This window comes from Acomys minous, assembly GCF_964271855.1.
Source record: "Acomys minous genome assembly, chromosome: 19".
Classification (NCBI taxonomy): Eukaryota; Metazoa; Chordata; class Mammalia; order Rodentia; family Muridae; genus Acomys; species Acomys minous.
Window position 1 is genome coordinate 12,152,583 of NC_140499.1, and position 129,636 is coordinate 12,282,218.

General features: G+C 44.2%; 3 protein-coding genes and 1 long non-coding RNA gene across 12 annotated transcripts; 2 read left to right on the forward strand and 2 right to left on the reverse strand.

Moving 5' to 3' along the window:
• The first annotated feature begins 1,072 nt into the window (after nt 1-1,072).
• PIK3CA (phosphatidylinositol-4,5-bisphosphate 3-kinase catalytic subunit alpha) lies at nt 1,073-72,767 on the forward strand. 3 transcript variants are annotated; one of them, XR_014776654.1, is made up of 22 exons: nt 1,073-1,514; nt 37,085-37,512; nt 38,460-38,669; nt 39,914-40,164; nt 41,833-42,078; nt 42,881-42,966; nt 47,483-47,588; nt 48,366-48,518; nt 48,600-48,734; nt 53,422-53,546; nt 54,252-54,333; nt 54,611-54,775; nt 54,965-55,068; nt 56,618-56,789; nt 59,056-59,162; nt 59,556-59,677; nt 60,836-60,914; nt 66,450-66,620; nt 68,333-68,450; nt 68,551-68,702; nt 69,330-70,446; nt 71,683-72,767. XR_014776654.1 is itself a non-coding variant. In XM_084768484.1 (21 exons), exons 2-21 carry the CDS (start codon nt 37,161-37,163, stop codon nt 69,598-69,600), a joined length of 3,207 nt encoding a protein of 1,068 aa, XP_084624610.1. In that variant the 5' UTR covers nt 1,073-1,514; nt 37,085-37,160; the 3' UTR covers nt 69,601-72,767. The 3 variants fall into 3 exon arrangements, 2 of the variants coding, with proteins under 2 accessions (XP_084624610.1, XP_084624611.1); XM_084768484.1 differs by having other exon boundaries at nt 69,330-72,767; XM_084768485.1 differs by lacking the exon at nt 1,073-1,514 and adding an exon at nt 23,659-24,872 and having other exon boundaries at nt 69,330-72,767.
• LOC311589830 lies at nt 8,478-23,493 on the reverse strand. The gene is made up of 2 exons (XR_014776655.1): nt 18,556-23,493; nt 8,478-8,990 (listed from the first exon to the last, which is right to left on the reverse strand). It is a non-coding gene; the product is annotated as an uncharacterized lncRNA (long non-coding RNA).
• KCNMB3 (potassium calcium-activated channel subfamily M regulatory beta subunit 3) lies at nt 71,351-101,285 on the reverse strand (the record flags this gene model as incomplete). Its single annotated transcript, XM_084769099.1, has 6 exons — nt 71,351-79,760; nt 80,429-80,627; nt 83,224-83,397; nt 87,819-87,896; nt 92,791-92,899; nt 101,261-101,285. 6 exons carry the CDS (start codon nt 101,283-101,285, stop codon nt 79,389-79,391), a joined length of 957 nt encoding a protein of 318 aa, XP_084625225.1. The 3' UTR covers nt 71,351-79,388.
• On the forward strand, nt 100,103-113,814 carry ZNF639 (zinc finger protein 639). 7 transcript variants are annotated; one of them, XM_084768855.1, is made up of 8 exons: nt 100,103-100,210; nt 100,934-101,100; nt 103,948-104,145; nt 106,561-106,631; nt 107,395-107,463; nt 109,785-109,895; nt 111,842-111,976; nt 112,406-113,814. In XM_084768855.1, exons 5-8 carry the CDS (start codon nt 107,406-107,408, stop codon nt 113,557-113,559), a joined length of 1,458 nt encoding a protein of 485 aa, XP_084624981.1. In that variant the 5' UTR covers nt 100,103-100,210; nt 100,934-101,100; nt 103,948-104,145; nt 106,561-106,631; nt 107,395-107,405; the 3' UTR covers nt 113,560-113,814. The 7 variants fall into 7 exon arrangements, with proteins under 7 accessions (XP_084624981.1, XP_084624980.1, XP_084624977.1 ...); XM_084768854.1 differs by lacking the exons at nt 100,103-100,210; nt 100,934-101,100 and adding an exon at nt 101,771-101,788 and having other exon boundaries at nt 103,925-104,145; XM_084768851.1 differs by lacking the exons at nt 100,103-100,210; nt 100,934-101,100 and adding an exon at nt 101,795-101,933 and having other exon boundaries at nt 103,925-104,145.
• Nucleotides 113,815-129,636: the final 15,822 nt, after the last annotated feature.

Here is a 129,636-nt window from a genome sequence, read left to right on the forward strand (position 1 = left end):
AAGGAGGCCTTAGGGTAGAAAAGAAAGTAAACAGGGAATATAGAAACACAGTCCAGTGAAACACAAAGGAATGAATCAGTAAGACTGTGTTGGGGACGAGTGGCGGTTTTGAGAATGTTATTTTCAGTCTTCTACTCCTTAAAAATTCCAGGGGGCACTAGGCTGCCAGGCTTGCCTTTGGCGTTAGGTCCTGGACTTCAGGCTTTTTCAATATGATAAAATACCAGTAGGGGGAGGGAAACACAATACCGTTATCAGTACTAATTTCCTCTCTCTCTCTCTCCCTCTCCCTCTCCCTCTCCCTCTCCCTCTCTCTCTCCCCCTCCTTCCGTCCTCCCCTCCCTCCCCTACCCCTCTCCTCCTTCTCCAGACAAGGTGTCTCTGTCCCGGCTGTCCTAGCACTCGTTTTGTACACCAGGCTGGCCTCGATCGGCCTCAGATACGCCTGTCTCTACCTCCCGAGTGCTGGGATCATAGTCGTGCCCCATATGAAAGTCAACAGATCTCTCTCATTCCTCTCAAGCAAAAGAGATTAATACGTTACGCAGTACCAAATCACCACCTTGAGTCTAACTTGAAGCCAACATAACTTTTTTGAAGCCTCCAAAATGAAAAACAGTGACACAGCTTCTACAGCTAGGATACAAGGAAAAAAGATGGGGCATAGCCAAAGGACTCTGTGAACTGAGTCGAAGGACTGCAGAGGGTTATCAGAGTGGATTACGAATTAAACCAGTGTTCGCAAAGGACGTCTTCCTAAAATCGGCACCTGATTTGGGACAGCCGCCCTTCATGTTGCCCTCATTTCGTTTTCTCTTTGGGCGTCCCTTGCTCCCAACTTTCCTGTCTGCTTCTCCCAAGACAGACTGTCGCTGGAAAAAACAGGCGTGACACGTCTGCCGTCCCAGGATGACACCACAGCCTTAGCTACCGCAGCGCTGAGTCGCACTGCCACTCGGGGCGGAAGAGCAGCGCGCAGGCGCAGTGAGTCACTGTTACCGACTTTGCACACTGCCCGGCCTCCTCTCCTCCGCCTCACTTCCGGTCCCTCGCAGATCTGCTTCCGGGGCGTTGCAAGTTTGGCCCCTCCTCAGCTCTCACCCTCCTCTGCCCCAGGAGGGGGGAGCCGAGGGGGTGGGGAAGAGTTCGTTGTTTGTTTACACGATGTGAGCGGAAAGAGAGACCAATAAAGTTTATTCTGGAAACAAAAGGAAAAAGAGCCCGGGCGCCGGCGAGCGGAGCCGGGGGTGGGGGCGTGCGGCGGGGCCGGCGCCGAGCGGAGCGAGCAGTCGAGCGAGCGGCAGTTCCGGTGCCGCGGCGGCCGAGGCTGGGGCTGGGGCGGCCGGCGAGGCAGCGCTCGGGCCCGGCCGGGCCGCTCCGCAGCGGCGGGGGAGAGGGCCCGGGAGGCGGGCGCCGCGCCGCCCGCTGTCCTCTCCCTCGGCGCCGCCGCCGCCGCCGCCCGCGGGGCCGGGACCCGATGCGGCTGGAGCCGCGCAGCCTGGAGGAGCCGGAGCGTGAGTAGATGGCGGGGAGGGAGGGAGGGCGGGCTCCGGGCGGGCAGGCGGGCGGGAGGGCTCCGGGCCGCCGCCCGGTCCTCCTCCATCGCGCGGTCGCGGGGCGGCCGGGAAGGGCACGCAGGGCCGCACGCCGCGGGGTCGGGTGTCGGCTAGCCCCGCCGCTCGCACTCTTGCCGGGCCTTTCCTCCCGGAGCTGGGTGTCGGCTCGCGGGCGCGCGTCTTCTCGTAGCCTCCTCCCCAGCGCTCCAGGGACCGCGCGGCCTCGGCCGCCGCTCCCGGACCGTGTCAGTCTCCGCTGTACGTGGGTAGATGGAGGACGAGCGGAGGGCTGGCTTGTGCAGCCTGCGTCTGTGGGGAACCGGGTAGACTGCAGCCCGAAGCTCGTGCCTTCACTGCGCCTTTGTGCACACGCGGGGCGTGGGCTCGCGGGACCCTGGGGAAACCGGCTTGGGAAGAGCCCAGGTAGCTTCGGTGGCCGTTGCCACTGCAACTTTTGAAGCACTTTGGACCATATTGGAGGCTAGCCTCTCTCGGTATTTGTTGACATCGTGTGATGTAGAATCTGTGTGTTTGATGGTGCATTGAAAGAAAAGTCCTGGGCCCAAAATTAAGAGATATTGTGTTGCTAAATTAATTTGGACAAATCAAAACAGGGTGTCTTGATTAGTGGGCTCCCATTGCAACTGCAGTCCAAGAATTTGTTGACATGTCTGTGTACTCAAGTTGTAAGGTATTTTTGTTTTAAACTAAAGCGTTGGGTTCTGGTTGACAGCGTAGATCACGGTCTAAATAAACATCACGTGTTCTGGAAATTTTTAATTATCAGACAAACTGTTCTGCAGTGTCATCAGTCAAAATTATCTGAAGGGTACGTTTGATGTTGATGGTGTGGCTTTGTTTTTTGGGGTTGGGTTTTGTTGATGATTTCTAGGTTGTTTTTGTTTTTCGTTTTTCACCTCAGAGTTTTTAAGGGAGACAATGGGAAATATGTAATCATCTATACATTATTTTAAAAATTGTGCACTTTTTCAAAGTAGTGATTTCCCTTTTTTAAAAAAAAAATCACAGAACGAGTGACTGAAACAAATGGTACCACATCAGAATAGTAATGTCATGAGGAGGGAAATGAGGTAACAAATGTTGCCGTTTTATTGGTGACAGATCGCAAAGCTTGAGCGTATTGCCTGTCCGAGTGGAAGGAATTAAAAATGGACACACAAATGGAAAACGCCGAGTTTATATAAGGTTAAATTTCAAGCAGGTTGCATGCAGTACTGAAGAAGTGTCACTAAGTTCATTAGCTAAGTGAGACAGTGAGCGTGAGAGAGTGTATTTTCCTGGGAGCTCCGTTTGTGGACCGCTGCTAACAGCACCTGCGGGTCTTCGGGACCTGGCTTCCTTCCTGTCATAAGGGCTTCTGTCCCCAATCACTACTCCCTTCAAAACGCATCTAAATTTAGAAAGAGAATACTCACATAGAGTGGGCGATGATAACTTCTAAAAGGCAGCTTACTGTCTTATTTCCCTTTACTGAATGGAGAGTCTAAACAGTTGGCAGTCATGTCCAGAGCATTTGCTCTGTTGGTCTGTTTATTTGAAGAGAGCGAAGTTAATCCTGTTTGATCTCTTTAGCAGCTTGAGTGGCATTAAAAGGATCAGTTCTCTCTATTTTACTGTTCTATATCTCAAATTCCAGAGTGGAAGAATCTTTAAATGAAGTGTTTATGAAGCATCATGAAAGATTTCCCTTCCACAGAAGTACTTAGGATCTTTAAAAGTATCAGGCTTCAGAAATCTCCTATCATACTTCGTCTTGTAAGGTAGAGAGAGTCAAGTAGGGGTTTTAGGAAGTCTCATTCCTCTTTCAAGTTTTGGGGTTTGTTTGTTTTTTTGTTTTGTTTTGTTTTTTGAGACAGGGTTTCTTTGTGTAGCCCTGGCTGTCCTGGACCCACTTTGTAGGCCAGGCTGGCCTTGAACTCACAGCGATCCACCTGCCTCTGCCTCCCGAGTGCTGGGGATTATAGGCGTGAGGTTTTTTGGGGTTTTTTTTTTAACCTGTCCTGTGTAGACAGAACAGCATCATTTTCCCTAGGAAATTATATTTTAATCTGAGGCCAGACAGGTGGCAAGAGACAAACTCATTGACAAAACCAGCACTTTCTGACTTCTTTCTCTTCTACCACTCATCTTGTCCTGGTCATTGCTTATTTAATAGAGTTGGGAAACAGGGTCTGAAGAAGTGTAATTAAGATCACCTTTTATTTTTTTTTAAACTTGCAGTAGTGAAATATGTGTTCTTTCAGGTCTTGCTTGCTTGGTTTTGGTTTATTTGCTTGGGCGAAGGCTGTGTGGTTGCTACTGCTGTTACTGTGCTGGGGTCTTGCTGTGCAGTTTATGGCCTGGAACTGAGGTACTCTTGCCCTCACTTAGCTAGGATCCCCAGCAGCCACCACCTTGCCTGGCCTCTTAAAGCTTCAGCAGTGTTCTTCCGTCCCAGCTACACAAAATTACGATAAATTCTGATGTCCTTTGTTTGACATGGAGCCAGACCTGTTCTGTTTACTTGGTTTTAAAGTTCATGAAATTCTGATGGACTGGATTGTGAAGCCCTGTCGCTCAAGGGCCTGCTTGACTTGGTCCTTGTTTCTCCCTGTCCGCCGTGTGGTAGCTCCCTGGCCTTCCCTTGCTCTCCTGTGCAAGGGCTTCTTACACTTCCTGCAACACTAGTGCACTCAGTTTGCCTCTCCAACTCCCCTCGCTTTCACATTGTTTCCGGGTTAGATGTCCCTGCTTCCTGTTCCCATGGCATGTTGTCCCACACTGTAACCAAATTTCCTCACTGCATTGTCATCTGTTTGTCCGTGTCTTCCACCAGGATGTGAATTCCAGGAGGATGGGGACTGGGCTGTCATATAAACAGTTGTGCGTTTTAGCAGCTCTAGTAATACGTGGTATGCAACTGACTGAGCAAGCACTTAGGTGATACTTCTTTACAATGTGTAACAATTCATAAGTAGCAATTATGTTTTTAGTTTTTATTTTCTGCCAAATACATGTAACTTTTCCTCTAAGAGTATGTATCATTGAAGCTGCTGCTGTTCACATTGATTTCACTTAGAGACATTTGAGATGTTATAAATTAAGCCAAGTGACACTCAGTTCCAGGCACACACATGCATACAGGAGCGTTATGGACTGTTACCAGATCCGCTGGACTGGAAACCTGGAGACTCACCTGCATTCAGATCATCCTTTCCCTCCTTTTAGTTGTATTTCTAGGGATGTCTTGTTCCATGTGCTCAGTGATTTAGCCTTAAAATTCAGAGCAGCAAAGCCAGATGTAGTGGGCACGCCTTTAATGCCAGCAAAGGCAGGCAGATTGCAGTGAGTTCGAGGCCAGCCTGGTCTACAAAGTGAGTGTCCAGGACAGCCAAGACTACACAGAGAAACTGTCTCGAAAAAACAACAACAACAACTTCAGAGTAGCAAAGGCAGCCTTGAAAGCTCATGTGTTCAGAACCTTGCTCTAGTCAGTGCCCACTGCAGAACTCTTTGGACAGATATCTAAACCTGTGTGATGGGCTGTTACTGCTCAGCAGAGAGGGCTGAATTCAGTTCAGATCCAGGAGCAGTCTCAACTGATCTAGCCAAAGTGTTCATTTCCATTAGAGAAGCTGTCTTCTCTAATCCAGCGAAAGCATCTGTATAGTAAGTTCAGCTGCTGTACGGGAAGTGTGACTATCATCCCAAACCATTGTGGCTTTTGCTTTTGTTTTCTTAGAACCCCATTCAGTGTCTAGACACCAGGTTTAGGTCAGCTTGAGTGGAAAGTACTATGCCTAGATAACAAGTGCCCAGCTACCAGCGCATAGGTGAACTGAAGAGCTTACAGGTCTCCCACATTAAGCAAAATTAGATTTGATCTTCCCAGAAAGGGAGCTGGGCACAGTGGCACACGCCTGTAATCCCAGCATTTGGGAGAAGAGGCAATCAGATCTCTGAGTTTGCTCTACAGGACAGCCAAGGCTACACAGAGAAACCCTGTCTTGGAAAAAAACCAAAGTAAATAAGTAAATAAATAAAATTAACAGTGACTTACAAAAAAGTCTCAAAAACTTCGGTGAAATCTCTTTACAAGCTCTTGAAGTTCAGGGACCATTATTGAGTAATTTCAAAGTAATATAGGAAATATAGAAAAACTGGATCCCAGGGCTAATCCCAGAAGCTAGGTCCTAAGCATGTTTCCAGTGTTCAGACAGGAAGAAGTGGAAAGAACCTGCTGAAATTAAAAATTGAGAGTGATGGTTAGGAGAAACATGTATTTGCGTGTAACAAACACAAGGCAACGTGACAGTGAAATTTGAGTAACCTGCACAAAGCCTAGGATTACTGTCGTTTTGAACACTCCCATGTCGGAGAGACTGTAATGTGGCTCAAGGTTCAACATTGAATGGCTGATGCTAGTGGGCCCTGGTTAAGGAACTTTGAGGTGTTAGTCCCCCTCTCTTTGCACCTGCTCAGTTTAGGGAGTTGAAACTTAGAATGCTGCAATGAAGAATATTAAGTTAATGAATGATGAAAGACGTGGCTTACCAGAAAAGTTATCTTCCTCAAAGTCAGTGTGTCCAAATCAAGCAGTTTCTGATGGGTATTCTGTGCCCTGATCGCAGGGGTTGGAGAGATTAGTTCTCGACAACCCCCTGTAACTCCAGCTTAGGCCTCATCTTCTGTGGGCATCAGCCCTAGTGGTCACGTAGTCTATGGTGACAAACAGCAGCACCTTTCGTCTCTCCTTTAGTACAGTAAGAACTGTAGTGTGTTGCTTGTTCAGTATTAATGTATTAGGGAGAAAATTTAAGTGGTTTCTCACGCTCTGGCATAAACCATTTAGGAAATAATACATACGTGATAATTATTTCGAATTTATATCTAATACAGAATAATGTGTTTTCTATTTGGCCTGGATATTAAATACTTGGTTTTGGTAGTTAGCATGACAATTTCTTTAAGTTATACTCATTGATAAGCTGTTAACTGTTACTAACTTTTAGCATATAATTGGATTCATAACAGAGGAATCTTTCCAAGGTCCATGTTGTCATCTGAAATAAAGAAATCCTAAGGGACCGCACATAGGAGGCACACTTCAGGTTTTTATAATTTATTTAATACATGCTAGAGAAGGTAGTGTTCCCTGTGAAAGTCTGCCATGGTAGAATCACTTTGTTGTCAAGCTGTCTCTGTTTGCTGGTGCTAGTAAGAGTGACAGAGAACTGTTTCATCAAATACCTTGGAAATATCAGGTAGCAATGTCAGACAGCACGATGAAGAGAGAAAACTGTCCATTCCTTCTGTACGTTCTGGAGACAGAAGCAGGTAGGTCTCTGAGTTCAAGGCCAGCCAAAGCTACATAGTGAGACTGACTCAAAAAACAAATGAAAGCAGTGATTTTAAAATTTATAATTATTTGGAAATCAAAATACTTTTTACCTGTCTATCAATTAGTAGCTATACACATGAAAAAGTAGATTAAGAAGAAACTGTGCCTAGGTCCTCTATTCAGTACATATGTGAAGTATATAAGAAACACGTGGTTAATCCCAACACTTGGGAGGCAGGGCCAGGTGGAACACTGCAAGTTCTAGGGCAGCCTGGCCTACAAAGCAAGTCCAGGATAGCCAAGGCTACACAGAGAAACCCTGTCTCAAAAGAAACAAACACTGGGGTTGGAGAAATGGCAATAGTTAAGAATCCTTACTGCTGCCTCATGGAGGACCTTTGATTACTGGAATCCATGCACAGGGCTCATAATTCCTATAATTGCCAGGGGACCCAGTGCCTCCAGGCTCTGTGGGCATTTACTCATATGCACATACTCACACACAGACATGTACATGCGTTTAGAAAAAGAGAAACACTTGTATAAGTTGTTGAGTTGCATATTTTTATTACTGATTGGAGGAATTTGTTTGGTTTTTGTTTTGTTTTTCTGTAACAGAGCCCTGGCTATCTTGAACTTGCTTTGTAGACCAGCCTGGCCTTGAACTCACAGATATCCACTTGCCTCAACCTCAAGATTGCTGGGATTAAAGGAGTCTCCCACCATACCTGGCCTGGAGGAATTTTTGTTATTGTTGTTTTTACAAAAACAGATAACAAAAACAGATGCGTAGATTAAGAGGTTGTGCTTGGGGGAAGAGAACATTGTGTCAGATTCCTGAGTGCTAGAATTGTGCTTTTAACTTGGGTGTGTGGCCTTAGATCTAGGTCTTTCAGAGTGTTTGTTCTTTACTGAAAAATGTCTGATATTCTTCACAACTCATTAACTATTAGACTCTTAGTACCCAGGCTTGTTTCTGATTTCAGAGTGAGTAAACCACTCCCTAGAGGAAGTTTAGTCCTTAGTTCCTCAATTTTCAAAAGCTAAATTTTTCTTGTACGTTTGTTAAGTTTGCATATATTTGGAAACTTGTATGTGAAATTGTGTGGCTGTCACTTGGGAGAAACCTCCCTTCCAACATCAGTGACTTTGGAAAATCAAGCTTATGGCAGGTGTGGTCATTTCACTCACTGGCACAGGGTGCAGTCAGATGGTTGACAGGCATTGAGAGTAGGTCAGCAGTGATGCCAGTGGTCAACACAGGAAGCCAGGACACTAGTCACAGTACTCTTAATAGCACGGACCATCATCTTACTGTTAAAGACTTCTAGGAAAATATGTTCCCTACTTCTCTTGGTAAACCAGCTGCACCAGACAGTTTTCCTAGGTCTGTCCTCAGTTGTGTTGACAAATACATGGATAGATGGCCGCGGCCGCTGCCCTCCATCAGGCATGCTGCTCCTGCTCTTAATGCCAAGATCACTTCTCCTTGTTGTTAGTCAGGGAACCTCTCAGCTAGTGGGATATTCAGGCTTGTTTTGAGTATGTACTTGTTTTTCAGCATGCTAAGCTGATTTCTGTGGTTTATTTCTCTTCGAGGGCTCTTGCTTTCCCGGGTTCTTTACGTGATGGGCTTGCTGCCCACCTAGGCCTGAAGTACTCACTGCATTTCACTGTTCACGCACTGCCTTTAACCTGACATTGAATGAAGTGTTCTTTTTTCCTTAGGAGCTGTTGGCAGCTCCAAACATTTTGGAGGGTTTTTTTTGTTTTGTTTTTGCCAAAATAGCTACTGTTCTATGAATCCAGGTTTATGAAATACAGACAGAATCAAGTATAAAGCATATTAATAGTGAAAACATTGAAGTCAGTCACTACTTAAATTTGCCTGAAATGAAACCGTGTGTTTGTTTGGGCTGCAGGGGAGGGAAGGGTCGAATCCACAGCCTGTCCTCGTGAAGGTTTCCTCAAAGTTTAACAGCTCTTGTTATTTGTAGCTGATGCCCTCAGAGATGATGTGTCAAAGCATTTTTGAAGGAGGTATTTTGTATTGGTTTTTTAATTATATACTAAGTGTAAAAGTTGAATGTAACCTTTCCAAAGTAGTTTCTAGCTTGCCTGGTAGTGGGAATGGTAGGAAGACGCAAAGCCATTGTCTTTCCTGGAGTGACAGCTTTGTTTCCTTAGTAGTATTGTGAGACTTCCAAGCCCCCAAATCTTTTTTAATTAAAAAATTGAAAATTTATTACAGTATGTGTGTGGATATACATGCTAGCTTACACATGTGGGGTCAGAGGACAACTTGATGGAGTTGGTTCTCGAGATTAAAATCTGTATGGCAGATGCCTTTATCCTTTGAGCCATCTTTTCACCAGCCCCAGGCATTTAAGTAAAGCTCATACAGTGCTTCTAGAGCACTGTTGCCTATGTTCTCTGGTGGTCTCTATTGAGGATAGCAAACCAACTGCAGAGCTTAGTGCACTCCTGCAGCAAAGAATAGAGCGAGTGTAATCTGGCAATGCTGAGGACCATGACGCCAGCACAGCCTTAGAAAGCGAGAGGATAGCCAGTGTGCTGGGCTGCTGGTTAAGAGCATGGACCCTAAAACCAGAGTCGTGAGCGATACAGAGGAAATAATTTAGTCTGTCTCTGAGTGATGGCATGCTTTCTCACTTGAAAAAGAAAGGTGGCCACGACTGCTGGGACCATAATATAACAGGAAGGCATTTAGGAGTACCCAGCACACACTGGGCTGTTCAATAACAGCCCCTGGGCACTTTGAGAGTAAGGGCCACATCTTAGTCATTCATTTATTTTGGAGTTGTGACGTTGTGCGGTGAATTGAATTCTATTCTGAGAATGTTGTGCTGGGTCCTGGCTCTTGGTAGCTAATGAATACTCCCTTCTAACAGGCTTAGAACATTAGTCAGTTCTTTACTGCTTACTTTCTGTTCCATTAAAATATTAAAATTTTAACATTTGATAGTGGAGAATGAGTGGACAGCAAGTATTAAAGAAAATGGGTTTAGATTTCTTGCATCTTAGCTTCAGCTTCATGAGGCCAGAGCTTCTCTGTGTACACCTGGCATCACAAGAAATCCCAGCTGAAATGCTGTGAGAGAAAATTAATAACCTCAGCTAATACCCTGAGTAGCACTCTGCATTGAAGCAGCACTTGTTCGGTGCGTTTGGGTGTTCCTGTCCCATCTTCATGTACTAAAGGGCATAGTCACGTCCTGTGGGACGTGGATAGGGCTTATGTGCAGTTCTCACTGGCTTAGAGTCTTTATTAAATACTGATCTTGCATATGTAGGCTTTTCCCCCCCACTTACTTCATATACACAGACTAGATATCTTGTAAACTTTATAACTCCGTTATGTAAAAATAAGGAAGGCAGCCGTGTGGTTTATTTCCGTGTGTTTAATCTGTTTTCCTTTAATCTCTGAAACAGCTGTGGCACACATTTCTGTCAGGTCATCTCCCTGGCTGTAGTAAGTGTTGTGGGTGCTCAGACTTGAGTTCTACAAAGCAAATCTTTCTGTTGTCTTATCTCCCTTTTAGCAGGTTGGGCCATTCTGCTCTTGATGAGATACACAATCAGTCACTTTACAGGGTTTTGAGCCCTTGGTGGCGCATCTCTCATAAACCAGGAAAATCTATTATGCTTTAAGATTGTCTGTTACATACTATAGCATGTCATTCAAATGGAGGTCGAGGACCACTGGCAAGAGTCACTTCTCTTCTTCACCATGTAGGTACAGGGATTACACTCACGTTGTTTGGCTTGGTGGCAGAGCTTTTATCCACTGAGCCATCTGCCAACCCAAATCTACATGAGTTTAAAAATTAAATATGTGGTTACTAATTCACATCAGTAATTTATCATAATTACTGAATATTTTCATTGTCATGTGATTTAAAGAGTGATTTTTATTGATACTTCAAAGTATTTTTACTATATATAAAACTGTAGAATTCAGAGATTGCTGTGCGCATGCTGTGAGAGTTGGGACTCAGCTTGGTTCCTTCTGTGGGTTGTGACTAACGTAGGGATGGAAGTTGCTAACTTGGACTGGCACGGTGATACTCTTTTGTAGTATCTGGGAGGCTGAGGCAGGAAGATCAAAAGTTCAAATCTATCCAAAGTGTGTGTGTGTGTGTGTAGTAGGGCTGATTTTTGTTGTTGTTGTTGTTGTTTGTTTTTTTAATTTAAATGTCATCACAAGGAATCTCAGCTGAAATGCTGTGGAGAAAATTAATTTCCTTGGTATTGTAAGTGTGTTCTACAGAGAGAAAGAGAAGCAGAAAGATCGTGTCTGTTCATGTGTGGGTATGCATGTTTACCTACCTCCATAAAGGTTTGTGGAGGCCAGGAGTCAGTGTCCTGTGGTCGCCTTGGTCATTCTCTACCTCTAGTATAGTCTTGATTAGCTGTATGACTCAGAAGAGAAACTGCCGGTTAGGTTGGCTGAATAATTTTGTTGGTGCAGATTTGGCTATAGCAATCTGTGCATGTGTATTCTTTGTGTCACACACATTGTCACTCAGACATTCATGCTCATCCTTTAAATACATTTAAGTACAAGACATCTATAAAGTTATAGACAAAAGCCTTTAGCACTGTACATTTTGTAGCTGATTTAAGAGAGTGTTCAAAGATAAAAAGCTAATAAACCAGTTTTTGCGTTGCGTTTGAGATAAATATGAGTGCCATGTCTTGGGAACACAGCTTTAGGTTGTCTAGAATGATGTATTCTGCCATGGAGGTGGCAGCATAAACTTTTATCATCACAGAACAAAACACAGCCTTAAATGAGAATATTTGCCAAATAAGTAGTAGGGAGAAAAATGTTGTCCATCCACACTGCCTAAGCTGGCTTCTGCTAACACCCCTGAAAATGCCTCTCTCAGTCAGTGATCATTTGTTGTGGAGAGATACAACACATTTGCTCACCCCACATGGGACCAAAATATGGATATCATCCTAATCAAACTTGGTGGACCACTGAGTTTTTATTGGGGTTACTTACAGAAGCAGAAATGACTCCGAAGACATTACCAAGGCCCACTCAGCACAGGTAACAGCTCAGAAAAGCACAGACACTGGACATGCAGGCAGTTCAGCTTGGATAGACCTTTCCAAATGACTCTGATTTAAACCTCTTCCAGGCAGCTGGTCTGACTTCAGTCTTCTTTGCAGCTTGGCTTCTCTAGAATCTTCTATGTAACTCAGCTTTTGTTGTTTACTGTGGGAGGGAGGGGGGGGCCTAGTGAATCTGATCAGTTTCAAGGACTTCCTGAAGTTATTTTGAGTTGTTTGCCCTTTTGTTTAAGGAGATTCCCTGCAGGATGGAATGTTTCAATCTCAGAGGAAACTGTTACACAGCACCATTCAATAAGGTGTTCTTAGGCTTGTCTGATGCCACAAAGTTAACAAGTTAATAATTAACAAGTAGCATAGTAAAGGTGGGTTTAGGCTTGTGTGGTGTCACACAGTTAGCAAGTAGCATAGTATTCTTGTTATAGTCTAGAAATGTAACACGTCTAGTTTTACTGCATCAAAAGCCTACATGCACAAGCCCCAGTAAGCCCCACAAGGGCCCTTGGCCAGCTACAAAACTGGCACATGGAAACAAAGGTATACTTTTCTCTTTACAAGACCATTCAGGGGCTGCTGCTTCTTTCCCATCTGGCATGAGGCATTAACTGGGCTTACATGAAGGGCATGAGTATCAGATGAGGAAAGGACAGTGAAGTATAGACTTGTCAGAATGCTTACTTTGTCTTTCTTCTCCTTTCTATTTCTCTAGACAAAGAGGTTGGCAGATTTCCCCTTTGTGTTTTAGAAAGTACGTTTTGCCCCATATGGTTAAAACCATTTCAATTAGCAAATCCACAGTCTTACAGAGAGCAGACAGGGGAGAAGGAGACTAATAGTTTAGTGGTCACAAGACATGATGTTGAAAGGTAACTAATTCGTGATAGTCAGGTGATCACTGTTCTTGAAAAGCCTCATGACTCACAAGGTATAGTGTGTATGTAGCATCAGCATATGGTAAGTGATCACTACATGTTCCATAAGGATATGTACAGTTGTAGTGGCAACCTAAAGTGTTAAAATTGTATGTGTAATATGAGCTACATGGAGCATTTAAAAGTGTGGGTTGTGTGTGACTATGTTCACCTGTCAGAATACTCAAGCACAGATAAGAGTTTGTTGTAGCCATCTAAGGCCCTTTCTTTTGTTCTTAGGGTAATTCTTACTTGCTAATCATAAAATGCATGTAACAGTAGACTCCTGGATTGCCTTTTGTTCTTACTTTATAATTGTCATTGTATTTGGCTTCTAAATTATAGTCAGTTGTTTGGGTATAGTAAAACATGACGTAGAAAAGAGATGAATACTGAGAAAGAAACTGGATAATTCCCATTTGAGGTGTAATATAATTGTATTTTTAGGAATACCAAGGAATCAACTGAGAAACTATTAGATTAAAAGTAAAGAGTAACTCTATATAAAACAATGTAAAAGTCACTAATAATCCTTTATGATCATAATAATTGTTTAGAAAATATAATGAAAGGAAAAATCATTTATAAAAGTAAGAGAACAGATTATTTTAATGAAAAATATGTGAGTTGTGGTTAAGCAAACACTGTTGAATTGTATGGTAGTGGCACAGGATGTTCCTGGGTGAGAAGTTTAGCTATTACAAGAGTCAGTTCTTACAGCTAGGTGATAGTGGTGCATGCCTTTAATCCCAGCACTGAGGGAGGCAGAGGGAGGAGGACCTGAGTTTGAGGTCAGCCAGGTCTACAAAGAAAGTAAAAAACAGCCCAAGCTACACAGCCAAAACAACAACAAAAAATTAGAAAGAATCAGTTCTTCCTATTGATTTAAAGGTATAGCATAATTTTCATCTTAAAAAACACATTTGGGAAATTAGGATAGTTCTTAATTTTGTCTGAGAGACTGTAAGTAGGTAAAAGAAAGACGACTTTAGGTAAAAGCCAAGATCAGCAACTTTTCCAGTTCTCTTGAGGTATCAAAATGCACTCTAGAATTAAAGTGAGCAAGTTGGACACCAGCATGAGTTTATCAAGGTGATTAAAAGAAATAGAGAACCCAGACGTGGTTATTTCATAATGGACTCAACAGAAATCCAGAGGGGAAGTCCTATATTTTAGAAAATAATGTCCCCCTTAGTTTTCAATAACGGTGTCACTGGAATACCTCACCCAGCCTCTGCTTCTGTTCTGTTTGCGTTTCCATACTGCTACTAGAGTTGTCAGTGTGGTAACTGGCAGCATTCATGAACATTCTATCAGAAGTGGGTTTTACAGAAGAAAGTCAGGGGAGAGACATTACTCCCATGGCTGTAGTGAGCACCCTCAACTCTCAGATGTGCCTGCCTGGCTTGCTAAGCCCAGGGGACCTGCACTGCTCCTCAGGTGGACTTCACAAGAATAACTCAGTCAACTTAGAACATTTTACTTTTAAAGTCTTGTTACTTGCTTTTTTTGTTAAAATGTAAATTCCCAGATCCTCAAAATTCTGACCCAACAGATCTGTAGTGGTGGGAACATGGGTTTTAGTGAGTGTCCCTTACATAGGACTCCAGGCTGGCACGTGAAGGAAGCCAGCTTTGGGATAAGGTGCGGTGTCACAGACGAGCCTCCAGCCACTCTGAGCTACTTCAGACACACCAGGCCTTTGATTCCCTCCTGTGTCAACTGCACCTTCCTGATAGCTTGCGGACCTGGCACACTGGTCTTGTTTATGGTGATCTGCGTAAGATATTCCTGGATGCACTCACAAGCAGGCAAACTCTCCCACAGTATTTTAGGAAGGAAAGCGAAGTCTGGAGAAATTATCTGCTTGTTGTTCCCCAGATTTGTAAGTACAGGGACATTTCTGATTTCAGTCTTTACAGGACTTTATGATAGCAAAATTATTCTTTCTCTCTTTTTGAGTACTTTTTTTTTAATTGTGCCTGACAGTGTATCTTCTATTTTGTTTCAGTGGGAGGGATTTAATAATTAACTTTTTGTTTGTTTTGTTTTTCAAGACATGGTTCTCTCTGTGTAGGTTGGCTGTCCTGGACTCACTTTGTAGACCAGGCTGGCCTGAAACTCACAGTGATCTGCCTGCCTCTGCCTCCTGAGTGCTGAGATTAAAGGCGTGTTCCACCACACCCAGCTAAACATTTTTTTTATTATAGTCATACTTTATAAAATAATGCACATAGCTCTAGGGAAGGAGCTAAGTATTCTTGGATATTAAGCTGTTTGTCTGCTACCTTCACACCTGGCCATCTCTATTCCGCCTATAGTGTATTTGTTTCTTTGGAAGAGCAGGCTATATGCTCAGTAGTGAGATGTTCCCAACCTGCCTCCCCCCCCCCCCAAAAAAAAACCCAAAAAACAAAACACAGCAAAAAACCCTTAGTACTATGAGCTAAAATATTTATGTAGGAAACTTCTTATTCTATAGCACTTCAGGCAAAGGCTTGTATGTCTGTAAGTTTTCAAGTGGGCATCAAAACTTAGTTTCTGAAGCTTAGATGTGTAGCCTGGCTAAAAACTTCATTCCTATTCTGTTGATGGAAATCCTAGGAGCCTACAGGACATGTAGCTGTGGTTTAAACCAAATGCTAGCAGTGCAACATTTAGTAGCATCTGTTCTTTTAAAAGAAACATTTTGGATAATTGGAATCATCTTATAAAATCCTTATACCCAACTGCCAACTTTTTCTGGCAATATTTCTGGAACCAAAACCAAGAAAATGTAAGTTTGCGCCCCCCTCCCCCTTATTTTTTTAGTTTTTCGAGACAGGGTTTCTATGTAGACCTGGCTGTCCTGGACTCGCTATGTAGACCAGGCTGGCCTCAAACTCACAGAGATCCTCCTGCCTCTGCCTCCTGAGTGCTGGGACTACAGGCTTGTGCTGCCACTCCAGGCTTATGGTCCCATATTTTGAAATAAACCAAACACTGGGAAATCATTCTATCTTTAAAGGATTTCTAAATGAGTTCCTCAGTACCTAGAAAGATTGTAGGTTAAAAAGTAGGTATCCATTACCTCTCCCTAATTTTAAGCTGAAACACATACTTTAGAAAATAATGGGCATGGGCTGGGAAGCAGACGCAGTCCACAAAGCACTTCAGTGTAAGCATGAAGACAGGAGTGGGGTCCCCAGAACCCATGTAAGGAGCCACGCACGTGTGAGCCAGCAATCCTAGAGCTGGGACGGTAAGTATAGGAGCATTCTGGAGACTCATCTGGCCTGCCAGGATAGCCACTTGGTGTATTCCAGATTAAGACAGAGGGCTGTCTCAAAAACTAAGGTGAAGAGAGATTGAGAAAGACACATTCATCAATTCTGGCCTCCACATGTGCATGCTCACACATATCTGCAAGCATACACACACCCCTGTGAACACATGTAAATCATACTGACATGCACACAAAAGTAAAGCAATGAAAATGTTTGAGAAACAGGATAGCCTCTGGACTTAAGGGATATTAAAGTAAATATGAACATTGTAACTCTGGTTTTGAAATTTTCTATATTTCCTTTGGGTTGGTCTCGCACACACCCCCACCCCCCAAGACAGGTGTCACTGTGTAGTCTTGACTGGCCTAGAACTTAGGTAGACAAGTCTAGTTTGGCCTTGAGCTTGTAGCATTGATAGATATACCTCTGCCTTCTGAGTGTTGAGCTTAAGATGTACACCATTGCACCCAGCCCCTACTCTTTCTTAATCTTTGGAAATGGGGGGGGGGGGGAGAGAGAGAGAGAGAGAGAGAGAGAAAGAGAGAGAGAGAGAGTGAGAGAGAGAGAGAGAGAGAGAGAGAGTGTGTGTGTGTGTGTGTGTGTGTGTACACCATGGTGCATGTGTAGAACAGTCAGAAGACAACATTATAGAGTCAATCCTCCAGGATTCTGGAATCCTGGATTGAAGTCTCAATAGCCCTGTTCTCTTAATTTTGTTAACCTGCCTAATCAACATCTCACTACTTTCCCACGCCACCCCTCTGTCCCTCTGGTGTCTTTGTTCTTTACTCATGTATGCATGCATATGTTGGCTGCTGTGAGGAACCATGCCCAGTCTGCTCCTGTTTCCTTCATTGATGTAGGGTCTCTGTCAGATCCAGGTCTTGACAGTATGGCTAGCCAGCTTGTTCTGGAGATTCCACCTCTGCCCTCCTGGGGCACCTCACCCACCTGGCATTTACATGGGTTCTGGGAACCTAAAATCTGGTCTTCATGCTCATTTACAGGGCAAACAGTTTAACACTGAGCCATTTCCCAGCCCCTCTTTCTATGTTTACGAAACTGAGCTCTCCCTTTCCCAGAATACCAACTCAGTAATATTCCTGATTGCTTCCTGTGTTATAGCCTCTTCTTCCCAGTCCTCTTGCGGTTACTTTTTGTATTGTTTTGGTTTTGAGACGGTTTCTCCGTGTAGCTTTAACTGTCCTGGACTCGCTTTGTAGACCAACCAGGCTGCCTCTGCCTTCCTGAGTGCCGGGATTACAGGTGTGTACCACCGCACCCAGCCTTTTACAGTTACATTTTACACTGATGAGAAATGGTGACATTTCGTTTTATACCCATTCTGAACTCTTTGTTTTGATTATAGATAGATTCTAATAGCTGGAACAAATAGTACTTACATTATGTGTGTAAATGGTTCCCTTTACAGCCAAATGGAATACTTCTCTGAACCACGTTTAACATCATAGTAGTAGTCTTAGCAGTCAGCTCTCAGGGTTTATCTTTTCATACACACCACATAGAGCTCAGAACTGCTGTTTTCTTCATTTGAAGCAATGCTCTCATTGAATTTTTGGGCTCTTTCCTCCTAAAATGTTCTATTTGTGCCCCCCACCCTTTGTTTTTCAAGATGGGGTCAAACTCCCAGAGACCTACCTGTTTCTGCTTCCTGAGTGCTGGGATTAAAGGCATGCGCTCCCACCCCTCTTTACTGTTACGGCAGTTGCATAGATTCTTCAGCCTGACCTTACTGCTGCCTTAACCAGGACCTCTGTTCTTTCCTGAATGTTTTCTACTTTGGTCATACAGATTCTGTCTTCCCTATCTTTCAGCTTGGACATACTATCTTTTGTAATTAATCATTTTCTGATTAAACCGGGGGATTGGTTCAGAGGAAGTAAAGCTTTGAGGACCTGACTGTCCAGAAATACCCTATTGGTTTTTCCATTCATTCTGATAGTTTGCTAGCATAACATTCCTGGTCTAGCTATCTTCCAGCAGGTTTTAATCACAGCAATCTTCTGCTCTGTTGTCGCCAGGCAAGTGGTTCTTTGCTCATTGTGTCCCCCTAGCAGCTGTGTCATTGGTTACTAGGTTAGTTTCCTTTAGCTGTACAGTGCCTTTACTCTTCAGTGCCTTCCACTAGTCTTATCTTTTGGTGATCCAGGGAATAGCAGTTGCTTGTCCAGAGCTTTTTTTCATTTCTTTCCATGAGGCTGGTGGCATGTATGTCCTCAAAGGTTTTTAAATTTGGCAAATCTGATAGGTGAAATGTTGTGTCATTTAATTTGCATTTGTAAATGAGTAAAGTTTTTTGTTTTTGTTTGTTTGTTTTTTGGTGGGGGTGGTTTCGAGACAGGGTTTCTCTGTGTAACCTTGGCTGTCCTGGACTCGATTTGTAGACCAGGCTGGTCCTCCCGAGTGCTGGGATTATAGGTATGGGCCAGAGATTTTTTTTTTTAATTAGCCATTGGCATTCCTTTCCTATGAGTTCTCAATCCGTACTCTTATGTGTCTCTCATTTTTATTTATAGTTTCTGCTTTTGTCAGTTAACGAGTAATAAGTAGCTTTTACTTGTCTGTATTTTGTTTTTCCTTTGGCATGTTCCTCCTCATATAGCAGTTTTTATTTCTATATGTTGTTACATTGCTGCTTTTTATTTTAGTTTTATTTAGGAAGATCTTTTTCATGCATACTGAAAAGCACTATCTTAAACATCATTTTATTTTTACACAGTTTATTCAGAGTAGAGTTTAGTTTAATGTAAAATTTAAAAACATGTACTTTTTTTCATATTTTGAAACAGTCTCACACTATAGAGCTGGGTGGCCCACCAAACTGTTGGGATTATAAGCACAAACCACCTGTGCACGTTTGTCATCCCCCTCCAGTGTCTTGCTAGTTCTAGGTGGTCTTTTTCTTTTGATCTGAAATGATACATTGTATCTTTTTATTTCTTTTAAAGCGTTTTAATGTTTATTTTATCTTCAGTTATATGTGTCTGTGTATATACCAGTGCAGATGATCATGGAAGTATTTAATCCTTCTGGCGCTATGAGCCACCTGGTGTAGGTGCTGAGAACTGGACTCTGGTCCTCTGCATGAGCAGTACTGACTTAACCACTGAGCCAGCTCTTCAGCCTCCATCATTCAGTGTCTTTTGATTTTGTTGTTGTTGAGACAGGATCCTGCTGTGTTGCCCAGGCTGGCATAAGTCATCTTCCAGCCTAGCTTAGTTAGAACTATGTCTTGCCGCTGTCTGGGCCGTGCTTTTATTACATTTCTGTTTGTTTGTTTTGTTTTTGCCTGAACTCACAGACACTCACCTGCCTCTGCCTCTCTGAGTGCTGGGACTACAAGCATGCACCATAGTGCCTGGCTTTGTTACATTCTTCAGCCTCTGGCTAGATTCTTCTCCATGCTTTTTTCTAAGTTTTCTTGCTTGCAATTCTTTTTTAAACACTGGAGATAGTGCTTAATTCTACACATTTTATTGGCTATTGTATATTATATCAATGTATAAGTCCTCTCAGGGAGAGTTGATGGTTTTGTAAATTTTATCTTCCAGTTCAGAAATGTGTGACTCGTTGTTGTTGTTCGTTTTGGGGTTTTTTGTTTTGTTTTTGTTTTTGTTTTTGTTTTTTTGAGACAGAGTCTCTCTGTGTAGCCTTCACTGTCCTGGACTTGATTTGTAGACCAGGCTGGCCTCAAACTCACAGAGATCTGCCTGCCTCTGCCTCCTGAGTGCTGGGATTAAAAACATGTGCCACCACGCCCAGCCAGAAATGTGTTTTTGTATTGTCTTCTGTGTTATTTTATAGCACTGTATTTATTCCTGTCAAGTGTGCAGTTAAAGAACAACCAGCAGCAGTGTTTGTGTTGGTGCACAATGCTGTTGCTTACAGGTGCTCCTTCTCATGTGCGTCTCTGTCTCTTTTGACTGTTGTTTTGTTTTTTGTTTTGTTTTGTTTTTCGAGACAAGGTCTCTCTGTGTTAACCTTGGCTGTCCTGGACTCACTTTGTAGACTAGACTGGCCTCGAACTCACAGCGATCCACCTGCCTCTGTTGACTGTTCTTTTGTGTCCTCCACAGTGCACCACAGATGTGCCTGGTGCCCACAGAAGCCAAAAGAGGGCATCCAGTCTCCTGGAACTGCAGTTACAGACAGTTGTGAGCTGTCAGTCTGTTGCTAGAAATCTGGTCCCCTAGAGGAACAGCCAGTGGTCTTAGTTGCTCAGCCAGCTTTCAACTTCAGGAACATTACTTTTAAATTCAGCATCAAAGTCTTGGGGCGTGGACAAAGAGTACAAATTATTTGCTAGCATGCCAGTAGTCAGTGGCCAGTAATCCAAGTTTTCAATGGAGTTCTTGTTCCCGTCTGTCTTAGGGTTTCTATTGCTGTGATAAAACACATGACCTAAAGCAACTTGCCGGGAGGAAAGGGTTTATTTTGGGTTACATTTCCACATCACGGTATATCACTGAAGGAAGTCAGGGCAGAAGTTGTAGGCAGGAACTCAAGCAGATGCTGTGCAGGGGTGCTGCTCACTGGTTCGCTCCTTGTGGCTTGCTCAGCCTGCTTTCTTACAGCACCCAGGACCACCAGCTCAAGGTTGACACCACTCAAGTAAGCTGGGCCTTCTCATATCAGTGATCAATCGAGAAAATACACCTCAGGCTTGCCCCCAAGCCAGTCTGGTTGGGACATTTTCCCAGATGACTAACTTGTGTCAAGTAGACATAAAACTAGCCGGTCGCTGTGCACCCTTTTCTGCTCACGTCTGGGCATCTAAGCTTCGATCAGAACCATCTGTGAGACTCCGCTTAGCAGGACTCTTGGGCTCTTCCAGCCAGCGTCCAGAGTTAGCCAGCCAGTTTTTGCTTTTGTTTTGGTTTGGTTTTTTGAGACAGGGTTTCTCTGTGTCGCCTTGGCTGTCCTGGACTTGCTTTGTAGACCAGGCTGGCCTTGAACTCACAGCAATCCACCTGCCTCTGCCTCCCAAGTGCTGGGATTAAAGACGTGCGCCACTATGCCTGGCTCTAGCCAGCCAGTTGTAACGACACCACAGAACATTAACTGGGGAAGGGAGAGACTGCGTACTGCTGCCGGAGATTTTTGCCTTGGTTTATCCTGTTTGCCTAATATGAGGAGCCCTGCCCATTCTCTGCCTGTTAGAAATCCGTTTCCTTCTTTAAAAACATGCTTGAGTGTTGACATGCATACATGCCTGTTGAGAGGAGCTTAAGGAAGGGTTATTTGGGCTCTCAGTTTGAGGGAGTATGCCCATCATTGGGGCGAGAGCACAGCGGCGAGAGCTTGAGGCAGCAGTCACATTGTGTCTGCAGTCAGGACACAGGCATGTTGTGTTAGGCTCGGCTTGGCTCACTTTCCCCTTTCTTACTCAGGCTGGGGACCCCGGACCACTGAAGGCACTTTTAGCATGGTTTTCCCTGCCAGTTAGTCACGGTAGACAATTCCTCACCAGAACTAGGTTTCTGTACTGCTTCTAAAGCCCACCAAGTTGACAGTGTTAAAAGTCAAGTACACTTCATTCTGTAGTTACCATATTTTACTTTGTGGATTTTGATATATTAAAAGCAGAAACTTCTCTCTCTCCCCCCCCCCCCCGCCACACACACACACACACACACACACACACACACACACACACACTTACTTTCCTGGCAGTCTTTTTATTCTTTGAGATACGTAGCCTGGGCTGGCCTGGTACTCCCTCTGTAGACTATGCTGACTAAAAGAGATCCACCTGCCTCCACCTCTCAAAAGCTGGGATTACAAGCATGTGCCACCATACCAGGAACCCGGCAGTGTCTTTTAGAATTGTTCAAGGAATGCCTGTTGAATTAGGGACATGTCACTTCTCCAATAAGAATCTTTCTGGACTAGTAGTGATAAAGAACATTGACTATAGCTCAGCAGCAGAGCACTCATTCACGCAGCCTATGGGAAGCCTTGCTCTCAACCTTTAGCACCACAGAAACAAACAGAAAAGGTGACGGAAATGCTGAGAGCTCTGGAGACTGAGCACGTGCTGTCATCAGGCGCTCTGAGAATCAGGGAGACAAAGGACAGCAGAAAAACAGCAGTACTTTGATTAAGGAGGTGGCACTTGAGCAGCTTTACTTTTTGTTTATGCCACAGTACCTTTAAAACCCTTTTACTTTATGAAGGTGTCTTGAAAAGGAAGTGTAGGTTTTTGTTTTTGTTTTTTGCTGTTGTTTACTTACCTTGCTGCTGGGAACTGAACCCAGGACTTGCCCCCATGCCGAATGTGCTGTGCCAGAAACTTAGCCAGCAGCTACCTACCTTGCTGAGCTGGTCCCTACATAGGGGGCCATCTAACATCATGGAGATGAGTGTTTAACTTCAGAGTGTTTTGCACGTCGGTGGGGGGACTTTGTAGTATGTGCTCAGATGGGAGAAGAGCCAGAATTTTGACCTGGAAAGATGGCAGGACAAAAGAGCAGCGATGAAAATAGTGAGGCTAAGGTCATCTTCTTGCCACCGCACACCCGTACAGAGGGCAGCGACAGCAACAACAGGCAGAGGACGGCTCTGATGGTTTTGGAGTGTGTGACGGAGAACAGAAACATTCTGTTCCTTTTACTCAGGAGAGGAATTTCTGGGCTAAATTCAATAATAAGATTTATATTCTAACCAAAGAAAAAGAAAGTTTTTCTTTTTTTTCCTACTCTTGAGGCTAATGACTCATGCTCTTCTCAGAATTGTGCTTTTGTGGAAACTAAAGCATAGTCGTAAATACAGCCCTGTCATTTGGACTTTTGTGATAGCATTATTGTGGCTAGACTAGTCATGGGGTGGTGTTGATCCAGTTGTAATAAAGGAACCAAGACTGTTTGTGTAGTCTCACTCTAAGAGACATAAGCAAAAACAAGTAAAGTAATTATTGTAATTTGAAGAATCATGTGATGAAAATAGGAACTATAATTTCATTAAATTTTTTTCATCATTTTAGAGATCTGTAACAAAAAGTATTTCTTTTTAAATTTTTGTTTTGTTTGTGATACGAGAGAGTGAATCCAGGGTCTTGAGCCTACTATATAAGTGCCCTATCATTGAGACATATTCTGGAAATTAACATTGGAAATACTTTTAAGTATGTGTGTGTGTCCTCTTTTATATGCTTTAAGTTTGGCATGTGATTATCAAACGACAGTCACACCATATGATCTATCAGATCATAGAGATGATTAGTGTTAGCTAGGTGACGTTACTTCATGTCAGCTTTTATCCTGAAATTAAAGAATGGGGATTTGAATGTGCTCTTGCTGCAGGCTCCATGGTTATACTCTCTGGATTTTAACCCCATCAAGGTACTCCATTGCAAAACACTTACCCTGTGACTACTGAATTAGGTGAGTGTAGGTAAGGCTCTGCCACTGTACCTTCAGCTTGTCTGTTTAAGCTGGGGGCTTTGATTTCTTCACTTTAATCTTCGCATCACTTTTTTAAAGTAACTCCTTAGCTGCTTCTTAGAGAAGGTGTGGCGTTATAGCTTGAAGTTCCTAATTCTTTCTTGCCTAGTTTCAGCAAGTTTGCTGATGAGTGATAGTAGGTGACGCTTTTGGGAAAATAGCATAGTGATATGTCACATAGCCTGCGAAAGGATCTGCTCGTACGACAGGTTTTATGAGCAAGCACTTTTAACTCCTGCCTTCACGAATGCTGGTCAGCTGCACACACGAAGTATCAGCCAATAAAAATGAAAAGATCTCTGACCTTCACCACAATAGTGATGCTTGACAGTGGCTCCACCAGTTCATCATTTTCATTGCTTTTTTTAAGGTACAGGAACTCATTTTGAAATATTTGATGCGTTATATATTAACAAGTCCAAATAAACAGTAAACATTTGAAAGGGAAATAAAAAAGATTGAGCCTCCACATTGATGCTGTTATTATTCACAGAACTGCCCACAGCCTGGCTGTGTGATGCGTAGACTAAAAGTGAGCCCCCATCCTCTGATTGCACTTTTGGGAGCTTCTGTTCCTTTGCTAAGCAGTTCCCCATCCTTCACCTCACATTTGTTGTAATAAAACCCCTGAGCATAGAGGATCAGTCACTAGTTGGTCAATAGTTGTTTGTAGTTGAGTTTTTAGTCATTACTAATGTGATAATCTTCTGTCACTGCCAGGAAATGAGGCAGATGGCAGGCAGTAAAATCAGAGTATGTTTCAGAGAACTTTTGCAGTTTTGTTTTGTTCTAGCCCAATTTCACCTTAATCTGATGATCCTCCTCTCTAGGCTCCACACTGTTGGGATTGTAGACATTCACAGCACACCTTGACCAAAAGAGAGAACAGTTTTAAGACATACATAATATTGCTATTCTTGGGAATTTTCATGCGTGCATACAGTGTTGCTATGATCATATTCATCCCTTCTCCTTTCAGCCCCCACACCCAGTACCCCTTGCAGCTTCAAGCCCTCTTTGTTTTAGATGACTTACCGAGTCCACTTGGTGCTGCCCATGCACTCATGAGTATGGGCCAACCACCGAACATGACCTGCTTATCAGAGGGCTACACCGTCATCCCCAGAAACCATCCACGTCAGTAGCTTCTCAGCTGGGGGAAAGGGGATGAGCCCCTCACCCCTCTGCTAGAATGTTTATGGCCGGGTCTTGTGGAGGCAGCTGCAGCTGTGGTGAGTTCATGAGTTCATTTGGCCTGTCATGGTTAGATGACACTGTTTCACTTTGGTCCTGTTTGACCTCTGGTTCTTAAAGTCTTTCTGACCCCTCGTCATACAGATGTCTCATTTGTGACTGTACACACTTGTTCTGTACACATTGATCAGTTGTGAATTTTTACATTAACCACTGCCCACTGCATAAATAAACTTCACCAAAGAGGTGAGTTCGAAGCCAGGCAGTGGTGGTGCACGCCTTTAATCCCAGCACTCAGGAGGTAGAGGCAGGTGGATCTCTGTGAGTTGGAGGCAAGCCTAGTCTACAAAGCAAGTCCAGGACAGCCAAGGCTTCACAGAGAAACCTTGCCTGGAAAAAAACAGCCTCCACTCTCCCACTCCTAGAAAAAAAGGTCTATGAATCACACTAACCTATGGGTATAAGAGATACCATTTTAGAGAACAGTTTGATAGTAGGTACATTTAACAATAGTAGTAGTAGCTTTTCTCCTGGTGCATATGAGCTCCCCAACCAAGGGTTCTTCTTAGCTGAATTTATTTTTAGGACCAGACATGCGTTTCCTCTTCTGGAATGAGCCTTAAGTCCAGTCAGGAAGCACTCCGGTTTTGCCTATAACATTTGTGTTACTATTGCACCTATGGGCATATTTTACTACACTGGTCATTATTGCAGTTCACAAGATTCGCAGCTAAGTAAGATTTTGGAAGACCTTTCTCTCAGAAGCCTATAAAGCACCTTCCCATACTTTAAGGAGGAAGCTTTCTTGTCAGTACTAACTTGATTTCTCCATACTGTCTCAAAGTATGTGGTGTCTTCAGCAACAGAGGCTTACCATCATGATCTGGTGAGCCACCAAGAATACTAGTATTATTTTAGTGGGTCTCCAGGACACCTTTAACAAATAACTCAAAGGGAGGTATCCATACTTTCCATTTGGAAACCTATGGCTTCTGGGAGAGAGCATTGTCCCCTACGTAAGGCAACTCCAGTTAAACTTTTAAAAAACATGTGTGTATATGAATAAATATGTGTATGTATACAGTGGAAGTTTATAATATAGTAGGTTCCCAATGGCTGAAAATCAGTTTTTTAAAAATTTAAAGACTTATTTTATATGTATAAGGGTTTTGCCTGTGTGTATGTATGTGTACCTGTTTGGGCAGGAGTCAGCACTGAAGTTACAGATGGCCGAGAATCACCTGGGTGCTGGGGGCTGAGCCTGCTTCTGGAAGAACTGCCAGGTTGTCTTAACATTGCTCTAGCTTCGGGGGGGGGGGGGGGAGCCCCTTTAAAACTCTAGTTTTTATTACATTTTATGTCTTTTGTTCAATGTTGTTACTATGGAGAATAATTTTAAACATAAAAATTTGTTTATCAGAAAGTAGTCTGAAAAAAGTGGAATGTTATGTAAGTAGACCTTTATACAATTAAAGTGTTAGGGTCACTATGACATAGGAGATGGACGAGGTTAAGACTAAACATTAAGTGGTCAGCTTTAGTAAAATAAAATTGTAGTGTATTGTGTATTTGTCATGCCTTCTTGTAAGAATGTTAATAATATGTCAATGGATATGGCATAAGAGCAGAGAGCACTTAAAAAATTACAGCTACAGCAGCCTCTGAGGAAATGGGTTAAGCACAAAGGCTGAGGTAGTGCTTGGGACAAAAGACAACAGCAAGGATAGATAAGAACCAGACAGAGTGTCCAGGAGCCGAGCCCTGCTGTGGAGACAGGAATACTCTGTGCTGTGGGCTGAGTCCCCTTCTAATCTGCATGTAGAGTGATACTGTTGCTTTTTCACAAATGCCAACACCTAAGGGCTGTCCACCTGGGATGAATGAAATGAAAAACAAGGATTTCTTCCTGTGTGGATTTGGGTTTGGGTTTATTTTGTGTATAAGTACGTTAAATGGTTTTTGTTTGGGCAGAAAACTAGCCTCTTTTCCTGTATCCAATTGATAGATACATTAGAGAAGCATTCCATAGTCTAAGTAAATCTGTTTTCTTTTTTTGTTTTTGTTTTTAAGATTTTATTTTTATAGTAGGTAAGGTGGCTCAGCAGGTAAATGCACTTGCTGCCAAGCCTGGCAATCTGAGTTCGATCCCTGGGACCCACAGAGTACAAGGTCATCCTCAGACTACTCCACACATTCTCTGAGATACACACACCCAGATATACACACAAAACACACATGTACATAATAAATAAATGAGTGTAATAAAGTATTTTTATTTTTTATGACATGTATATTTGTATGTTTGTATACATGAGTGCAGTGCTCACGAAGGCCAGAAGAGGGCACTGTATTTCAAGTAATTGTGAGCTGCCTGCCTTGAGTGCTGGGAACCAGGCTCAGCTCCTCTGCAAGTGCTGTGTGCATTTTTAACCATCTCAGCGTAGCAAATCCCTTATTTGAATCTCTTCCAGGAAGTAATCAAATTGGGATAATTCATTTATACCTTTTCCTTGACCTGGCAATATTGGCAGATAACACTGTGACCACAACAGTACAAGAGAAGATATTGTCACTCAGTTTTGAGAAACACTTAGGGCAATGATACGTGAATGTCTATGTCTGTCTGAGAATCTGGCATTGTAGGTACTGAAACCACTGTACTGCTATTTATCTCACCTCAGGAAATAGGAAACTGTTGGAAAGAGTGAGCCATGATGGAGCTTTCTAACAGTCCTTGATTTTCTCCCCAAATTGTTTTGGCCACCTGGAGTATAATATGGATAAGTCTGTTACTGTTTGCAGTGTTAATAAAGTAACAAGAAGCCCTTTTAATGGAGCATCTGTAGATACAAATACAAATGTATCTATACCTTGTCTGCTAGAGGTTTTTTTCTGTTTTTTTGTTTGTTTGTTTGTTTTTTGTTTTGTTTGAGACAGGGTTTCTCTGTGTAGTATCTCTGGCTGTCCTGGAGCTCTCTTTGTAGACCAGGCTGGCCTCAAACTCCCCAGTGCTGGGATTAAAGGCGTGTGCCACCACGGCTAGCTCATCTGCTGGAATCCTTGACGAAAATTGCTAGCATTGTCTTTATTGAACCACACTAGGCTGAAGGTATAGTGGATGCAGAGCACACATAAAAAGCAGACAACCAAAGATAGGATCAGCTGAGCAGCCTATAGTTTACCTAAACTTCTCTTAGGCACTTCTTTCTTGGCATACTGCAGGCTTTGGTGGCACATGCACAGGCAGATCTGTGAGTTCAAGGCTTGCCTAGTCTACAAAGAGAGTTTCAGGACAGCCAGGGCTGTTACACAGAGAAACCCTGTCTTGAAAAACAAAACTAACTAATTAAATAAGTAAATAATAAGCTTGGTATACACTTAGAGATGCAGATGTGCTTTTTAACATATATCGATAGATGCCAGAGTGCATGGAACAGTGTTTAAATGTATATAGATGTAAGAGCTCCTACCCAGAGGAGCAGCATTGAATGTGAGCTCCAATGATGTCTAAATCATGTCCTCATCTCATAGCATAAAAAAATAGGGTATCATCGCTAATGAAGATAGGAAAATGGTGGGAAGCAGAGGGAAAGAGAAGTCTTCAGGACGGCAGGCCTCTGCCTAGCCTCAGTGTTGCTGAGGACAGGGCCAGGTAATACGCATTGTTCTCTCCGCTAAGTAACCATGCCATTTGAAAAGCTAGAGGTTTCCAAAGCACTTTTAGGTTCCTCAGACATTCACCCTGGGTATTAAGGACTTCAGAGCTGTAGCCACTCTGAACTTTGTAGACTGGTTAGCTTTTGCCTTCACCTCTGATCCTTCCCAGCTGCTGGCCAGTGCATGCTGTTGTTCACAGACTGAGCTGTTAGTAAAAAGTAGTCAGAGAATTGGAACAATAACCAAGATCAAAATAGTAATGTCATTTACCACTGAAAGTATTAGTTATTCTTTTGGACTTACAGTTTACCAAATCTTGGTCTGAAACTGAGTAGGCTTGTGGAGTTGCCTGGCTTCCCAGTCATTTCTGACTGGCTGTTCTTTGTTCTAGTGAAATCAGGGTGTTTTCTTTTCCTCTTGCTTTGTCAAGTTCCCTAACAACAGCAGATTAAGTGAAAAGGGTTTAATTTTTGGCTTAAAGTCCCATCACGGTGGGGGAGACATAGCCGTATGGAGAGAAGGCCTGGTGATCTGAGCCAGTGGCTTATGGGTCACAAAGCATCAGCACTCAGGAAGCAGGGAATAAACAGGAAGTTGGGCCTGGCAACCTCAAGGCTGCCCACTTCTTTCAGCAAGCTGGGGGCCAAGTGTTCAAATGCATGAGCCTACGGGAGCCATTTCGTGCTCAGACCACAACACTGTCCTAGGAAGACGAAAGAAGGTACTTGCTAGAAAACTCTTAAGTCACATCACCATGGAGCATTTGTGCAACTATTCAGTTATGTGATAGTATCAAGCCCTCTTGCCGTTTCTGTATTCTCCTCATCACTGCATTTCTCAAACCTTCACCTGGACTGTTCTTCCTTCCGTTAGGACTTTTGGTATTGATGCTGAGTCTAGGCCCTCATAGCTACTGGGAAGCACTGCACCTCAGTTGTGTCCCCAGATGGACTAGGGTTAGTCTTACCTTAGTGTACACTAAAATTTGATTTTACTCTTGTTACCGTAGCCCTTGCATTTTCTTTTTGTTGGGAATCAAACCAGAATTTTAAGTATGCTGGCCAAGCGCTCTTGTCATTGAGCCACATGTTTGACCTGTAAAATTTAAATTTTCTACCCCACATTTTAAGATGTTGTTTGTATAGTTGTGTTTTTAAGTTCGTTATTTACCTAGCAACTTAAAACGGGTATTAGGATTTTGTATTTCATTAGTGGCTCTGAGATACAATTGCTTTGCTGTCACACTAGAATCTTTTAACCTGCCTGTTCAGGTTATGGTCCTAAAGTCTACAATGTAGTTGGATACATTAATTGGTAGGTGCCATGTCATCAAAGCCCTTGGGATTGGCAGGAGGATCCACAATTGAAGGTCATTTTTGCTACATAGTAAGTTGAAAGCCAGCCTGGGCAACAGGAGACCCTGTAAAGTCTTTGTTTTATGAACACTACTTACTCACCTAGATCTTAATTGTCATTGTTTTTTAAAAAATGTTATCAATACAGACAACTCCCTAAGCCACCCATTGACTTCATGTCAGGAAACTTTTGTCTTATTGTCTAGTAATTTCTGAATACATTTTCATATTGCCTCTTATAGTTCTGTGAATGTGAATTTAATATGAAGACGAATTGTAACCCTTGCTAAAGGTTTAGGATTTCCTAATACTGTCATGAGAACTTGATTTCTACAGATCTTTCTGTCTCATTGAAAGCCTATTTTCTCATGGTCAGCTTGTAAAGGTCAGTGAAGGACAGCCTTCTGGAGGAAGTGGACAGAGCATCCTTCCCGAGCCCGTGTGTATCACAGCTGTCTCTCTGGACTTGTTCCAGCTCCGTCTCAGTGGCTCTTAAAGAAAGGAAATCTTTTAGAGGCCAGCAGTGGGGCTCAGAACATGGTGCTGAAGGACACTTGCTTCCCAAGAACCGCCGCTCAGCGAGAAGTGTTTATAATTACACTTCTCATCCCCATGCAGCTGGCCTCTCCGAGCATCCTGTCCCTCAGGTGGCTCTGCCGCCCTCTTCCTCACCATCCCAACTGCTCGATCTTCTTCAGGCCCTTGATGTTTTCTCTGGAATAATTTGTACGATTTAGTTTTCTACCTTTCTTTCTTTCTTTCTTTCTTTCTTTCTTTCTTTCTTTTTTCTTCCTTCTTTTTTCTGAGACAGAGTTTCTCAGTGTAGCCTTGGCTGTCCTGGACTTATTTTGTAGACTAGGCTGGCCTCAAACTCACAGTGATCTACCTGCCTCTGCCTCCCGAGTGCCCGGCAATTTTCTACTTTTCTATTCTCTGTTTTGTTTTTGTTTTCTATTTTCTGTGTCCCTGGCCCCAAAATCCTGGAAGAATTTATAATTCAGTAAGAAGTTCGGCATGGTTATAAATTATTTTAATGAGTGTGTAAAGCTACAGTATAAATACCTGCAAGAGACGGGGCTAACATTAAGAAAAGGATTAATTAACTCAAAACATTTATAATAATAATTTTCAAATAGGGTAATTAGACCATTGAATTACAAAGCCTTACTTGAATCACACTGTTTGTATAGCAAGTCTAGAAGGAAGTCTTTAATTCTTGTAAGTCAGACCAAGTGCATACCTTTAATCCCAGAACTCTGGAGACAGAGACAGGAGGGTCTCTGTGAGTTCAAGGCCAACCTGGTCTACAAAGAGGGGTCAGGACAGCCAAGGCCACATAGAGAAACCCTGTCTTGAACCCTTCCCCCTCATAAAAAAAAATGAGAAATACATACTGGTTATTCAAAAAACTATGACTTTCTGCGTGGGTCGAACACTGAGGTCCAGAAAATACAAGGTGCTTGCTTCAATAGTTGTACCTATTGGATGCTTAGGCTGCCGATTCAGTCAACATAGATGCACCTCTACTTACAGATAGATGTTTCCACATCTTTTTCTTATTGCTCATAGCTTTCTGATGCAGATAGAATATAAATTTAAAACAAACTAACAAAAACATGTTTTAAACATTTGTTTCCAAAGACAGAGAGTCTCTGCTTTGTTCATCTGTTATATAGAATCCCAATTTGCAGTTGAGTAATGGTTTAGCTTCATAGTCTGTTGTAAAATGGTACCCAGCTAGACGTGAGTGGTAGAAGGGTGTGCTGTAGTGATCAGGTAGTTGGCCTTAGCCAGGAAATGACCATCATGTGCTAGAAAACATGGGGTCTCCCTCCAGGTCTCACGAACATCAGGAGCTTTGCCTGTTGTGTGCTAATGGGCAGCACAGTGATTGAACGTGATAGTGAGGAGTGTTGCTCATCAACAGAGGGGCTGGCTTTGTTTTTGAGGTGGACATAATAGCACAAATCTAATGTAAGTATGAGACATAGGAGGAGGAGGAGTTCAAGGCCAGCCTAGACTAACAAGATGTTGCCTTAAAACAACAACAACAAACACTTTGTAGCCTAAGAATGAATATATAGTCCCAACATTCTGAACCAGTGGAATTTTCAGTGACTTAGTCCCTTTAGTAGCACATACCCATAATCAAATACTTAGGAGACTGAGACAAGAGGACTGTGAATTTGAAGTCAGCTTAGTCTGCATAGCTAGTTAGTTAATGGCCAGCCTGAGGCCATATAATGGAATCTTTGTGTCAGAAAGCAAGAGGTAGAATGCTTGTGTGGGGGGTGGGGCATGGTTTTCATCTCTACCCGCCTCCTTAAATGAATCCATTTGTTAATGGTCACATCTCGGATCTTTGGTTTACTTATATGTAGAGTGGTAGTGGCTACCCCCTAAAGAATGGTTGCTGACATAGCTGTAAAATGTTAATTGTTAAGTCCCTTTGCTGCTTCTACACTTCCATGTGTGAGCCCAGGGATAGCATTTTATGCCGTATGGGATTGCCACGAGAAGACAGAGATCTCTGTCCTGGCTGCTGTGTAGTTAGTTCTGTGATGCTGGTTAATTCCTTCTTTCCAGAATCTTGAAGGGGTTTATGGCTTAGCCATGCAAAGAGAGTTAAATTGTGATGTTTGCTACATACAACCATGCCATTGTGCAGTAAGCCATAAAAATCAAAACCTGTTAGCCGAGCCAGTGGTGGCGCACACCTTTAATCCCAGCACTTGGGAGGCAGAGGCAGGCAGACTTCTGTGAGTTCAAGGCCAGCCTGGTCTACAAGGCGACTCCAGGACAGCGAAGATAACATAGAAAAACCCTGTCTTGAAAAACAAACAGACAAAACCAAAATACATAACAACAACAAGAAACTGTTTGCATTCTCTTTTGTCATAGAGAACAGTTGAGATTCTGGGTTTTGAATAAAATAGGTGTTGAAGTGGTTATGTGCTGTTGATGTCTTAGCACCATTCAGCAAAGAACACAGTAAACAGCTGCTATTTTGTTGTGGCTTATGGTTTGGTTTTCTTTGTATTTGAACCTTTTAAAGCTAGTACTTATTTGGCATTTCTTTTGGGAGAAGAGTTAAATGTATATTTAAAACCTTCACTTGAGCCACATTAGTGCTTTGATTCAAACGTGAGTTTGATTCATTTGGTCTTTTTACTAGGCAGTGAATTTTCTTTTAAATACAGGAAACATATGGACTAGATAGTTGGGTTGTGCTTGCCCCACAGGCATGAGGACCTGTGCGGTATACCCACAGTAAACTACACGCGCTGGTGTCTCTGAAGAAGAGACAATGACAGGCAGATCCCTGGGTTTGCTGGCCAGCCAGCCTTGTGCACGTGGTGAGCGCTAGGCCATTGTGAGACCCTTATAAAATAAAGTGGAGAACAGGGAAGACAGCAACACCAACCACTGTTCCCCACATACAGGTGCATGTGCACCTGTACACATGTAAATATAAGCAGGAGAGATACAGTGATTACATTTTTCTAGTTGTTCAGTGGGTCTCTTCTGTAAATCTGAAGAATATTTTCAGTTACTAAAAAACATTTAGTCATGATCTTCCAGTTGTCTGTTTCTCAGGGCTTACAGAAAGCAAATGATTGTAGGATTCCTCTGCCTTACCTCCTTGATGAGCTGTCACTGTGGAGCATCTCATGATCACTTGTTCATTTTTGAGAAGTGCTATGGTGGAGCTATCTGTTAGGTTGGGATCTTGGTAAGTCATACTGACTTGTGATGATGCTTTGTACTAGTGTGTGCCCACAGTACTGAGGGTGGGGATGAAGGTGGTTAGAAAGACAAAGTCCCGTAGCCTGTGACGGACGGCTTAGATATGGGTGGATATGAGACTGAGGAGTTGGGTGGTGACAGGTTTCTCGGCTATGCCACGCCCCTTGCTTCCTTCCCTGTTAATGCTCTGTTTCTGTGCTGTGGTCTGCAGGCTGTCTTCCTCCCCACTTTCACTGAGTCAGCTGGGAGCACTGTGTCTTAGCTTTTCTTCTGCTCTGGAGTTCTGAGTGTAATTATCACCACACGTACCACACGGTCTTCACATTCTGGACTTTACCCTATAAGGGCCAGAAGAGGACATCCATCTCATTCTTCCTTACCTACTATAAAGGGGGACCTTCTTTGGGTCGCCAGCTCCCAAATAATAATAATAATACAGACTTTTTTTATTATAGAAGCTTGGCCTTTGCTTAGGCTTATATCGCTATTGGCCCCTTTATACTAATCTATGGTCTGGCTCAGTACCTCTCCACAGTGCTTGCACCTGACTTTTTTCCCTCTGTGTCTCACTAGCTACTGTCTTTGCCCATGAGTCCCACCTTCCTCTCTTGGCTTTGCTGTAGGCTGTTCAGCTCTTTATTAGCCCAACGAGAAGGTGTTGGAGGGAGTGCTTACAAATATGGTGCTGCCATATAAATAAAAATACCAAAGACTGTCTTGTAATCAGATCAGAAATCAGCATGTGACTAATACAAAGACAATCTTTATAGAGTGCACAAAAAGATCACCCCCACGCCTGTTGTGGTGGTTTGTATGAAAATAGCCCCAGTGGCTCAGAGAGTGGCACTGTTAGGAAGCTGGCCTTGTTGGGGATGTTCTTTGAGCTTTCAAATGCTCACACCAGGCCCAGTGTCACTCTGTCCTGTTGCCTGCTGATTCAGATGTAGAACTCTGAGCAGCCTGTCCAGCAGCTTGTCTACTGACATGCTTCTGCCATGATGATAATTAATTAAACAGCTGAAGTGTAAGCCAGCCTTAATAAATGTTTTCCTTAATAAGAACTGCTGTGATCTGCACTCAGGGAGGTAGAGGCAGATGGATTGCTGTGAGTTTGAGGCCAGCCTGGTCTACAAATCCAGGACAGCCAAGGCTACACAGACAAACCCTCTCTGACCCCCCCCCAAAAAAAACCCAAACCCTGATGTGGTCATAGTGTCTTTTCAAAGCAATAAAACTCATAAGACACCTACTCAGCACCAAACATGGTCCTGAGACAGGACCACATCCTTGATGAAGAAGCAGTATCTATAGCCACTGTGTGCTGCTGCCATATGCCACATGATAGGGTGACCGCATCAGCAGGATGCCTGGGCCTCCTGTGTGTGTCTGTGCACCATGTACATAGCTGGTGCCATGGATATGAGCCTCCGTGGGCTAGAAACTGAATCTGGGTAGGGGCCTCTGCAGGAACAGCATGTGTTCTTAATAGCTGAGCCATCTCCAGCCCCTCTGCTCTCTTTCTCACTTTGCATCATTTGCTTCACTTTTGTGGTGCTTGACTTTCCAGTTTCACTTACTGAATGAAGGAAAACTATGTGAACAGCAGGGCATTAACTGCTCTTTTCTCTTTAAGAGAAGTCTTGGAAGGGTTGTGAGTGTTGGGGTGAGCTCTGGTACATGGCACAAATGTACTCAGAGGACAGCTCTGAGGAGTTGGGATCCAGGGATTGAACTCAGGCCGTCAGGTGTTCATGGCAAGTGCTTTTACCTACTGAGCTATTTATTTTGACAGCTCTAAGTTTGTGTGTTTTAAAGGTTTCAAACGTCATCTTCTAGATATCCCTCTGAGACTGTTATCTCAAACTGAAATCCTTTCAAATTACTTAGCTATAATTAAGGGGAGCATGGTACTGACACAGAGAGTCATAGGTTCCTCAGCATCTAAAATAATTCATCTCAGGAATATTAAGACTTGGTACAGATGAATCATGCTGCAAGGAAAATCACCAATGGCATTTTGTTACGGGACAATATAGTTAAATCATGCTTTTAAGCTGGGTGCAGTAGCACACACCTGTAATCCCAGCACTTGGGAGGCAGAGGCAGGTAGATTGTTATGAGTTGGAGGCCAGCCTGTCTACAAAGTGAGTCCAGTGCAGACAAGGCTACACAGACAAACCCTGACTACAGAAACCAAAACCAAACCAACTAAACAAACACAACTATGCTTTAAAAACGTTGGGGAATTGGAATGGCATGGGCCTTTAATCCCAGCACTCAGGAAGCAGAGGCAGGCAGATCCCTGAGTGCAAGGCCAATCTGGTATACAGAGTGAGTTCCAGGACAGCCAGGGCTGTTATACAGAGACCCTGTTTAGAAAAACCAAGATCAAACCAAACCAAACAAACAAAAAACAAATGAAGAGCCAGAAAGGTGGCTTTTCAGTTAAGAATACTTGCTCCTACAGAGACCCTCCTAGCACCTCTGTCCTTCTACAGGCACCTATACTCCCACACATGACACAGACATAATTTAAAATAATAAAAAATATTTAAGGAAATTACAGAGGTTACCAAGAAGAGACTTGATACCCTATGAGCATATACAAGGGGAGGTAATCGCCCTCAGGAACAGTCATAGGGGAGGGGAATAAGGGGAAAATGGGAGGGAGGGAAGAATGGGAGGATACAAGGGATGGGATAACCATTGAGATGTAACAAGAATAAATTAATAAAAAAGAAAAAATAATAAAATAAATAAATACACTTCAAATACATTGAAAAAAAAAAGGAATTACAGTGGTTAAGATGGAAAGACTAGCTGGGCATGGTAGTGCACACCTATAACCCCAGCACTCAGGAGACAGAGGCAGTCAGATCTCTGTGAGTTCCAGACCAGCCTGGTCTACAAAGTGAGTCCAGGACAGCCAAGGCTACACGGAGAAACTCTATCTCGAAAAAATTGGGGGGGAAAAAATGGAATGACTAAGCCGTTTAATTTCATATTACTGCATATGCTGGGCGATGAGTAAAGAAGGAAAAATACTTGGATTATTCTGGGCTTAAATAAGCAATGACCCATTGCTTGAGACAGTCTTGTAAAAATTTCCAGGCAAGCCTTGAACCTGCAACCTCCTGCCTTAGCCTAAGGAGCTAAGATTGCAGGCCTGCACCACCAAGCCTGGTGAGATGGGAATTTTTGGTTTAGTTATAGCTTGTTTTTTATTCTTTCCATTACCTCTGTTTTTATGAGACCCGGCTTAGAAAAATCTATTCAATATTTTAAATTTTTCATTAACTCTAATTAAATGTACATTGTTTTTCTAGTATCTCCTATAATAAATTCTTTATAGCCTAGCTTAGGACAACAGTCTAAATTAAAACACTTGAGTTACTACTGCTCTGATTGTTGAGACAACAGGAAGTGAGCATTTACGTGTCTGTGGTCAGGAATTGTTTCTCTCTGACAAGTGACTCTGCTCTTCTCTTCAGGGCATTGTTTGGGGACAGCCGTATTTCTGATTCCATAAAGCGGTTTTCTATGTAAAGTTTGCAGAGGGTAAGAACAATGCCTCCACGACCATCTTCGGGTGAACTGTGGGGCATCCACTTGATGCCCCCACGAATCCTAGTGGAATGTTTACTCCCAAATGGAATGATAGTGACTTTAGAATGCCTCCGTGAGGCTACACTAATCACCATCAAACATGAACTGTTTAAAGAAGCCAGAAAATACCCTCTCCATCAGCTTCTGCAAGATGAATCTTCTTACATTTTCGTAAGTGTTACCCAAGAAGCAGAAAGGGAAGAATTTTTTGACGAAACAAGACGGCTTTGTGACCTTCGGCTTTTTCAACCCTTTTTAAAAGTAATTGAACCCGTAGGCAACCGTGAAGAAAAGATCCTCAATCGAGAAATTGGTATGATATAATTTTTAGCTAATTGACATTATCATTGCTAAACTGCAAATAACTATGACATCTACTCTGTTCTATTTACTAACAGACTTTGTTTGAATTAATACCTTAGCAATCTTTAGGTGTAGATTTCTTTGAAAAAAATCTAAAGTAGTTTTTTTTTTTTAATTATTTATTTACTATTTATAGTGTTCTGCCTACATGTATGCCTGCACAACAGAAGAGGGCATCAGATCACATTATAGGTGGTTGTGAGCCACCATGTGGTTGCTGGGAATTGAACCCATGACCTCTGGAAGAGCAGCCAGTGCTCCAAACCTCTGAGCCATCTCTCCAGCCTTCTTTTTTGTTTTGTGTTTTGTTTTGTTTTTAACTACTGAGCTATAGAACTTTCTAACACTTTGATAAAACTGTAGGATTCTCCTTAAGGAATGCAATTAGTAGGAGGACATAGATCTGTTATAGCCAAGTTTTGTTACTCTAAAAAAGTTGATACCGGGCGCGGGTGACGTACCCCTTTAATCCCAGCACTTGAGAGGCAGAGGCAGGCAGATCTCTGTGTGTTCAAGGCCAGCCAGGTTTACAAAGTGAGTCAAGGACTATCAAGGCTACCCAGAGAAACCCTGTCTCAAACAAACGAACAAATAAAGTTGATAATGGATTGTGGATGATGCATATATTATATTTAAAATGCTTGAGGCCTCATCAGCTCTGTCGGGGATTTTGTTTGTTTGTTTTTTGTTTCATTTTGGGTGGGGTTTTTGGTTTGTTTTGTTTTTTCAATACAGAGTTTCTCTATGTAGCTTTAGCTGAACTCATAAAAGTAGATTTATCAAAGTTTTTTTTTTAATTTGTAGAAACCTTTTGACTCTTCTGCTTTTCCAAATGTGTGTAGTTCTCTGTAAGAACCACACCTGCCCTGCATTCTTTATAAACATCTTGTTTTTTAGGTTTTGTTATTGGCATGCCAGTGTGTGAATTTGATATGGTTAAAGATCCAGAAGTCCAGGACTTCCGAAGGAACATTCTGAATGTTTGCAAAGAAGCTGTGGACCTGCGGGATCTGAACTCGCCCCACAGCAGAGCAATGTATGTCTACCCTCCCAACGTAGAGTCCTCCCCAGAACTGCCAAAGCACATCTACAACAAGCTGGATAAAGGTAAGGAGCTGGCCGCTGCACTGACAGCTCTTCACTGTGCTCATGGCTTCTGCTCGCTTGCTTCCTGCTTGTCCGGATGATGAGCTTGAAGGCAAAGACTGATGTACCATGAGAATTGAGTGCTCAGTGATAGTCTGTGCACAGAAAGCACACACTTACTGACTCATCTTTTGGTGAACGCTCATCTCTCTACATCTGAGGAACCGAGTTTAGAGTTCACTGTGGCGTAGGATGCTAATAGAATTAGAGCTGATTATCCTTTTTTTTTTTTTTTTTTTTTAACAAATAAAAACAAATGGAGCTGTGGTCTAAAACACTTGCTTTACATGTACAAGGCTTGGCTTTGATCTCCAACACTACCAAAAAAGAAAGGAGCTCATAAAAGTAAGCACAAATGGGGCTGGAGACATGGCTCAGCGGTTAAGAGTACTGACTGCTCTTCTAGAGGACCAGGGTTCAATTCCCAGCACCCACATGGCAATTCACAACTATCTGTAATTTGAAGATATGACACTCACACAGACATACATGCAGGCAAAACATTAAAGCACATAAAATAAAAAGCAATCAAAATAAATATAAGCACAAATACAAACATTTTAAATGACAGGAAAACACTGTTAAGTGCATCAATCTGTCTGTGTGTACTTTTCTAAAAATGAGTTTCAAGAAGTTTTTACTCTCTGCTCCTCTAACCATAACCAGAAAGGATATCTAGTTAACTGACTAAATAGAGTTGAGGATCTGGTGGAAACAGGCAATATTCACACCTGCAGATTCTCAGACACTGTCCACTGCTTAATTGATTTTAATAGGAGAAAAATGGAAACTTCATTTTTCCTTTTTCCTGCTTACCCACTTATTCTTCCTGCCATCGTTGCTTCATTCTAAAGAAGGTGCTGTCTTTCCTTTAAGTTGTTTCCCACTTCCGAACTGCTAGCTCTGTGAAGCCCTCTCGAGTCATTCTTGTGAATTGTGTCTTTCAGTTTAAAGTGCAGGTCTGCTCCGCCTTGGGGCCTCTTGATCCACTAGCCCAGTGAAAAGGGAGCCCTTGGATGTTGTGTGAAAGCCTGCCAGAGGGCACAGCGCCTGTTCCCACCAGATCCTCCTTTCTATCTAGTCAGTTAACTAGACATTGTTCCTGGGTATGGTTAGAGGAGCAGGGAGTGAGAACTTCTTGACACTTGTCTTGAGAGAAGTGAAGTAGGCACAGTGATGCGTCTAACAGCGTTTTCTTTTCCCAGGACAAATCATAGTGGTGATCTGGGTGATAGTCTCTCCAAACAATGACAAGCAGAAGTACACTCTGAAGATCAACCATGACTGTGTACCCGAGCAAGTCATTGCTGAAGCCATCAGGAAGAAGACGCGGAGCATGCTGCTCTCTTCCGAGCAGCTGAAACTCTGTGTTCTAGAGTACCAGGGCAAGTATATCCTGAAAGTGTGTGGCTGCGATGAGTACTTCCTAGAAAAGTACCCTCTGAGTCAGTACAAGGTGAGTGGTGTGCACCACCCCAGGCCTCTATATGCTCTTAGCACAGTGTTTCCAGGATTAATAGTTAATGTTAGAAAACAGCCTTTGTAAACCTATTTTACTAGCATATTTGAATTATAAAAAAATACTTATCTGCCACTGAGCTATATCCTCTAGCGGCCATTTATGACATACGTATATATTATGTGTTTTGATCATAGTCACTCCCGTTGAGATGAATGAATTTTCCCACTCCCACTGATCCCCTGATGCCCTTGCTCTGAACCAGTTCCCCTCCTTCTTCCTTTTCCTCTTCCCTTTCCCTTTCCCCTTCTCCTTCTCCTCCTCCTCCTCCTCCTTCTTCAATAATTAATTTATTCTATGTGCATTGGTCTGAAGGTGTCAGAATCCCTGGAACTGGAGTTACAGACACTTGTGAGCTGCCATGTGGGTGCTGGGAATTGAACCCGGGTCCTTTGGAAAGCAGACAGTGCTCTTAGTTTCTTAAGAGTACTACTAACTCTCCTCCTTTTTCTCTGTTCACTGAACACATTCCTATGAGAAGCAATGGTAGCATGCACATACCAGTTACTGTTTAGTATTATAGACACTGGCCTTCAGGAGCTGAGAAGTGGGAAAATAGGGAGTTATGGTGTGTATAGACTTGCTCAGACTAAAAGTCTGTATTTTGGGGGCCAATAAGATGGCTCAGTGGATAAAGGCACTTGATACCAAGCCTAATGACCAGGGTCCAATCCCTGTGATTGAACTTTATGCATGCTCTGTGACACATGTACATAATTACACATAAGTACATATATACACAATATATAAACCAAATTTTTAAAAAATCAATCTCTCTCTCTCTCTCTCTCTCTCTCTCTCTCTCTCTCTCTCCCTCTCCCTCTCTCCCTCTCTCCCTCTCCTTCTCCCTCTCTCTCCTTCTCTCTCCATCTCTCCCTCTCTCTCCCTCTTCCCCCCCCCTCTGATGGACCAGTTTGCTAAAGTGCTTTGGTGTACAAGTGTGAGGTGTACTTGTGTTTGGACCTCTAGCACCTACACGTAAAAGCCAGGTTTGGCAACCTGTGCCTCTTCCCAGCACTAGGAATACAGACAGGAAGGTACCTGAAGTTTTCTGACCAGCCAGCCTGGTGAGCTCCATGTTCAGGAAATGATCCATTGCAATAAAGTGGGCAGTGACTGAGGAAGAGGCCTGACCTTAAACTCTGTGCATACACATTTAGTATTTTGCTGTGAAGGGTAAAATGATAATGTCAAAATCTGCCCCTAGTTTGTTATTTTATATAAATACATTCAGAGGTTCTAACCACATTATAAACAAATGGCTGCTAACAAGTATGGTCTATGTTTAATTTTTAAAATCACCTTTATAATCAATATGTAAATGCTCATAGTATACCTACATGTTTGGGGCTGGAGAGATGGCTCAGCGGTTAAGAGGGCACTTCCAGAGGATCCTAGTTCAATTCCCAGCACCTACATGGCAGCTCACAACTGCCTGTTAACTCTTGTTCCAGTAGATCTGACACCCTCACACAGACATGCGCTCAGTCAGAACACCAGTGCACATAAAATAAAAATAATTTTAAAATATTCTTACATATCATCTTTGGAATGAAAGAATCTTATGGGAAGTGGCTTCTTTCATCACTCTGTGCTCTCTTACAGTACATAAGAAGCTGTATAATGCTGGGGAGGATGCCCAACTTGATGCTGATGGCCAAGGAAAGCCTGTACTCTCAGCTGCCGATAGATAGCTTCACAATGCCGTCATACTCCAGGCGCATCTCCACGGCTGCACCCTATATGAATGGAGAGACATCCACGAAATCCCTCTGGGTTATAAACAGCGCGCTCAGAATAAAAATTCTTTGTGCAACCTATGTAAATGTAAATATTCGAGACATTGATAAGGTAAGGTCAAATGCTGATGTTTACTCTATTTAAGTCATTTTTTAAAAAATTATTTTTAGATTTATTTATTATGTATACAGTGCTCTGCCTGCATGTAATCGTGCAGGCCAGAAAAGGGCTTCATATCATATTAGATGGTTGTGAGCCACCATGTGGTTGCTCGGAATTGAACTCAGGACCTCGGCAAGAGCAGTTAAGTGCTCTTAACCGCTGAGCCATCTTTCCAGCTCCTGTAAGTCATTTGTTACTATCCTCTTCTGAGCATAGTATAATCTCAGAAAATAAAACAAGTAATGAATTTTGTTTGAGTTATACTTGATTCGGCTTTCACACAACCATGCTTCTGTCTATAATCCTAATACCCATAAAGTCAAATGTTTTATACAGTATATTTAGTTAAAAACAATGATTGGACCTAAAGTGGATTTCTTTAAAGACTTTTATTTAATCCCATTATGTGAAAATATTGACATCTTAATGTCTTTGTGAACTGTTCCTCTAGCTTCAGGAGTTTGATGTAATACTTGACACCAGCTTATCTTAGAAAACTGAAGGCCTCTGTATTTCATGCATAGTGCCACAGGCTTGTGGCTATGTTACTTCCATAGTGGTCAGAGGCCCCAACAGTTCATTGTAAATCTATACATATAAACCACCTGAACAAAACATCTCATGATGGTCTCGCGTAGAGCAGTTAAGTTACTTTGTAGTGTTTCGTTCTATTGAGTGCTCATAAGCCTACATTTAAGTATATATGTATATACATGTATAAAGAGTGTGCATTTTTCTTTCTTTCTTTTAGATCTATGTTCGAACAGGTATCTACCATGGAGGAGAACCCTTATGTGACAATGTGAACACTCAAAGAGTACCTTGCTCCAATCCTAGGTAAGATGGTGTTTGGACATGTTTTCTGTCGTTAGTGTTATCCAAGTTTGCATTTCCATTATTTACACATAGAACATAAGGACTTTCTGTGACTGGAGTGAACGGAGCAAGGTCAAGTCTTGATGAGTGGTTTACGGCCTGAACCCTTAAGGCAGTCCCCGTCAAGCGACTCCAAGAGCAGACACATAGGGATTTAGTTGCAGGGTCTGTGGGAAAGCAGCTGCTGGACACCCTCAGATTCCTTCTTGCTTAGATACGCTGAGGGAATGGAAGGTGTTAAGAGCTTGCAGGCCCCTGTTTCTTTGTCTTTCTTGTGAGAGATGCTTGATTGAAGGTAGACTTTATAGAATGCGGTGAGACCTGAGGAGGGCTCTCGCAAGGAAAGCAGACTGAGTTCTGATAGTCAAAAATTAATTAATTAATTAACTAAAATGCTGGTCTTTATTACAATTCTAGGGTTAGTGACTCTCCTAGGGCCTAGGACCAGTTCACAGTGGCAGTCACTTGTCTGTCAGGGTGAGCGGAGGCAGTTGTCACCTTACCTAAGCCACTAAGGCCAGTGAATCATTGGGGTTAGATGGTACATGTGACAGCAAGTACTTGTTAAAACAATAGTTTTATTTCCCACTCGCACTCCTTGTTTGCTCGAGTAGTGGATGGGCTGATTGTAGAGGATTTAAAACAGACAAACCAGAAAACAGTATCTTTGAGGAAATGGTAGACAATCTTTTTATAAATTGGTAAAAATCTGTAAACCCACCAATCTGACGAATTCCAGGGGACCCAAAATAATGTTTTGGTTTTTTAAGAACCAACAGTAAGACGTTTTAAAAGTGGGAAGAGAGGTTGGAGAGATAGTTCAGAGGTTAAGAGCACCTTCCAAAGGTCCTGAGTTCAATTCCCAGCAACCCATGGTGGCTCACAACCATCTGTAATAGGATCTAATGACCTCTTCTGGCATGTAGGAGTACATGCAGGCAGAGTACTGTATACATAATAATAAATAAATCCTTTTTTTAAAAAGTAAGATTTCATAGTAGTTGGGTACAATGTTGACATTTTAGAAAATTAAAATAACTGTTAAGCCAGCTGTGTTTAAGCCCACATGCAGTGTTTTCCCACTTTTCTGTGCAAGGGGAAGGAGGTCAGGAGTTCATCTTCATCTCCAGTTACATCGTAGCTCAGAACCAGCCTGCGCTGCAGGAACATCTCCCCTGACCCGACAAGTCATAAAATTCTTACGTTTAGTCTTTACCTTGCGAAATTTCTGGTTAGGACTGGAGAGACGGCTCAGTAGTGCTGCTCTTCCTGAGGCCAGATGGAGTCTCCAGCACCCACAGCCACTGAGACTCCAGTTTCAGGGACCCATCACCCTCTTCTTGTCTCTGCAGGCAACTGTACTCGCATGCATCTGTATACTATGTGTGTATACAAATAAAAATGCTGAAATATTTTACTATTTAATTACTTTATTAGTAAATAATTTTATATAAAATAATAAAAATATATCTTTTTTTTTTTTTTTTTGAGACAGGGTTTCTCTGGGTAGCTTTGGCTGTCTTAGACTCACTCTGTAGACCAGGCTGGCCGCGAACTCGCATCGATCCTTCTGCTCTGTCTCTCCAGTGCTGGGATTAAAGGCGTGTGCCACCATGCCTGGTTGAATTTTTTTTTTTTTTTAAAGTAGAGGCTAAATCCCTATGGTGGTAGTATAAAAAATGTTAGCAAATCCTTAAATTTTCTATATTATAAAAATAAAAAATCATAAGTATTTCTTCACTAGTATGTTTCTTTTGCCTTTATAATCCTTACCAATTTCTCCTATTTTAAATGTAGGGCTTCTTTAGTTGAGATTTCTATAGTCTTTGTTCATACTATATTGACCAAATATAATTCTGCATGTACAATTCAGTAAATGGAGGGGTTTTATCTTAAAACTTTGAGTGCTTTTTATCTCGTAATTTTTGTAGTAATTTTTAATACTTTCATTTTGAAACAGTGTACTTCCTCTTGTGACTAATTGCTTTAAAATTGAAACCCTGAATCAGGTGTGGTGATTGTCCTGAAATCCCTACATTCAGAGGCTGAGACAGGAAGGTTGCCATTAGTTGCAGGCCAGCCTGGGCTAGAATAAGACTGTTCCCAAAGACAAAATTTTAAAAACTGTATCTTGGGACGGGTGGAGGTGGGAGGGGTGCATCCACACTGGCTCATGGAGGCCAAAGATTTCCTGGAGACGCTCACTGTCCTTTAACATATCAAGTAGATTGGGTGGTCTGAGCAGTAAGGCCCAGGGATCCACCTGTCTTTTCCTCCCTGGTGCTGAGATTGTAAATGCACACAACTACACCCAGCTTTTGTCACATAAGTTCTAGGAGTTGAGCTCAAGTCCCTGTGCTTGCAGGACAGGCATTATACTGATGAGATCATCTCCCAACCCTGTGTATAGCCTTCATTTTACTTTTATTCTGGCTTATTTAGATTAGGGAGTTATTCTGAATGATACTGAGTATATATAACTATATATATAACTATAATCATTACCTAATTCTCATTAGCTAGTTTCTCTTTCCTGTTTGTATGGATTTTTATCTTTCAAGACAAGGTTTCTCTGGGTAGCCTTGGCTGTTCTGGACTCACTTCCTCCTGGAACTCACAGAGATCCTTCTGCCTCTGCCTCTGCCCCTCTGCCCCTCTGCCCCTCTGCCCCTGCCTCGAGATTACAGGCATGGACCACAGCACCCAGCTAGATTTTTTAACAGATGAAAATTAATTTTGTTTGCTTAGTGAAATCGTACACATAAATGGATAAAAGGGTACAGATCACGGGATAGAGAGATGCTTGCTCTTTAAGTGTGGTGACTGAATTCAGATCAAAGTACCTGCGTTAAAGCCTGGAGAGACAGGGCATGACTGTAATCCCAGCACTGGGAGGCAGAGAGACAAGTAGATCTTGGGGCTCATTGGCCCAGCTAGGCAAGCCAAAACAGGGAGCATCAGGGTCTGTGAGAGACCGTCTCAAAAATGATGGCAGGAGTGAAGAAGACAGCCGCAGTCAACCTTTGGCTTCCCCGTGCACGTGACTCGAGATGGGCATAGTGAATGTGCATGTGCACACTTACATGCACTGAACACAAAGCATAGCCCATGGATTTGATCACAAAGCTAGAGCATGCACACAAAACACTTCTCCTGGGCTGGGAAAGCCTGATGGCCTGACTAAATTTTTTTTGTTTTGTTTTTAAAGAGCATTTAGGAGAAACTTTTTAAATTTTAATTTTATTTACATTTGTGTTCTGCACATATATATATATCTGTGTAAGGATGTCAAATCTCCTGAAACTGGAATTGTAGACAGTTAATAAACTGCCATCTGGGTGCTGGGGATTTGAACCTATGTCCTTTGGAAGAGCAGCCAGGGCTCTTAAACACTAAGCCATCTATCTCTCCAGCTCCCAGCCTGACTGATTTTGGTTCTTGGAACTCACTTAAAAAGGTGGATTCAGGGGTCTGAATATCTTCGTTTACCTCACATGCATGAAGCCCTAAGGTTCCATCCCTAGCGCTGGTAAACTCAGGTGTGACACAAGCCTGTAATCCCAGCACTCAGAAATGGAAGGTGGGAGGACCAAATGTGTAAAGTTACCATTGAACACAGCCAGTTCCAGGCCAACCTGGAATATGTGAGACCCGGCCCAAAAACAAAATGAAGCTGCATATAATGGCTCATCTACAGTCCCAGCACTTCTGTAGGGACAAGGGAGGTAGAAACAGAAGATTGTGGGCCTGTAACCTGTGGGACACAGCACAGTGGCGTACAGTAGCCTGTGGTGCACAGCACGGTGGCATACAGTAGACGGCAAGAACTGATTCATTCTCCCCCCATCACACAAACACAAGCACACAGGCAGTAATCATTTAAAAAAAAAATGCCCCTCATGCTCATTCCTAGTCTTTTAGCTTTTCCTCTCCTAAAGAGAACAAGATCCTGGCTTCTTCAGGTTTATTTCAGTGTTGGATTTGGGTTGTTTGCCTTAGGGGACGGTATTTTGAATAGTTCAATTAGAAGTCCATAGATAACACATTACTGTGTTTTGTTTTTAGAGTATGCATCTATTCATTTTCTAGGGCTTTCAACTTGGTTGTAACACATGATGTACTTAGTCCTAGTGCATTCCTTGCCACTGCCTTTGTCTTTTAGAGTTTCATTCATGAGGTCATACTCTGTATGACCAGTAATACTGACTTAGGCACCGCTCCCACACCCACCCCAGCTTTTGAAACAGTCTCACTATGTAGCTCTAGCTAATCTGGACCAAGCTGGCTTCAGACTCACAGCCTGCCTTTGACTCCTCAGTGCTGGGATAAAGACGTGAGCCACCACAACCACCTTTTGGCCATTTTAATACAGTTGTGTAATGTGTCTTTGTTTTTGTCGTTTGCCTTGTCTTTAGTGTTGATGCGTGTGGAGCCATGTGCACTCTGAGCATAAAGCTCTGTCTGTTTATTCCTGCAGGTGGAACGAATGGCTCAACTATGATATATACATTCCTGATCTTCCTCGAGCTGCTCGCCTTTGCCTTTCCATTTGCTCTGTTAAAGGCCGCAAGGGTGCTAAGGAGGTAAAGTGTCGCACGTTAACTGACTGCTGGTGCCTCTGACTCAGACTTTCCTACAAAATGGGCAGGTCTACTGCCATGTATAGACTACTCCTGCCATGGGTGTAACCCCAGGTTCCCTTGAACACAGAATTGTCTTTCTCGGCCTCTCAAGTGCACGTGCCACCATGCTGGCTATTTTTTATTCAAGTAAAATATGAATTGATTAAAGCCTCGATATATATTAGTGATTTTATCATTTAAAAATACATTGGGAGTTGCCAGGTAATAATGGCGCATGCCCTTAATCCCAGCACTCATAAGGCAGAGGCAGGTGGATCTCTGAGTTCCAGGTCAGCCTGGTCTACAAAGCGAGTCCAGGACATCCAAGGTTACATAGAGAAACCCTGTCTCAAAAAAACAAAAGAAAAACAAAGGAAGAGGACATGTGAAGCAGTGCAGGAGTTGGGTGTGTGGTCACTCCTGCAATTACTGCACTGACACGAACTCAGGGTGTACATAATTCAACAGATTAATTTCTCAAGCTCTCCCAACGTATTTTGGGGTTTTTTGTTTGTTTTGTTTTGTTGGTTTGTCTTTCTTAAAACTGAGAAAATACATGAGATTTCAAGTGAGCAAGGGACAGAGAGCCCTTTAAATTTGAAAAACCAGTGTGGCTGTGGTAGACTTTGTGTTCCTCAGACTATAGATATAACTGGAATTCTCTTCCCAGGGAAGAAATGTATTTGGAAATGTGTGACTTATTCAAAGAATCATGAATATTTTCTCTGTTTCATTAAGGAGCACTGTCCGTTGGCCTGGGGAAACATAAACTTGTTTGATTACACAGACACCCTAGTATCTGGCAAAATGGCTTTGAATCTCTGGCCTGTACCACATGGGTTAGAAGATCTGCTGAACCCTATTGGTGTCACTGGGTCAAACCCAAATAAAGTAAGCTTTTTATTATCACAAATTAGTTTGTTTATGACGGCTAAGCATAATACATGTACAGTAATCTTTGTTCTCTTGTAGGAAACTCCATGCTTGGAGTTGGAGTTTGATTGGTTCAGCAGTGTGGTGAAGTTTCCAGACATGTCCGTGATTGAAGAACATGCCAATTGGTCTGTGTCCCGAGAAGCTGGATTCAGTTACTCTCACACAGGACTGGTGAGGCACACCCTGAGCTGCTTCTGTGTGGACAGGCGCTGCGTGGCTTGCTAGTCCTGGTGTGGACACTGTTGAGCTCTGTAGCAGGACTCCAGTCACAACATTTTCTGTATCCCCTTTTCCACCTCCTCTTGCTTTATGTGAAGGCCTGTTGGGTGCTGGTATAGATGCTGTCATGAAGTTGTGGTCTAAAGAGATGTCCAAGATCATACAGCATAGGTCCCAGGGGTGGGAAGAACAGTAGTGTGATGAGATACCTCAGGTGCGTAGACTAGTGTATCTACTACACTACTCCTGAATAGTAGTGCTCTACCCAGGAAAGACCTCTCTGAGGTGGTAACTGGGAGTTGAGAGGAAAGTGTGTGTAAATGTGAGTTGAACTTGGAGGCAGCAGCAGGAGCAGCAACTCATCACACCACAGTAGTCCAGAAACAGTGGAGTTGCTCACCTCATTGTCTGATCTTGTCACCAGAGTAACTCAGATCATGGGCCATTTACTCTTCCTTGTAGCTTAATGATAGACATGGGCGTGCTAAGAGCTGTTCCTGCTCTAGGGTGTCTTCTCCATTCCAAATGACTGCTTTTCATGTGGGTTGCTGTAGGCTGCAGAAAAACGTGCTGATTAATATTGGGCTTAGACTGTGGAATATGTCTGGCCAAGTGTAGTAACAGCAGTGCATAAGAGCTCCTTTCAAAGGCCATCCTGCCAGACAGTTTAAACTAATTGTCTTCCTATGTATACAATGCAAGAATAAAACAAAGTAAGCAAACGGCACTTCTTTTTGGAGTAGTGCTAACACTTAATAAGGACTAAGGTTTTATGACTTGCAGTGTGTTTTATTTATTTTTATAGAATATATAGAACTCTTTGGTTTGCCATTTAGATATGTAGGAAATGTTTCTAAATGTAAAGTAATTATGAAACCTTAGTCTTCCTTGATGTTCAGGCATTTTTCTGTTCCATCTCTTCCAGTCAGGCTCAAGGAAGACTAAACAAATAGAGAGATGTTGAGGAGGGCATAATACCTGGAGAGAATAGGAGTGACATACAGTCAGTAGTAACAGCTCTGGGAAGAGAATAAAGTTTTAATTAGTCTGCAAATACCAACCTTACGTTTTTTTTTTTCCTTGTGTTTTTAGACATTAATTAGACAGAATTTCTCACTTTTCCCCCTTGGGAGTATCATAGGAATGTGGGTAGCGCTGTGTCTCTCAGCCTTAGCCCACACTGAAGGCCAAGTGTGTCCCATTTGTAGATTATGCTGTGTCTGGCAGGATGCTGAGCCATACCTGTGGCCTCTGAACCACTAGCACCAAACTGATGATCAAAGATGTCTCCAGGGGCTGGAGATACGGCTCAGAGATTAAGAGCACTGATTGCTCTTCCAGAGGTCCTGAGTTCAATTCCCAACAACTACATGGTGGCTCACAGCCATCTATAATGTGATCTGACACCCTCTTCTGGCCTGAAGCTGTATATACAGGCAGAGCACTGTATACATAATAATAAATAAATTTTTTTAAAAAACGTCTCCAGAAGCCAGGTGTGGTGGCGCATGCCTTTAATCCCAGCACTCATGAGGCAGAGGCTGGTGGATCTCTGGAATTTCGAGGCCAGCCTGGTCTACAAAGTGAGTCCAGGACAGCCAGGGATACACAGAGAAACCCTGTCTCGAAAACAACAACAACAAAAAAAACAACAACAACACCAACAACAACCAAAAGACCATGAGAGACAGGGAAAGTCACCATAGCTTCAGAGGTGTATCTTGTAAGTGCAGTGTCAAACAGTGAATCCTCAGTAGAGATAAAATGAGGGGAAAGTATTTCCAGTGACAGACAGTAAGTCTGCATTCATATCTAGGCAGTAATTCAACGGGATGATTCATTCTCTGTGTTTTGTGTCAAAAACTCTGCCACACATGTGGTATTTCTCTCAATGTGTATGTAAGACTTTTATTACTATAGCATACACTGGGAAAAACAAGGCTAAAGAGATGGCTTGGCAGAGTAGAGCACTTGGTCTTGCAGAGGACATACATTCTTATATATAGCCATATCATGGCTCACAACCGTCCAGTTCTAGGGGATCCATTGCTTTCATCTGACCACTGCAGGCACCAGGCATGTACACACTCCACAGATACACATGTGGGCAAAACATTCATACACACAAAGTAGTTTTGTTTTTTTTTTTTTTATCTAAAATGGAAAATCAAAGAAGGGAAAACATTGTTGGCTCATGTTTAGGGGTCTTTGTTCCTTATGGTGGGGAGGGTACATGAGCAGAGCAACTTAATGGGGGTGCTCCAGGTGGTAGCTGCAGGGAAGAGGAAGGGAGGTCTGAACACAGGCTTCCGTCTGCCTCTTTATTCTGTCCAGGCCTCCCAACCTCAGGGTGGACCGTCCCCCGCTCCCTGCCCCTCTAGAGCTTCTCACGGTCACAGTGAGGCTCTGCTCAGTCCATGCTGACCGTCCAGACCAACCGTCAGAGTGCTGGGAACCAGCATTTACTCGGTACATCTCTAAATGTAGAAATGCAGGAGGTAGATACACCGTACAGAGGCCTGGGAAAGAAGGACGTGACTCAGCCAGGCAGTGGTGGCTACCCAGCACTCGGGAGGCAGACGCAGGTGGATCTCTCCGAGTTGGAGGCCAGCCTGGTCTACAATGTGAGTCCAGGACAGCCAAGGCTACACAGAGAAACCCTGTCTTGAAAAAACAAAAAAAAGAAAGAAAGAAAGAAAAGAAAAATGGTGGTTCAAAATTCACTTGTTAATCACATGATTCATAAATATAAATGTAAAATAAAAATGTCTTATAATTGTTGAGCAAGAAAAGTGGCCATCTTGATGTCATCAGCAAAAGTATGAACTACCATGACAAACATTGTGCTTTGAGAGTGTTATTTACAGTTTGACAAAGATATTTTAAAATATAAGGTACAGGTTTTTTTCTCGTTTTCTACAAATTATTTCATATTAACATACACACTTAAAAATACAAAAGCAAATTAAAAAAACCCTCATTTATCCAACTGAAATGTACCTTTTCAAAGTGAGACCAATAAAGATTTACATAAGCAAATGAGTCCATGGGATGCTGATGATGATCAGTAATGATTTACGACAACAGGCTTCTAGTCCAGACCAATGTGATAACCCCCTAACTGATTTCCCTTCTTCTTTGGAACAGCTGCAAAAATCATTAAGAAACATAGATCAAGCCATGGCTTTCATCCCCTAGGTAGCTCTCTAAAAACATTTCTCAGTCTAAGCTGCCAGTCTCACATGCTAAGCCCCTCCTCCACTGTCTGCTTCCTCTTACCCACTGGGCATTGCTTTCACTGGTTTTCGTCCGGTTTCTACATTAGACCAAAAAAAAATTTTGGAGGGGGGCAGGGGCAGTGCGGAGAACTTCTAGACAGGGTTTCTCTGTTTAACAGCTCTGGCTGTCCTGGAACCCGCTCTGTAGACCAGGTTGTCCTCAAACTCCCAAGTGCTGGAATTAAAGGCACACACCACCACTGCGTGGCTCCAAACTTATTTTGACTTGGCTACTAGACTGGGTGTTCTCTGAGTAGGATCTACTTTCTAACTGTAACAGCAAGAATAAAGCAGCGCACAGCACAGCACATGTGTACCAAATGCTTATGTCCACGTGGTACTTCCTCTTCCTGTTATGTAAGTTCAGGATACATCAGTATATAAGACCAGCTAGCACAGAGGACGGGGATCAAGCCCAGGTGGTCAGGCTTGGTAGCAAGCATCTTTATCTAATCAGTGTGCCATCTTACGGACCCTCTTGTGTTGTTTTGTTTTGTATTTTACATGATGATACTTTGGGATTATTTGAGGTGTTTGTTATTCAAAGACTTGAAGGCAGATAGTCTGTAAATACAGATAAATTTTGTTTATCTGTGTAGCCTTGACTGTCCTGGACTCGCTTTGTAGACAGGCTGGTCTTGAACTCAGAGATCTGCGTACCTCTACCTCCCCAAGTGCTGGGATTACAGTGTGTGCCACCAAGCCTGGCTTTTTGATTGTTTGGTTTTTGGCTTTTTTGTGTGTGTCTGTGTTGATTTGTTTCTCAAGACAAGGTTTCTCTGCGTAGCCTTGGCTGCCCTAGACTCACTCTGTAGACCAGGCTGGCCTTCACCTCAGAGATCTGCCTGCTTCTGCCTCCGGAGTGCTGGGATTACAGGTGTGTGCTACCACCACCGCCCAGCTGAGAATAAATTTATGCCATGGGGTTATATAGTAAGTTTGTTGCTTTCCACTTAGTACCTTAATGTTGAGAGCTTGAACAGTTGTAAGAATGGATAGTTTAGCAAGGAACGTGACAGGGTTTGCATTTTTATTTTGTCGTGTACTGCTTTTTACTCTTCTCTGCCAAAAGCGTTATCAGGCTGTAGTTTGTAGGCGTTAGGAAGGGCCTCATCAGAGAGAGAAAGAGGCTGGCATCCTTCCCCTTCGCCCCAGTCTAGGCTCCGCCATTAGTGTGGTACTGCTTGTGGTGATAATGCCCACATCACGTCTGCTCCACAGATATTGCTTTAAATGAGTTCAGTGTGAAGATTAGATTGTTTTATAATAGTTGTGAAGTTTATTAAAAATCAGTTGCTTTTCTAACTGTATTATTCATGTGTGGCGGGGAAATCAATATAAAATTATACTTTATTCCACAGAGTAACAGACTAGCCAGAGACAATGAGTTAAGAGAAAATGACAAAGAGCAGCTCCGAGCACTTTGTACCCGGGACCCACTGTCTGAAATCACTGAACAGGAGAAAGACTTCCTATGGAGCCACAGGCAAGTGTAGGGGGGTGAGGCTCTCAAGGCAGAAAACTGAGGGCCTTGATTCCTGTCAGGGAACCGGGTGTGTGAGCCAGCACACCATCGGGGTGCTGCTTTGGAGGTAGGGTCTCAGTATAGTCCATGCTAGGCTTGAGCCCAGTACATAGCGCGCTGCCTCTGTTCCTAGAAACCCCTTCACGTCAGCCTCCTGACTCAGTGCTGGCATTACAGCTGTGTGACCCCAAACTCCTAGTAAACAAAACATAATTGAAATGTTATTTTCTGTATTAATGTTGACTTTTTCAAAAGTATGGATACAGATGGTTCTTTCTTGAAACCCATGCTATGTCGATGCTTGTGGGGAAGCACCTTTGCCACTGGGCGTCTCGGCAGCTCCCTACACTGTTGTAGCTAACTGAAGGAGGTGCCCTTCATACCTGTGGAGACTCTGTGACGCGCGCATCTTGTCCAGTAAGCTCATTAAGTTCAAAGAGGTGAACAATTTGAGTGCCTAAAGAGGAGAGTAATCGTTAACTGTCAACTAATATTTCCCCTTCATTTGAATCTTCATAGATAATGTAAACATATGTACAACACAAGTTTGGCTTTTCAGATAGGCTAGTAATAATAATAAGCGTAGAAGTTCTTACAGGTGCATGATGGGGAAATCAGATGTTAGACCTGGCATAACAGCATATTCTTTATTGTCTTTGCCAACAGACACTACTGTGTGACTATTCCTGAAATCCTACCCAAACTGCTTCTGTCTGTCAAGTGGAATTCCAGAGATGAAGTAGCCCAGGTGAGATTACTTAGGGGCTTTGCGCAGAACCTGTGTGTTGCCGAAATCATCACCTCTCAGAAGATCTGCACCAACTGAAAGGATCATGATGACACAATTAGGAAAACACCAGTCTTAATCATTTCCATATATAAAACTAATTACATTCAAAATGTAAAGCAGACTTTGACGATAATTCATATAAACTGTTTAAAATCAGATCTTAAAACAGTGTTTAGGAAAAAAAAACCAGTGTTTTGGATTTTATATGTGATTTACTGTAATTCTCTGTACACAGATGTACTGCTTAGTAAAAGATTGGCCTCCAATCAAACCAGAGCAGGCCATGGAGCTCCTGGACTGTAATTATCCAGATCCTATGGTTCGGAGTTTTGCTGTTCGGTGCTTGGAAAAATACTTAACAGATGACAAACTTTCTCAGTACCTCATTCAGCTCGTACAGGTGAGGCCTGGAAAACTGGGGTGCTTTATCCACATCATACAGCTGTCCAGCAGCAGCATTAGCTTATGCTTTTTAAAAAATCCATATATTACTACTAATAAATATCAACTTTGTTTATAGAATTCTTTGTTTAAGGCAGAAATAGGCCTGATTCATCTGAATTTTTGTATTTTTCTTCTGATTCCTCAGGTCTTAAAATATGAACAATATTTGGATAACCTGCTTGTGAGATTTTTACTCAAGAAAGCATTGACAAATCAAAGGATTGGCCATTTTTTCTTTTGGCACTTAAAGTAAGTCAGATTATTTCCTACTTAGACATGTATAACTTGCCTCCCTAGTAAATGTGTAGATCTTGCTGCTATGTCCGTCTGGAAAGCTGTTGCATTCTAGAAGCCTGCTGCTGCATAGTTCTTTTCTTTGGAATTAAATGAGCAACATAAGTCAGAACTGAAGGCTGTCCTGTTAGTGCACATAGTTTTTATAAAGGTTTTGCTTCCATGTTGAGCCAAGTAAAACTGGCCAGATGCAAATTAATGTTGTGATAGGTTTCACTGTATACATAGATGTCATCCCAAAATAGAAATCTTACCTTGGAATCCAGAATATTAATGGCAAAGCCCCACATTCCCACATTCCTTGTGAGAAAATAAGCTAAGAAGGAAAAAGTGGCTTTTGCAAGTGATCCCAGGACTTTGGGAGGCTGAGGCAGGAGGATCACAATTACCAGGCTAGCCTCTACTTCATAGGGTGATGCTGCCCTGTGCGGGGGAGGGCTGTGTGTGACAGAGGAAACTACTTTACGAACTGTGTTACAGTACTCAGAGTTGTCACAAGTCACCTAGATCACAGGAAATTTAGAAACAGGTTTGTGTGTAGTGTGGCTTTGTTTTTTGTTTTTAATTTTTAAAAATAATTTATTTATTTTTATTTTATGTGCATTATATATCTGTGGGTGTCAGATTTTGAAGTTACAGACAGTTGTGAGCTGCCATGTGGGTGCTAGGAATTGAACCCAGGTCCTCCAGAAGAAGAGTCAGTGCTCCCAACTGCTGAGCCATCTCTTCAGCCCTTTCATTTGTTTTTTAATTAAAGTTGTTGGTATCTAGAGACACTGTGTTTGAAGTAAGCACAAACAAAAATGTGACCATGCTTGCAGGAAACGTAGGACTCTGAGAGCTTCTTACCTGCCTCAGGTCACTCTATTATTTTACTTTCCTATTTTCTTCTTTTGTATCTTACATTGAGATTAATGAATAAAAAGTAGCTAAGATAACCCCAGATCCATAACATGCCTAGCTGTTTATTAAGTTTACACAGCCAAGAACTACCTGAAACACCTGTTTATTTTCTTCTAAATTGGTAGGTTTTAAAATCATTGATTAAAATATTTATTGACTAGAAAAAGGGTTTTTCCTATCTTCTGAGACCATGTATATGCTCATTTAAGACTAGATATAGGTCAGTGCCTGAGTTAGAATAAAAACCAAGCTCACTTCCTGACTCCATATATTTGATATTCTGCACACCCTCTTGGTCTAGATTACGGATATCCCCTATCCAGACACTTAGAGGAGTACATGTAGGGCTGGAGAGATGGCTCAGGGGTTAGAGCACTGGCACCCTTCCACAGGACCTGAGTTGAACTCCCACTACCCACATGACAGCTCACAGCAATCTCTACTACAGTTCCAGGAGATCCTGCGCCCTCTCTGGCCTCCACGTGTGCTGCATGCACACGGTACATAGACATACATGCAGGCAAACTCCCATATACATAAAGTAAGCAAAAAAATAAAAGGACTAAATATATACATAGATAAATTTTGCTTACTCTTTTAGATCTGAGATGCATAATAAGACTGTCAGTCAGAGGTTTGGCCTGCTGTTGGAGTCCTACTGCCGTGCCTGCGGGATGTATCTGAAACATCTGAACAGACAAGTAGAGGCCATGGAGAAGCTCATCAACCTGACTGACATCCTCAAACAGGAGAAGAAGGATGAGACACAAAAGGTGTGTGAAGAGCTCTTCCATTGGCTTTGAACGCTTTGCTTAAAGTGGAGCCCAGTGTACATATATAGTACTTGTGATTTGGATTTGAATTCCACTGGCTGCCAGTTGTGTGATAGATACATTATGTAGGCTTCTAGGACTCATTTTCCTCAACCGCAAAATAGAAATAGTACTTTGCACATAGTGTACTTGTGAGAAGGACTCTATCCCATGACAGCAAAGCACCTGTCACCTTCCTTGGAATGTCAGGGTACCCACTATGTACACTTCTTATATAGCCGTAAGTAATTAAAATGAGTCCTTTCTTATCTCACTTATCTTGGTAATGACCCCAAAAATAAGTAGAAGGACCGAGTTTAAGTGGACTCAATAACCACCTGTCATCCTCAAGGTTCTCAGGACCTTTGCCCTCCCCCCCCTTCACTCACTACTGCCACCTGAAAGGCAAGCGGTGCCTCCCATGTGGTGAAACAGGAGGAACCAGTTACCAGTGAGTCCCAGAAGGCAAACACAAGTGAGCAGCGCAGAGTCGATGTTTACCCCCAACATCTATAGTAGTGATGTTAGGGGGGAAACACAACGTTTTAAAAGTTGCTGCAATTAATATAAAAGAAAGTTACTGTATTAATTTAGATGCCTTAAAATATGTGATTGAATCAACTCTTTTAAAGTACAGTATATAGATTCAAATATAGATTATTAGAAAATATATGGAACAAGCTAGGGTGTAGCTGTTGATGGTATATGCGGAGTTCACACAAGCTCAGTCCCCAGCACCACATAAATGACGTTTGGTGTAGCATGTGGTGCATGGAAATGAGTAAGTAAATATATGTGAAAAGAAATAAAAATGTAAAAGAATTGTACTATTTCTGATGTGATCCTGGGCAGCAGTGCCCTGTTTCTTTCTTTCTTTCTTTCTTTCTTTCTTTCTTTCTTTCTTTCTTACTTACTTACTTACATACATACATACATACATACATACATACATACATACATACATACATACATTGCAGGTGGTTCTTTGTTTGGTTTTGTTTTTTGAGACAGGGTTTTTCTTTCCAGCCCTGGCTGTTCTGGAACTCACTTTGCAGACCAGGCTCACCTCAAACTCACAGAACTCACCTGCCTCTGTGTCCTGAGTGTTGGGATTACAGGCATGTGCCACTGCCCTGGCTATATTGCAAGAGTTTTGAAAAGCTTTGTAGCAGATAGTTTGCTAAACCTTCATTCTGTGCTGGAGTCTTCATATCACACAGTGACTCTTACACAGTGGCTTCATTAGGAAGTTGGAGTTCACCACTCAACTCAATGTTGGCTTAAATGGGATTATAGTGAGGAGCCAAAATTAAACTCTGGAAACACAGATGGTTCCACTGGATGGTTTTATGTTTATACTAGAGTATAGAGGGCCCTGTGCTAATAGAGTAGACAGATCACTATCTTTTGTACCTTTACTCAAAAAAGCTACCTAGCTGTAGATGATGAGATTTTCTAGCTCTTCACTAATATAGAGAAATTGGGGAAACTTCGTTATTCAGATTCCAGTGCGAAAACTCAATTCCTACCCCCTAGCCTCTTGTTCATTCACGTTTTTTTTTATTTCCAGTAAATGAATGTTTTCTTTAAAATACATCAGAAGCCAGGTAGAGGCAGGCGGATCTCTATGAGTTTTAAGTCAGCCTGATCTACAAAGGGAGTCCAGGACAGCCAGGGCTACACAGAGAAACCCTGTCTTGAAGGGGGGGAAAAACCACATCAGATATTGCTTGATAGTTCTGAGTAGATGGGTGGATCTGCATATAGTGTCAGATTCTATATATCAAGAGGTTTTCTAGATTTTTCTTTTCATCCTCACTAGATCTTTTTTACCTGATCATGTGAATGAAGTTGTCTTAAGAATCCTAAAAGTAAGAATATTAAGCTCGTATAGTAGCCTAGCCTTTTTGTTTTCCTTCTCAAATAAGGATCTGCATACTTTCTCACTGACAGGCCAGGCAGTAAACACCTGATGTCTCAGATCACATGGTCCAGCCTTACCTGCTGCACTCAGCTGTGAAGGCAGCCAGTACACAAATGGCAGGGCAGTGCTTTAATGACCTTGACTTACAACCCACAGTCATCCAGAACCATGCTCCCAACTGATTTACTGCTCCAGTCATGACTTCCTAATCAGCAAGAGTTTGCCTGGCCCAGGGACTGGAAGCAGCAGCCACTGCTGTCCCTCACAGACTCCACTCCTCACTTGGCTGTTCTTTGTTACCAGGTACAGATGAAGTTCTTGGTTGAACAGATGAGACAGCCAGATTTCATGGATGCTTTACAGGGTTTTCTGTCCCCTCTGAATCCTGCTCATCAACTAGGAAACCTCAGGTAAGGTTAATGCCTGTTACTGATAGGGTTAAGTATTTTTCCAGATAAGTCTTAAAAGTCCAATCCTCCAAATCTTGTAAACTAGCAATAGTAAAATAGTCTTAAACTAGAGCTGCATTTATTTAGAATCACTTTCTGCTCCTTTGATAATAGTTTGGATCTTCCTCTAGTTCGAAGTTCTGATATAAACAAGAAGTTGGCAGTGATCTGTATAAAGCCAATAATTACGTGTTCTTAGATTGGTTGAAAATTTTATATATTTTAAAGATTTTGAAAAAGTTTTAATTCTTACAACACTTCAAAAAAAGTTATTGTGTATGCATTTTAAGTATGCCCAAGGACTAAAACTATAAAAAGCTTCGGTGCCTGATAAAGTCTTCAACTATTTTACAGGCTTGAAGAGTGTCGGATTATGTCCTCTGCAAAAAGGCCGCTATGGCTGAATTGGGAGAACCCAGACATCATGTCAGAGCTGCTGTTTCAGAACAATGAGATCATCTTTAAAAATGGCGACGGTGAGGAGAGCGCCAGTGAGCTCATGCTGCGTGCATGCTGCTCTCTTTATACACAGGATATTTATGAGCTGCAGGGACCTTTGAAAGCCATTTAAGGGCCGCTGTTTTATCATCTACAATATTAAAGTGTCTTATATTTAAGTGTGCATGTGAAGGCGTTTGGGGACTGGGATATTGTGCTTTAGTGGCTCAGAACCCGGAGTCCAGAGAGAGTAGGTATGTGCAGACACTTCTGCTCCCCTTACCTGCCCTGAAGGTGGACCCTCCCAGCAAAAAGCACTCACTTGTTATGCATCTCAGCAACCAGGGGCAATAACGGAGGGTTGACTCCTATAATCCTAAGTCTAGTACTCATCCCCATACCCCTAGTGAGTATTCTTGAGTAAAGAACAAAACTGGCATGTCTGTCTGTATTCATCCTGGGTCAGACTACAAATTGGCCAGATTAGATTAGCAGGAGAAAAATCACCCAGAATATGAGACTCGGAAGAAAGGCCAAGTGGTCGTCTATCCTCTTGATCTGTATGGAGACTGAGCTGGACGAAGGCTGACATGCAGGATGGTGAACGGGCAGAACTTAGATGAGTAAAGGTGGTCTTGATGGTACGAAGAAACAGTCTCCCCATCAAAGTTGTTAGAGCTGCACTTGGCAGCACACAACTGGAATTGGGAGATGAAGGCAGGAAGATGATATGTTCAGGGTCTTCTACACCTACATAGCCAATTGAGGGCCAACCTGGGCTACGTGACAGTCAGGACCTGATCTCAACCTCCAGGTGACTATCAGCCTTCCCCAATTGAGGTGAAATTTGATCTCCTTCAGAATCGGGCCTTGGAATCATTGTCTACCTTGGCTTACTTTCTGTGTGCAAGGGTGGTTTGCGTAGCACTTACTCCTTAAGTATTCTGTGTGCTGCACCTTGGGACTATGACAGAGTCTGCCCTCTTGTAGCTTACAGTCTGGCTAGGAAAAGAATGTTCAACATGTATCTCAAAAGTGAAAGAACTCTGAGACAGAGTTTTAAATAGACTTGGAACCTTTTGAACTATCTTACTACTGCTCAGATGATTGTGCAAATATTTTAGAAGTTAATTAAACCACTGTCCTGAAAATAGTGGTATCATGGTGTTAAGTGGTGACATGTATTTGAATTTCAGATTTACGGCAAGATATGCTAACCCTTCAGATCATTCGCATCATGGAGAACATCTGGCAGAACCAAGGGCTTGACCTTCGGTGGGTAATCAAAGCATTGGTTGAAAATTATCTTTAAGAGAATGAACTAAAGTCTTAATAGTAGAAGCCTCTAGAGGCCTATATTAAAAATGCTTGCAGCCGGGCAGTGGTGCCTCACGCCTTTAATCCCGGCACTTGGGAAGCAGAGGCAGGTGGATCGCTGTGAGTTCAAGGCCAGCCTGGTCTACAAAGTGACTGCAGGACAGCCAAGGCTATACAGAGAGACTCTGTCTCGAAAAACCAAATAAAAAGGAACCTTCTCCTGAGTGCCTTAAGACTGCTCACCCTGGAGGGCCACTGTTAGGGTTAGAGCTGACAGGGAAGCTGCATAGATGGCACCATGGTTGGAAGAACTTGCTGCTCGGCTCGCAATTGCCTATGGCTCCCAACTGTAGGGGATCCAGCACCCTCTTCTGACCCCCCAGGCACCACACCTGTATGTACATGCATATAAATACACATGCAAATTTTAAAATATTTAAATTCAGAAGTAAGTTTCATCACAGAAATTTAGTAGTCCTAAAGCCACCTTTTAAACAATTTTGTAGTAAAGTGTAGGAAAGCAACTGAAGTTATCAGTTTCTTTTTCTACCCAGTGTTCTGTGATCATCTGTGCTTTCTTCCCTTAACTTTGCACAAGTGTTTTATGTGCTCATCGTTGTTGCCTCTAATAGGTGTTCTTGGACTTGACTCTTGCAAATCCATAGAAATCACATGCTCAGAAGCTGCCTGCTTTGCTTTAGCACTTTGGTCTGGTGGACATTGTTGCGGTTACTGTTCTGTCTCCATGAAAAGACACCACAACCACGGCAGCTCTTAGGAAAGGAGGTGTTTAACTGGAGGGTTGCTTACAGCTTTAGAGGGTTGGTACGTGGTCATCACAGTGGAGAGCAGACAGGCACAGTGCTGGAGCAGTCGCTGAGAACTTTTCATTCTAACCCACCTCCCAGCAGGCAGAGAGAGACCCTGGCCTGCCATGCGCTTTTGAAACCTCCACGCAACACACATCCTCCAATAAGGCCACATTTCCTAATCCCTCTCGAATAGTTCATCAGGACTAAGCATACAAATATATGAGCCTGGGGGAGGGGTGTCATTCTCCTTCAGAACACCACGTTCCACTCGCTGGCCCCATAGGCTTGTACTTATATCAGAATACAAAACACGTTCAGTCCACTTTGAAGGTCTTCATAGTCACCGCATAGTGGCGCGCGCCTTTAATCCCAGCACTGGGGAGACAGAGGCAGCAGAACGCTGTGAGAAGAAAGTCTCCATAGTCTTCCACTGTAGTGGATGTAAGTATGTTTTTGTTTTGATCCCAAGTGTGGGATATGAAACAGACTTGTGTGAGGGTGTACAGTGTTTTTCCATTGGAAACAGACTTGTGAGAGAATAGGTGATGCTTGTTCACCAGAAGAGGAACCGCTTCTTTGAGGGGCATAGTCTTTGCAAACTGATAAGCAGCCTAGTACAGACTCTGAGAGGATATATATACGTACACGTATATATGCCCAAAACAAGAGGCTGGGCTTTTTGTTCTTGGCATCCTTTCCTAATGTTTGGCTGTTTATTGCTTCAAGACACCCCTAGACAGAACAGTTTCTAGGTTCCAGCTGCTACTCCAGGTTCCAGTGGCTGCAGTTGCAGTCACCTTTGCTAAATTGCTAGTTTACTATTTAAAAGGTCTGTTGGAATCCTGCCAGGAACCAAGTCTAAAAAGGTCTACTTCTCCTGTTCCCATTGACCTTTTTTTCTCTCCCATCTAGGGTAGGTGGGTTAAAAGAGAGACATAAGTATTAAACAACCCCAAATAAAGTAGATTTTTAAAAGTTCAAAGCTTACATTCCACCATCTCAACTATTTAAAATTCAGAAGTTCCTGAGACCCAAGGTAATCTCATAACTGTAGTCCCCTGTAAAATCAAAAAGCCAACACATACTTCCCAACATTCAATGGCACAGAGTGCATGGTCATTGTAAGCGTCAGAAAGGGAGCACAGTGAGGAAGCACTGGACCAAAGCAAGGCTGAAAACCAGCTACGCAGCTCCAAACTCTGCACCTCCATGTCTGATGTCAGAGCTCGCCTCAGATCCCAACTCCTTCCAGCTGTGTTGACTGCAGAAGCTCTCCAGAGCTGTGTACCTGGCAGGGTGGCCTTCACCTTGACTGCAGGTACTGCTCGTCTCTTTAATACTAGTAGAACAAGATAGAATACCTAAAACCACTTGGTCTACATCCCCAAATGTGAGTAGATCACCGAAGAGTGTTTATGGATGTAAGTTGTAAAACTAGCTGCTTTTAGCTTCAGCAGCCCCAGGTCACCATGCAGACATGGCCAAGTCCAAAAACCACACCACACACAACCTGCAGAAGGCACAGAAATGGCATCAAGAAATCCCAGTCACAAAGATACGAATCTCTTAAGGGAGCTGACCGCAAGTTCCTGAGGAACATGGGCTTTGCCAAGAAACACAACCAGAAAGTTCTAAAGAAGATGCTGGCAAACACCACAAAGGTGCCAAAGGCCCCAGCCGCAAGCTCAGCTGGCTTACTTTCATCGCTCCTCCCAAGCTTGGGAAGTGGATTAGAAGCTACATGGCCAAGGGTGGTAGACTCTGTCAACCAAATGCCAAGGTTCGAACCAAGGTCCAGGCTTCTGCCCCAGTTCAGGCTCCCAAAGGTGCCCAGGGCCCTGTGAAGGCCACATAGAAAAGGCTTCGGCCAATATTGAAGACAAATGGACTCGCGTGACACACCTACCTGCACACTATTTACAGATGACCAGTGTCCTATGCTGTTTTTACAAAAAAAAAAAAAAAAGAGAGAGGCAAGATCTGTTTAAAATAACAAAAACCCTAGCTGCTACTTCATGGACTACCATTTTTTTTAAAGATGTATTAATTTAGTATTATGTATACAGTGCTCTACCTGCATGTACGCCTACAGGTCAGAAGGCATCAGATCATTATAGATGGCTCTGAACTAACATGTGGTTGCAGGGAATTGAACTCAGGACTTCTGGAAGAGCAGTCAGTGCTCTTAACCTCTGAGCCATCTCTCCAGCCCCCCATTTTTATTTTTAAAACAAACTGGTAAAACCAAGTAGATACATTATGCCTGTGAACCCTGCAGTCAGAATACAAAGCCAGGAGAATCCAGAGTTCAGACCACCCTTCACTACCTAACAAGTCCAGGGCCATCCCGGCCTATATGGCAAATTACTGTTCCAAAAATACCAAAACGAAAACATGACCAACAAACGATAAGTCAGATAGGCTGTTTGGCAGGTGTGGTCTTTGAAGATGAACGCTCTTCCTGCATCTCTTGAAGGAAAACAAGTAAGGCAGTTTCGTTACCAGCGATGAAATTTGAATTTTAGAGAAAGTGTTAGAATTGTGAAAAGCCTGTTTATCAGTATTCCCCAGCCTAGACTTTGTGAATAAGATCAGTAGTAGCATAAACAATTGTGGCTGGGTATGGTGTACACACCTGTAAATCCTGTACTTGAGTCTGAGTTAGGAAAATTGGCAGGAGTTGACGGTGGACACCAGGCTAGTCAGGACTGCATATCAAAACCAAACCAAAAAATAATCTTTTATTTTTTATTATGTTACCATTTTTTAAAGGCATCAGCATTTAGAAAATTCATAAAACTCCCAAGCCAGGTAGGTATCTTGTTAATGACCAGAACATGAACACATAAGGTCCTTAATGTTAAAACACAGAGACACAAGTTAGTCTAGAAGTAACAATGAGGTTTATTGATATGGTTTTATAGTCCACATTGCAACTCAAATATGTTATTAAACTATAAACTAGTATCAAGGAAAACCATCATATTATCCTTTTTCCTGGCTACCTGTATATGGATGCTTCTTCGTGTACTTAATTAAAGTGTGACATATAAACTAAGAATAATGGTACATACTTGTAACCATGCAATCAGGACTCGAAGACAGTAGGATCTGAGTTTGAGGCCAGCCTAAACCATGAGGCAAAACCTTGTTCCAAAAAGAAAGGAAAAAACACACATCAGCATAAGAGAATCCGCTCATGTGTGTTTCTTATTGAGCTGTCTGTACAGAGAGCAGGCATTGGGGCTGGAGAGATGGGTCAGTGTTACATGGCAGCTGCTGCTCTTGGGTAGGACCCACATCTGGTATCCAGCACCCAGATGGCAAACGGGGTGTAACTCCAGTTGCAGGGCATCTGAAGCCCTTTTCTAATACTTGCCGGCTCCTACATATGTGAGGTGCATGTAAACACATACATAAATCAATCAATGAAATCTTTTTTTAAAAATACAGTTGGCCATCAAACCCAGATATAAAAACATATTTTTCACATTAAAAAAATGTGAAAGTCTCCCCCCCCCCTTTTTGTTTTTTTACATTATTTTGTGTGTGTGAGTGTTTGCCTGCACGTATGTGTGTACCACATGCGTGCCCGCTGCCTGTGGGGCCAGAAGCATCCCCAGGACCTGGCATTACCAATGGCTGTGAGCTGCCGTGTGCGTGCTGGGAACCAAGCCTGGCTTCTCTGGAAGAGCGCCAGTCCTCTTAACCACTGAGCCATCTCTCTCTCCAGCCCCCCTTCACTGCTTTAATACAGGTTATTTTGTTCCATACAAAATGGCACATTAATACACAACAATTTGGTTTTAGGTGAATGCATACAAAAAAAACAAAGAGTAAATTAAGATAAAGATCATTTGTGATAAATTTACTAAATAAATGGTAGAGATTTTCAGCCTATTAAAATATTTTCAAAGCTTGGCTTAGTGGCACATGCCTTTAATCCCAGCACTTGGAGGTAGAAACAGACAGATCTCTTTGAGTTTTTATAGCCAGTCTGGTCTACAAGAGAGTTTGAGGACAGCTGGGATCGTTACACAGAGAAACCTGTCTCAGAGCGGGAAAAATTGGGTTTTACAAGACCTGAACAAAGATGACACCAGTAGACCTGCTAATGGGATAAGATGTAAATCTCTTGAGGCCTCAGCCCAGAGAAAGACTACAGGCAACTACGGAATACTGAAAGTGGGAGACATAGTCTTCCCAGATAGAAGAGAATCCCAAGTGGCCTTCCTTGAGAGCTTACATACAAGTGACATTATATGGACTGAGCAGGTTGTGCTTAACAGATTCAGGGAGGTAGGTGTTTGTGTGTTATGTGTTTATAAGTTTCAAGAAAAAAAGAAGCCATGAATTTGAGATAGAACAAAATATTGTACATGAGAAGGATTAAAGGGAGGAAGTGGGGAAATGATGTAATTAGAGTGTTTTACTTTAATTAAAAATATTTGCTGTTTAGGGCTGGAGAGATGGCTCAATGGTTAAGAACACTGTTCTTTCAGAGGTTCTCAGTTCAATTCCCAGCAACCACATGGTGGCTCACAATCATCTATAATGAGATCTGGTGCCCTTTTCTGGTGAGCAGGTGTACATGCAAGCAGAACACTGTATATGTAATAAATAAATCTTTTAAAATGTACATATTTGCTGTTTTAAAATTCTGCCTTTGTCCCTTTTCTAGCATGCTGCCTTATGGCTGTCTATCCATTGGGGACTGTGTTGGGCTCATTGAGGTGGTGAGAAACTCTCACACCATCATGCAAATCCAGTGCAAAGGAGGCCTGAAGGGGGCGCTGCAGTTCAACAGCCACACACTGCATCAGTGGCTCAAGGACAAGAACAAGGGCGAGATGTGAGTTTGCTCTTGTGTTTCTGTTATATGCTAGTGGCTCAGTGGGCTTCGTGGTTAGGGGAAAGCCACTACACAGGAAAAAACTGCTGCATTTCTAACCCTTACAGACAAAGTGAACATTTGGCGCTGGAGACGTGTGTAGCGTAAGACTGCATATTCCTTTTCTGGAGGACCCAGTTCCCAGTACCCACTTGGGGTGCTTTACAACCAGCTGTCACTGCAGCTCCAGGGAATCTGATACCCTTTTCTGGCCTCCATGCCACCTGTACTCAGTGCACATGTCCATACATAGAAAACTTAAAAAGTAAAATCTTTTTCAAAAATAACATTATACATTGATATTTTTATTTCTAATTTGTTTTTTAAAGGTATTTTAGAACTTAATTTTCAGAGCTATCAATGGTGGCACATGTGCCTTTAATCCCAGTAATTAGGAGGCACAAACAGGTGGATCTTTGAGTTCCAGACCACAGAAAGGCAGAAGTGGGAAGGTCTTTTCTGAGTTTGAGGCCTGCTTAGTGAGTTCCAGGCTAGCCAGGGCTATAGAGTGGGACTTTTTCTCCCCCCCTCCCTTGGGATTGTGGCTTATCCTAGCACTCAAGAGGCTAACCCAGGAAGATTGTTGTAAGTTCAAGACCAACCTGGGGTACAATGTAAGATCTTGTCTTAGAATAAAGAAAAATTGGGGCCTGTAGAGATGATTGAGCTGACACAGTACTGTTGCACAAGCTAGAAGCCCTGAGTCCAGTCTCTGGCATGCTTACAAAACCTTGTGGTATGGGGCGGTAGCTCAGTGCTCCAGGCAAGAAGCAGGAACAGCTCCACCTTAGGGACTGACTGGCCAATAAGCCCAGCCAGCTGGCGAGGCCCAGATTCAGGGAGAGCCCTTGTCTCAAAAAATGAGGTGGGAGAGATACTGAAGAGATGGTTCAGTGGTTAAGAGCACTTGCTGCTCTTTCAGAGGACTAAGGCTTGCTACCTGCCACCCATGTCTGACAGCTTCAACTGCCTGTCTCTAGCTCCATGTAATCCTACACTCTGTTTTGACCTCCACGGGTGTGTATACATTCACACAAAAATCACATACGGGGCTGGAGAGGTGGCTCTGCGGTTAAGAGCACTGACTGCTCTTCCAGAGGACCTGGGTTTAATTCCCAGCACCCACATGGCAGCTCACAACTGTCTCTAACTCCAAGATCTGACACACTCACACTGACTTACATGCAGGCAAAACACCAATGCACGTAACATAAAAATAAATTTAAAAAATTTTAAAAATCACATAAACAAACATAAATCCTTAAATTAATAAGGTAATGAGTATAGAAGCCATTGCGGTAACCTCTGGCCTTCACACACCATATTCGGAGAGAGAGAAAATTATGATGGATATTTCTTTCATTCTGGTAAGAATTATACTTAGGTCAAGGAACATCTAAAAAATATCCTTGAAAGAATTTCAAAACTTCCCAGGTCTTCAGATATTAAAACACACACACACACTCTCCCTCTCCCTCTCTCTCTCTCTCTCTCTCTCTCTCTCTCTCTCTCTCTCTCTCACTACACACACACACACACACACACACACACACACACACACACACACACACACACGCCAATATTAAAGAGAAACTTCAGCCACATTTTCCCCACCATGGGTCCACTCACTCCATTTCCACACCACCCATGAGGTGTATATTTCTTCTCTGTAGATACGATGCAGCCATTGACCTATTTACTCGGTCATGCGCTGGGTACTGCGTGGCAACCTTCATCTTGGGAATTGGAGACCGGCACAATAGCAACATCATGGTGAAAGATGATGGACAGGTAGTAGCCTTTAAAGTGCTTTCAGATTTTTCAAATATATTAAGTCAAGATCTTTTATGCCTCCGTGTTAAACTAAAATGTAACGTCTTATTTTTGAAAGCTGTTTCATATAGATTTTGGGCACTTTTTGGATCACAAGAAGAAAAAATTTGGCTATAAACGGGAACGTGTGCCATTTGTTTTGACACAAGATTTCTTAATAGTGATTAGTAAAGGAGCCCAAGAGTACACAAAGACGAGAGAGTTTGAGAGGTGAGCCCAAAGACTGCCTGGTGTGGGTGGGGCGCCTGCTGTGCACAGCACGAGCCACTTCCTGGGCTGTAGAGCTGTGGGAGCTGGAGAGGAGGCACCGTGCAGTGTCCATGAGTTTGCTCATTTGTCTGACGGGGGAGGGGGGCTTGGGAGAGTGATGATGGAAGCTGACTTCATTCATTGGGCTAAGTGAGACCTACAAAGGAAGTAACCCTTAAACCTTATAACACACTAAAATTATTGGCTGTTGTTAAAATGATCAGACCCCATCTTATTTTGTTAAATAATGTGTAGTGCTTGGGATGTGTTTTTTGGTAGTAAAGCCAGCAAAGTGTTACACATACTTGTTCTTTTTCCAGCCACCAGGGTACATTGTTAGTCTTAGATTTCAAAGGTCTTTTATAAAATTCTGCTAGGTACCTAAAACCTTGAGGCCTTACTGTAGTATAAACCGGTTCAGACATGTAATAAATACTGAACCCCAGTGTTCTAAGCAGGAGTTCAGGTGCTTGGTAGACAGTAAAACACTCGTTTGCAGAGGAACACAGTGTAGAACAGTGTGAGCCGAGGGAGAGGCCTTTGCCTAAGCCGTCCACACATTCTGACCAGACGTTCTTCCTCCTGCAGGTTTCAGGAGATGTGCTACAAGGCTTACCTGGCAATTCGGCAGCACGCCAATCTCTTCATCAACCTTTTCTCCATGATGCTTGGCTCTGGGATGCCAGAGCTGCAGTCCTTTGATGACATTGCATATATTCGGAAGACTCTAGCCTTGGACAAAACTGAGCAAGAGGCTTTGGAATATTTCACAAAACAAATGAATGATGCACATCATGGTGGCTGGACGACAAAAATGGACTGGATCTTCCACACCATCAAGCAGCATGCATTGAACTGAGACGGGAGCACCGTGCTTCTCCTCCACGGCAGCAGTGGCACAGGGATGGCACAGTCAGGAACAGCAGTAGGACTTGAGCAAGAACAGGAACACCATGCTCTATAATTGAAACACTGTACACGCAAACAGGGTTTGATAGCACTAAACTAGTTCATTTCAAAATCCAGCTTTAGAATAATGAGCAATTTCATGTTATGCCTTAAATCCAAAACAAAGGTAAACTTTGAAGATTGTTTGTATCTTTTTTTAAAAAAACAAAACAAAACAAAAATCCCCCAAATACATACAAATGATGGAGACAAAAAGAGGATTCAGATCTGTTTGTCTTGCAGTGTTCTGTTTGGAATGTGGACACAGCCCAGGCTGCACCGCTTTAGGTCAGATAAGCTGAAGCTTTTATTAAGTTACATGAAAGTGGAGAAGAATGAAAATTCTCATTTTCCCATTGCTGTTCAGACTTACATTTGAAGTGGGTATTTTGACTCACAGCTTAATGAGGAACAACAGTTGGGGTAAAGGGACTTGCTTTTTGCTTTGAACAAACAGACCTTTGATGGACTTGGGGTCTCACCTGCGGTTTTGAAAGCGGTGGCAAATGATACCTGCAGACAGCTGCGTTTTTGTTGGGGTTTGGTTTTTGTTGGTTTTTCTGGACAGTATTTACAAGGATCTGGCTTACTTCCTAGGGCAATTCTGGGCTCACATCAAGTACAGCAGTGATCACAGAGGAGGGACAGCAGGGAGCTCCTGTTCCTGACTTGTACAGTATTCACTTTAAGCTGATCGTTTCTCCTTTTGCAATTGAACTGAATACTTTTTTTCATGCATGTTTTCCAGAAAATAGAAGTGAGTATTAATGTTATTAAAAAGATTATTTTTTTTTATTAAAGGCTATTTATATTATAGAAACTATCATTAATATATATTCTTTATTTACATAATCTGTCCCATAGTCATGCATTGTTTTGCACCCCAAATTTTTTATCGTTGGTAACAGCATGGTTAGCTTTTCTCTTGGTCTATAGATGAGGCTCAGGCACTATTTCATTTATCCAAATACCCCTGTATGACTCCTTAAGGAACAGATTGACTGCACACGCTTTCCTTTCACTGCTGTCTGACTTTACACAATGCTCTCACAATCCATCCGTCTAAAGCTGAGAATGGCACAGTCATATGAAACCAGTTCCTACAGTGAACACAAAGTAGACTATCATCCTGACTCTTACATCCCTCTACCGAGGTCTGCTCATGAATGACTTTATATTATGAGAGACTAGAAACCAGGAGTTTTTTACCTTCATAAGCTATTTATCCATATCTCAATCATAAAAGTAGGACATTAACCCATTTTACTATCATGTCCCATTTGCAAGTCCGGTCTCACCCCAACTTCATTAAATCCCATTCAAGCACAGAATGCATTATTGAGCATTCTGAAAAGCAATCCATCCATGATGTAGGGCTAATGTTAGTGGTCATTCTAGATTTCTACTCAGTGTTGAATGATTCATGTCCTAGAAAATAGCTTTAGCAGATATTCAGATACCACACCAAAAAGGGGAAGAAAAAAAAAGAATTAATGAAAAGAAAAAAAAAAAAAGAAAAAATGTGCAATAATTCACTGGCAGTTCCTAGCTTAGACGTGTTACTGGAGAGCGTCTTTATGAAGAGCTCACACTGCGCTCTGAAAACAAAATCCCTTTAAGGCGCTCATCCATGAGGTCAGACACCCATATAGAAGTTCTGAATAGTGAACAGGGGACTCTAATAAAAATACTCTTAATATCTGACTATTTTAGAACCCTTAAATGGCATAATTATTGAAGATTTAGGTACTTCACTAAAGCATGTATATATTATTGCCAACAAGAAAAATAAACCTGAAGATTAGGGGAACTTAGTTCTGTAAACTGTCTTGGAATAGTTAAGCAGAATTTAAACTCTTTTAAGCAGAAAACCAGATAGATTATTTTACAGCTATAGAAAACTTCCTAACTTATTTAAACTTGGCATTTAACACTTTGTGTTACTTAGATATGCAGTTGCTAGGTACTAACATCCCATTCTTTTCTATATCAGGGATTATTACAGTCAAATTCAGTGACATGGTACAAATCTACAGCTTTGATGGTGGAAATTGAAGAATTACAGAGAACTGTGTTTTCCCGAGTGCCAAAAAAAAAAAAAAAAAAAAAAAAAAGCCGCGAGCCTCCTTGCACAAAATTGATGTGTTTTTTTTTAATTTTTGTTTGTTTGGTGTTTTTTGTTGTTGTTGTTGTTTTTAGCATTAGTTCAATTAATTGCCCCGCATCTCCTCCCAGGGTCTCTGCACAATTAAAACACAGCCACATAGCTTATCTTGTCATTTACAACCACATTAATTTCATTTGCGAGAAAATGTATATTCTTTAAAGGGTATAAGTAAAGAAAGAAAGGAGAGTGGTTGTATTAAAAAAGACTAAGACCAAACTTGAATTGAGGCTGATTTAATCAAATCTGTTGCCAGAGATCAGTCATGTGTCGCTCCCAGGTGCTTCAGGATTAGAAAGCCCTGTGGGCTGGTCACCTCTGAGCATGGCCATCCTTGACAGTGAATATTGTGTACATGACTTCGGCTACATTAATCTCACTAAGTCACTTGAGGATGTTTCATCAGTAATTATTTCTGGAAGGAAAGAAAGCAAATCTAGAGAAAGAAACTATATGCACTGTAGCAAGAAGTAACTCTTAAATCATGCTTTACTTTTTTACCATATTCTCAGCTATACAAAAACCTTTAGTTGAAGATTTTTTAGACTGCTGTTAATTTGAAATCTGTTCATTTTACTGTGGAGTTTGATTTGTTCGCTTGTTTGCTTTCTGTTTGTTTTTAAAGATGTTTCTAATTAGACTTTTTAAAAAGAAGAATGGGATCTGGTTGTTACTTTATGGTTAGAACCTGGGAGGTTTTGTGGTTCTTCGTGTCCTCTGTAAAGCGTGCTGTCAGAGTCATCGGCTGTAAGGCTCTCCTGCTGTTCTGCCTTACATTACTGCCCATCGCGGGATGGGCACCTGGGGAAGATACGATGAACTGTAAGATATTTTAATGTGTAACTTTTTCAACTGTGAAACTGACTATTGGTTTTTTGTTTTCTTTTTTGATGAAAACAGCTGCTGATAAAGTATTTTGTGTAAAGTGTAGTTCTTATTAATCAAGAATGGTTACTTGATTAGATGTGCATGCCCTCTTGAGCTGTATCTGGAACAGATTGGTAATCACGTAGAACACAGTACCGCTATTCTCTGCCCATCAGGAGTTGAGCTGGCATCACACAAGAAGAGGAGCTTGGTTTAAGGTGTCAGTGGAAACCTCACAGCGCAGAAACCTTGGTTTGTTTCTTAATATTTTCTGAATATTACAGTTTCCTCTTTTCTGTGTCTCTGCAAACTGCAGACATAGACTGGACCCACACCCTCCAGAGTCCACCTTAAGGAATTCATTTGATGTCCACGACATTGCTGAAATGTCGCTTCAGAGGCATTTTGTGGCATCTTAGATTGTGGTACTTGTGCTTCAGAAGATTGGGGGGATGGGGTGTGGAGGAGGGGCCTAAGCAGGGAGAAGGGCAGAGGGGCATGTCCACACGACGGCTGGAAGTTACCGGGGCGCTTGCATACACTAGAACGAATTACCTCCAGTTTGGAATTTTGAAGGCTGAAACTCAGTCTTGACAGCCTCTTTAATTAGTACCTCTCGGTGACAGAGCAGTACAAGCTGAGCTGTTTAAAACAGACAAACGAGCATTTCTGTTATTAAAACTGTAAACAGATCCATGTCATGGCCTGGGAAGCCTTTTTTTCTTTTTTCCCTCTTATAAAAATGTTGGTTTTAGGCAGGCACCGTGCCTATAATCCAGAGGCACAGACAGGCTGATCACTGTCATTTCAAGGCTAGCCTGGTCTACAAAGTTAGTCCAGGACAGCCACAGCGACACAGAGAACCCCTGTTGCCGAGGGGGGCTGGGGGTTGGTTTGCCTTTCTGGAAAGATGTTGGGCTTGAGCTCAAAAGAATTGTACTCATCCCCAGAGGTTTGTAAGGGAAATAGCCAAATTGCCACTCCCTCCTCAGCCCTCACAGTACAGCAGCACCTGAGTTTTGGGTTTACTCTGCTGTTTGTGGTAGAGGAGATGGTGGGAGGTCAGGGAATGGGGCTGAAATTGTATGGCTGCAGCCACTTGGAAAAGCTGTATAGTCAGAGCAACTTGTGATGGCAGTCCTCCTCCTCCTCCTCCTCCTCCTCCTCCTCCTCCTCCTCTTTTTTAAGATTTATGTATTTATGTACTTATTTAATGCATGAGTTTACATTTATATGTACACCTACAGGTCAGAAGAGGGCATTATATATGGGTGTAAGCCACTACGTGTTTGCTGGGAATTGAATTCTTGGCCTCTGGAGGAGCAGGCAGTGCTCTTAACCCTCAGCCATCTCTCCAGCCCCATGGTGCCAGTTCTTGAGTCTGGCTCCCTAGCTCCTTTGCTTTCCTTTATTGTTAACATTGGAGAAGGGTCCTTAATGAAAGGTGTAAACAGACACTGAGGTTCTAAGGTTCAGAAGGTATTTGAGTTTATTCAGAGTCACCCAGATTGCACTGGAATGTTGAGTTTGTGAGGAATCTCTCTGGTGGCAGTTGTGCACCTCTGTTCGGTATGCAGTGCCTTTTCCTTTGCTTGGCTTTTGGGTATGATAGGGTCTCCGCCGTGTGCTGGTTAGAACAAAGGCTGTGAGAACTGGAAGGGGATTATTATCTCACTTCTCAGGTGTCGGAAGGAACGCTGGCGGGCGGGATAGTGTACACTTAGGGAGGGTGTTCACTTACTAGCCACAGTGCACGCCATTCTTCAAGGTAGTGACTACAAAAGGGAACAACAGACTTTCTGGAACCTCGTCTCATGTGTCACAACAATAATTTTATGGTAGAACTGTATGTACTTTTAGGTATTGTTTCTGTTGATCTTCAAGGTTAGCAGGGAGGCAGAAAACCTTCAGTTCAGGAAAGTATGGGAATATGGCCTGACAAGTATGCTTGGAGTCTTGAGTTCGAGCCCCAGCACATCATAAGCAGGGGGTGGTGACACAAGACTGTCATTCTACCACTTAGGAGGTATCAGCCTGAAGATTACAAGTTCAAGGTCATCCTCAGCTTACGTTACTAAGTTCAGAGCCAGCCCAGGATACTTATTCTCCAGGGAGTCCCCACTAAACTTTTTAGTTCTAGTCTGAATTTCCAAATGTAGTTATTTCTGTGGATTCCTAAGAAAAAACACTTTATTAGATTTTTAATGCATGTTTCTAAGAGTGGCTGGGAAATGTGGCTTTTTTTTTTCCTAAAAATGTTTTTGATTATGGAACCCAAAAGAATATGTTGTGGTAGTGACGAGGGTGGATTTCTTCGAGTTTTGTCATGTTATCTTTGGCACAGAGTCTTACTATAGCCCAGGCTGGCCTCAAACTCAAAACTCTCTAGTCTTAGCTCCATAGTGCTGAGACTACAGATCCCGGACCCCACACCGGGCCCAAGTACCCATGTTTCAAATGCAGTTGATGGTTTTATTGTCTTTCAGTCTTTGGACTTAGCTTGGTTAAATAAAATCATATAATATATATATATTGATAACAACACTTTAATATCTTTAATCTAGCACTATGAAAAGATGGCTACACATCATTTGTGCAAGGAGCCTGCCCCTCCCTTTTTAGTCAGATTGCTTCTCTCTGTTCATTCAGTGAGCTGAGGTTCTGTGTATGAGGCACTCATTAGAAACAGTCTTAGTGTTCTTTTAACCCTGGACCCAGAAACACTTAGTACAGCAGGGCCCCATGTGCTGCTCACTTAAAACAGCTGTTCTCAACTTGGGGGCAGACAACCCTTTCACAGGGGTTGTCTAAGACCATTGGAAAACACAGGTGTTTACATGATGATTCATAACAGTAGCAAAGTTACAGTTCTGAAGTAGCAATGAAACAGATTTATGGTTGGGGGTCACCACAACATGAGGAACTATATTAAAGGGCCAAAGCATTGGGAACGCTGAGAACCGCTGACTTAGAATATAGGCAAGAAGAACTCACTAAGTTGAAGACCTCTTCTGTCATACTGATCCCAACAAGGAGTTCATCCTGTGACTGCACTCACTGTCTGTGCTGTTCACCACTGTCAGTGTCTGCTTGTCCCTGAATGCACAGTCTGTACCATCATGCTGTTCATTAAAAAAGGAGAAAAACATACCCTGTGTCCAAATGGTCCTTAGTGTGTGGAGTAAGCCAAGAGCTGTGAGGGTCCCTTTTGTTGTTGTCTTGAAAGGCAAACGAGTGTTGCTATGAACAGAGTCTGGTTTGTTTTATAATTACTAAAAATACTTGATTGAGAAACTGAATCAAGCCAGGTGTGGTGATGCAGATACAGATGTGCCCTGTAATCCTACCACTCGTGAGGCAGAGGCAGGTGGGTCTCGGAACTCAAGGACAGCCAGAGCTACACAAAGAAACCTTGTCTCAAAAAACAGAAAAAAAAAAAAAAAAAAAGGAAAAACTGAACCAATTCTTTTTCCTACCCTGGCAATGAATAATAGAAAAAAGGGTGCTCATATCTCTAAAGCATAAGGAATTGTTAATCTCCACCTTGGCTAGTACTCGGTGGTAGAAGGTGCCTACCACAGTACATAAGGCCTTAGGTCTAATTCCCAGCAGTAAAACAAAAGGAAAATTAGAGGCCTGAGTACTAAAAATGGTACAGATACTTGTATTTTATTCATTTGTTTGTTTGTTTGTTTCCGAGACAGGGTTTCTCTGTGAAATCTTGGCTGTCCTGGACTCCCTTTGTAGACCAGGCTGGCCTCGAACTCACACTGATCCACCTGTCTCTACCTCCTGAGTGCTGGGATTAAAGGTGTCGGCCACCACTCTCATCCAACACTTGTACATACATGTAGATGCAAGTGTGTAGAAATTGGTGGAACATGGCCTATTTTCTGACATCTGTTGAAAACTATAAGAGTACATGACCTCAGGGGCAGACTGCTCTGCCTCCGTTACAAATGGCACAGAGGTGAGTCTGGGCTGTGTGTGACTGATGACAAGACATGAGCATTGTTGCTTCCTGCGTTCACACTAAGCCAGTCGCTGCTTACATTTTATTGGACTGCCAAGTGGTTTGAACTTCAAGTTGATTTTGTTCTCCATCTTAATGTCTGTCTTCCCTGGGATGAAGTCACCTGCTTGGGAAGCCTGTGACTGACGAATACACAGCTGAGGCTCCTGGGTTGAGAGTGGTCGGGGAAAGCACAGAAACTTCATGTTGTTAAGTTGGAACTCAAATTCACCAGGAAACGGGTTTGAGGTTTATCTTCAATTTGAGAAAATGACAGACTCCCCATTTGCAGGGGTTTTTGTTTTGTTTTCTAGACATGCATAATGTATTTTATTACAGGGAGGTCTGGTACACAAAGCAGCACTCACACCTTTATATACAGCAGATCTGATAGCCCAGAGACTAGAGGACGGGGTAGCAGAGGGACACCTGTCAGAGCGTACATGCTCCCCACTGTCACCAAAGACAGCCAGGTGGGCTGCTTCGGCTCAGCGAAGGGGCGCCCAGTTACTGGATCTCCATCACTTTTGCAAGTTATTAAAAACCCAACTTCCTGTTCCACACCACCCATCTTGATGCCTGAAGGTCCCAAGGACTGCTGTATCCCCACCCACAGCAGAAGGCGAGATGCCGAGGCTCCGTTGCCTATAGTGGAGTTAGCCATTTTACTAATTTGTGACTTGAAATTAATTACTAACAGGCTTTAAGCTGGCTTAGAATCCAGTGTGACTTGATGACATCAGCATGTCAAAACCTGTTTCAGTAGTCTCATTTCGTTGTCTACAGTGAAGGGTTTCACTTTTACGTGTTGGAACTATAAAGATAGAGTGAGCGTGGTGGCACACGCCTTTAATCCCAGCACTTGAGAGGTAGAGGCAGGTGGATCACTGAGTTCAAGGCCAGCCTGGTCTACAAAGCAAGTCCAGGATAGCCAGTGCTACACAGAGAAACCCTGTCTTGAAAAACAAAAACAAAAAGATACATTTTGAAGTACTTTGGGAAAACAGAAGCTCTTCTGCTCATACACTCATCTTAGTCTGGAATCCTTGTGACACTTAATGTAGTCAACGTTGGCTGACTTTTTTATGCGTGTTCTGACTGCATGTGTGTATGAGTGCCACATCCATGTAGTGGCTGCAAAGGCCAGAGAGGGTGTGGGATGTCCTAAAATTGAAGCTACAGATGACTGTGAGCTGCTGGGAACCAAACCCAAACCCAAGAGAAGCAAACACTCTTAACCACTGAGCATTTCCAGCCCCCGAACTGACTGTTACAGGATGTACCAGCCAGCGGCTGACCGTTCTACAGTGTGGGTTTTCTGAGGTGAATGTTGGCCTCTGGTCCAACTTACTTCACATTTGTAGTCATTCCTCCTCTTTCCACAGAGTGCAGAGACTGAAAGCTTGGGGAAAGATAATTAACTAGAAAATGCCACAGAGTAAAAAGCTGGCGTATGACAAGATCAAATAGAAACAATGTGGGAAGGACTGTAGACAGCAGGTTTTTCTAGGCAGCAGCTTTCCTCTTGGAATGAAGGGTAAGTGGCAGACATGGGTTTTCCTGTATTTTGATGGTTTTCTAATCTACTTGTAAATGAACTGCTAGCTATGAATTTGTGCATGTGTGGAGAGCCCAGAGCATCTTCAGAGGTGGTCCTCAGTCACTGCCCACCTTGGTTTCTGCTAAGAGTCTCTCACTGACCTGGAGCTCACAAATTTGGCTATTCTGGCTGTCTCCTATCTCCACCTCCTCAATGATGGGATTACAGGTATAGGCTATGAAGCCTGGTTTTGCCCTTGTTTTGTTTGCTCGCTGTTTGTTTTGTTTTGTTTTTTAATCCTCCTTTCTTTTTTCTTTTTGGGTGTGTCTGAGAAATCAAACTGGTTCTCATGCTTGCAAGGCAAATGTGTTACCAACTGAGCATCTCCCCAGCCCCCAAGATCTTTCTCCAATGAGAAATGTTTTTCATGAGCCACACAGGCTCACAACCCAGTGCTCAACACACAGGCTCGGTAATGGCTTGCTACATGCCAGCAAATCTCATGGGGAGCTAAAGTTACATGAAGGGCTGCCTTGAATACCTTTTGCCTGTGAGGAGAAAAGTGCCTCCTTGGCGTGTGTGAAGGGGACTGGAAAACAAGAAACTGTTGAAATTGTAATATTTGTAGAATTAATAGAGACCAGTCGTGTGAAAAGCTGTGGTGCCAACACTGCATGTTTGTAAGCAGATATGGTTGTTTCTAGTGCTGGAGATCAGACCCAAGGCCTTGTGCATGCAAAGCAAGTACTCTTTTTTTTTTTTTTTTTTTTTTTTTTTTTTTTTTTTTTTTGGTTTTTCGAGACAGGGTTTCTCTTTGTAGCCTTGGCTGTCCTGAACTCACTTTGTAGACCAGGCTGGCCTCGAACTCACTGCGATCCACCTGCCTCTGCCTCCCGAGTGCTGGGATTAAAGGCATGCGCCACCACACCCGGCTTCAAAGCAAGTACTCTTACCTGGAAGCTACAACCTCAGCTATGTTTTTCTTAGACAAGAGCCGTATATAGCCCAGGCCGGCTTTGAACCTGATCCTCCTGCCTCAGCCTCCCAAGTCCTGGGATCGGAAGTCTGCTCCACTGTGCCTGGCAGTGATCAGGTCCTCAGCTGGGGCAGCCCTCTTCAGCGCTCTCTGTTCCTTGCCTGACTCTTTGCCACACTGGACAGCATAGACTTGCGCCAGCCCTCAGAATGCACTCTGCCCCCCGACTGAGCTCTCACCACTGTCCTGTACTGTTCACACTGAAAGGACAGATGCTGTGTCAGCTTCACCAAACCAATAATCAGGGCCCCGCCCAGCAAAGTCAGTAAAGGCCAAAATAAGCAGTGAAAGACAACCTTGTGGCCAGACTTCCTCAGGACAACCCCCAGCTGGCCGCTGGGACTGTAGAAGCAGGGGAAAGTTTCATTTTTGTGATCGAAGAATTCCTTGATGTCCAGGGCACGGTTGAGCAGGTCGCTCCTGTCTCGGTGACACTTGGGTGTGTAAAAGCACTAGGAGTTTGGGGGAGGGAAAAGCACTGTCAGCAATGGCCAGTACTAAGGTCTCCAGGCTAACGCTACGGTGGGTGGGAATCCTGCTATATAGAACATGGTCCCTTTGCGTAGAGTGGAGGGAAGGAAAGAGTTGGCAAGAGGGCACAGAATGAAGTGACCGTGCCTGTTAGTTTTGGGGCTCCCATGTTGAGACTACAGAAACGTGATGAGGCATGGAGCCAGGGAGATGGCTCAGCAGGCAAAGGTGCTTCCTGCCAAGCCTGACCACGTCACTTCAATCCCCAGGAACACACGGTAGAAGGTGAGAGGACTAACGCCTGAGTCATCCTCTGACCTCCACACCAGGCACCTGCAATATGCCTCTCCTTTCTGCTGGGACTGCTCAGTCTGTGGAGCCTAGCACACACACATCCCTGGCTCAGTCCTCAGGCCCTCATAGCACGGCATGGGCAACCCCAGCTCCTGGGAGGTAGAGATCGATAATTCCAAAGTTCAAGGCCATTACGTAGTAAATTTGGGAACATACTGGGCTCCATGATACACAGACATGAGCCCTCCAAAAAAGGAAAATGTTCACTAGAAGGAAACTGGCTTCCTGCATGTCTGTTCCCTGCTCAGGATAGCAGTATGGAAGGGCAGCAGAAAAACTGTCACATTCATGTTACCTTGGGGTTAGTCCTGACCGCCTCATCATCGTAGTGGAGAAGTGCTTTCTGTCCCGAGTGGCTGAGGTTTACGAACACCTGCAGACATGGGTACCCACCCTGGTCCTGGCAGCTGCCCTCACAGGTGAAGGCGAAGTCCAGCCAATCATCTGCAATGTGAGTGTCAATAGCGGTACAGTTTGATTCTTCTCTGTGAGAGCTTTGAAATTAAAAGGTAGGGATGTGAGGGTCTGAAGGCAGCTACTGGAAAACCAACTGCATTCCGAGACACTGAGGTATGTTACAGACATCGGCACAAACATCACATCCTGGTTAGGGGGAGAGAGCCAGCTGGCAAGTGTCTCAGTCCTAATCCTAGGGACTGTATTCCTCTCTACCAGCCCTGATGCAATACTGTTAGAATTAAGAGTCTCCTGACAGAGTTTATCATCAAGACTGGCTACTGTGGACTCCGTATGTTCCCTCCCAGAGACTAGCTCAGGAGGGCTGAGCTGAAGCCCGGGAATCTCTAATACTAGATAAGATGCAAGTATTAGCCGGGTGCCGTGGCCAATGCCTGTAATCCCAGCACTCAGAGAGCAGAGGCAGGCAGATTTCTCTGTGTTCAAGGCCAGCCTGATCTACAAAGCTTCTCCAGGACAGCCAAGGCTACACAGAGAAACCCTGTCTGGGGGCAGGGGAGTGGGGGAAGCAAGTATTAAGAGAAGCGCATGGTGGCGCACGCCTCTAATCCCAGCACTCGGGAGGCAGAGGCAGGCAGGTCACTGTGAGTTCAAGGCCAGCCTGGTCTACAAAGTAAATTCAGGACAGCCAAGGCTACACAGAGAAACCCTGTCTTGAAAAACAAAACAAAAACAAGCCCCTCCAGGAACATGTCCCTGTTTAAACTGTCACAGGTACTATGGATAATAAAACAAGGTTCCTGCCATGAAGATCCCATGGTGGCAGTGAGAACAGACCTGTATGTGCTGTCCTGGGTAGGTTAAGCTGTCACCTTGGCACAGCCTAGACTTACCTAAGGAAGCGGCATTTCACAGATCAGATCGGCCTGTAGCCATGTCTGTGAGAGGCTGTCTTGACTGAATCCAGCCTACTGTGGCTAGCACCATCCCTAGGCAGATGGCCTGGGGACCTGTAGGCCATCCCTAGGCCTGGCCTCTGTAGGCAAGCCAGCTGAGCATGAACAAGTAAGTGAACAGAGAGCAAGCTAGTAGGCAGCACTCCTTCATGCTTCTTGCCCCAGCTTCCTGTCCTGACTTCCTCTCCTGACTCTTCTCTATAATAGATCTGACCTGGAAGTATAATCCAAATAAACCCTTTCCTCCCTGAGTTGCTTTTGGTCATGATGTTTATCACAGAAACAGAAACAAAACTAGAACATACATTATGGACCGCTAGGAGACAAAGGCCCCAGGCATGTCTGTAAGGAAGTCTCTAGGTTGGATTGAAAGGGAAGACCCACACTGAGTGGAACCATCATCCCATGGGATAGGATCCTGGATTAGACAAAAAGAGAAAGACAAGGCACCTCACACTCTGTTCTCTATGCCTTCTCACCACATTGAAGTGTGTGCTCAAAGCTGGAGCCAACTACACAGAGAAACCCTGTCTCAAAAAAACAAAACAAAAAGCGGGGGCCAAAATAGACACCTCCTTCCATGAGCTGCTTCTCCTCGGGTGTTTGGTTCCTTTACTTCCACTTACATTGAGAGCAGTTTTTTTAAAAGCCTTGCATATAGCTGGGCATGGTGGCGCACGCCCTTTAATCCCAGTACTCGGGAGGCAGAAGCAGGTGGATCGCTGTGAGTTTGAGGCCAGCCTCAAACTGGGTAGGCTGGGTAGGTGGCTCAGCACTAAAGATCACATACTGCTCTTGCAGAAGACCCGTGTCTGAATCCCAGAACTGATCAGTCAGCTCAAAACCTCCTGTGACTCCAGCTGCAGGGTAACACACACACACACACACACACACACACACACACACACACACACACACACACAACACACACACACACACACACACACACACACACACACACACACACACACGACTGAGGGAAAAGGCACCAGCCACCAAGCCTGAAACTTAAGTCCAATAGCACCCACACAGTTGAGGGAGAGAGCAGACTCCCCAAAGTTGTTCTTTGACATAGTTAATTGGCTCTCTCCACCTCCCTCCCTCCCCCCCCCTCTCCCTCTCCCTCTCCCTCCCTCCCTCTCTCTCTCTCTCTCTCTCTCTCTCTCTCATTCTTTCTCTTCTCTTTTTCTCTCTTCCCTCCTTCCCTTCCCTTCCCCTCCCTACACTTCTCTCCCTCCCTCTAAATCTGCCCATATGTGCAGATGTGTATGTGAAATTTCTCCAGCTCACATAGTCACATATTGTTTTGTTTAACGTGAAGAAAAGGACCCCTCCCCCCAATGAAGAGCTACAAATGTCCAACTTGAAGGTCACACAATCCCTTAGGGCCACCATAGAAGCCACAGCAGTTAGAGAGCAAGGAGATGCAAGATCCCCCAGTAAGTTACCTGGCCAAGCAGGACAGAGCGAGCTTTCTCCTGGTGGTGATGCCAGGGAGAAGCCATGTGGCCTCTCCTAGCAGGGGTGCCTTTGTGCTACCAACCGTGCCTATCTGGCAATGGGACTGTGTGCAGAAGCACATGTGGTCTGTGAACATCGGGGTGTAGAGGAATATTTCCACCTCCTCCACCCCCACAGTCTCCCACACAGACAAGCTGAGCGCAAGAGAATGGACTCAGGTGCTGTGCTGGGCTCATGCAGAAGCTCTGTGTCTCACCTGAGCATGAAGGGTTTCAACACGGTGGTCCCCAAGAGGAAGAACATCAGCACGGAGGCAGCCATCATGGTCATGCCCAGCAGTGTGGCGCGGTCCTCACCAGCGCTTGATGGAAGCTTTGGGTGCACCTTCAGCGGATCTCCATCACTTTTGTTTGAAGACGGAAGTGCTGTCCTTTGGAGGAATCCAGAAAGGATGCTGTGTGAGCTCCAGAGAGCGCCAGCATTTACCCACGCGGCAAGCCTGATTCTGGGTCACTGAGAGTCCTAAGCAGGTTCTGCTTCATGCCAGATCCCACACTCAGAGCTGAGAACAGCCACTATCAAAACAAGCTAACATGATGTGTCATCAAATATTGTTTAAGATAGAAAAATCTGGGTGTGGCCGGGAGTAGTGGCACATGCATTTAATCCCAGCACTTGGGAGGCAGAGGCAGGTGGATTGCTGTGAGTTCGAGGCCAACCTGGTGTAGGACAGCCAAAGCTATCCAGAGAAACCCTGTCTCAAAAAAAAAAAAAAAGCTGGTGTGGCATAATCTACATTATATTGGTAAATCACTGTGTGTTGTTTTAGCTTGTTGAAAGTGGACTCTGAGAGCAAGGATAATTCCAGGTTTTCTGTTGTTTGCTTGCTTGTTTGCTTGCTTGCTTGTTGCCAAATGCATTCCAAGATTCCTTGTTCTGGGTCAGGCTGGTCCCTAAGCCAGAGAGTAAGGAGATGGCAGATATTGAAGAGTATAAAAATCAGTATGGGGCTGCAGAGATGGCTCAGAGGTTAAGAGCACTGACTGCTCATCCAGAGGTCCTGATTTCAATTCCCAGCAACCACATGGTGGCTCATAACCATCTATATAATGTGATCTAATGCCCTTTTCTGTCATGCAGGCAAGCACTGTATACATAATAAATAAATAAATCTTGAAAAAATATTTTTTTAAAAAAATCAGTGTGCAGCTTGGGGCTGGGGGAAATGGTAGTCATTAAAGAGTCAGAGACTCCAAGTTCACATTCCCAGTTCCTAGGTCAATCTGGGTAAATCTGAGTAATCATGGCAGTAGCCTAGAATTCCAGCCTGGGTCGGGAAGTGACCCCAGAGCAAGCTGTCCATAGGAGCAGCCATATTGGTAAGCTCTGGGTTTGATTGAGTGTCCCTGCCTCAGTGAAAGCTATGCAAGAGCAGAATGATTCAGGCCATCAATCTACACACCCATATATGTGCAAAAACACACACACACACACACACTTCTTAATTCCTATTTAAAAAGAAGAAGAAAGGGAGGGAGGGAGGGAAGGAGGGAGGGAGGGAGAAAGTGTAGTGAGACTCAGGACTGCTGTGCCTGGTGGCATTTCAGGGTGCCTATCCATAACTGAAACAGAATTGGCCTGGGTGTGGCTCTCATTTGTCACCTGTGATTCATGTTCTTGGCCTGCTTGTCTTTCCGTGATTTCTATGGTTCTCCATATACTGAATTCTATATGGAAAGCCAAACTGGAGAAACCACGTTTAGAATGTGTCATGTCCTGGGACAGGAGCTTGCTCTTGTCATCCCCTCCCTCACCTCCCCATCACCCAGCATGCCCTTGGCCTGGTCTACTGCTCACAGGTTCAAGGTCCCTCTCCCTCCCCTCAACATTCCTCCATCTACAAGCAAGCCTGTGTCTCCTCCCTGCTCTCCTTTCCCAGGGATGCGTGCTCCATGATGAAGGCACAGTCATATGATGGCAGCCATGGACAGCATCCAGCCACACATGCGTTCCGCTTGGCCTTTTCTCACCATTGCTTTTCTAATGTGGTATTGTTTGCTAACACTTTAAAATCATGGCAATTTTCACCTAAATATGTTTGCCTTCTGAAAACATCACAAGAGCCACATTCCATGCTGGCTTGCCTGTGGTCAGGCCTGTGTTCTCCGACGGCCACATTCCCCCCACTTCCCAAGGTGGGCAGCCATTCGTTCCCAGCTGTCTTTCCATTCTAAGAGGCTTCAGGGAATCATAAGCCAAAGAAGTGCAGAAAGCTTGTGAAATTTTGAGCCGAGCAAAAACCCCATGGTAGGAGTTGCCAGTTGTTTATGCTTTGCTTTGCTTTCCAAAAGCATATGCCATACTCGCCCCATCGTCTGCCTTCTCTCCTCCGCTGGCCTCTCTGTGATGGTGGCGAATCTAAGTTGTCTTAGGAGCCAGCACTGAAAAGGGCAGTTCCATCCCTGGGTAACGCCTCTGTGGGAACCTAGCAGGGCTTGCTTGAAAGGGGTATGGGAGGGCGGGAGGAGGAGGGGGGGACATAGTTTGCATAATGAAGGTTGGTAGGGCGCATACACCATGGTTCTTGTCAGAGTCAGTTCTTTCCTTCCACCATGTGAGTTCTGTGTAATGGACGTTTTGCTTTCTTTTTGTTGTTGTTGTTTGTTTGTTTGTTTTTGTTTTTGTTTTTCCAAGATAGGCTCTTTCTGTGTTAGGCTTGGCTGTCCTGGACTCATTTTGAAGACCAGGCTGGCCTCGAATTCACAGGGATCCACCTGTGCCTCCTGAGTGCTGGGATTAAAGGCATGTGCCACCACTCCCAGCTTCGAAGTTTTGCTTTCTTTGTAAAGTCAGTTGTGTTATGTAAATATGTTTTTGTTCCAATCCCTAGTGTGGGACTTTAGTTTGAGCTTTAGTTTGTCCACACCTGTTACTTGTCTCGTGAGGGACGTGACTTTTCCGGGCTGGTGAGGCCATCCTCCCACAGCACGGAGAGGGGCGTGGTCTAGGGCTCTGGGGATATAAATAAGAGCTGAGAGAGCGTGTGGTAGGGTGTGCCATGTTGGTATGTGGCGCGTGGCAGTTCGAAGAGACCAGCGACGGAAGGCATTGAGGTTTGGAGAAAAGAGACAGAGAGAAAGGCTTTTGAGAGCAGCGGCTTGGAGGAGACTGCTGCCTGCGTCTGCTGTTGGCGGAGAAGGGTAGAGCCCAAAAGAACCCAGTTGACCCTAAACAGTCAGGAGAAGTCCAGGGGCCCCCTCTGTCCACTAACCTTCTCTCTCCTGTGTAGGGTTGGGAGGTTGGAAGGGAGGTTGAGGTCTAAACACCCCAAATAAAGTGGAGTTTAAAAGAAAGCAAGAGATGAACTCAGGTGACTGGGTGTGGTATTAAGCACCTTTTCCCACTGAACAGTTTTGCCAGCCCTAGGGAATTTTTCTCACCATTCTTAAAATCGTTCCCCACCCCCCACCCCCATCTCTTTGTCTCTGTCTCTGTCTCTGTCTGTCTGTCTCTCTCTCCCTCCCTCCCTCTCCCTCCTTCCCTCTCCCTCCCTCTGTCTCTTCACCTCCATGTGGAATCAGAAGACAGTGTCTCTTTTGACCACTGCATATTCTAGGCTAGGAGGCTCTGGGGAGTGTCCTGTCCCTGCTTCCATTTCACTGTAAGAGCACTGGGGCTACAGACGCTGCCCACTGGGCCCAGCTCTTTTGTTTGTTTGCTTGCTTGCTTGTTTTAATGTGGGTTCCAAGAGTTTGAACTCAGGTCCACGTGCTTACACAACAAGGCCTCTGCCCACTGGGCCATCTCTCCAGCCCTCTCCACTTTTATGCTCCACACATGGTCTCTCAATGGGCTGCGGCGGCTGGGGCTCCTCGCTTTGGGCTAACTAGCCAGCCAGCCCAGACAGAGCTGCTGTTGCCTCGGCCTCCACCTCCGCCAGTGGCTGGCTCTTGTGTGTGTTCTGAGGGAACGGGTTAGAAGAAGCATCTGACCACCCGAGCCACCTCCCCAGACTGCTGTGCTTCTTGTATACTCGGTATTTACACCCAACTAAAACGGCAAGCCAGATCCTCCTGTGAGTCAGGAGTAGAAGCAGGGGCATCCTGGGCCACAAGTGCTGTCACTTCTAGTTCTGCCCACTTTGTACCCAGTTATTTGTGGGAAACTGGCAGTTGTAGAGCTCCAGTGCAAGGAAGTGATTCCACAGAGAGAGTGATGATACAAAGCTGTATTATTATTATTATTGTTATTATTATTATTATTTATTTATTTATTTTGGGTTTTTTTTTTCAAGACAATGTTTCTCTGTGTAGCCTTGGCTGTCCTGGACTCACTTTGTAGACCAGGCTGGCCTCGAACTCACAGAGATCCACCTGCTTCTGCCTCCCGAGTACTGGCATTAAAGGCGTGCTCCACCACCGCACTGCTAAAGCCGCCCGCCTCTTTAGACAGAATAGCTCACGCAGTGCACACAGAGGGCAGCGGGTAGAGGAGGGACTAAAACCGTCCGCCCGGTCAGCATGCTGATCGTCTTATGACTGTAACAGTCACGGGTCTCTACTTCAGCGGTGTGGCACACTGCCTACCCACTCCAGCTGAGCACATCGCCAATGCTGACTGAAGCTTAAAAATAGAAAAACCCAAAAGACTAAACGTACCTGAAAATGGGAACGCTAGCCCTGGCTTGGTTCCGGAAGCTGAGCAGGAAGACATGGGTTTGAGGCTGGCCTAGACAAAGTTGCGTTTTATTTAATAAAAACAAAAACAAAAACAAAAAAAACAAACAAACAAGAAAAACCCCGAAGAACAAAAGGCAGAGTAACGTCTAGCCAAGTACAGATTTTACGATACCATTTAGATGGAGCCTGGACCCCAAAGGACCTGAAATTCAGTGTCAGAGGAATAAAGACACAATGCGTACAGCCTTCCCTGAGAGACCACAAAAAGAATCCTCTCTAAACTAGGAAGCTGAGAAGAGGAAGGAAATTCCAACTGCCCTCAGAATGTTAGTCCTCAGGGAGTTGGCAGCCAGTGTCCTGGCTCTGTTCCGTTATACGGTTGGTTGATTAATTGGCTGAGACAGCATCTTCCTCGGTAACTAGGCTGGCCTTGAACTTACCACCCTTCTGCTCCAGGCTCCCAGGCGCTGGGACTGTAAACATGAGCCAGCACATTAGTGGAGTTCGTAGTTTGGATGTCATGCTACCCGAATCCCAGGACCCTAAACTAAAAGAAGTCAGCTTAAGAAGGTCCCGCCAACACCCAGAAAAGCCAACAAGGCTCCAATAGAGGAGTCTGCTCCAGCCTTGTTTGGAAAACCAGAGCTCTGAGAAATGTGTGTTCACACTCAAACATCACAGAACACAGGACAAAGAAATAAGGGCCTTTGTATGTAAATATTACATGATATTTAAGGAAACAGAGGATTAAAATATCAGAAAGAATAAGATCATCTATGATATATATATACATATATATATTTTAAATCCAGATAGTGGGCTCAGAGGTCAGTAGCATGGACTGCTCTTCCACAGGTCCCAAGTTCAGCTCCCAGCACCCACACTAGTCACAAAAGCGTATGACTCCAGCTCCAGGGGATCAGATGTCTTTTTCTGGCCTCTGCTGAGCACTATAGTGCACACCCACCCACACACCCATATACACACACACACACACACACACACACACACACACACACACACAAAGAGAGAGAGAGAGAGAGAGAGATCACTGACATGAACCTTTAAAAATTATATTAAAAGTAAAGATGATATAACATTGACTAAAATTTCATTTACCCAGAAGGTTCCATTCTAATTCCTATGTACGCAGTATCACAGCCTCATCGACAGAAGTGTGAAGATAAACAGACAAAATCCAGTCAGATTTGGCATCTTTTTACATGGTTCACGGATCACCCAACCATGGCTATAAAGAACGGGATGAGAGGGTCTAGGGAGGCTTGCCACTAAGAGCGCGTACGGGTCTGAGAGCGGGCCTGGGTGTGGTTCTCAGCACCCACACAGTGCCTCACAACCAGCCAGAACTCCTGGTCCAGGTGTCTGATCCCCACTTTTTACCTCCAAGGGCACCAAACTCACACCTGGTGCACATACATACATGCAGGCAAAACATACAGATAAAAGTAATTTTTTTAAAAATGACAGCCTTGGGACTGGAGAGATGATGGTTCAGTGGTTAACACAGCACACTGCTCTTGCAAAGGCCAACTTTCAGTTCTCAACTTACATCGGACTGTTCATAATCACTTGAAACTCCAGCTCCAAATGGGATCTGATGCCTCTGTGCTTCTGTGGGCACTGCATGTAAATAAACGCACGTACAGGTGGTGATGGTGGTGGTGGTGGTAGGGGCAAAAGTCTTTTTTATTTATTTATTTTTTAATTTCTTTTTTTTGTTTTGTTTTTTTGTTTTTCAAGACAGGGTATCTCTGTGTGGCCTTAGCTGTCCTGGACTAACTTTGTTGTAGACCAGGCTAGCCTTGAACTCACAGCAATCCACCTGCCTCTGCCTCCCAAGTGCTGGGATTAAAGGGGTACACCACCATCGCCCGGCTTTTTTTTTTAAGTCTTTTTTTAAAAGGCTTATGGAGCATGTTTGTGGAAGCCTCTCTTAGATTTCCTCACAGTTATGTGTACCACATTCATGCCTGGTGCCCCTGGAGGCCAGAGGAGGACACTGAATTCGCTGGAACGGGAGGTACAGCGGGTTGGGAGTTGATGTGTGGTTGCTGCGAACCAAACCTGGTCTTCTGAGAGAGCAGCCAGTACTCTTAACCACTGCACCATCTCTCTGGCTCCTCAAGTTTGGCGTTTTAAGTACAGTTCCTTTCCTGCACTATTCCTGTCTTTATATTGTTTTAAACATATTTGACCACAGTAGATATAATTTGGGGTAGTTTTTATTTTTTGAGACAGGGTTTCTCTGTGTTGGCATGGCTGTCCTGGACATGCTTTGTCGACCAGGCTGGCCTTGAACTCACAGAAATCCACCTGCCTCTGCCTCCTGAGTGCTGGGATTAAAGGCGTGTGCCATCCGGCTGGGTTGGGTTTTTGTTTGTTTGTTTGTTTGTTTGTTTGTTTTTTAATCTTGTATTTCTCACTTAATTTCCATGTCATTAACAGTGGTTTGTAAGCTCCCTATGACTTAACAATGCATCAATCAGATAAGGCATTCCATCCTTGCATCCTCAGAGTTGAGTATTGCTCGCTTGTCTTCAGTTTCTGAGACCATAAGGGCCCCGCCTGTGATGAACTCAGTGGTATTTACAAACGCTTTGCACCCCAGGATCTCCAAGTGATTAAGAATGATCTCACTCTCTCTCTAGTCGGCGGTGAGATGCGTCAATAGCATTTTAATTATTATTTTTACCAGGAATACTGATGCCCTGGAGGCATACACCAGTATCCTCTGTACCTGGTCCTCCCCGCCCTGTCTGTCCTCCCTGCCCTGTCTTCCCTACAGAGGGCCGCTTTCCAATCAGACCTGAGCACAGCTGCGGTGGTTGACCTGCAGCTACCACAGATCCAGGTGTGCATTGCTTGCCCCTCCCCCGAGACTCTTACTGTGCTAAGAGCAAACCCTCATGTATTCTAAAGGACTTTTGTGATCCTTGCCTCCCGTATATCCCTGATTGGATAATAAAGTGCGGCCATTAGACTAAACAGAAGGGAGGGGTGAGAGGGAAGGGGCTCGCAGGAGGATGGAAAAGAAGGAGAGGAGGAGAGAGGACCGATTCCGGAGAAGATAATAAACTCAAGTACTGGGGACTTTGGGTGGGAGGAAGGTAGACTGATGGTGGGACAGGAGATTAGATTTAATCCTCAGCTCTGTGCTCAGCTTTGAATAAACCATTCTCTCTCTGTGTGGTTATTTGGGGGAAATCGCTGGTTAGGAAGTAACTAAAGCTTTACTAATAATATGAACGGATATTGATTATTAATATTCATTCAACACAGCGGAAGCTCCCGTGCCTTCTTCTCAGCCTGAGGCCAACTGGGTTGCTAAGAGCCTGAGCAGGCTTGCTCTAGCTCCGCAGCTCGCCCGAGTGTGGTCAGGACAGAAGCCAGCGGCAGCCTTGCCTTTTAACACCTGAACTGTGCAAGAACGCCCTGTAGCTCAGCCACGCGTCCCAGTTCACCTGTGAGGGTTCCCATGCCTTTGTGATACTGGCCATGCATTTGTGCCCGTTGAAGGGAGGCAGGAGGCTTTGGCCATTGCTGTTCCCCTTCTGGGTGTCTGTTTTAATTACAAAATTGCTTAGCAACTTTTTTTTTTTTTGAAACAGTAAATGAGGTTGAAAAAAGCCACCACCAAGTTCAGGGAGGGAGCAAGGAGCAGCTGTCCAACTGGGAGGTGGGTGTGAGGTTGGTGGTGGGGAGGGGGAGAGTGCGGAGGGGGGGGGGTCAACTGTCTGCCATCTAGTTTGTGATATGAACAGCACCTTCACTTTGACTTGCTGGCGTGGTTGCTATTCCATCTCCTGCCGTTCAGTGGCTCCGAGTAACTGAGTGCTCCTAAAAGCAATAGCCGTAGCAAGGAGAGTTTCTCTGCTCACTGGTCTGACCCTCCTACCAGCCTGAATCCCACTCCGACCCATTTGATGCCTCTCCCCTTCTCCTTCGTGCCCTGTCCCAAATACCCAGAAGGGTAGTTAAAGCTGGAGGTAAGTGGGTGCCCAGCTCCCAGTTCTGCTTAGAGCACTAATAAGCCACCCAAGTTCCCTGTGGTGAGAGAGCTCAGCTTCAAGGATGCCCCTCCCAAGAACGTGCCAGCTCATCTCTAAGCTCATCTCAAAAGCCCTGGCAGTACTCTCCTCTCCTCTGCCCATTTCTGACTGCCCTGCTGCCCCAATCCTGGTACAGGAGTGGGGGAGGGCCCCACTTCCCTGAACCTCAAAACTCTTCTGCTTTGCATGCTCTTGGAGAGAAGGGTCCTCAAATAACCCTTTTCACTTTCAACTTATGCAGTATAAACTGGGTGGTTCACTCTAGGCATCTCTGCACTTGGGAGGTGGGGGCAGGAAGGTCTGGAGTTCAAAGTCAGCCTCAGCCACATAGCAAGTTTGCAGTCAGCCTGGACTACCTGAGATCCTTTTCAAAATAAACTAGCAATCCCCCCCCCAAAATAACAAATCCCAGAATAATAATAAAAAAGCTAACATGTACATAGAATATATAAACCTATCTAGAGAATTCAAGGAAGAATAGCATGTAGCATGCGCTAGATCACACATAGATAAGTGTCTCCGTTTCAAGATAAGATGAGCGGTAAAGATCAGAGGCCTACAGCTGCCTAGATGGCGAGCTACAACCTGGATCTTGGTCTGGACCACCAGGGCTTCCCCAACAGGACCGAAGCCTCACATCATTTCCTCATTCCCAGTCACACAAAATATATTTGTTGAGCACCACGTTGAGTGCTGGGATCCATAGCCCACGCCACCTGACCCACCTATGCATCCATCCGTGGACCGCGGTCCACACGTGAAATCCCAGCACTGGAGAAGTGGAGGCAGGAGACTCATTCTTAACTGTATAGAGAAATGGAAGCCAGCCTGGGCTACATGAGAGCCTGTCTCAAAAACAACAACCAAGGATGGGTGTCGGGTGGATGGAGGTGGGTGTTAGGTGGTGGGAGTGATTGGGGATAAGAAAGTGCGTGTTTGCAGGTAGCTGGGAGGGAGGCATTGCAGGCTGGCCTCCTCAAAACACCTAGCAAACTCAGCCTAGCATGCCGTCTAGAAGCTACCCAGCTTGTTCAGCAGGATGCACGCTAATGGGAGATTCAGGTGGGGTCTTACCTCCCCTGGCGCCTCCGGCCACCCTGTAGTGTGATTTGAACCGGGATGCTGAAGGGCTGCATCAGGCCGGGGGCTGGCTGGAAGAGATGCTCCTCGCCTGAGCTGTGCCCTTTTAGAGTGCAGGAAGCTCAGACATCATCGGAAGTGGAGTCCCAGAGGAAGTTCCCAACTCCCTGCCTAGCCACAGCCACCAAGACCTCTGGTGCCTCCAGAACTGCAGGACCCTCTAGAAGTTCCTAGAGAGGTGGGAACTCAGGCAGCCTGGCTGCCAAGCAGAACCCCCATGAAGTACCTGTGTTCTTGTGCACCCAACAACTCTCCCCCAGCATTGCCTGGCGCCTGCACCACCTGCCACCTGTGTTTCCTCTGAAGCCACCAGGTGCATTGTCATAGAGACCGAAGGGCTATGGAAAGTTCTGGGCCCCTGGGGACTCGGTGTAATTGGAGACAGATATACCTAATATACAGTGTGTAAGAAGAGGAAATGTTCTGTCCCAGACACATTCCTTTTCTTCCAAAATTATGTCAGGGTACAGGCTTAACATAATAGCCCCTTCTGGTTAATTGTCTATTCCAGATAAAAACCAAAAAAAAAAAAAGAATTAGCTTTCCAAACCTGCAGGATGACTCATCTGGCCAAGCCTGGGCAACCTGAGTTGCACACGCAGACAACAGGTGAAAGTGGAAGGAGAAAACCAACTGTACAAAATCGTCCTCTGCCTTCTACACATCTACACAAACAGACTGTACACACACACACACACACACACACACACACACACACATACAAATCATAACCTTAATTAGGTTAACTTTAAAGTTAGCTTTACAGCAGACACAATGGCACACCTCTGTTTCCACTCAGAAGGCAGAGCGGCACGCTCAGGTACAGAGAGAGTTGAAGAGCATCCTATGCTACCTGAGAGTGCTGTCCTAAAATGAGCAAGTATTGGCTTTTGTATCATGGCGTGATTCCCCAGGTTTTTCAAGATTCGACAGTGGGCCAGAGAGTTGACTCAGTGACTAAGAGCACTGCACTGGCTGCCCTTCCGGAAGACCCGGGTTCAATTCCCAGCACCCATATGATGCCTCACATCAGGGGTTCCAATGACCTCTTCTGTCTTCTGTGGGCACAAGACATGCATGTGTTGCACCAACATAACAGCCAGACAAAATATTTACACACATAAGATTGAAAAAACAAAACACAACAACATTGTGTCTGAAAGAACAACGCAAATGAGAAAGAATCTAGTTTGGCTCAGGGTTTCGCAGGGTTCAGCCTGGAGCTGCTTGGCAGTGGAGGCAGATGACAGAGGTGAGCGCATCACTGCATGATGGGCAGGATGCAGATGAAAATGCGTAAAGTGGTCAGGAGCGAAAGACCCCCCAAAAATATGTCCTGGTGTCCTGCCTCCTCCACCTCCTGAACTTTCAGAACTTTGCAAAGTGGTGCCACTCACTACCTGCTGACCAACCACCCAGCTCATGAGCTTTTGGGGAGACATTTTGTGTCTCAGCCATTATAGCTCCCTGTGAGGCACAGTTACCTCTCAGACCCAAGCCAGTTGAGAAGAGGCCTCCATGAGACTGGCCTCTAGGTAAACCTGTAGTGCATTTTCTTTATTAGTGGTTAATGTGGCAGTGCCCAGCCCATTGCAGGTGTTGCTACCCTGGGTGGGTGGCACTGGGTGCTATAAGAAAGCAGGCCTACCAAGCCATGGAGACAAACTAGTAAGCAGCACCCCTCCAAGGCTTCTTCCTGTGGCCAGGTTCCTGTCCTGTTTGAGTTTCTGCCAGTGATGGACTGTGATGTCCAAGTGCAAGCCAAAGAAACCCTTTCCTCCGCAAGACGGGTTTGTTCATGTTGATTTATCACAGTGTTCTTATTAGATTTCTGAGGCAACTGAAAGAGACAGGCGGCAACAAGAGTCCAGACTGACCTCAATAGAAGGGACCATTTATTTCAAAACAGCGAGAAGACCTTGTCCTGTGGGAAAGAAGAATGTGGGAAGCCAGGTGTGGTTGTGCATAACTGTAATCCCAGCACTCAGGAGGCAGGGGCAGGTGGATTACTGTAAGTTTGAAGCCAGCCTGGTCTACAAAGTGAGTCCAGAGAGCCAAGGCTACACAGAGAAACCCTGTCTCAAAAAACAAACAAACAACAGCAAAAACAAAACAAAAAAAAAAAGTGTGGAGTTGAGGGGTGATGGTGCATGCCTTCAATCCCAGCACTTGGGAGGCAGAGGCAGGAGGATCTTTGTGAGTTCAAGGCCAGCCCGGTATACAACGTGAGTCCAGACAGCCAAGGCTACACAGAGAAACCCTACCTAGAAAAACAGACAAACAAACAAACAAACAAAAAAACCCACAAAACAAAAAAAGTGTATTCAAACCTATGAGCCTATGAGGACTATTCTCATATAAACTGTCACGCCCAGCAATAAAAACCCTAAGACAACACCTCCCACCATTTAAAATGATTAATTTATTTGATGTGTATGTATGACTGCATGTCTGAGTACCATGTGCAGGAATAGTGCACCAGATCCACCACTAATTAGAGTGTCAGGTGGTTGTGAGCCACCATATGGGTGCTGGGAAGTGAACCTTATCCTATTAAACACTGAACCAGTTCTCTATACTTTTACCACAATGCTGGCCATGGTATTAGGAGAGACCCCTCCAGACTCCTAGGACCACACCTGGGAAGTCAATTTAATAAAGCCCATGTAGTCTACCAGTTTTGTTTCTTTTTTTCTTTTCTTTTTTCTTTTTTGGTTTCTTGTTTGTTTTTTGTGTTTGTTTGTTTTTGTTTTTGGCTTTTTGAGACAGGGTTTCTCTGTGTAGCATTGGCTGTCCTGGACTCGCTTTGTAGACCAGGCTGGCCTCGAACTCACAGCGATCCACCTGCCCCTGCCTCCCTAGTGCTGGGATTAAAGGTGTGTGCCACCACGCCCAGCCAGTTCTGTCTCTTTACAGAATCCTGACTAATGATGCAGCAGCCAAAATCTCAAAGGCTCCCTTCTTCAAGAATACATATTTTTTACTTTGTTTTTAACACGAGTGGCTTTGACATCCATGAGTTTTATTACTGTGTTGACAAAGCTGATCTTTGATGCCACATGTATCAGCCACACATGCACAGTCCTGATGAACACAACTGGCACAGCCCCACACAAGTAAATTTGAAACAGGGGTGGAGATGTGGCTCAGGTGCTAGAGTGCTTGCCTAGCATGCACAAAGCCTGGGGTTCAATCCCCGATACTGCATATACTAGGTGTGGTGGTGTAGCCTGTAATCGCAGGGCTTAGAAGGCGGAAGCAGGAGGAATGAGGAAGAGTTCAAGACCAGCCTTGGCTACTTAATAAATCGGAGACCAGTCCAGAATACATGAAGTCTCAAAATACACACAAAGCAAAAGCTCACTAGAAAAAAACAAAACCAACCAAACAAAAAAAAGTATAGCTCTGTATCAGATATCAGATACGCGAAGACAGATTCCTCCAAATTCGTTCGAACTAAAACTCTTGGTACAAGACGGCGGGAAGCAGCCAAGCAGAAAGTCTCCAGAGCTTTGCGACAAGAGGAAAATTAAAAGCTCAGAGATGTTAGGATAGCACTGGGTGCTGTGGTGGATGCCTTTTATCCCAGCACTGGGCAGGGGCAGGAGGGGGGGGCAGGGGCAGGCGCGGGCGAATTTCTAAATTCAAGGCCAGCCTGGTCTACATAATGGATTTCAGGACATTCAGAGCTAAGTAGAGACCCTGTCCAAAAATAAAAAACAAACAAACAAACAAAAAATATTAAGACAGCAAGAAGGAAGATCTGGGTAGCAGTCTGCCCCACAGACGGAGCGTGCTGGAGGAGGAGAATGCGTCCCCCAGCCATGTGCCTCCAGGTCAGTCCCCATCACATTCATAACATCTTCTCAGCCTGAGGTCAGCACCGCATGCTGGGGCCTCAGCTGTGCAGAACAAACAGGAACATTCCAGAAGAGTTTAGGGAATAACACTTTGGCCCTCAGTATAACGGTAACCATAAGCAGAGACGGTCCAGCCCATGGAGCCACAGCCAGACAGGTGGTTGGTAGGCATAAACAACTCCATGGCTTCTGTAATCCCAGCACTGAGGAGGCAGAAGGTGCCGATCAGGAGTCCAAGGCCAGCCTGGGCAACATGACCAGTCTCAGAAGAGGCCAGCTTATGAGTACCCCAGTGCTAGGAGGGGGGTTACACTTAGCTGGGTTTTGTCGGCTGAACTGCCTTAATGAGTTGCTGCAGCATCTCCCTGCCCCCAGCTGAAGGTTGAGTCATGTGTCTCTGTATTCACTGCCCCAGCCCCACAGTTGTGAGTCACCCTAGCCAGCTGGTAACCCTTCGATCAGCCAGTCCCTTCTTCCCACAGGGCCAGGGCAGGGGCAGGACTGTCATCAGCTGCCTTGGGTTGATCACAGGGTTAGGGGTTGTGTGGAGTGTGTAGCAGGCTCCTTCAGCCCCTGGAGAAGGGAGGGTCCCAGCCTGTGTGGGCTTATTGGAGGGATTTCTGGAAGGGCTTTGTAGATGCAAACACACAGCAGCCTCCTTAGTCAACCGAGGATGCTAGGGATAAGGAAAATCCACCCCTCCCCTCACATACAGGCCAGATCCCTTTTTCCTCTGCTGCTATGGATTTCCAATGAGCAAAATTTAAGGATTATTATACTGATGAAGTAAACTTAATCTGTTTTCCAGAGCCACATCTATGACCTTGAAAATGAGCCAGGAGATCATCCTGTTAGTCTTTAACATCAACATCAGGTCACGTGAGCTGGGTGTGGTGACCTTTTATCCTAGCACTGGAGGCAGAGGCATCTCTGTGAGTTCCAGGACAGCCAGCACTAATGGGGGAAAAAAACAAAAAACTATAGAACAAACAACAAAACTAAGTCAACCAGGTGTGGGCTTGCTTGTCCATGGCCCCAGCATTTGGGAGATAGCAGTAAGATGACAGCAAGCTTGTGGCCAGTCTGGACTACAGAGTGTTGTAATTGTAGTGAACTGTGTACATTTTTTAAATGCATAGCTCACTTGTGAGCAGAACAGCACAGTCTAATTCGTTCCCTCCCTCTGTCCCTTGCTTCATGTTGAGGATCAAAATTCCGAGCCCCACACATTCTTGTGGAGGGTGGAAGGCTGACTAGACTCTCCCCTCGGTACCCAATGCCTCCCCAGTGCTAATTTTCTTTTTTAACATTGTTATGTATCAAACACTGACATGCTAAAAAAAAAAATGGACATGTTATCTGTGATCATGAAAGGGTTGAGGACCACACTCAACGTGAAGACACTTTTTGTTCTGGGTCTTTCTCTGCAAGTCAGTAGCAGTTTGCTACAATCATTTTCATTTTCTAGATGGTGTAGATCTGAATTTAAAGTAGAAAAGAGCGGTGTGCAGGACCAGCTTGATGGCCGAGTTGCCGTGGTCATGGTGTCTCTTCAGAGACCAAGACAAATGGCATCACTCATCGTGGACTGGCTCATCCCACATCTCTTCACTCTGCTCATGGTGTCCTGAAATTCCAATGCCAAGTCTTGGTACTACTTCCTATGCTAGCAGACTAACCAGAGACACTAAAGAGATTCTGATAAAAAAAAGAGGGAGGAGCCGGGCGTGGTGGCGCACACCTTTAATCCCAGCACTCGGGAGGCAGAGGCAGGCGGGTCGCTGTGAGTTCGAGGCCAGCCTGGTCTACAAAGTGAGTCCAGGACAGTCAAGGCTACACAGAGAAACCTTGTCTCGAAAAACAAGAAAAAAAAAAAAAAGAGGGAGAGAGGGAGAGAGGAGAAAAAGGAAGAAAGAATATATAATTCAACAGGTACATAGTTCTGAGAGGGAAAATGGAGGACTCCCATGTGCCTCTCATATGCTCCGAGCATCCTTTAGAGTGATCTCTTTAGTATTAACGTGAATGCTTTGGGTACATTAGTTCACAAAGGTCAGATGAGACTTTTCCATGCTTCCCCCAAGGGTGGAAATGCTAATTAAGCAATATGTTCCATCTCCTCTCAGTCTGCCGAGGTGTTCCCTTGTAACTAGTCTCCTGCTTCTGAACCGAGAGGGAGTGCCCTCAGGAGAGACCTTCCTTTGCGCCCGAACTTTCAAACTAAACTTGGTTATCTCATCAGATCAATTTCCATGACCAGGTCCCAGGTTGGGAATCCCCGAAAGGGAGGAGAGATGCAGTTGGCAGGGAGCAGGGACCGTCGCAAAGTGGATGTTTCCCCGGCTGCATTAGGGCTGTGTTCTGTGGAGACAGTGCAGAGGCAAGCAGATCTTTATGAGTTCGAGGCCAGCCTGGTCTACATGGAGAGTCCAGGACAAACTCTGTCTCAAAAAACAAAAACAAAAACAAACAAAAAATCCCACAAAAAACAAAAACAAAAACAAACAAACAAAAAAGGGGGTGGGGGGAGGTGAGCTCTGGGATGTGGGATTGGTAATTTTCCTTCATTGTACTATATAACAAACACTTGTGTAATCAGTAAAATGTTAAGGTATTATACATCTGTAGCAAAAAGTTGGGAAGATGGTGGTTAAATATTCCTTTCAAGAGTTTACCCAGCTACCCCTCTTGACCCGGAGGAGAAAAAGGGATCCTTGGGACAGGGGGGAAGGGAGGGGGCCCGGGGAAAGACCAAGAAAACCAACGGTAATCATTTTTGACAATGATGCATGGCATGTAAATACTGTGACATACTCCTACGTGGCTCACCCAGCAAGCTTGTGTGTGTGTGTGTGTGTGTGTGTGTGTGTGTGTGAGAGAGAGAGAGAGAGAGAGAGAGAGAGAGAGAGAGAGAGAGAGAGAGAGAGAGAATATGATGCCGGCAAGAGAACTGTGTATTTACTTTTGACTACAAAATGCTTTGGAATAAAACCCCTTGGTAGAATTAAGACAAACGATACAAGTGAGAGGCTAACAATCGGAATGTAGTCTGAATAAATTATAATAAATTAAAAAAAGAAATAGGACAGATGCAAAGGCAAGCCTGAGAAACCCTGTAACCGACGGTGGTCGCATGGCGCCCCCTTGTGGCATCCACTGGAGTCACACTGAGAAACCAGTAGCCGCCAGCCGCAAATTTATAAATTCAGCAGCCTTGTATCAGTCACTCATAGATTCCCCAATCTGTGACAGGTGCTTAAGTAAACTAAGAGTAAAGAATATCTGCAAATCTTTCTTACTCTATTCGGATCACACTGGCGTTCGTGAACATTCACTTCTCTAAGCCGAGAACGCCTACAGATTATGAGTTCATCAAACTAAAACCTCACAAGCGGTGACTCCCGGTACCACACTGATGGACTTGCAGAATCGCGTGCGTAGGCGAGACACGAACGGCAGCTAGCTGGGACCTTGCAGGTCACCGTGGGAATAAGGTACCTGACTTCCACTTAGCCATTGACTTACAGTTAGTTCAACCCCAGGTGCTTAAATTACAAAACTGAAGCCGAGCATAGTGGCGCACGCCTTTAATCTCAGCACTCGGGAGGCAGAGGCAGGTGGATCTCTGTAAATTCAAGGCCAGCCTAGTCTACAAAAGAAAGCAAGTCCAGGACAGCCAGGACAGCCGGGACAGGAAACCCTGTCTCGAAAAACAAACAAATAAACAAACAAAAAATTACGAAGCCGAGTTAACACCCACAAGCTCTTTTTATCTAATTGTACTGACATCTTTAGCTCGCACCCAGAGTAGAGACAGGGAAGGCAGCTCGGTGGTGGAGGTCTGGGATTACATTATTTTTTAAAGTTTTTCTTTAAAATATTTTTATTTTTTATGTGTATGAATATTTTGCCTGAATGTATGTCTGTGTGTTCCTGGTGCCCATGGAAACCAGAAGGTGGCATCAGGTGACCTAGAATTGGATATAAAGGCAGATGTGAGCCTCATTATGAGTGTTGGGAATTGAACCTGGGTCCCCTTGTAGAGGAGCCAGTTTTCCTAACATCTGAGCCATTTCTCCAGCCCCTGAGTTTTTTGGTTTTTTTTTTTTGTTTTGTTTTGGGGGGGGGTTACGAGACAGGGTGTAGCCTGGACTGTCCTGAACTTTTATAGACCAGGCTGGCCTCGAACTCAGATCCTCCTGCCTCTGCCTCCCGAGTGCTGAGATAAAAGGCGTGCTCCACCACGTGCGGCCCTCTGAGTCCATTCCTAAGCCCGAAGGAGGAGCGAGAACACTCGTAGTGACTTATTTGTCATAAGGGTTCAAACCTCAGTCCTCACACTGTGAAGCACAGACCACCACCGAACTCTTCTGCCTGCTGAAGGGTAATTAAGAAATTATGTTCACAATTATTTACCTTCGTTTAATAACCCTTTGCTCATTGACCATCAAGGTCCAATCTTTGTGATACTCTTATTCTATTCATGTTGGGGCGGGGAGGGAGGTGTGTGCCTACAGAGGTCTGTCCTCTGAAGATGGAGTTACAGCACAGGCGGTTGTGAGCCGCCATGTGAGCGCTTTTTCTGAGAGGGAAGAAATACTCTAACCGGAAGCCATTTCTTCAGCTCTCCCTTCTCCAAGCCCACCTCCTAGGTCCCAAGACTTCTTTGAACCCAGGGTGTGGCCTGCCGAGGGACAAATGCGTTTTGCCCAGCCCTGGACTCGTTTAGCTCGGCTGGTCATTGCTGGGGCTTGAGAACAACCACTCTGAGGTCTGTGACATCAGGCTGCGGAGATACTTATGGTGATCTTGAAGACCCTTGCAGACCAGACCATAGGTGCGGGCCTCCAGGGAGCCGCAGTGCAGGAAAGCGGGGAGCTGTGACGGGGTGCACCCGCAGGAGGCGCTGAGCCTCGCAGCCGGCCTTCCTCTCCTAGCCACGTCCTGATGGCAGGCAGGCCCCGCCCTCAGGACGAAGCCACGCCCATACGCCCTCAGGCCACGCCCTCGCCCTTAAGGTTTCCCCGCCCTCACCCTCGCGGCCTGCAGCGGCGCATGCGCGGGGCGACCGGGTGAGTGCGGCGGGGCCTGGCGGGCAGGGAAGGGCAGGGCAAGGCAAGGGAGGGTGCGGGCGGCGGGGGAGGGCGCAGGCGGCCCAGCAGCCCCCTCCGTACCCTCCTCCCGGCGGACCTCGGCGGAGCTGCGCTGCTGCATGAGGTGAGGGCCGGCCTCCCGGGGCCTGCGAACGCCGCGGGGCGAGCTGGGCCTGCCCGGCCCGGTGCGTGTCGGCCGCCGTGGCTCGGGTGGACTCCGCGGCGGGGAGGCCTATGCCGGCCTGCAGGAGGCCGCCCCCGCGGGACACGCTGGAGCCCCTCGGGGACCGGGCCGTGCGTCCTCACGGACAGCGGGTCTCAGGAGAGGCCAGATGGGACAAGCGCTTCCCCGAAGCCCGCTTCGATTCCTGTTATTTGTGACAGGGTCTGGTGTAGCCCCGGCTGGGTTTGGAGGCGTGTGCCACCACGCCGGGCTTCAATTAGGATGTGGAAAATTCTCTTTTTTATGTTTGAAATCATATGTGCTTATTGTGTGTATGCATGCGCACGTGTGCCAGGGCGCGAGTGTAGAGGTCAGAGGACGTCTCCAAAAAGTCTGTTCTTCCCACCATGTGGGTTCTGGGGAAAGCGCTCGCGTCATCAGGCTTAGCAGCCAAGCGCCTTCCAAGCTATCACGCCATCTATCACGCCGGCCCTGATAGTGTTGGGCGCTGGAGAGAACACTCAGTTGGAGTAGGTTCTGGATTACCTGTTACTCCTCCAGGACATCCTCTTAAACTAACACACACACACGAAAATAGTCTCCTCAGAATGCATCTTTGTATTGTGTCAAGACATCTGAAGTTGCATGAAAAACCTTTGAAAAGGTTTGTCTCTTTGGAAAAGCACTCTGACGTGTTTTGAAGATGCCAGATGCCAAGAAGCCTACGTGTGTGCTGATGTGTTTATTTTGTTTTTAGGAGACACTTCTTCCTGTGTAATCTTGTCTCAGGCTCCTGAGCGGATGTCAGCGGTGGGCCACTGAGCCATGCTGTTGATATGGAAGATGAATAGTAAAACACTTCATACCTTGTGCTCCCGATTTTGTAGGGATGTACATACAGGCTGACGGCCAGACTGCCCTTTGCCTGAGAATGGGGCTGGGCTTTTTTAAAATAGGAAATTTTCCTTCTCATGCTTTCTCAAAAAATGGAGAGTGAACCAGGAGAGGTGGTGTATGCCTTTAACAAACAAACAAAATGCTTAACACTAAATATAGGTAAATTCTGAACTAACCCGTTCATTCCTTTTTGAGACACCGTGTACTAAGTGGCCTGGAATTCACCACGTAGACTAGGCTAGCCAAGAACTCAGAACCATCCTCCTGTGCGGCTGGGAGTAAAGGGGGTCACAGTGCTCTACAAAGTAGAGCTGTTTGTTTTGTTTTGTTTCTTGAGACAGGGTTTGTCTGTGTGGCCTTGGCTGTCCTGGAGCGAAATCTGTAGACCAGGCTGGCCTTGAATTTACAGAGATCTGCCTGCCTCTCTCCCCTCCCCCCTTCTCTCTCTCTCTCTCTCTCTCTCTTTCTCTCTGCTGGGATGAAAGGCTTGTTGTACCTTTGTTTTTGTTTGTTTTGTTGTAAGTGATACGTTCAAAACTAGTTATATCATGAGGATGTTAGTTTTTTTCTTCCTGAGTGAATGGATTTTAGCTTACTTAATTTCAGATGTCCTCTATCCCAGGACTCATACTACTGCTGTGCACACTTGCATGTGTGTATACTCCACATGTCTTTATGCGGGCACCCGTGCACATACAGATTGCAGACTGCTGGCTTAGGTGGAGGCTGGCTGGCAGGTTAGGTCGTGAGTGGTCTTAATGACCCCAATGGTGATGTTCAGGCCTAAGGAGAAGTCACACACCTCCAACCTCTCTCACTTGACAAGCCAAATCCAACTTGCACTTTTAAGTAATTTTAATACCATGCTTGGTTTCCTTTTCTTTCTTGCTCATGTTCTGAACAACCTGAAAGATCCTCTTGACAGTTTTGTGTTCGTCTGGTGTTAGAGTATACTAAGAAGACTAGGGCTACAAGAAACCCTGTCTCCAGAAGCAGAGGCTGCTGTGTGTGGTGTCGGGTGACGCATTTTGTATATGTACCTGATGTGTCTGCAGGAGTATGGCTGTCGGTTTTTCAGATCTCACCTCCGCTCTCCTGCTTGTGGCTGAGAACTTGGAGAAGATGAACTTGCTGGTGGCAGTATGGGACAGTGAGGGTTCCCACACCAACAGTTAGTTACTGGATGCCAACAGTCCTAAGACAAGGGCTCCATCTTTGGTCCTGCTGTGTCATAATGGACTTTAATGGGATCCGTCTCTCCGTGGCTTAAAATGAGGTGAGTTTGAAGGGAGCCCTTTTGTATTCCTTGTGGGATTACTGGGGAGATGACCTTAGCAATAAGATTGTGTTTAATAAAAATGTGATCGGGCTGGAGAGATGGCTCAGTGGTTAAGAGCGCCACCTGCTCTTCCAAAGGTCCTGAGTTCAAGTCCCAGCCACCACATGGTGGTTCACAACCATCTGTAGTGTGAGCTGATGCCCTCTTCTGGCGTACAGGTGTATATGCAGGCAGAACACTGTATAATAAATAAATAAATCTTTAAAAAAAAAATGTGATCGTGTGACATGCAGAAGTACTGTGTGCCGCTGGGGGATGTTCTGTACTAGAAACAAGAGATTCATCTTGGTGAGATGGTGCCTGTAGCCCCAGGACTCAGGCAGCTAGGACAGGACCACCATGGGGTGTAAGAGTAACTTGTATTCATTTGATTTAGTTGTCATTGCCTCCATCTGCTACCCCAGGCCTGGAAGCTAACCTCCATATGATCTAATCTAGGCCTAGAATGTTTTCAGCCTGTGAGACTGCTCCGCCTCTGAATTCCTGCCTCTGAGCTCTGGTTGGTTCAGTTTAGCTGTTGTAGCTCAAACTCCTAGCTGACTTACTCTATCTGGCTTTTCTCTTGTCCTTTCTCTGAATTTCTCTGTTTGGCCTCAAACTAACTCTAGCGATCTGCTCTAGTCTTCTGGCTCCTTACTCTCTGGCCCTTCTGACTTCACCTGTGTCTAGCTTGTTCTCCAGCTTCCCTCTGTAAAACTCTACCGTAAAAGCTGCCCCTGAAAGTCAGGAAGTGAAGTGCCTATCAACTCCCTCTCAACAGCACTGGCTAGAACTCAAGAGATCTGCATGCCTGTCTCCTGAAGGCTGGAGATAAACGCGTGTACCACCATGTCTGGACCTAAGCTTTTCTTTACCTGAAACTGGCTCTAAACTGGGCAGTGGTGGCACTCGCCTTTAATCCCAGCACTCTGGAGGCAGAGGCAGGCAGACCGCTGCTAGCCTGTCTCAAAGTCAGTCCAGGACAGTCAAGGCCACACAGAGAAAACCTGTCTAACCTTGAACTCGGATCTGCTCACATCTGTCTCCTGGAATTAAAGGCATATCTGTATTTTAGCCGGATCACACAGACCAGAAAGTCTTTGGATGTGATCTCTTGCCAGAGCAACCATGTTCTGAGTTAAAATTCCTCTACAGTGGGGTTCAGGGATAGACTAGACTATGTAGACCCTGACTCAAGAAAAAAAGGCAGTGGTTGGGTGCTGCTTCCCTGCTCTCTGCAGCAGTGGGCAGATGCTAAGCTGTACTTGTCTCTAAAACTGAGTTGAAAAACATGGCCTTTGGCCAGATGTGGTGCCCCATGCCTTTAATCCCAGCACTTGGGAGGCAGAGGCAGGCAGATCGCTGTGAGTTCGAGGCCAGCCTGGTCTCTAAAGTGAGGGTAGGACAGCCAAAGCTACACAGAGAAACCCTGTCTCGAAGGGGAAAAAAAACACCCAAAAAAAACCATGGGCTTTGAAATTAGACTTCTGGTCAAATCTACCCTTCCACTTATAAATATCCAGCCGTGACTTGACTTTATTAATAACAAGGTACAAGGAACAGTAACCTGAGGGAGTGAAAAATGTGCTGTCTAGTATATGTAACCAATCCTTAGTAAATGAGCACTAATGTGTAAACACTTGGTCAGTTTAAGTCTATGACTCAATATTTGATTTGATTTGTACTTTTGTATTAATGTGTGTGTGTGTGTGTGTGTGTGTGTGTGTGTGTGTGTGTGTACGTATGTACGTATGTAATACTTACCTGTTTTAGACAGTCTCCCTGTGTCGCCCTGGCCTGGAGCTTACTGTGTAGACTAGGCTGGCATCAAGCTCACAGAGATCTCCCGGCATCTGCCTCCCAGGTGCTGGGATTAAAGGTATATGTCATCTTGACCAGCCATTTGTGATCTTCCTAATGTTTGAATAAATTAATGCAGATTTATATTGTAATTTTGGCATTAAGATATGGCTATAAGCAAAGGTAAATTTGATTCAAAGAAATAACATTTTACATAGAATTGGATATTTATATGTATATATTAAGTTTAGAAAGCATAAGGAGCTGGGTGTGATGGCGCCCACCTGTAATCCCAGTACTCGGGAGGCAGAGGCAGGTGAATCAATGTGAGTTCAAGGCCAGCCTGGTCTACAAAGCGAATCCAGGACAGGAAAGGCTACAGAAAAACCGGAGAGAGAGAGAAAGAGGGAGAGGGAGAGAAATAATAAAAAAGAGAACATAAGAAATATGCCCAAGTTCATTCTTTCTGTTGCTAATTTAAGATGTGGAAGCATTTTACCCATGAGTACAGTTTAGTTCACTCAGTGGTGCTATTGCTTACATAACTAACTGCTGGGAATCTTTTACTTGTAGGCACTTTTTACCATCTGTGGAAACCTGCCTGTAATTCATTTTCCTCACTACAGTATTGAGAAATATACCAAGTAAGTGGAATACAGCCCAACTAATTAGTAAATTTTCTAATGGCTTATGGGAGTTGGGTTGTACAGTGGTTGCCACTCTGCTGTTCTCAGTAGAATGTGGAATGTGACCTCATAAGATTCTTCTTTCAGGAAGATTATTTATGTTCCAAGAATCTGTACAACATTTTTCCCCCCTAGAAGTCATTATGTTAATATAGACTCACAGCTATATTTTTAAGGAAAAATCTCTATGTTTAGCTTGAAGTCTGTAGAAAATGTTTATGTCCACAGGCATAATGGCTTGTTTGTATGTGTTTGAAAGGATCTCACTTTATAACCATGGCTGGTCTGGAATTTTTTATGTAGACCAGGGTAGCCTTGAACTTGGTCTGTCTCAGTCTCTGGAGTGCTGGTACTAAAAGGTGTGTGTTGTTCTGTTTTATGAGAGAGGCTCTCATAGTCTAGGCTTGTCTGGGAGGTATATTTTATATGTATGGATGTCTTGTACCACATATATACCTTGTGCCTTAGAGGCCACAGAAGGGAGTCAGATCCCTTGGGACTCAAATTATAGATGGTAGTGAGCTGCCATGTGGGTGCTGGGGCTTGAACCCAGGCCCTCTGGAAGAGCAGTCAGTCAGCAGTCGGCTCCAGCAACTGCTGAGCAGTTTCTCTAATACCCCGCCCCCAGATTTCCATTGCCAATAAATTCTTTGGCTCTAGAGAATTTTTATAATACTATCAGTTACTATACTATGTTTGTTAAATGTTTTCCATATTTTAGGTTGAAAAGATATGAATGAATATCCTAAAAAAAGAAAAAGGAAGACTTTACACCCTTCTCGTTATTCAGGTTAGTGCATAATTATTTTTCAAAGAGTAGTGGATTTATTTCCATACAGTTGTTGTTCCTATTTATTTTTGCATAAATGATAAGACAGTATCTGGACCGTTTTCTGCCAAGAGAACACAGACTAAATCCTCTGCGTATATGTTGTTGTCTGCTGGATGGAGTGCTACAGGGACGCTTGACAACGTCCCATTTTACTCGGCTAGGCTCTCTAAGCTTACTCCTCAGGTGGCTTAGCTGGACTTTGCCAGAGTAACAAGCTGTGCTTAAGGTGCAGCAGTAACTTCAGCAGAAAGTATTTTGCACTGAGGAAAAGCTTACTACTTTGGAACTGTGGATTTTATTTTATGTGTGTGTTTATCTGCATATGTATCTCATGCCTGGTACCTAAGGAGGTCAAAGCGGGTGTTGGATCCCCTGGAACTTAGTTACAGATGGTTATGAGCCATCATTTGAGTGCTAGAACTTGAACCCCGACCCTCTGCAAGAGTAGCAAGTGCTCTCAGTCACTGAGACACCTCTCTGCCTCAATTTTCATTTTGATTGTATAATTTCTGATTGTTGTTGAGTCCTTTGTTAATAGAAGAAGAGGGCTGAGCTACACGCAGCTCAGTGGACAGAGTGCTTGCCTAGCATGCGTGAAGCCCTGGGTTCACCTCTAATCCATCACTTGAGAGGTAGAGGAAGGAAAGATCCAGAGTGAGGCCAGCGCCGGGCGTGGTGGCGCACACCTTTAATCCCAGCACTCCGGAGGCAGAGGCAGGTGGATCTCTGTGAGTTCGAGGCCAGCCTGGTCTTCAAAGCGAGTCCAGGACAGCCAGAGATACACACAGAGAAACCCTGTCTCAAAAAACAAAAAACAACCAAACAAACAGAGTGAGGCCAGCTTGGGAAAGAGGCCAGGTGATGGTGGTGCATGCCTCTAACCCCAGCTTTCTGGAGGCTCGCCTGCTGTACGAAGCGAGTTCCAGGACAGCAAGGACTACACAGAAAAACTGTCTTGAAAAACCAAAAGAAAGAGAGTGACCATTTCAGGGCTGGAGAGATGGCTCAGTGGTTAAGAGCATTGACTATTTTTCCAGAGGATCCTGATTCAGTTCCCAGCACCAAAATGGCAGCTTACAACTGTCTGTAACTGCACGATCTGACACCTCACACTCCCCCACGTAGGCGAAACACCAATGCACATAGAATAAAAATTAGAGACAGAGAGAGAGAGAGACTATTTCAGACATGCCCATTAGCTTACTCCATATAGTCCCCTCAGAGAAAAGTGAGCCTGGTCTGTTGCTTACTGACAGCATTTGGAATGGCTGGTATTCTCTGTCTCTTAAACTATTTCTCTTCATGTATTATGCTTTCTTGGCACAACGTGATATGCCTTCTTAGTAGTTCAGAGTAAGTAATTTACTGTTTTAATTATTAGCACAGCATTTTTCTTTGAAAGATTTATTTATTTTATGTATATGAGTGCTCCATCAGTGTGTACACCTACATGCCAGAAAAGGCCATCAGATCCGATTAGAGATGGTTGTGAGCCACCATGTGGTTGTTGGGAGTTGAACTCGGGACCTCTGGAAGAGCAGTCAGTGCTCTTAACCTCTGAGTCATCTCTCCAGCCCCCTAGCACAGCATTTATTACATATATATTTTTTGTGAGATTCAACTTATAAGGAAAATGTTTCCTTGTGTGTTTTAAAAGCTTTAAAGAGTTTTTATGTGTATGAGTGTTTTGCCTACATGCATGTGTGTGCACCACAAGCCTAGTACCCGTGGAGGTCAGAAGAAGGTGTCAGATCCCTGGAATTGTGATTACAGACAGTTGTGAGTCACCATGTGGGTGTTGTAAACTGTACTAGTCCTTCTGCCACAGAGACTCTGAGACATCTCTCCTGCCACTGTGCCTTTTATCTTAATGTCAGTTTAGAATGAGGGCCTCATTCTTTGGCCCAGCCTGGCCTCACTGCGGACCCACCTAATCCTCTGTAGCACTGACATGGTAGGTGTGCAGCAGCCACTCAGCTTGTAATATAGTTAATCAATGGCTCTTTCAAAGCCAAATGCCAGTGCTTGATCTAACGTACACAACTGAGGAACATGCTGTGTATTCCCAATGGGAACTGGTGAAAATCATGCAATATGGGTAGGATATAGGTCCATGTAGGCGTTCACCTGGTATGTGCAAGGCACTGGGTTCGGTCATCAGCATTGGGAGAAGAAGAAGAAAGTGGGCAGAAGGTCTGGATGTCAGGCAAGCTCGTGCATCCTTAGATGCCTGTCTGTGTATGGTGCTGGGAATTGTCTTTGTTTTGTTTTACATTCAGATTCTTCTGGAATAAGCAGAATCGCAGATGGAATCAGTGGAATTTTTTCTGATCATTGTTACAGTGTCTGCTCTATGAGACAGCCAGACTTAAAATACTTTGACAACAAAGGTATGTCTCCTGTTTTCCAGAATACTCTGTGTAACTTGCTTTTACAGGACATAGGGATGACTCTGGGTGTCTGCCTACTGTGTTTAAGACTTGACTCTTATAATACTACAAAAAAATAAAAAAGAAACAAAGTAGCCTTGGTGTATTTTTCCTTGGGAATTACTTAAAAAGGTAGTTTTTTGTTTTTGTTTTGTTGTTCTCCTTCTGTGACGTGTCCATCACTGTGAGCCCACATCTGGTGCATGCTCACACACAGATGTGCTCACAGACCCACATTTGTACCTGGGAGAGTTCATACAACTATTTTGCCCTTTTAGTTGAGAGGCCTAAAAGATGCACCCAGCAGTGAGCACATTTTGTGTCCAGATCCTGGTTTATAGTACCAGGGAACTAAGGCGCCTGTAGACATGGCTGGTTCTTGGTCTGGGGAGGAAATAGACAACATGAGTTTAGAGCATCTTGTGGTGCTAGGAAGCAGGGAAGCATTAAAAGCAACATGCAGCATGGATGGACTAAAGGAGCGCGCCAACTGAAGGTGCTCTTGAGGGCCTAGGTGGGGCTCCGCCCTGCCTTCCACCTCAGTGCCAGAGACAAAAGGAAAGCTCCCAATAGCCAGAGCTGCAGTGATTTGAGAAAACATGAATCTATACTGCTATAAAGGATTGTGACTAAATAGGGGTAGAAAAGAAAAAATGCCACACAAAAGAATTTCCATTTATTTATATAAATATTCCTTCCTTAGGGAGATAGAATCCAACTCTTCTTACTGTGGGCTTCACAGTGACTTCAGGGAGTGGAGTAGGAAAAGGACAAGAACAGCTTTACAGTACAGAAACCAACCTGCCATACTAGCCAGGTCAGCAGTGTATACTGTGGAGGTGATGGCCATAAGTTCTGCCCTCCAGGAACTCATAATTCAAATGTAATCATGAAAAAAGAAATAGATAAGCCTAGTGGGGGTGCCACGTGCCTTTAATCTCGGTATTCTGTAGGCAGAGGCAGGTGAGTCTTTGAGTTTGAGGACAGCTGGAGCTACACAGAGAAACCTTGTCTCAAAAACAAGCAAAACAAACAAACAAAAAAGAAATAGGTAAGTCCCATTAATGTGGTATTCTACAAAATGTCTGACCAATAGTCCTTAAAACAGTTTCCGGTCAGTTACTAACAATGTGCCGGCATCACTAGTCATGTCAGCCACTAGTTACAGCAAATGCTCCTTATTAATGTAAGGAATTAACAGCAGGGAAATTCTGGTGCTATATTAGGGACACTTTTTTCCCCCTAAGTCTAAAACTTTTTAAAAAGCAAAGTCTATTAACACACAGATGTTGCCGTCTGGGTTTCTCTCTTGACCCTGTTTCAGTTTCCTGTGCTAACTTGGAGGGAATGAGGCTGGACTAAAGGAATGATTCAGTCTCAGCATCTTAACATTCCTTAGGAAGAAGCTGGGTGCAGTGGCGCACGCCTTTAATCCCAGCACTCTGGAGGCAGTGGCAGGAGGATCTCTGTGAGTTCAATGCCAGCCTGGTCTACAAAAGGAGTCCAGGACAACCAAGACTACACAGAGAAACCCTGTTTCAGAAAGAAAAAAATCCTCAGGAAGTTCAGAGTGTATTCTAGTCTAAGTGACATATATAAGTAAAGGCAGTAGATTATTCTGGCATATTCTCAAAGTCTTTAGGGATCTATAATAGGTAATATGTCCTTTCATGGCTAAATCTAAGTTGTTATTTTCTTTTCCTTTTTTTGGTTTTTTGAACATGGTTTCTCAATATTATCTTGGCTGTCCCGGACTCACTTTGTAGGCTGGCCTCGAACTCACAGCGATCCGCCTGCCTCTGCCTCCTGAGTTCTGGGATTCATGGCGTGCACCACAACACCCAGCTTAAGTTGTTAATTTCTATTGCTACTAAAAGTATTTTATGATGCTTTCAAAATTCTTCCAGATGATGATTCTGATCCTGAGACACCAAATGACTTGCCCAAATTTACAGATGGAGCCAAGGCCAGAAACAGGAATCAGAACTACCTGGTTCCCAGCCCTGTCCTGAGGATTCTGGACCACACCGTCTTCTCCACAGGTAGGGAAACTCATTAACTAGTAGCATTTAGCATATTTTGTTCAGATCAGGTACAAGCACATTCTGTGATCTTAAGGTTTTACTATGTATACAGTGCTCTGCCTGCACGTACACCTGCAGGCCAGAAGAGGGCATCAGATCACATTGTAGATGGCTGTGAGCCACCATGCGGTTGCTGGGAATTGAACTCAGGACCTCTGGAGGACCAGACAGTGCCCTTAACCTCTGAGCCATCTCTCCAGCTCCATGCATTTGTTTCTAATGAGGCTTAAAGTAGTGCTAAAACAGTGAGAACAGCTGTTTCTACGAGATGACAGCCGTGGGACAGCTGTTTCTAATGGGATGTATTGAGTACAGTGCTACAACAGTGGAGGGATTTTCAGTGGGGCTTATTGAGTACAGAGCTACAATGGGTTTCCTTTGTTCCAGAAAAGTCTGCTGATGTTGAAACCTGTGATGAAGACTGTGACTCACCAGAGTCGGTGCCTCAGCATACTCAAGAGGAGAGCCCTATTGAGGTCCACACCTCTGAAGACGTCCCAATTGCTGTGGAAGTTCATGCGATTTCTGAGGATTATGATATAGAGACAGAGAACAATTCCTCCGAGAGCCTCCAAGACGAAACTAATGAAGAGCCACCAGCTAAACTCTGTAAAATACTTGACAAGAGCCAAGCTTTGAATGTGACTGCGCAACAGAAGTGGCCTTTACTCAGAGCCAACAGCAGTGGCCTCTACAAGTGCGAACTTTGTGAATTCAACAGTAAGTATTTTTCTGACCTAAAGCAACACGTGATCCTGAAACACAAGCGCACCGACTCGAATGTGTGTCGGGTGTGTAAGGAAAGCTTCTCCACCAACATGCTGCTCATTGAGCACGCCAAACTTCATGAGGAAGACCCCTACATCTGTAAGTACTGTGACTACAAGACCGTGATCTTCGAGAACCTCAGCCAGCACATCGCAGACACCCACTTCAGTGACCACCTTTACTGGTGTGAGCAGTGTGACGTACAGTTCTCTTCCAGCAGTGAGCTCTACCTGCACTTCCAGGAGCACAGCCGCGATGAGCAGTACCTGTGCCAGTTCTGCGAGCATGAGACCGGGGACCCCGAAGACCTGCATAGCCATGTCGTCAATGAGCATGCTCGCAGGCTGATAGAGCTGAGTGACAAGTGCGGCGGTGGTGGGCGTGGGCAGGGCAGCCTTTTAAGCAAGATCACTTTTGACAAATGCAAAAACTTCTTCGTGTGTCAAGTATGTGGCTTCCGGAGCCGACTGCACACAAATGTGAACAGACACGTTGCTATCGAGCACACTAAGATATTCCCTCACGTCTGTGACGACTGTGGGAAGGGCTTCTCCAGCATGCTGGAGTACTGCAAGCACCTAAACTCACACTTAGCTGAAGGGATTTACTTATGCCAATATTGTGAATATTCAACAGGGCAAATTGAAGACCTTAAAATTCATCTAGATTTCAAGCATTCGGCTGACTTGCCTCATAAATGTAGTGACTGCCTGATGAGGTTCGGGAAGGAAAGGGAGTTAATCAGTCACCTCCCGGTGCACGAGGCCACCTGACTGTCGCCTTTCCATGATGGTTATGTAAAATAAATTCTTTCTTAATGTTAAAATGAGTGAGCTAAAACACAACTTACATAATTTGCCTTTGACAAGTTTTCTGCCTTAGTTTTTCTGGCTTCATTTATACTTAATGGTGGTGTTTTCAATTGCATGACAGTCTGTAGTTGTCACTTTTGGTGACTATCACTGTTTGCTTGTCTGTATTCCAAGCTCATGAGTGGAAACAAAGGTATTGAAGAAGCTGACCAGGAACTACTGTTTTTGTTGTTGGGTGTTTTGTTTTGTTTTGTTTTGATTTTCTTTTTGTTTGGTTGGTTTTTGGTTTTTGAGACAGGGTTTCTCTGTGTAGCCTTGGCTATCCTGGACTCACTTTGTAGACCAAGCTGGCCTCGAACTTACAGTGATCAGCCTGCTTCTGCCTCCTGAGTGCTGGGATTAAAGGTGTGTGCCACCATGCCTGGCACTTGTCTTTTTTTTTTTTTTTTAAACAAGACACCTTGTATGAAGTCAAACTAATGCACTACCAGAAGTAGGACACAGAGTACACATGTGTGGTAGTGGTGGCAGTTTTTTGTTTTTTTTCTTTGAGGCAGTGTTTTTCTATGTAATTGCCCCTGGCTGCACTGGAACTCACTTTGTAGACCAGGCTGGCCTGGAACTCCCATCGATCCACCTGCTTCTGCCTCCCGAGTGCTGGGAATAAAATCGTGTGCCAGCACACGAGTGGTGGTGTATTTTAGGTTTTTAGTATGTGGGGGTTTTGCCTGTATGTAAGCACAGCAGGTGTGTGCAGTGCCCATGGAGGCCTGAGGAGAGGGCATCAGATCCTCTGGAACTGGGTTGAAACAAGGTTTCACTGTGTAGCCCAAGCTGGTTTCAAACTACCAGTGGAGCTTTAGCCCCTCAGGTGCTGGGACAGCAGGTATAAAACACCACACTGGACGAACTCTTCCTAAAGCCTCTACAGGAGTTGAAGGCTGTGATGGAGGAGGGCTGGGAAAGTGGGACAGTAAAATGCAGCCACCTACACTCCTTCATAACCAATTGGGTTTTGTTTGTTTGTTTGTTTTGTTTGTTTGTTTGTTTTTTTGGAGTTTTTGAGACAGGGTTTCTCTTACAGTCCTGACTATCCTGGCCTCACTTTGTAGACCTAGCTAGCCTCGAACTCATGAGAGATCCGCTTGCCTCTGCCTCCCAAGTGCTGGCATTACAGGTGTGTGCCACCACACCCAGCTCACCAATTGGCATTTAATCCCCATCGAAGTACCTGTTACCAGAGCTCCTCAGTTATGTAACTACAAAGTCACTTCCCAGCTCCTGAAAAAAACTTATCTGTGAGTTGAAAAGACCCAGTAAAGTATTACTGGAGAGTTGGGGGTGGGGCATGAAGGGCTTCTGTCTGGTGAGGTCTGCATTCCAGTTAAGATTTATTCTTATGCCTGCGTGTATACCTGCAGGCCAGAAGAGGAAATCCTATCACATTATGGATTGTTGTGAGGCACCATGTGGTTGCTGAGAATTGAACTCGCTCTGGAAGAGCAGCCGTGCTTTTAACTGCTGAGCCATCTCTCTAGCCCCCAAAGCAGGTGCCTTTTTGTTTGCATTTGTTTGGTTTTGATTTTTGGAGACAGGGTTTCTTTGTGTAGCCTTGGCAGTCCTAGACCTGCTTTGTAGACCAGGCTGGCCCTGAACTCACAGAGATCCACCTGCTGAGTGCTTGGATTAAAGGCGTGTGCCACCGTGCCCAACTGTGGTTTCCTGGTTTCCTGATTCGACTCTGTCGCAAATCTCTTGTCTGGCATATTATGGCCTCCTACGTTGCTCATTCTAACTCACTGAAGATTTGGCGCAGGCTGTGATGGCACACACTTGGAATCCAAACACTCTGGAAATAGAGGTTTAAAGAGCAGGAGCTCAAGGTGTTTGGATACAGAAAGTTTGAGACCCTGTCTCTACCAAAAAAAATAAAAAAATCTCTGGAGGGATGACTGAGGTTACGAGCACTTGCTGCTCTCCCAGAGGCACAGAGTTCAGGTTCCACCTGAAATTTCAGCTCCAAGGTACTCACTCTCTCATGGTCTCTGCGGCTCCTGCATGTGTGGCATTCACTCAGACACATAGATCCATTTTTTTTTTTTTTTTTTTTTTTTTTTTTGGTTTTTCAAGACAGGGTTTCTCTATGTAGCCTTGGGTGTCCTGGACTCGATTTGTAGACCAGGCTGGCCTCGAACTCACAGCCATCCACCTGCCTCTGCCTCCCGAGTGCTGAGATTAAAGGCGTGCATCACCACGCCCAGCTCTCATATATATTTTTTTAAAGATTTATTTATTATGTATACAATGTTGTATCTGCATGCCAGAAGAGGGCACCAGATCTCACTCTAGATGGTTGTGAGCTACCATGTGGTTGCTGGGGAGTTGAACTCAGGACCTCTGCAAGAGCAGCCAGTGCTCTTAACCTCTGAGCCATCTCTCCAGCCCCAAGAAGACATTTTTATTTTAAGTGTATGAGTGTTTTGCCTGCATGTATGTCTGTGCATTGTGTGTGCGTGCCTGGAACCCACAGAGGCCAGAAGAGGGCATGAGACAGTTGTGAGGTGCCATATGGGTGCTAAGAATCGAACCCAGGTCCTCTGGAAGAGCAGGAGTGCTCTTTAACCACTGAGCCATCTCTCCAGACCCCCTAGTATTTTTTTTTTTTTTTTTGGTTTTTTGAGACAGGGTTTCTCTGTGTAGCCGTGGCCATCCTAGACTCACTTTGTAGTCCAGGCTGGCCTCAAACTCACAGTGACCCGCCTGCCTCTGCCTCCTGCGTGCTGGGATTAAAGGTATGCGCCACCACGCCCGGCCCCTAATATTTTTTTAAGTATTCAAATAAGTCACATTCTGCAGTACTTGGAGTAAAAGACTTCAGAATTTGAATTAGAGGGAACATAATGCAATAAATAGCCTCTAAAATAGCTGTATCAAGGGAATGCAATGTATATCACTGTCTTTTACTAACAATGTAGCAGTATGGTCCAAAAGGCCAATTTATGCTATTTCACACCACCATGAACCATGAGAACTGTTGCCTGGCGGGGACGGTGTGCAGCCTTCTAACCCCACACTTGGGAGATGGAGACGGGAAGACAGATCAGCAGTTGAGACCATTAGCTATACGGCTGAGTGCCAGAAAGGAAGCAGAAGAGAGACCACCTGAGATCTTGCCTAAACAAAGGTGGGCGGGGCAGCTGGGCATGGTAGTGCCCACCTGGAGCCTCACCCCTCAGGAGGCTGCGGTAGAGCAGTTCAAGACCAGCCTGAATTACAAAGTCCACTCCTGTCTCCACCAAAACGAGAACACTGTTTGGGAATGAGTAACTCGGTGAGAGTTCACACAGTTCAGTGTGTTTCTATTTTGCATATTTTGCATGCCTGCTTTCCTAGAGACCCACTGCCTCCGATTCTGACATTCCTGGTGGAGCTTTCCAGTTAGTATCTCCCAAAGCTTAGGGTCTTAGCAGTTTGAATGATTTCTTGTAAAACAGCAGCCAGGTGCCAACAAGCCAAGCTCACATCACCAGGGGTGGAAGCCAGGTTTAAACTACAGCCTAAAGATCTATTACACCACTGCACACGGTGAACCTTGGTCCTTGAGGTGTTTTTCAGAACTTCACTCCTTAGCTTCTTGGTAATTCTGCTGTTTATTCTTGTTGGGAAACATCTAGTACAAGGAATTTGGCTTTCAGGAAGTAGACTTTACCCCCTAACCCTCTTTGGTCTTTCAAGAGAGGCTTTCTCTGTGTACCAGCCTGGTTGTCCTGGAATAACTCTATGGACCAGGCTGGCCTTGAATTCACAGAGATCTGTCTTTCTCTGCCTCCCAAGTGCTGGGATTAAAGGTGTGTGCCACCATTACTCGGCATTTTTTTTAAAGTCTGGGGTTTTTTTTCTTTTTTTCTTTTTGGTTTTTCGAGACAGGGTTTCTCTGTGTAGCCTTGGCTCTCCTAGACTCACTTTGTAGACCAGGCTGGCCTCGAACTCACAGCGATCCACCTGCTTCTGCCTCCCGCGTGCTGGGATTAAAGATTAAAGGCGTACGCCACCACTGCCCGGCTCTTAAGTCTGTATTTTAAGAGACTGAAGAAAAGTTAATGCTATCCAGGCTTGTACTTTTTGGTCAGTCAAGCATGAGACCAGACCCCACTGAGTCAACAGATCTTAAATTGCTGCTGTAGTTGACCTGTATGTTTAAACTAATGACCTTTGGAAAAGCAAAACTAGGCAAAGAGAAATTTTTCAGAACTGGCAAGATGGTAAAGGCACCTGCTAAGTCTGAAAAATGAGATTGGTGCCCGGAGCCACGTAGTGGAGGGAGGGGACCAGCAGACTGTCCTCTGGTCAATACGCTTGCCTCTTTTAAACAAAATCCCAAGCCGGTCGGTTTTACCAATGAGGACTCACTCCAGATGCTGAAGTGAAAATCTGCTAGCTCAGAGAGGCAGAGAAAGCTGGCCTTCCTATTCAGCTCACGTCCTGAAGGACAAAGGCCAAAAAGCCCAAGGCCAAAAAGCTTGCTAGCTCAGGAGGAAAAAGCCAAAAGCTCTTCTCCACCCTGTCTCTCTTCAATTCAGAGTCCCTCCTTTCTGCTTAATCCCTGTCAGCTGGTTGCTTACTCCACATCTTGAACTAAGGTTAACATTATTAAATCCTATGTACAGAACCCTCTTGGATTAAAGGTGTGTGCTAGGGCTGAGCCACACAATAACCACCTTTTACAATAAACAGAGAGTTCTTGGACTAAGGGTGTGTGCTCGGGTTCAGCTGCACCAAACAAGACAGGCTTTTACAGTTCACAGTCTCAGGGTCCACAGTGGACTCAAATAGCCTGCAACACACTTGCCCACACACAAAAATCAAATAAAAACAAAAATAGACAGAGAACATTTTGATTTCCTTTGGTTCGTCTATTTGGCTTGCCTACACAGAAATGTAATTCAAAACAAAACAAAAAGGTGGCAAATAGCTGGGTGTGGTGGCTCACGCCTGTAATCCCAGCACTCAGGGAGGCAGAGGAAGGCAGATCTCTGTGAGTTTGAGGCCAGCCTGGTCTACAAAGTGAGTCCAGAACAGCCAAGGCTACACAGAGAAACCCTGTCAGGGGAGAGGGAAAGAGGAGGACATTTTGGTTTCTTTTGGTTCTTTCTTCTGACCTCTAAACTTTAAAAGCTTGCTCCCTTGGGGGCATGGGCTGCAGCACAACTCGGATATATCTATTTTGGATTCTAAGCAGCTGAATATCACGATACGATACAAAACTTAATAAGGGGTGTGTGTGTGTGTGTGTGTGTGTGTGTGTGTGTGTGTGTGTGTGTGTGTGTGTGTGTGTGAACCAGTGAAATTTATTCGGGTCACTTACCGGATTGTGAGTGAAGGTTTACAGAACAGAAATGACTCAGTTGCATCACCAAAAGCTCATCCTGGCACTGGTAACAACTCCTGTTACTTAGAAACCTAGAGCTCTTAATGAAACAGGAAACCTTGACTGCATCTCTTTCAATTAGCCCAGTTAGCCTGAGCCTCTTTCAGGCAGCCTGGCTCTGAGTGTCAGTAGTCCTTACTGTTTAAATACATGATAGAGTAAGGAACTTGGCGCATCCAATCAGTTTCAGAGACTTGCTAAAGCTTTTGGGTTGTTTTTTTTCCTTAGGTTTTTGTTGTGTGTGTGTGTGTGTGTGCTTTTTGTTTTGTCAAGACAGGCTTTCTCTGGGTAGCCCTAGCTGTCCTGGAACTTACTCTGTAGACCATGTTGGCCTCAAACTCAGAGATCTGCCTGCCTCTGCCTCCCAAGTGCTGGGGTTAAAAATGTGCACCATGCCAAGCTGGACTTCTTTTTATTTTTATTCTTTGTGCATGGATGTCTTGCCTGCATGTATGTCTGGGGGTGCTGGGAATTGAACCCAGGTCCTCTGGAAGAGCAGTCAGTGCTCTTAACTGCTGAGCTATCTCTCCAGGCCCTCTTCCTGAGTTTTAGGTGATTTTCTATACAATGAACTATTTTGTCTCCATTTGGAACATTCTGGGATTTAATGAACTTCCCTCAAGAAGGAATGCCCAGGGTCTAAGTCTGTAGTCCTGGCTAAGCTGGAGCTCACTATGTATAGGACAGCCTGTTTTTGTGTTTACCCTGCTTCTGCCTCGATGTCCTGAGCCTGCTGTGACAGGCATACACTACTAAGCTTGGTCCTTTGCTTCCATTCTTTTTTTCTGTGATTTTTTTTTTTTTTGAGATGGGGTCCTTGAATTTGCTATGTCAATTGAAGTGACTGGCCTTGAACTCGTGATCCTTCGTTCTCCACCTCCCATGCTATGGGATTATAGACACACGTCATCATCCTAGCAAAAGCATTTTGTAAGATAGTGGACGTCATTGAACACCGAATCTCTATGAAAGTCCATCATGATTGGAAACAGGCTATATGGCCAATGTTCAGCATCTTGTCAGAGCCCAGGTTTCTCTCCCCCCAGCAGTCTGTCATTTACCAGAAACCAGCTGACCCTGTCATGGGTCAGCAGTTAGACACCTGTTGTAGTTTATTGTGGGGGATGGTCATTCTAAGACCCCCCAAGCTCATAGTAAGAGCTACTCCTTTCTGGCTATAAACTAGCTTTTCCAGTAAGACTACTGGTAAAATCAGATTAAAGGCCAGCTGCCTGCGAGTAGCAGTTCCAGGAACTTTTTCCTGACTAACCACATCTTTTACAACTTCCCTTTCTCTCTGGAATTTCTCTGTCGTCTTCTGCGATTATAGCAGCTGTAAAGGTAAGACACCTGCTGAAGCATTCCAGAGTTAGGTATCCATAGCAACCCTCAATTATGCAAATACCCATGCCCGAGTGCCTATACAAACTGTGAAATTTTTCAATAAAGGGGGCTTGATCAGAATCCAGACTTGCCCTCATTTCTTTGTGTCTCCTGTCCCCCCACTTGTCTGCCCCCTCCACAGGTACCCATTGAAGACCCCGCAGGCCGGGTCACATCATATTTCATGATAAACTAAAATGCAAAACTAGATTATGAAGCTACATTAAGAAACAGGATTTAAGCTGGGCACAGTGGCACACACCTTTAATCCCAGCACTCCAGAGGCAGAGGTAGGCAGATTGTTGTGAGTTTGAGGGCAGCTTGGTCTATAAAGTGAGTCCAGGACAGCCAGGGCTACATAGAGAGACCCTGTCTCGAAAAACCAAACCAAACCAAACCAAATGAACGGAAAAGAACCAGGATTTATTTTAAAGTATGCATTATTTGTAACTCTAAAATACTACCAATTGAAGTTGAAATAGAAACTGATGAATTTACAAAGAGCAATGGCAGCTGGGAACTTTCCTTTCCAACTGCCATGGTAGATCACATTTTAAAAAGCTGTTCTGAGGGCTAGAGAGATGGCTCAAGAGGGTAAGAGCACTGGCTGCTCCTCTAGAGGTCCTGAGTTCAATTCCCAGCAACCACATGGTGGCTCACAACCATCTATGATAATATGGTGCCCTCTTCTGATGTGCATAATAATCTTTTTTTTCTTCTTCTTCTTCTTCTTTTTTTTTTTTTTTTTTTTGAGACAATGTCTCTCTGTGTTAGCCTTGGCTGTCCTGGAGTCACTTTGTAGACCAGACTGGCCTCGAACTCACAGCGATCCGCCTGCCTCTGCCTCCCAAGTGCTGGGATTAAAGGCATGTGCCACCACGCCTGGCTAATAAATCTTTTTTTAAAAGATTGTGGTTGCTGGGAATTGAACTCAGGACCTTTGGAAGAGCATACAATGATCTTAACTATTGAGCCATCTCTCCAGCCCATAATAATAGATCTTAAAACAACAACAACAACAACAACAAACCTTTCTGAACAGTTGGTTTGGGATTATAAGTTAGGAAGCAGCAATCAAGAACATGGAAGCAGCCATATGGACTTTGTTTGTTTTTTGTCTTTTTGAGACAGGGTTTCTCTGTATAATAGCTCTGACTGTCCTGGAACTCACTCTGTAGACCAGGCTGGCCTCGAACTCACAGAGATTCACCTGCCTCTGCCTCCCAAGTGCTGGGATTAAAGGCGTGCGCCACCACAGCCCCGCACGAGGTAGACTTTGTAATGGGAACAGTATACCACTCGATTTACTTTTTCTGGATATTTCCCCAGTTTTATTTAATAAAAAATGTTATTACACAATTACAATTAAATTCCTCTAACATTGGTGCAATGCTGGTTAGTGAGAAACTAAAATGTAAAATTGGAGAAACAAATGAGAGAGCCTTAGGTCTGGAGGGACCTCAGACAGCTCACACGGGCTCATAAAGGACACGACACCCTGGGACAACTGCATAGAACATCGCTCATTTTCCTGATGATTATAAACAATATGTTGTAAGATTCAGCAGGCTCAATTTTTGTCTCTTCCCTTTTTTAAACATTTATTTTGTGTGTGTGTGTGTGTGTGTGTGTGTGTGTGTGTGTGTGTGTGTGTGTGTGTAGGGGAATGGGGGGGGGGAATGCACACATGTGGAGTTCTTTTTCTCTTGTGGGTTCCAGGGACTTGCATTCAGGTCATCAAGGCTGGCAGCAAATACCTCAACCTCCTGGTTATATCGCTGGCCCTGGCCCCAAATCTTTGATTCAAGGATATTTTTAGGCCAGAACAATTTTCAAGAAAAACAAATTGGCATTCTTTTTTTTAAAAAAATATTTATTTAATCTGCATGCTCTGTCTGCATGCACACCTGCAGACCAGAAGAGGGCACCAGATCACAGTGTAGATGGTGGTGAGCCACCATGTGGTTGCTAGGAATTGAACTCATGACCTCTGGAAGAGCAGTTAGTGCTCTTAACCTCTGAGCCATCTCTCCAGTTCCCCAAATTGGCATCCTTAATCTCAGCACTTGGGGCTGAAGCAGAATTGTTATGAGTTTGCAGACAGTCTGGGCTACATTGCTTTCTGGGCCAACCTGGGCTATACAATGAAACTTCAAAACAAAACAAAACAAAACCGGGGTGCAGGGGCTGGGACAGAGGCTCAGTGGGTAAAGTGTCTGTTGTAGAAGCATCAAGATTTGAGTCAGAAGCCGGGTGGAGCCGGGTGGTCGTGGCTCATGCCTTTAATCCCAGCACTTGGGAGGCAGAGGCAGGCGGATCGCTGTGAGTTCGAGGCCAGCCTGGTCTACAAAGTGAGTCCAGGACAGCCAAGGCTACACAGAGAAACCCTGTCTCAAAAAACCACAAAAACAAACAAACACAAATATTTGAGTTTAGGTCTTTGGGCATGCTTACACATGCCTGTAACCCTAGCAGGGGTGGGGGCACAGACTGCAGTTCCCTAGAGCTTGCCGGCCAGCCAGTGGGGCTAATTTGTGATCTCTAGGTTCAAAGAGAGACCCTGTCTCAAAATGGTTAGGTAGGCATGGTGGTGCACACCTTCGGTCCCAGTACAGGGAAGTTAGAGGCAGGTGGCTCTAACTAAGTTCAAGGCTAGCTTTGTTGGTCTAATGCATTTTGATGCTAATTAATAAAAGGTGGTCACACCTGGGCAGGGCAAACAAGATAGGCATGGCTAAGATTCTTGGGCTTGGGGAGACAGAGAGAATCTTGGGAAAAAGAGACAATAGAGGAGAAGAGAAAAGAAGGCTGCCATGGGTTAGATGAAAGAGAAGCACATGGCCAGCGTGGATGGAGATTTGGCCCAGATGAACATTAATTAGCAAGTATTTGGGATTATGGATGGGAGGTAGCTTGATAGAAAATATTAGAAGCGAGCCGGGCAGTGGTGGCGCATGCCTTTAATCCCAGCACTCGGAAGGCAGAGGCAGGCAGATCGCTGTGAGTTCGAGGCCAGCCTGGTTTACAAAGTGAATCCAGGACAGCCAAGGATACACAGAGAAATCTTGTCTCGACAAACAAACAAACAAACAAGAAAATACTAGAAGCAGATGGCATGGGATTGGGGCAGGGATGGGAAGTAGTTTAGGGGGTTAAAATCTGCCCTGTCCCAGGTTAACTAAGGCTATTTTAAAATATAACAGGTGTCTGTGTCTTGATTGATTGCTAGCTGGTTAGACAATACTGCTGTAATAATAATCATAGGCCTAATGATAAACATCATTCGGTAATATAACAACACAGCTTGGTTTACATAATGAGTTCCAGTATAGCAAGGGCTATAGAGAGAGACCCTATCTCAAAACAAACAACAACAACAAAAAAAAAAAACAAAAAGACTGGTAGTGAGAGAGCTATATTGGAAGGTTCCTGATGTCATCCTCAGGCCTCCAAACACACGTATAGGACATATGCATATATGCAAACATACACACAACCTACAGCAATCAAACTGACTTAAAGGAAAACGTGACACAGTGACATGTAGACATGGGAGGAACTGGGTAAGTCCGGTATGAATGAGTGAAGTGTGAGAGTATGGAATTTCAGCTTCAGATTGTTGGGTTTTGGTTTTGGTTTTTCGAGACAAAGTCTCTCTGTGTAGCCTTGGCTGTCCTGGACTTGCTGTGTAGACCAGGCTGTCCTCGAACTCACAGTGATCCGCCTGCCTCTGCCTCCCGAGTGCTGGGATTGAAGGCGTGCGCCACCACGCCCGGCTTTCAAATTTCAATAGCTAAGAAGGGAACCTAATACCATTAGTCAAGTGTATTTTAAATTAGAATAAACAACTTCTAAATATCTTTCTTTTTTTGTTTGTTTGTTTTGTTTTTCGTGACAGGGTTTCTGTGTAGCTTTGGCTGTCCTGGACTCACTTTGTAGACCAGGCTGGCCTTGAACTCACAGAGATCCACCTGCCTCTGCCTCCTGAGTACTGGGATTAAAGGTGTGTGTCACCACACTTGGCTGCAACTTTTTCACTTTTCATTTTGGATTTTTGAGACAGTTTCATCATGTAGCTCTGGCTGTCCTGGAACTAGCTCTGTAGACCAGGCTGCTGTTGAACTCAGAGATCTGCCTGCCTCTGTCTCCCTAGTGCTGGGGTTAAAGCTATGTCACCACTGTCTGGCAAATGTCTAGCAACTTTTAAAAAATTTTTTTCTTTTAAGAAAGTGATTTGTAGCTGGGCAGTGGTGGCGCACGCCTGTAATCCCAGCGCTCAGGAGGCAGAGGCAGGAGGATCGCTGTGAGTTTGAGGCCAGCCTGGTCTACAAAGTGAGTCTAGGACAGCCAAGGTTAACACAGAGAAACCCTGCCTCAAAAAAACTAAAAAACAAAGAAAGTGATTTGTAGGAGACTCAGGGCTACACACAGAGAAACCCTGTCTTGGGGAGAGAGAGGCAGGAGGATCTCTGTGAGTTTGAGGCTAGTCTCATCTACAAATCTTGTTCAGAACAGACAAAATTACACAGAAAAACCGTGTCTTGGAAAAACAAAAAATGAAAGACAAAAAGAAACCAAAATAAAAACCCAAACACCACCGGGCATGGTGGCACACGCCTTTAATTCCAGCACTCAGGAGGGAGAGGCAGGTGGATTGCTGTGAGTTCGAGGCCAGCCTGGTCTACAAAGCGAGTCCAGGACAGCCAGGACAGGGACAGAGAGAGACCCTGTCTAAAAAAAACCAAAAAAACAGAAACCAAAAAAACAAAAACAAAAAATTAAAAAACCCCAAAATAACAAAAACCCAAACACCTCTCCACCCCGAAATCTTAAAGTTTATAGTCAATCACTAAGGGAATCCAAGGCAGGGACTGAAGCGATACCATGCAGAAATACTGTTAACTACTTTATTCTCCAAGCCTCACTAGGCTATCAGTCTTTTTTGTTTGTTTGTTTGTTTGTTTTTTCCAGACAGGGTTCTCTGTGTAGCCTTGGCTGTCCTGGACTCACTTTGTAGACCAGGCTGGCCTCGAACTCACAGAGTGCTGGGATTAAAGGCGTGTGCCACCACTGCCCGGCTGCTATCAGTTTTATACAACCAAGGACCTCCTGGCCAGGGGTGACACCTCCCAAAGTGGGCTGGACCCTCCCACATCAATCATGAAAATGCCCTACAGACATGCCTAGAGGTCAGGGTTTCCTCTTCCCAGATGACTCCAGTGTTTGTGAAGTTGACACAGGGATCCAACTCCAGACCTTGCACACACTGAAAACACACTCTATCACTGAGTTATTCGCCAGCCCTTAGGTACTGACCTTTCTGCTGTGTGTTGTGTAGCGAGTATGTGTGCATGTGTGAGTGCACTAGAGGCTACAGGCCAACATTGGATGACTTTTATTATCAATCTGCACCTTATCTTTAGAAACAGCCATTCAAACTGGTGGCGCACACCTTTAATCCCAGCACTTGAGAGGCAGAGGCAGGCAGATTTTTTTGTGAGTTCAAGGTCAGCCTGGTCTACAAAGTAAGTCCGGGACCACTAGGGCTGGTACACAGAGAACCCCTGTCTTTGGACACACCATACAAGAAAGAAAAGGAACAGTCATTCAAAGAGCCCAGAGCTCCCTGGCCAGCCAACTCCAGGGATTTCCCCCACCCGGACCCACCCTAAGCACTAGGGTTATAAATACATGCCACTCCAGCTTAGTCTCCTCCCACAGATTGTTAGAGATCTGAATTCAGGATTCAGGTCTCCATGCTTTCCCAGCAGAGGCTTTACTGACTGCGCCTTCTCCCCAGTCCCTAAGAACTGATCTTTCTTCACTATATACACTGGGGAATGCAGAGAAAGACTCCCAGCATGTTGCCTGTTGATGTCTTTTACTGAACAGGAATCTTCAAATTTAGCTGGCTGTGCTAGGCAGTGTGGTGGTACACTCCTTGAATCCAGCTCTTGGGAGGCAAAGCAGGTCTATAGAGTGAGTTCTAGGACAGCCAGGGCTACCCCAGAGAAACTCTGTCTATAAATAAATAAATAAATAATAAATAAATAAAAGTCTGGGCATGCATGGGATGCAAAGGCCTTGGATCTCTGTGAGTCCAAGGCCAGCTTGGTCTACGTAGTGAGTTCCAGGAGCGCCGGGGCTATGTGGAAAGACATGGCTGCCCCACCCCACTCCAGAAAACCCAAAGGAATGTAACTAGAACGAGAGCCCAGATCTGAAGTCTAGCACTTGAGAGGCTGTGACAGCAAGTTTGTGAGTTCTAAGCCAGCCTGGAATAGAAACACTGAGACGCTATCTCAAAGGATAGGAGGGAGGGAAAATTTCAAATTTACTATAGGCACACTCATCACAATTTCCCCTTAAAAACTGGGCTTTCAATGTCTTGCTTGCAAAAGACTCTCCAACAGATTACAGATGTACAAAACTATTTTCCCAAACATTTTTTTGTTTTTGTTTTTTCAAGACAGGGTTTCATTGAGTGGTCATAGCTGTCATAGACTCACTTTGGAGACCAGGCTGGCCTCAGAACTCACAGCGATCTACCTGCCTCTATCTCCCCAGTGCTGGGATTAAAGGCATATCCCACCCCGCCCAGCTTTCTTTCTTTCTTTCTTTCTTTCTTTCTTTCTTTCTTTCTTTCTTTCTTTCTTTCTTTCTTTCACATTTCCTTTGGGGCTGGAGAGATGGCTCAGGTTAAGAGCACTATCAGTTCTTCCAAAAATGCTGAGTTCAATTCCCAGCAATCACATGGTGGCTCACAACCATCCATAATGAAATCTGGTGCCCTCTTCTGGTATTCAGGCATACACACAAAACATTCTATACGTAATAAATAAATATTTTTTAAAAAACCATTTACTTTAAGACAGGTGTGGTGGCACATGCCTTTAATCCCAGCACTTGGGAGGCAGAGGCAGACAGGATTGAGGCTAGCTTGGTGTATAAAACAAGAAACCCTCTCTCAAAAACCAAACCCAAACCCAAAACCAAACAAAAACCATTTACTTTATGTCGATGGGAGTTTTGCCTGAATGCTTATCTGTACATCACTTATCTGTCTTGTGCCCTTGGAGGTCAGTAGAGGGCATCTTATCTTCTAGAACTGGGGTTGCTGACAGCTGTCAGCTGCCATGTGGGTCATGGGAATTGTACATGGGTTCTTTGGAAAAGCAGCCAGTGCTCTTAATTGCTGAAGCATCTCTCCAGCTGCCTACCTATTTTCTTTTTCTTTTTTCCTTTTTTATTTTATTTTATTTTAATTTTTCCTACCTATTTTCTTAACACTTCTCCTATTTTATTTTTTATGTTTAGGGTTTTTAATCCACCTGAATTTCCTTGTGTATATGTACGATTCAAATTCAATTGGGGAGGGAGCTGAAGAAATGGCTCAGAGATCAAAAGCACTGGCTGCTCTTCTACAGGTCCTGAGTTCAATTCCCAGTAACCACATGGTGGCTCACACCCATCTGTAATAAGCTCTGGTGCTCTCATCTGGCATGCGGGTATACATGCAGGCAGAGCATTGTATACATAATAAATAAGTAAATAAATCTTTTTTTTTAAATTAAATTTGTTTGTTCATTCAAGTGAATTGACTTCCTCAGTACTATTAAGTAATTCATTTTCCCACAGCGATTCATGATACTAATTTTATCATGATCAAGTGTTAGAACTCAGCAATGCATATTTCTATCAGGTAGTGTGAATTCAATTCCCTGTTCCTTTTGAGAGTTGTCTTAGTGGTCGTTACAATTTGTTGTCTTCTATGTACATTGAGAAATTCACCCTCAATCTACCCAACAGCTTATAAGAATTTCAACAGGGATTGCACTTAGGGCTGACAAAATGGCTCCGTGGCCTCTGACCTCCATGTGGGCCTGTCTGACCAATCAATTAGAAGGTATTAAGAGCACAACAGAAGTAATGCTGGAATTAAAGGCAGACAGCACTATTTAAAGGTAAAAAAAAAAATTTTTTTTTCGAGACAGGGTTTCTCTGTATAGCCTTGGCTGTCTTAGATTTGCTTTGTAGACCAGGCTGGCCTCGAACTCACAGCGATCTGTCTGCCTCTGTCTCCTGAGTGCTGGGATTAAAGGCATGTGCCACCACACCCAGCTGGTAAAAAAAAAAAAATTTAGAAAGCATTATGAGGAATCCCATTACAGCTCAGTACCTACAGCAATGACAGAGACGTTGTAAAACAGAAATCAATTCAGAATTTGGTAGCACAGTCCTTTAAAGTCCATCATTTTAGGCCTCCAAGCCAGCTAGAGCTACAAAGTCCCTGCTTCAGTGCAAACAAACAAATATCAAATTTTATTATTCTCAGAGCCAAAAGTTTTTCATCACCTAAAACCAAATTTCTGCAGGATGCGGTGGTTCATACACACACACACATATTTAATCCCAGCCCTGAACAGGTTGCAGCACAATATTTTCAAGTTTAAGGCTACATAGTGAGATCCTGTCTTAAAGAAATCCAGGTTTTTTATCTTAGCTTTTATGATTCTACCCCTGCCTTCCTTCTAACATTTATTTCTCTCACCTTTGTCACTCTACCATGTTGGTGCTTTATTTAATCCATCTTACTGTCCTTCCTGTGAGTCTCTGGGCATTTTCCTCCAGATATTCCCAGTAAGGTTCCAGGGAAAACCAGAGAAAGGGCATTCTCTCAAAAAACACCAACGTGGTTAGCTCCACCTTTCTTATTTTATTTCAGACACTATTTCCTGTCGTCCTGATTTCCCCTCATAACAGCAAGCACAGACTAAAATAATCCCATTTATTGTATTTGCTCCAGTCACCGCTCCAACAGAACCACAGTATTTATTCATCCAGCTCTGTCAGGCGCCCATCTCTGTTCTAAGCACTTTACATGCTAAACCATTTACTTTCCCACAACTCAGAACGCAGCCATACTTAGTATTTTTTTTTTTTTAAGGATTTATTTATTCATTTATTTAATGTATATGAATGCTTTATACCTGGAGGCCAGAAGAGGGCACCAGATCCCATTATCGATGGCTGATGGTTGTGAGCCACCATGTGGTTCCTGGGATTTGAACTCAGGACCTCTGGAAGAGCAGGCGGTGCTCTTGACCTCTGAGCCATCTCTCCAGCCCGATACTTAGTATTTTACAGATGAGGTACCTGCCATTCACAGAGACGACGTGGCTTCCCTTGCAAAAGCGACTTGTTTGCTAACTCTGGAAAGAAACTCC

What these genes read in the sequence shown, in the direction of transcription:
- PIK3CA (XM_084768484.1), top strand. Translation starts at nt 37,161, where the DNA reads ATGCCTCCACGACCATCTTCGGGTGAACTGTGGGGCATCCACTTGATG. An exon ending in CTGGGTCAAACCCAAATAAA is followed by an intron (nt 48,519 to 48,599) that starts GTAAGCTTTTTA and finishes GTTCTCTTGTAG; the next exon opens with GAAACTCCATGCTTGGAGTT. An exon ending in AACCAAGGGCTTGACCTTCG is followed by an intron (nt 60,915 to 66,449) that starts GTGGGTAATCAA and finishes TCCCTTTTCTAG; the next exon opens with CATGCTGCCTTATGGCTGTC.
- ZNF639 (XM_084768855.1), top strand. Translation starts at nt 107,406, where the DNA reads ATGAATGAATATCCTAAAAAAAGAAAAAGGAAGACTTTACACCCTTCT. An exon ending in ACACCCTTCTCGTTATTCAG is followed by an intron (nt 107,464 to 109,784) that starts GTTAGTGCATAA and finishes TTTTACATTCAG; the next exon opens with ATTCTTCTGGAATAAGCAGA. An exon ending in AAAATACTTTGACAACAAAG is followed by an intron (nt 109,896 to 111,841) that starts GTATGTCTCCTG and finishes AAATTCTTCCAG; the next exon opens with ATGATGATTCTGATCCTGAG.